Here is a 144,179-nt window from a genome sequence, read left to right on the forward strand (position 1 = left end):
ACAAACTTCGTATTAGGATTAGAGTTAGAATCATCTTACACGAAACTTCCTCATTTAAATAATTTATATAAAAACTTGTTTACTTCATGTTTTTGTAAACTGGCGGGTATGTATATATGTATACGTCAGGTTAAGCCCTATAGCTATATTCAGTTCACTTTGGATCTAACAGGATGAAATTGAATTCATAAGAGAAATAGATTTTTTTTTTTGTAACTATAATCGTAATCGGAAAAAACACTCTGAGGAGTACACTATATTCAATTTATATACTAGACTAGTATATAAATGAAGTCTCACAACGAATTTCTATTAAACTTTCTCATTACGCACGGATTATGTACGGTACGGATCCAAGCGTTTTGGGAAACCTGTATGCATTGTGTTCAATCGTATTATTCATAAAGATAAAATGTTAATACAGCTGTGCGCACATAGAACAAATAATGATTTGACAAATATTAATTATCTGTGTGTGATAAATTTATAATTTCCATAGAACTACACATCTTTTTAATAAAATATTTAATTGATTCCTTGAAAAAAGAAGACGTAATATGTGCAGGACAGCATATTGCTATCAATACATCAAGCGTATACGACTGGGGTTGTTAAGCACATGATAATAATTTAGTTGCTGTTGATTTCGCATATACACTAAATCACATTTTTTCCGGAAAATGTTACGAGTCTGAATAACAGTTATAACAAGTAACAACCTGAATTTTTCATAAAAACAACTAAGTCACTTTTTTATGTGTAAATCAAAATATTGCAAGGTCGTAGGTTGCCTTATATTTATGGGAGCATGGTTTTCCTTTCATAGCAGATGCCATTGGGAAGTCTGTCTTTTACATTTATGTATACTCAGAAGAGAGAAAAGACACTATTGGCACTTCTTGTAATGCCACGTCTACCGAGTCTGTGAAGTATACTACGACATATGTTGGACTAATGGGTGGGGTGTCAGACTATTGGGAAATCTTACTAATAGGGTGTCGGAATAGTGGGATGACCCCTTGAAATACAAATCATTAGGATAACAAATATTGGTAAAAGAAAAAGGAATTATCTTATTTCTTGTAATATAAAGGATTATATGGGCGTTTTTGTTTTCAATAAAAACGTGATTTCTTGTCCCAGCCACTTTAAAAAAATGTGTTTGATCTTAACAAGTAATTTTTTGTGCAGTCAGTACATTGAATTAGATTTGACATTTTTAAGCAAAGAAACATACTATTTTTGGAGGGATTAATAAGATATCGATTCCTGAATGGTTCAAAATAACCAAAAAATGGCATGTCCCTAGACCTCCTGTCCAACATTCATACTCTAAAATATTGTAAAAAAAAAAAAGGGTAGAAATAAATGTCATTTTTACTTAACATAAGTGCTTTATTTATTCAAAAGTATGTTTAGAGCCAACATATTATCATAAACAGCTTTTGACAAAGGATTTTTAATTTTAGAAGGTGTGTCCCTGACATTCCTGACAAAATGTCCACTACGAAACGAAGTCATTAAATTTTGCTAATAAACAGTTTTATAAAATCAATGTTTGCAGGAGATATAAACATTAGGGTCTTACAAAAGTAGTGAATAAAAATTGAGCACATCAAATGGACCAGAGTGATACCGTATTTTTGTTTGTTGGGGGGGGGGGGGGGGGGGGGGAGAGATAAAACATGTGAATATGTCCACTACGAAACGGTCACCTACGAAACAAGTATGGGAGAAAAACGTTTCGTATTGTCCACCACTACAATGCAGTCGTTTTTTACTCTTTTTCAACTGTATTCGTGCAAAACAAATAACATGAATTAGTTTCGTGGAATATTCAGTATGTTTTTATCTACATAGAATAGGGTTGATGTCAACTACGAAACTCATCAAAAGGTCCACTACGCAACACGAGTTTTACCTTCATATGTAAAGTACTGTCTAATCTTTATAGATAAAAAATGGTTCTCCAATTCAGAAAAAAAATGAGATCTTCCTAGTATATAAAATAAAACAAACTGGAATGTCTACAGGAAACATTAAAATGCAATAAGATGTGCGTTTAGAAGCAGTTTCGTAGTGGACAAATGTCCCCTACGAAACAGTACACACATTATGAAAATAAGATCATTTTAAAGAGTATTTAAGATTGCACTTTTTATTTATAAACAGGTCTATAATAGAGGTATTCCAAAAACAAAAACTCTTGAAATAAAATTTTAGACAAGATGATTTTCCATTTTTTTTAGGTCTGAAATTCACACTTTTATTGAAAAACGCCCATATAGGCTCTAGAATATACTAGTATTTGTTAATAAAGCAACGAAGGAAGACATATTATTAGCTGTGCGTTTAATTTATGTCCGATTACTAGTATACGAGAAAGCTTATAAAATAGAGACTATTAAATAACAACCTGAAGTGAATGCTGAAATACAACTAGATACATATTACTGACTTTTTTGTTTCATTGCATCATAAGTTATAGATAAATTATATTTCATAAGAAACAAGAAATTAATCTGCAAGAAGTGGAACACAATTTACCCCATTGTAAAATGTATCTTTCAATCAGTTTAATTCTGGAGCTGGCATGTCAGAAATTGCTAGTAGTCCTTTGTTAGTCTTGATTTTTGATTTTAGTTCATTAATATGTTAAAGAATTTAGTATGACGTCCATTATCACTGAAGAAGTACACATTTATGTTTAGGGGCCAGCTGGCGCACGCCTCCGTGTGCGGGATTTTATCGCTGTGTTGAATACACGTTGGTGGCCTTCGGCTGTTTTCTGCTCCTTGGTCAGATTGTTATCACTTTGACGCATTCCCCATTTCAAATCTCAATTGTATCTTTGTTCATTTATGTATCATTGTCATTTTGCTTAGTTTCTTTTGTTATCTATTCTGACATTGGACTCGGACTTCTTTTAAACTGAGTTTTACTGTGCGTAATGCTGTGCTTTTCTTTACTAGTATTCTAAATTGGCTAGAGGTATAGGGGGAGGGTTGAAATCAAACAAAACATGTTTATCCCCGCCACATTTTTGCGCCTGTCATAAGTCTGGCTTTGATAGTCTTCTTTTTTTACATAAATAAGGCCGTTAGTTTTCTCGTTTGAATTGTTTTACATTGTCTTATCGGGGCCTTTTATAGCTGACTATGCGGTATGGGCTTTGCTCATTGTTGAAGGCCGTACGGTGACCTATAGTTGTTAATGTCTGTGTCATTTTGGTCTTTTGTGGATAGTTGTCTCATTGGCAATAATACCACATCTTCTTTTTTATATTGTATGTGGTTTTTTTTTATTTTAGTTCATTTATATGTTTTGGAGTTTAGTATGACGTCCATTTTCACTGAACTAGTACACTTTTTTATTTAGGGTCCGGCTGAGGACCACCTCCGGGTACGGGACTGTCTTGTGCGTTGAAGACCCATTGGTGGCCTTCGGCAGTTGTCTGCTCTTTGGGTTGGTTGTCTACTTGACATATTTTCCATTTCCATTCTCAATTTTCTTTTGAAGCCTTAATTGTGTCTTTTTACGAATCATCTTATAGAATCAAAATGTACTATACTCATAATGTTTACAAGTGTCTCATAATCTATTTGTATTTGTTTATATATCCCAGTATATAAAACTCAAACCTGACGTATACAAGTGTGTTTATATATCCCAGTATATAAAACTCAAACCTGACGTATACAAGTGTGTTTATATATCCCAGTATATAAAACTCAAACCTGACGTATACAAGTGTGTTTATATATCCCAGTATATAAAACTCAAACCTGACGTATACAAGTGGTTATTATCTTCTTTTATTCTCAAATCAATGTCACATCTATTCAAGTTACTCAGTTTATTGATTACCAAAAACTATATAAACTTCCTCTTTCAAAGTTGAACGCCTTCTTCTCATCCAATCAAAGATCCAACTGCAAAAAGGGTTATTCGTTTTCATATGTTATACATGTTATACTAACCATATACAAATTAACATTTTTAATAATATATATCGCTGTTGAGCATTGGGGTAGAGCAGAAGGCCAAGATTTATTTCTCCAATTTGAATGATATTTTTTTTTCTCACAAAAATACTGTTATTTTATACATGTTCCTTTTTATACATATTTTTTTCACATTATTTATATTATATTATATTATATTATATATACCCTTAGGTGTAACAGTCTGTTACATTCATGACGATTAAATTTTAATTTTTGACGTGGTTTGTGTTACTCAATGTTTTGTTTTCTGAGTGGTGTATGGAATTTTTTCTTCTTCTTTTCATCGTATTTTTTTGGACATGATGTTGTCTGGTTTGTAACGATGTATGGTATTTGATTGTCCACTTGATGTTTTTCCTTATTTTTCATAAAATGATGGACTTTAGATCATTTGTGTCGTTGGGTTGCCGTCTATTTTTCTGTCACCCATATGTCCTTTTATCTGTATGAGATACATAATTAAATCCGAAACAAATACAAGAGTTTATTATGGTGTACGTCAGTCGATAACCTTTTTAAGAATTGGAATAGGCATAAGAATAGGTGTTACTAAAAACTAGTGAGAGGAGTGAAGCATGCACAGATCATTACACATACCCACCAAGAGCACCTTATATAATTTTAAGTTCCTATTGGGGTTTATATGGCCAATCTTTTGTTATCAGTCTTTTTTTAAAGAACCCATATCTTGTTATATTGTATAAGTAATTTGTTGGCTTTTCTTTCTTATTTTAGTACATGAATACATCCTACATCAACTTTTTAAACAAATGTGACTTGAATGGAGACTCATTGGCTTTTGTACCACATCGTCTTATTTATATAGAATTGATTTAGTTTCTAACCTGTTTCACAAAGTACACCAGAAATTCCTACGGGGCACTCGCATGTATACACCCGGCCGTCAGGATAACAAGTACCTCCGTGTTGGCATGGGTTTGTAGCACAGGGATCTTTGATCTCTACAAAACACAGACACTATCTTGTAAAAATATATTCTGAAGGCATTTTTTATTATTTTGTTATATTTCAAATGTGTTAGCAAGCTGATTTAGAAGTCCGCTTCTGGGTGAGGTATTTTTCTCGCTGTGTTGAAGAACCGTTGGTGGCCTTTGTTTTACTCTTTAGTCGGGTTGTTGTCTCTTTGACACATTCCTCATTCCCATTCTCTATTTTTAAGAAATGTCACAATATTATTACAGACATGAATCTCTATGAGAAGGATCTGTTCAAGCATATTGGCTTTGAATGTTAGCTGTCTGTCTTCAATGTTTAGGCTTAAGATTGTTATCTTTAGCGCAAGGTTGTGATCTTTCAGCGCTCCGTTAGTTTTCTCTTTATAGAAATATATAATATCTCACACAAACTAAGTATGCAGGGTATTCAAGTAATAGATATATCACGGTTCACTATGCAATTATGCGTTTTGTTCATTATTTCAAGCCGTACGATGAGCTTTGGTTATTTATATCTTTTTTCCTTTGTTTTTACTCTTTGGTGGATAGTAAAGAATCATTAGCAATCCTGCCAAATTTCCCTTTTCCATATATATTGCATTCAACACGCTTAATTGCCTTCACGAGAACGAGTTTATATATAATGCGATAGTTATATAGGTCCTGCAAGATGGATGAACCCGGGTAAAAGGTGAACTGATACAAGAGATAATATTGGAGAGGATGGGTCTTTGCCATGCAACAGACCACCTGTAAATGTGTATCTATCCCTCAAAGAATTGTTTCTATAGGTCATTTTCCGAATACGTCATCCGATTCTACATTCCTCTATCCGCCCATTTGTGGTTGTGAATTTGTACATGTACATCAAACATACCCTAATGGACGCTTCTAGCACGGGCTGTATTGAATGTACTAGCAAACATTCAACCCTTGGAGCAAATCATTATAGAAATTGTAATATTATACATGAATACATTATTATAATCACTTTCAGATTCCACACGAACAGTTTTGTCAAGTAATAAAATTGAGAATGGAAATGGGGAATGTACCAAAGAGACAACAAACCGACCATAGAGCAGACAACAGCAGAAGGTCACCAACAGGTCTTCAATGCAACGAGAAATTCTCGCACCCGAAGGCGTCCTTCAGCTGGCCCCTAAACAAATATATACTGGTTCAGTGATAATGAACACCATACTAAACTCCAAATTGTACACGAGAAACTAAAAGTTAAAATGATACAAGACTAACAAAGGCCAGAGGCTCCTGACTTGGAACAGGCGCAAAAATGCGGCGGGGTTAAACATGTTCCCCCTATACCTCTAGCCAATGCAGAAAAGTAAACGCATAACAATACGCACATTAAAATTCAGTTCAAGAGAAGTCCGAGTCTGATGTCAGAAGATGTAACCAAAGAAAATAAAAAAATGACAATACTACATAAATAACATCAGACTACTAGCAGTTAACTGACATGCCAGCTCCGGACCTCAATTAAACTGATTGAAAAATTATGTCTTCATCATATGAATATCAGGCACAATCCTCCCCGTGAGGGGTTTCGTATCATACCATCATAACATATATGAGAAGAACATAACCCGTGTCATGCCAACAACTGGTTTATTAAGAATAAATGTGTTTAGTTCCGATGCAAAGACCCTATAATTGAATCAATATTAACGCCAAAATATGCAATCTTTAATGACCTGACAACAGTATCGTAACTATATCCCTTCTTAATAAGCCTATTTGTTTATCCATTTAAATGACCATTCGACAAAACAAATGTTGCATTTTTTAAAAACACATCAAATGATTAGTACCTTCCCTAAATAAAGGCAACAGTAGTAAAGAATCAGTATACCTTTGTTCGATGGTCATAATTCGAATAAGAAAACAAATCCGGGTTACAAAGTAAAACAGAGGAAACCAAATCAACTATACGAAGAACAACAGAAACACTGAACTGCAGTTAGATCTCAACTGTTATATTCTTATAACTTTGTACAGGGCATTTTAAGAAAAATTGTGGATTGAACCTGGTTTTATGGCTAGCCAAACCTCCCGTTTATATGGCAAAAAAATATTGCTTAAATGGCAACATAACTTGACAGGAGTAATGCACAAATCAACGCAAGAACACACAAGACAGAGACAAACATAAATAAAAAAAATAACCATTTATACTTAACTTATATAAGGTCACATGTCCATCGACCATCCTCGGAGGTCATATTGATGGTCATAAGGTGGTGTCTAGGCCAAAATACGCATGAAACGTCAAAAATTTAAGACAAATTTCAACATCAAAATCATTTGAATAATAGCCATCTTATATTACATCTCAATAAGGTTTTTGTAATTTATCCTTAACATAAATAATTAAACATTTACATATAAACAAACAAGCTGCATCAAAAATGGCTGTAATTAAAGCAACTTACCAAACCGGAAACCAATAGCAGCACCGACAACGCCACGTAGATCTTGGTGCAGTGAAATTTCGTAACCACCACAACCTCCCATATGCATCTCAAATAAGAAATAGAAAGAAGGGTCCATGTATCTGTTTTTCTGAAGAGATTGTGAATGTGTTGTCCATGCTGTAATTAGTGCAGAAGGACAACACTTTTGAAAATAACCTACAGGATCGGAATTGTTACGGTTAAAAAACAAGGTTAAATAACTGTTAGGATTGCTATCACAGTTGGTGAAAGTGTAGTCGGCGCCACCAGCACGATATCCTTGAATGTTTCTGTGACTTGCGGTGGATGTTGGAAGAAATCCCAGATAGATATATGGTCCCAGTTTACCATGATTCTGGGGTTCGGCATAACCGTCATGTTTATTGTACTGGAATGACAAGGGCGTTGTATGATATCGATTCAATTGTGCAACTTCAATCTCCTTTTGAACACCGGAAGTAGTTATATGGCGTACGATAGCACGTGTTTTGTCGGTATACAAATCATCTATATTGATGTCTACATGTGATTGGTTGGAAACAAAGGCATACCCATAGTTTGAATGAAACTCACACCATACATCGTAGACTTGTTGTTGTTTATTATAAATTCGATATAAACCTGTCTTACTTTGAGGATTTGAATAGTACACATCTTGACAAGAATCTAAAAATTACTAAATGGATTACTATCAAGTACTAAGAATGACAAAATATGTGAATATTAGTGGTAGTGTAAGTATTTCAATAATATGTGAATATAAAATGCAATATAACAAATATTCAAACAACGATGATAAGGAAACGTATCAATAAATCTTATTTCAATCGATACTACCTCTGAGTTGTTATTAGGAAATAGACATATTTTACTAGTTCACACTCTTAATTATCAATATCAAAAATGTATTAAAATGAAGGTTGTATTCCAATGTCAATGTACCTTTGATAACTATTTACACCACTGGATCGATGCCACTGCTGGTGGACGTTTCGTGCCCGAGGGTATAACCAGCCCAATAGCCAGTACTTCGGTGTTGACATGATACCAATTATGTTGCATTTTATCAATGTCCTGTTTACGAAAGGATGAATTTTTCGAAATACTCAGGATTTTCTTATCCCAGGCATATATTACCTTAATCGTATTTGGCACAACTTTTTGGAATTTTGGGTCCTCAATGCTCTTCAGTTTTGTACTTGTTTGGCTTAAGTACTATTTTCATCTGAGCGTCACTGATGAATCTTATGAAGACGAAACGCGCGTCTGGCGTATTAAATTATAATCCTGGTACCTTTGATAACTATCAACATATTGTTAAAAATATGTATCAAACGCTACGTTAATATGTTTAAAGCAGTGTTACACAAGTGTGCACTTGTAATTATACTTTCTAGATATAAGAAGATGTGCCAATGAGACAATTTATTACCCAAGTCACATTTTGTAGAAGAAAATCATTCAAGATCAAAGAAAGGCCTTTAAAACGGAGCCTTGGCTCATATCGAACAGCAAGCTATAAAGGGCTCCAAAATTCAGTCGACATAATCTCATTAAGATATATAGTTTTCTACAGATATTTCAATGAAAAATATGACATGCTTACGCAACACTGCATCAACAGTCGGTACGATGAAAATCAACACTGCAAGCACCTTCATTTTGAATTATATCTGTGTAAAAAAGAAAGATCTTTTATTGGATATTCAAATATTTTGAGTTAATGGACAGTAAAACTTAATATGAATGTCACTCAAGACGAGACTATTTCTGAGATTGAAGTTGTTTTTAATTATTAACATAAATACATGTAATAACAAAAGTACCAAATCCAAGGTAAATTAAGAAAAAGCGAGTTCATAAAAATGACAAACACTTCTTTTAAAACGAAGTGTGACAGTTTTTCACATTCTGAAAAATGATAGAACTTCAAATACCTCCGTCTCTCTTTAAAATCTTCACTAGTAATCTGATTAAATGTATACATTTCGATCATACTTTTAGTAAACTACTCCTTAACATGTCTTTCTCATAGTTATTGAGCACCAAAATGATTTGCAACATGAAAATTTGTGATTGGGAATTTTATTTTGTTGCCATGAATATTTTATTCATAGAAATGTTGAGTGATTTACTAACAAGCAGCAAATATCACTTTAAGTATATACAGTATGAACCATCCGGCCAAGTCCTTAGATCACAGGCAAGATCGCAAATATTTCGTAATAGATGAATGTCTATATTCCGGAGCACCTGAGATCACCCCCAGTTTTTGTTGGGGTTTGTGTTGCTTAGTTTTTAGTTTTCTGTGTTGTGTCTTGTGTACCATTATTTGTCTGTTTGTCTTTTTATTTTTAGCCATGGCATTGTCAGTTTATTTTCGATCTATGAGTTTGACTGTCCTTCTTTTATCTTTCGCCCCTCTTATATATTGATCATTACACAATTTGGGAATATAATAAATGTTTACAAACCTGTTCACATCAGCAGATAAGATCCTATGACAAAAGTAAAATGAAATATTGATACACGACCGCCTTCATATTTGACGAAGTTGAGATCATTAGAAGATAAGACACACAGCATTAATCAATTGACAGAATGACCTACAGGTTGTACATACTCGATACCCACTAGCCTATCCTAAACGTCAAATATAACATCTGTGCATACTCGATACATACTAGCCTATCCTAAACGCCAAATATAACATCTGTACATACTCGATACATACTAGCCTATCCTAAACGCCAAATATAACATCAATTTCAATATCAAATACTGTTATTCATCTTATCAATAATTTAGAAAAAAAATAATATACCAGCTTCAGAAAACCAAACAAAGCACAAAAAACAGGAAATAAGAGCCACTTACTAAGCTAGATACCGAAAGATGAACCACTGACGACACAATGATCCTGCTAACGTAACGTTCATACATCAATACATATCACAAATATTTATGATATTTTTATCTTGAGCATCACTGAAGAATGTTTATGTTCGAAAAGCGCATCTGGTGCAGTAACAGAGGTACATTAGATTTTGCTTATTCTCTTGAACACCGGAAGTGGCTATATGACGTAATATAATAAATAAATCATTATGCATAGCCATAGCCTTGATAGAACTCACAAAACGTCGTAAATTTGTTGTTGTTTATTATAAATTGGATATGAGCCTGTCTTACCTATTTTCCGTTTAATAATTAAATTAATTATACTCTTGTACGAATTGAAACTCATTTGTATAAAAATGCGGAATATACCGAGGAGGGGGAAGGGGGGGGGGGATAAACGTCAAAATGCGATGGGGAAAATAAAGTAAACGCGTCGAAAATACGATACGTCCACAAACACTGTATTTAATCTGAGACTACTATAACAGTTATATTAAAGTAGTCTCAGATTTAATCAAAACTAAATACTTGCAAATAATTCATGATGCCACTGAATTAGGTTATCCAATAGAGAAAGTCTTTCGTTAAGATGTGAAAACTTTTGTAAGATTAAGAACATCTTTTCTTGTTTTGGAAATTTTGGTGTAAATACTCTTCAACTTCGTAATAAATTTGGGCTTCAAACTGTTTCAAATGTCGCAGAAACACGCACCTGGCTATAAATTTATAAGCCTGCATGGTAACTTTAATGATTTTTTTTTCAAAACGTATTTGTATAAATTTGAAACAAATATTTCAATTTAAAAGAATTTAAGTCGTTTACAAAGAATTTGACATAGATTTCTGATCATGACAAGGTAAGTGATCTTTAATTTTATGTAGGAAGAAAAGAACCGCCTAAATGACTTTAGTAGGTTATCATTGTTTCTCCTAAGTTCTAATGACCAGATATAGTAATAGCCTATTTGTTTGAAGTATAAACTAGACTTAAACTAAACACACCGGTCAAATTTCTGATAGTTACACTATCAATGGAAATCATACCATATCGCATTTTTAGCTCACCTGGCCTAAAAGGTCAAGTGAGCATTTCTCATCACTTGGCGTCCGTCGTCGTTAACTTTTACAAAAATCTTCTCCTCTGAAACTACTGGGCCACAATCATCATTGGAGTATCTAGTTTAAAAGATGTGTCCGGTGACCCGGCCAACCGTCAAAGATGGCCAACCGCCATGGCTAAAAATAGAACAATGTGGTAAAATGTAGATCGTGGCTTATTACTCTGACATGAAGTTTAAATTGTTCATCAAGTCAAGATCTATCTGCCCTGAAATTTTCAGACGAATCAGACAACCGTTTGTTTGGTTGCTGCCCCTGAATTGGCAATTTTAAGGAAATTTTGCCGTCTTGAATATTATTATAGATATAGATAAACTGTAAACAGCAATAATGTTCAGCAAAGTAGAATCTACAAATAAGTCAACATGACCAAATTGGTCAATTGACCCCTTAAGGAGTTATTGCCCTTACCAGTCAATTTTTAACAATTTTCATTAATTTTGTAAATTTTCGTAAATTTTAACAAGATATTTTCTTCTGTAACTATTGGGCCAAGTTCATTATATATAGAGATAATTGTAAGTAGCAAGAATGTTCAGTAAGATCTACAAACACATCACCATCACCAAAACACAATTTTGTCATTAATCCATATGTGTCTTTTGTTTAATATGCACATAGACCAAGGTGAGCGACACAGGCTCTTAAGAGCCTCTATTTTTTTATACGGTTGCGTTGTTCATGTAGTTCTATTCATATGTAAGGGTTTAAACACTAGCGTTGAAGTTGCGTTTTAATTGATAATCTAGGTCTCATACACATGATAGAATTGGTTACTTCGTATTAATCTCTTCGTTATGGTTAAAGTACGTTTGTACTGAAATTGCAACGTGATTTCACGTTCACTTGAAATTTCTTCTTATAGTTTTCCTTTTTGAAAATGATTTATTTGTTATTTTTTGTATGATAAGCAACTGGTAAATCTCAGAAGCCATACAGATATAGAAACATTATTCCATGGTCATCGTGAAACAAAATGGGAAAATCAAAAGAAAAGACAAACAGACGAACAATAGTACACAAGACATAACAAAGAAAACTACAGACTAAGCAACACAGAAACTAACGACTAAGCAACACGAACCACACCAAAAATTGTGGATGATCGCAAGTACTCCGGAAGAGTACGCAGATCCTGCTCCACATATGGCACTGTGGTAATAAGTAATGAATATGAACCCTGCTTTGTCGACATGCTGAGTCTGCCTTCAATGTGCTAGTAAATATGTTAAAAGTCCTTCCCATACATATCATTCCGACTCATAACAGACCAGTCATTGCTCTTACTCCCAAATGCAGCATGTGTATCATGAATATCATTTTCCATAACCCTAAACAATTTGATTATCAAGTCAACAATCTCTATCAAACTTGATTCATGTTAAAACTACTAATTACTGGATATAACGGTGTTATACCAGTTGATATGTTTTGTTTTGAAACTGATTACAGAAAGACAATGAAAACATGGACGAAAATAATAAAAACCAACATTTTATTAAATGCTTTTTACGTAACAATCATGGCACATAGGTTGATATTGTTTGGCATTCACTAATTATTGCACTCGGATTAATTATCAGACTTATATAATGCTATCAAAACTTAATATAAAACTAAACCAAACAGCAAGTAAATATATTTTGATTTTCTGAACAAATCACAACCTATTAAAGCTTTATATTAGTAGACACATATACTTCTTAAAATGGGATAGGTTATCTGTATACAAAGATATAATTGTATTCCCAGGCCACTAACCAATTGAGTTGCTACATATCGATAGTCTAAATACACTGTTTATTGTTACACAAAAACTATGCAAAATATATAAAAACAACTGTTTATTGAAGGCCAAAACAGAACGAATATATACTTTTGACCAAGGTGGGACTTTCATTGGATGTATTGAAACATTCCTGTAGGATTTAAAATGATTTTGAATAAAATGATGATTATAGTTGTTTATATATGTACAGGTTTATGATGCATATATTTCAAATATTCAATTGCAACAAAACAACTGCCTTCTTGGAATATAAAATATTGATAGGCAAATATGAAAATGACATAAATGTACAGTTTCTATTTTAAAAAAAATCTAAATTTTGCTTCAATACCATTAATTACAAATCCAATTTAGATATAATAAATAATGTTTCGTCTTTTGCATAGTCACGAATTGAATAGATATATAACTTTGGTATAGGAATAAAAGAAGTCAAATTTCATACAGTCATATATATAATTGAAAAGAAAGGTAACAATTTAACATTCCAAAAATTTGCAAAAACAATAGTCATAGAAAATATTACCAAAGCATATAATTCTCTTCAAAAGTGTGAAACGATGAAACAGATTTATACTAGTTAACTGATGTTAATCAGTATATTTCAATATTTTTATCACCAACTGCTTACATACCAATCAAAATGCAATATTTCATATATAAAAACAATGAATAAGTTAAAGAATTGCACTTTTATAAATGGCAAGATTTGGCTTATGCTGTGTATACAAATCAAGTACAGTGTTGTTATTTTTTTAGAATAAAACATTCACAATTTGAAATTGAAAATCTCTTTTCACTCTTCATATTTTATTTGCAAGCTCCTCTGATAATTTTGTATGAACATACATATAAAGTTTATACATATTTCTTATCAACATTCTGATCTTATTCAGCTCTGCCTGCAGAGTAAAGATAGTTGTTATATAAGACAAAACCGGGCAAATGTATACCTAATAAGCTGTGGATCAAAAATATAAGATTTTTGTTTTAAAAAAAATGAAGGTATTTCAATGAAAAGATACAAATCTAATTAGACGATAGTCAAGTGATATATTACAATATATTATGTTATCAAAATTAATATAACAAAAAATGGACTTGAAAAACTCTTAACAGGTAATGATAAAAGTTTGTTATATATCTGGAACATAAACTAAGGACCTTTATGATAATCATAAAAACTATAACTTGACTCAAACTATCTCACATAGACGATATTCCTGATTTCTACTTTAACTTTCCTATGCAATTAGCTGAATCAGATGTCATTAATAGTTATAACAATTTTTTTTGTTTCCTGGTAAAAGTTGATTTGGGTCTCCTGTATCTTGGATTTGTAGCAGAAAGAGATAGTTCAAATCAATCTTACAAATTGTAGACAGAAATATAAGTAATTTGTTAGACTTTTAATGTAACTGATGAAAACTATTTGTTTTATCCTAAAATTAGGACTATTTTTACAAAAACAAAATATTTTTGACTTTGTATAAAAAAAAGTAATTCATTTAAAGGAACATATCTCAAATAATTCAATTCTTTGCTGGGATGTGGTAAAAATAAATACCTTTTGTTTTGTAACAAGAAAACAAGTACAGTGACCCTAATTGTCTTTCTTCTAAACGTCCATTATAAGAACTTTCTTCTCATATTTTTATTTTGACATTCTATCTGCTAGTTAAGTTATATTTACATACAACAGGATATATATATAATATCTTTACAGAATCATACAATTTTTCACAACCTGTAGCTTATAAAAATGTCCTGTGTCCCATACTTTATTATATTGTTGAAAATAACATGAAATAGATTCAATATCACAGATATGAAATATTCTATCGTGCACCCTTTAGATCTACCTTAAACTATAAAAATAAGGATATTATCAAAATGTTATTGTTCATATCTGTGGCTGGTTATCTTCTTTCGCTGATGTTGTAGAAGAGCTCTTAATGTTTTACCAGCATTACCAAAGTCTTCTTCAGATGCTAAAATAAAACAAACAGAAGTTCGTAATATCTTCTATTTTTTCATATTTTTTTTTTTTAATAACTTCGGGTTCTTACACAGTTACTTAATTGAAGTATTTTACCTTTATCAAAAACAAGTCCTAGCAGCAGTCAATACACACAATGAAAATTTGGATGTATTTAAGGTGAATTTTTATGATATAAGTGTGACTTCAGAGATTTCTGAAAGAATTTGCTTTACTTAAAATAATTTGACCCATACATCTGTAAGAACATACATCATCGTCTTTTAAATGCGTAATGGTTGATATTTGTCTATTTTTTATATAGAGTAAGAAATTGCAAAAGAATCTAGAACCATCATATTGTAAAATGATGTTTTTTTTAAATTATAAATAATTGTTTATGTTTAACACAACCTTATGTAACTGTGTGCCCTAGTATGCGTTACATAACATGTGGACTTCTCACAAATACTATGATGTGTCCATATATCTCTTATGATATTATTAAACTTGCAGAAAAATTCTTACGAACAACAAGGTTAAATTATATCGATACTTTAAATTTAAAACAAAAAGATTAAATATTTAATTGATATATTGTGTTTATATATATGAGTGTACTATTTTTTTCCGTTTTCTTTAAAAAATGACACAACAATGATTAAACAAATGAATAATAACAAAATCTGATTTTTGTTTATTTATTACTGTCATATTAGCATTCACGACACAAGAAAACAGTATCATGACTCCCTAGTATCAGAATTTGAATAAAGGCAATTGTAATATTATGCCGATTGTCAAATCTCCAAAATTGATTTAGAATACAAGTCAAAGTCACAAGCAAGTAACTTGGGAAATGGAATTTGATGCGACTGTCATACAAGCGAGAGATTAGCGCTATAAAACCAGGTTCAATCCACCATTTTCTACATTTGAAAATGCCTGTACCAAGTCAGGAATATGACAGTTGTCCATTCGTTTGATGTGTTTTGTCATTTAATTTTTCTATTTGATAAGGGACTTTCTGTTATGAATTTTCCTCGGAGTTAAGTATTTTTGTGATTTTAATTTTTGTTTCTAAAGCTTGAGACCGGTGCGTCAACAAGGTAATCATCTCGGGCCATGTATGCATCACCCGCTACACGAATCCACACTCAAGTCAAAATGTCTCAATCGGGTCATAGTATATGGTAAGATGCCTTTTCACAACAGTTTACGGTTCTCATCAAAATGAATAGTATCATATTAAGTATATGTAAAATCATAGAATAACTGCATTTAAACAGAGATTGCAATATTAAGTATCATAATGATAAATAATAACACATCTGCAAAATAACCAAAGTACCAAATTCAGTCATCACACAGTTAGTAATACATGCAGAATATATTAGTATGTTACTACTAGCGCAAGATTAGATAGATACAAAATAGCAAGCTGCAAGGCACAAATAGAATCACTTCACTTATTTTTAGGATCGGCAACAAAACCAACATATGCTTAAATATGACTTTTTGAATTAAGTGGCACTTACATAATGTTTCCCTCAGTTTTAGTTTGTTACCCGATTTTGTTTTTTGTCCATGGATTTATGAGTTTTGAACAGCGGTATACTACTGTTGCCTTTATTTATGTTTCCTTTAAAATGTTAAGTTTCCTTTAGTTCCGATACATGGAATTAACAACGTGTTGTTTTCATTTTTATTAAAGTATTTATACTTTTTTCATATGAGGCAAGAAACATGACATAACATTATAACTATAATGAGTTTATTCTGTACCAGTTGCACAAAGGACAAAACAACCAAGTTGTTAAATTAAATTTACTTGTGTATTGTATGCAATAAACTGTTGTCCAGATATAAAACATGCTAGAATGATGAGTCTTATGTAGACGAAACGCGCGTCTGGCGTATAAAATTCTAATCCTGGTACTTTTGATAACTAGATAACTAATTTTTAAGGTCTATAAACATTGCATTCATTATTTCAGGTGTTGTATGTGAAAAAACATATAAATAAATATTCAATGTGAAGAGATTAATGTACCAATAAAAAATATGAAAAAAATGAAAAAAATAAATGATTATCCTGTATATGTAAAAAATTTCGAAATGGATGCTCGATAATCATACACATTTTGTCTTCACTTGTTGTTCGGTACCTGAACTGTATGCTACTTGTACACAATAATAGTAAAAATTTGGACAAAAAGATCTAAGTGTAAGTTGATGCTTTTTTTACACTGAAATTTATAATATTTATTTTAAAAACATTGTTGTCAGATCTTTTAAAAAAAACTCCCCAATCAAACAATCATATTGTTTCATTATAAGCAATATCGAATCAACTTTTAAATGATATTGCTTTAATAACATGATGTCTATCTACACATAAGACTAATGTATACTATTATTTATAAATTGTACACATATCGAAATATTAGTACAATATTTTATTCATAAAATGGAAATTAAAAATAAGATTTTACACTCTCCTCGTCTCTTATAATAATTTGATACATTATAGTGTAACAATATTTGTTAGATTAAGCAAATGATATAGAAAGAATATAATTTAAAGCAGAACACGTGTATATTGGTGAACAGAAATTTACCATTTAATAATTGCTAAGCATATTGTCTAAATCATCTGTAATTCCTTGGACTGTAAATAAAATATAATAATACACAGTATCCATTTCACATAGTTTATAAATTAAAAGAGCTATATTTAATCACTGTCATTTATCTCCGTCATTGATTTTCTACCCCAAAAAAGTAATTTAAACAAATGTGTATGTCCATTACATTACATATTTCTACTTTAAAGTAAAAATCATTTTCATAGTACGTATATAAATATTGGAAGAATGAACAGTTCTCTAATACACAAAACCTTGAGTTCAGAACAACTGTCTTCTTTAAAATTCAGTATAATATAAATTAAACGATATATTTCTATGCACAATTTAAATATACTAAATTGTATGGCTGACGATTTCATCAGCAACGTATAATGGTCATACTATGAATGTGCTTTACAAGTGATGCAGAAAATATCAATTGTGAATACTAGCTGAAATTAGCAATCTATGCTGTAAATATTTTCCAGGATAAACAAAAATATTACCTTTATATTTTATAATCTCGCATTTTTGAAAAGCTGAAGCAAGTTTAATATAAATCATCTAAAGCTAAGAAAGCCAAGCACCTTACCTTCGGAATTATCATCAGAATAATCAGGTGACTCTGGGGCAAAACTAGGCGGTCGACCAACATCATCATCGTGTGTGTCTGCCTTCTGTTTCCTTTGCTGTAATATTGCTTGGAGTTCTTTTGGACCCTGTGTTTTATACTGTGTATAATTTACATAAAAATGATTAGTTATAGCTATATAAAAGTTGTTTTTTTCAAAATCAAGTAAGATGATTACTACTTAAAAATGAATTGACATATTTGCATTCCATAAAACTAATGTCAAACGAGTTTTGGTGTTTCACTTTTTGTGTGTGAGTCCGAATTGCTTGCTTTAAACTTCATTAGGAAAGCTAAAAACCAAATATGTGAGAGTTACATCACCGTAAGGGCATAAACAAAATTGCCAAGTTCTTTTAAAGTTTCTTAATAATTTATAAATTTATCAACAGAGAGCATGTTCTAAATGATATAAAAAAACAAAGGCCTTAATACTGACCAATAACTTACACTAAGAACTCTTCCTGTTCAATTTTTAATGAGTATATAAATATTTATGCAAATTTTTAACGTAAAATGCTATTATATTGTTTTTCGTCTATAGATATAAACACATACTCCTGACATATTTTTCTGAAGTGTAAGATGACCATCTAATCTTTGTGCTTCATCATGATTTATCAACCTTTCCAGATCCTTCATCTTCATTCTTAGTAAATCATGGCCATTATATCCTCTTAACACATCAATGCACCTGAAAATTAAATAATCAAAGCACTGTAAGCACTAAAGGGAGTTAATCGAAAATATAAATCGTGGCCGTTATATCATCTTAAAAATTACAAAATATGCCAGGTGAAACAATACAAAGTCTAAGAAATGAAAGTAAATACAGAATCTGTTTTCTAAAAGATTGAATGGTCCCCTGGAAGAGACCATGGACAGGTAAGACAATGATTACCTGTGATTCATTTCTCTATGTTGGGACAAGATAGTGTCATGTAATGACCATACAACTTCTTTTCTTTGAAAGTAATGATACAGTTAAATTACTATGACGTGTAATCACAGTAACGAAAGTCAAAAATTTCAGCACTTAACAAATAAGATATATAAATAAAGGCAACAGTAGAAGTACACCGCTGTTCACTAGTCATAAATCGATTTAATTGAAACAAAAACATACTTTTGAGAAAAGGATTTCGAATATAACCATTCAACGACTTCTTTGGCTGATGACTTTGTAGACAGATACACGTTCGGATTTTGAGGTTTACTCTTCACGGCTGGCTTTCCTGATAATCTTTGGGACAATTCATTGTGTAACTGGTCTTGTTGTCGTTTGTTTGCTGTAAAATAAACATAGCTGTGTAATGTGGAAACTCGACTACACATTAAATCTAAGAGTCGATAGTTGACATTTTGTATGATTTTTATTTTAAATATAATAAAATGTTACCTTCTAGTTTAATGTGGGTTTTCTCAGAAAGATATCAGGAGATTTTGTGGTTGCTAAATATAAAACAAAATGGTGCTATAATCAGTCAGTAGACAATTATATAATGTATGAAAGGTGTATGCCACGTTGCTATTCAGTTTTCTAATTTTGTCGTTTTTCTTATAATCAAAGTTGTGACTGATTTTTGTTTATTTTTCTCTCTTATTTATGTCATACGAATCACAGCTTTTCAACACTGATACAGATGCTACAAAACTGACAAAGACAAAAGCATATTATACACCTGCAAAAAAACGAGAATGATTATTCAATTAATATTAAGGAAAATTATAGGAAATATCTCATATAAAATTCAATAGTTTTTGTTCTACAATACTAGTTGATTTAAATGCATGTTATGACGAAGACCAACGCACACCATTATATCTCATAGTGTACCGGTGATCGTAAAGTACATACGAATGAACACATGTCGTTGCCTAACCATTTACTTCTATAATTACAATAGGACATGACATTTGTTTCAAGCGGTATCAATTTTGTGAATAAATACGATTATTTTCTAGACATGGAAAGATATAAAAATGTTTTAAAAATTTCGATATGTTAGATACTTAATTTCATACCCAAATATCTTCTATTTTAATTCATAGAAACTATGTTGGGTGCTTAGCTGAGATATAAAACACAATATGAATGCTACGAGAATTTTGTTTTAAAAAGTTAACGACGACCAGAGATGGGTCCGATTACTTTCAATGTAATTGATTAAATTACAATTACTTTGTCATTTGTACGATTAAATTTAATTAATGATTACATCATTTCTGAAAGTGTCTGATTAAATTAATGATTACATTTGCAAAGTAATCATGATTACATCTGATTACAATGAATCTAAAAAAAAAATTGTATGTATATATATAGCATTGTTTAGAAAGTATTTTGTTTGCTATATTACAAAATGATAACTTCAAACTTCATCTATTTAATAAACCACAAAAGTTCACTTCATACATCCATGAACATTGTGTCACTGGTTATGACCCATTGCACTTTATCATCATTGATCTCTGAATTATTTTGACTTTAATTGAATATAGCTTTATAAAAAGAGTTTGCTGTGTGTCTTCTGACCTATTCTAGACTTTAATTTATATTTGTTTCAAAGTGCAGTTTATGGAAGTTAAAATATGGATAAAATAAAGATACCAGTTTAATCAAATTGTAAACAAAATACAAGTACTAAAAATCATTGCATTTTACATGTCAAGTCCAAATACATACAAATAAAAATTTGCTAATTTTAAACAAGATATTTGTCCAACTTTTAATTAATTTTGTGCTAATTAGATAAATGATCACATTTCTGATTTATCTTTTACCATATATATTGTCCTACAGCTATACTCAATTGGTAATTGCAACAAAAACAAACCTTAATTGGTTACCTACCTGTCAATTCAAAGTTGACAAAAAAACACAACATTAACAAAAGATTATAATTAAGAGTTAAAGAAAAGTATTACTTGAATATAACAGTTATTATCAAATATATATATGTAAATTTTTTTATTGTGAATATATGTACAATATCTTTTACTTAGGCCATTGATGACTTTTCAATACTGTAACAGTTTATTTTTTACTGAAGTATACAAACCAATTATCATGCTTTATAAAAAAAAGTAAACCAAACTATCTTAACATGTTAAATATTATTAGTAATTAAATAAGAATAACAAAAAGGTTCATTTATTGACCATAAACACAGTTTAAGATTTTTTTCCATTGTAATCAGAATGTAATCATAAAATAATCAGGATTACAGGGTATTTTGAAAAGTAATTGATTAAATTAAATTACATGTAATCAGATTTTTGGCTGATTAATGATTACAATGATTACTTGAAAAATTGTAATCAATTACAGCTGATTAACGATTACAATTACAATTACCCCAAGTCTGACGACGACGAACGCCAAGTGAAAACATGAGCTCAAATGATTGGCTAATTGGACAAGGTGAATTGAAAACGTCAATGTAGTGTAACCATCAATATTTAGACCCAGATATAAATAGTTATTTTTCAAAGAAGAGTTAAAAGGAAGGGTCTTCCAGAATGAGCAATATGTCAAACTTACTTTTAAAGGTTTCGAGGATTGTAAAGAAGTATAACATGTAATATGTATAGTCGCCTTTACAAGCGGTCCATATATATATAGTGAAACTTAAAAGTTTACCTTGGCCAGGTTGGTTATACTTTTTGCTAGCCGATGGTGGTCTATTTTCTGGCGGCGGCGGCGGGACGAATGATGGTGGTGGAGGCGGAGTTCGAGTTCTGTGGCGATTTGGTTCTTCTTCAAAACTACGATTTTGATATCCTCTGGATTCGCCAGCACGTTTTAATTCACCACTATTTCTATTTTTTAATGCCGGTTTAATACTTGTTTGACGCTCGTTCCTTTTATTATTAGATCGACGCCTTTCAACTCTGTCCTCAATGCTTCCATCATAACTACCTGAAAAATTATCCGCATCACTACTATCAGGCGTGTCATCACGGCTTCCATAGGGATCACTAGAACTTGATCTTTTGTCCTGTCGTCTCCCTTTACGATAAAGGTCACTTCCATCACTTCGTCCATCGCTGTCATTTCTTATATGGCGGGTTGGTTTTATTTCACGTACAAACTCCTGTTCATCTGAAAGATGAATCAGGTTTAGGCATAATTTTTATACATATGCATATGAAGATATATGAGGTATAAATTGTGCGTTTTTTATTTTTGTGTGTGTGTTTTTTTTAATTATATAACAGGAGAGGGAAGATTTTCCACGTTTGAAAACATGTGCTATTTAGATGTTAAGTTCTAAGGTCTTGTTCCTAAACATATTGCATATCAACCCATCAAGCAAACACTAAGATAATAAAATCCATTGTTTAATTTGTGCTTTGAATTATTAGAAACGCTGTAGCTCTTATCTGTAAATTCAATTCATCCAAAACACAGCAACACTAACTTTTGTCTGCCAATTGTTTTCATTACCCTTTTTAATACCATGTTGGCATTTAAATACCGGCGAAATATTTCAAAAGAAAAAAACCACGGTTAATTTGTAAAACTAACTATACAGTTCATTACAAATTAAATAACATGTTTTCAATAATTCCTTTCGTTTTTGGTTAGTAATGCTAATACTTTAAAGCTTTAAACGTTTTAACGTTTTTATAACCTAAATGGATACTTCGAATCGAAACGCGCGTCTGGCGTTAATACAAAATTTAATCCTAGTATCTATAATGAGTTTATTTACATAAATTTTCAAGTATATTCAACAATAAACTATCTTTCTCATTCTGTTTTTAAAAGATGTCTTTCGTTATCCAGATTCTTAAAATTAAATACTTTATTCAAATATATCCAATAATAAACACCACTTGCTTTAAAATTTCCTCAAACACTTCAAATAACAGGATACAAACCTCATAGAAGTAAATATAAAAAAAATATCTGATGATTAATAAAACCAGCTGGTTATCAAAAACGTAAGACAATTTTTCATGATTTTTTCAAATTAGGTTAAAATGTGATTACATGTTTTAAGAATAATGCTCGAAGAAATCTTCGACCAAGCAGTAAATCAGCATGTGCTTCTTTTGCATTAGCATAAAAGGCTAAACTGTATAATGTAGTACACGAGCCTTTTTGCTAAAGATCATTCTCAAGTTATGATCAAAATAGAAAGAACACATCTTATCTAATGTAATTTGAATAAGGAAATTCTACGGCCACGAACAACGAAATTTCTATTCTAATGCTGTATATAAGCCTTTTTGAAATTTGTAACTCGTTGCACATTTCAATTCGAAGTTATATATCATGTGTATATTAACAAACGCGCTTGTTGCTTATTTCTGAATCCTTTTTGTGAATGTGAATATATATTGTAATTTGTAGATTTCATTATAAAATATTGTTTACACCAAAGTGAGTACCACACAGATAATGAAAAACCACAATATTGTAAGCTTTCGAAAACAATATCAAGAAAAACAAATCTTAACGGAAATGTTTTTATCATTACACGTAGTTAACAAATGAATACATGAATTGGTTTTTAAATTGGCATACAAATACGGCAGTTTGTCACTTGTTATTTCGTACTGTAGACATCTTACTAAAATATATTTTCTTATGAGAAACACATCAAAACTAAAATTAATAAGGGTTACATTGAGGTCATGTTTGTTCCCTTTGAAGAGACATTTATTGTCGAAATGCGCATCTCGTGCCAGAAAAATGTTACCGTTAGTGTTATTAATCCTCTACAACAAGACAATCATAACTTCTTTATGTTTTTGCTTAACTGACAATTATGTTAGGCCCCGGAGAATTAACATAAGTTGTAGTATATTAAATTAAACTAAATGAAATTGAGAAAAAAAACATAACTTACGAGTTCTGCCAATTCAGACATGCGTAAATAGAATCACTTAATAGCACATGGGCTAGTAATATGATCCCTTTGTTCATATTACTCCATAGAGAAAAAAAGCAGGAACGAGCGACCGATTTGTAAAAAGAAATACACACCTACGAATGTCCAATAACTGTGTAAAGTTTAATTTATACAGTGAAAGGATGAACAAGATTAAAACTATAAGGCACATGAATAACAAACTGAATCTTAAATAAGACAATATCATTACACGTGAAACCTTTATGAAATAAGACCTGCTATTAGAGACCTCACAGAAGGATATTTCGCACTTATTATTGAGGCCCCTCATGGGGGGGGGGTCCTAGTAATCACATAATCACCATTTTTTTGCCAATATAATCACATAATCATTAAATATTTGCTTATCTTTAGTAATCAAATAATCATAAACTAAAAATACAGTCCTAGGTAATCAAATAATCATGAAATATTTGGCTTAATAATCAAATAATCATTAAAAAAACGGCCAAGTCATAACATAATCAAAAACCCCATGAGGGCCCTCATTATTCTGTATCTGTAGTTCCAAATATCTAGACTTAATAAATGCTCGTTAAAACTGTTTTCATCTTTTTTGTCTTAAAACAAAGTTCATCGGAAAATACCAATACCTTGTTGATAAACAATTCGCATCAACTTCACAAATAATTTATGATGGTCTTGAAGTATACGTTCTATGTACTGATAGGTACCAGGATTATAATTTAATACGCCAGACGTGCATTTCGTCTACAAAGGACTCATCAGTGACGCTCAAATCAAAATATTTATAAAGCCAAACAAGTACAAAGTTGAAGAGCATTGAGGACCCAAAATTCCAAAATGTTGTGCCAAATACGGCTAAGGTAATCTAGTCCTGGGATAAGACATGGTTATCATCTTAATTATATGTTATAGTGTTCTTTTTTATTTGTCTTTGTATATTTTTAACCTTTACTGTTTAGTTCATTTTTATAATATACTTCTGGCGTGACTCGGTATTTATACATTCCGCCATTGTGTTATGTGCTTGGGCCATTCTTTGTATTCTAGTTTTTTTTATTTTTGTTTATGTGCTTTGTCTTTAGTGTGTCCATAGGTCATTTTGTTTTTTCTTTGTTGTAATAGTAATTTGTCTTGTTATTGTACCCATTTTTTTTTCTATATGTAATTGTTTATTTGAATTAATATTGCAGTTATAATCTTTTACGGGGAGGTAAGAATAAAGAAACGATGGACCAAACCCCATTTACTATGTTTATATTGATTATCTTGTTGAGCAGCGTTTTCTGTTTAGAAATAACAAGAAGTAATTTGAGCAATTTAAAACTGACTTTTCCATGTGCGAAATTTTACACAAAAGGAAAGTTACACATTGAGTGTTCACATAAAATCTGACAAACATCCCTGATTTACCATCAGAAGCTGTTTACATTGATTTAGAAGGTAACTTAATCAAGGAGATACCAAATGCAACATTTGAACATTTGAAAAATTTGACTTTTTTGGATATATCATTCAACAGATTAACATCTATCAACAGACAAACATTTGTTGGAATTCAAAATTTGCAGCACCTTAAACTCAATAATAACTTTATTAAATCAATACAAAACAACACCTTAGATGGAATGACCAGTCTTTCAGTTTTGGATCTATCACACAACATACTATCAAGGATAAGCAAGCAATCATTTAAAGGACTTATTAACCTGAGGCATCTTAAACTTAATAAAAGTCCAGTTATGACCAGCAAATCCCGAGAAATAGCCAATAATACTTTTGAATATTTGATTAATCTTTCCGTACTGGATTTATCATTCAACAACTTGGAATCAATAAATAAACAAACATTTACAGGACTAGAAAACCTGCAGTATCTCAACCTCAACAAAAACAAACTGAGTTATAATACTCGGCAAGTTCCTGCTGGATGTTTTAAACCTCTAAAATCACTCATACGGCTGTCTATTCAAAACAACAATGTGTATTCCTATCCCCGTATTTGCATTTTTCCAGATTTGACAATTGCTCATTTAGTTAATCTCGAAAAAATAGAACTTGATGTTGATGTTGGAAGGCGCGTTTTCAAAAATGTACAATGCCTGGGACCAGGGTATGCTTCACTCCAAAACTTACACTCATTAAAGTTTGATACGTGTGGCCGCCTATCTCTTTTCAACGATTCCTTTAAACACACACCTCATTTAACTCATATAGATATACAAAAATGTGCCGTAACTTACGTTAAATCTGGTGCATTATCTCGACTGTCAAAGTTGAAAGTATTAAAACTAGACCTTAGTGGTTATTCTGACTATAAACTTGACCAGTTTATGATGGTTAATATGGTTTCGAGTTTGGCAATGACACAAATCGAGGTTTTAGACATGAAAGATGTTTGGGAAACAGCTCAAACTGAGAATACTTTTCCGTGGGAAGAAGTTAATGCAATGTTGTTAAATACGTCTATACGTGAACTACGTTTTACAAACAATTTCAATGTAGTATTTCCAACTAGAAAATCAGTTCCATCACCGCAAAGTCTTCAAATACTCAATCTTAGTATGAATGCCTTAAATGAAATATTGCTGAATCTAACACATGTTAAATTCCTCTATCTACAAGGTAATGCACTCGGCAAATACCTAGGAAATAATAGCTACATGATAGAAGGTGAAACTAAACTTGAATATGTATGTCTAGCTAACAATTCAATTTCAAATCTTAATTCAGCTTTATTCAAAGACCAACCGTATCTACAAATGGTCCAAATACTCATATGGTCCGGTCCGTTAATAACCAAACCAGTATATATACCCATATGGTCCGACCATACGCGTACGGTCGGACCATACGCGTATGGTCGGACCATATGAGTATACGCATATGGTCATGACCATACGCGTATGGTCCAAATACTCATATGGTCCGGAACATAGACACGAAAGAGGAGGATTCGAAAAGAAAATTCAGAAGAAATAATAGAAAATTTGACATCATAATTAAATTTAAATTCTTTGCCGAGAACAGATTTTTCACTAGTAAGGAGAAATATTTTTCTCGCACCAATAAAGAAATGTGCAAATTGCACAAAAAATAGATTAAAATCACATACATAGTTTTATTTCAAGACTGTTTGTGTTTAAGTAATTATCAGTATTTACATGAAAGAGGATTGGCATTCCTACCTTATCTTTAATTGTAAAAAGTTATCAAAGGTACCAGGATTATAATTTAATATACAAGACGCGCGTTTCGTCTACGTAAGACTTATCCGTGACGCTCAGATCAAAATAATTAATAAGCCAAACAAGTACAAAGTTGAAGACCTTCATTGATGACCCAGAATTCCAAAAAGGTTGTGCAAAATACGGCTGTAGCTATATGTGCCTTTGATAAGAGAATCCTTAGTATTTCAAATAATTCATACCTTTGCAAACAGTAAATTTATAAAAATTACCATAAAATTAATATTCATGTCAACACCGTAGTGTTGCCACGGTGTTGACTACTGGGATGATGAGTTAATTATATATTTTGAACAGTAATGCATGAATTATTTGTAATTGATTGTTATCATTATATTGGAATTTATAGCGATATTATTAACAGCAAATATATGTTTAGCATATCTGACCATTAAAACTACTGAAAATCAAATTTCTGAAAGATACTGATTACATACCATGCACATCCAACACTGAGCTTAATTTGTAAGAAAGATAGGAAAAGGAGATGGTAACATTTATGAGAGTATTTTTTTGTTCCCTATTGGTATATTGCTATCTCTCACTTTGTCTAAGTTAAAGTTGATCATTTAATCCATTAAAAGGAGTGATAGTATATATATATTTTTTTTTAAATGTGTAATAAAGGGGCATAGAGGGTGCCCCTTTGTCCGCCAAAAAATAAGTATCTCATGTTTTTCTTGATTTATCTGAATTTTAACTAAATAGTCCAAAAAGTGGAACATTAACTGTTTGAAGGAATTATAACCCCCTTTCAAGAAATCTGGATAGACATTTTCTACTCATTGAAACTATTTTTTCTTGAAAAACGGAAAGGTCAGAGTACAAAATTTCTAAAAATCTAAAAATGGTCGTACAGGGTATACTGTGTGTTTGATATCATAGGGGAGAGATAAATGGTTGACCTAGAATTAATTGAAACCAAATACATACCATTCCCTTATTCTACAAAGTATCATCTATCGAACTGCAAATTAGGTTAATATAATAGTAAAACCTTCTTTCAAGGTCAACTCTTTTAAGGGAAATCCTGTTTTTTTCAGGTTACCCTCTTCTTGTCACACAGTAAAGGTATGCAAAGGTCACCTCTCTTCAATGCCACTTTTCGTAGGTCCCAATGGTGACCCGTTATTTGCCGGTTTGAATATAATATGTATGTATGAGATCACTGACGTTATTTCTTAAAATCAGCAGCACAAAAACCCATGAAAATATTCATTTTAGTTTCTTACCATTAATACATTGTATTTCGAAAGTGTGCATGTTGGAACTTCAAACCTGCTTCACCGAGTATGCATTTATGCCTTTTATTATGAAATTATTTTCTCTGGGAGACAAGTAGACTTTAAAATAATTCCATACACAAAACATAGTTGCCTACATTAAATAAAGGCATACATCTACCTCATGCAAAGCTTGACGAATTTGGTTACACTTTTTTTCTCAATTTTTGGTTTATAAGCTCTTTATTATATATGTTCAATAAGCCTTGGATTTTCAAATATTTTGGTCATGACCATCACCAGAGAGACATTTCTTGTCGAAATGCGCATCTGGCTCAGACAAATGGGTACCTTTAATAATTACTACAATTCTACAACACTTGTCACATGTGAGCCAAAACAAACATTCAGCTGACAAAATATTTTAGACATAAAAAAGAAATGAACTGTCAATATGGTAGCAAACCTGGTTTACTGTATTTTGAAGGTAATAATATTTGATGAACTTAAAGAAGACAGCTTGTACGAATGAAATTGGCGTGTTATAATGTATGGCTCTTTCAAAGGCTTTTTGGTCTGCCACATTCTGTCTCCATTTTTTACTTTTTCTGAGAATCATATGTCTTGAACGGTCAAAGTTTAAATGGTCACCTGATTTGCATATTGTAATCAGTCAAAGCATAATAAATTCTGAAAAGCATTTGCTGAACAGTTCATAAGTCATTGTATAGAAACAACTAAAAACTGCAAAAACTGCAAAAGCGAAAATCGTCTCTATCAAACATAACATCCATTTTTTTTTTATCAGTTACAGCATATTAGATTCTGAAAAGTATTGGATTGATTTTTCAGACATTATGGCACTGAAACTTCAGAAAAAGACGTTTTCCTATTTATTAAGAACAACAACTCCTAAACAAGTAAAGTGAATCAGACTTTAATCACACATTGCAATATTAAAGCAAGTAAATTCAATTATCTCCACTTTGACAATGAGGAATGGAGCTAAATACTCAGGTAGTGTTCTACAACTATTTTAAATTCCGTCAATATCCATCTGGATGTTTACAAGGAGCTGACTTTACAAGAGACTGTTACTATATAATAGATATTGCAACATTGAAGTAATCAAATTTGATAATCTTCCAATTGAGTTGAAGACTGGGATAATAATCATTTAGCCATTAGGACATCTTAGGTTATGTCTTACAATTGTGATCCATTTCATCAGTACCCTGCCTTTAAGTTACTGCAATTACAATTCAATTAGACAAATTGAAGGACAGATTGACAAACAAATTCCTATATACTCTCCTATAATTTGTTTCAAGGGGAATATGCGCAACAACTTACAATGTGAGCTACTGGTCAATATCATACCTATATGCTATATGAAAATATTCAGTAAAAAGGTTGTTGACAAGCAATGGATATGAAAACACATCCAACAGTAGAACATGCTCAAATAAAGCCCTATACCTACTTTCCAGAAGCTCTGATTTATAATTTTTGAGAATATGTGACAAAATTACAATTGCCATTATGTATATTAATACACAAGTGATCAGTTAACAGGAATGACATATATGAAAATGCATCATACAGTACAGGATGATCATAAGGCACTTTCTACTATGTTTCTGGAAGCTGTAATTGAACTACCTGACACAATTTTATGAAGGAGAGAGGACAACCAGTATAATCCCCACCTGCAGAACAAGAGAATTCTAATTCATCTAACCATATCAGCTCTTACTATACCACAGCAAATAAGAGTAAAGACATGCACTATGTCTTTGTCACATCAACAAACTTTTTTGTCAAAGTAACTTTATTTAGAGAATGCTTAGAAACAGATGGCTTAAAATCAACATCTCTTCCAATGGCTAATGAACAAGAACTATAAAACATGTTTATTCCATACATATAATATTTTAATTCATGGTAAAATAATGTATTACAAATATATGAATAAGTGTGAAATAAATATACAATAACATTTCACAACCATTTACAGCAATAATTCACAGGAAAGTGAAGAGGAATGCTGGGTAATATATCCCATAAGTCTTTGTAACTGGCAGGAAGTGGCATAACCAGAAAAGGGACAGCAAGCATGCAAAATTTTTAAACTGAAAGAGCTGAGAAATTAAAGTGTCATGCTGAATCTTTTGAAATGCTGGTATAAGTCTGTTAATCGGTTCTTTAATTAATATACACCTTTAAATATTGTTTTCCTAGTTTTGCTTGTAACATGAAGTGAAAATTGAAGCTAACATCTAAATCTGCTATGAATAGAAGTCAAGACTAAAATATTTCATTTTGTTAATCTTTTACCATATATATGTATATACATGATATATGTGTGTGCAAATATGATCACTAAAACTGTGCATTCCCATTGCCAATGTTAATAAAGATTTAGGAAGTGCATGAAATAATTCAGAGAGGTTAATAAACAGTAAAGAATAAAGTATATGTATTATTTTAATGCTATAGAAGATCAATTCTGTAATGTCCAACTTGTCTTATATACATTTTAGATCATTACAGAAATGACATGAAATATTGCAAGCAATTGTGACTTTGTCTAAAGTATATATTGTGTGACATGCAAATATGAGGCTGTTGCATAGAAAAACTTTTCAATATACGTTTAACAAACATATATATTATCGGTTATTTATAACTTAATATTAGTTAGCCAATAATTTGATTTTTTTTCCAGCATTTTAGGGATTATCTAAATAATGCAATAAAAAAGCGTAAAATAAATTGCAACAGCCTCTATGTTTTGAGGTATTATCCTTGCCATCTATGAATGTGACAATTAATTTTTTTTGTAATCAATACATCATTAAAATAATGATGTTTCTGACCTCATTTTCTGTCATGATTCCAAACTAAAATGTTTCAATATTATCTCAATGTCTTTTGATGAAAAATTATGTTGTCACAGTCATAGTTAAACCATGTCCAACAGTTTAAGTTCTTATTCCAACAGAATAATTCCTTAAGAACTATAAGACATGATATCACATATAAATTTGCTGTAATTGGTTGTTAAATATGTTTAATATTAGTAAAGGACAAAAAGTGCTATAATTTGAAACTGTATGTAGAAAGACAAAATTTTGTATCACTTTTTTAATATGGTCCAATTCATCAGACCATATTAACATAAAGTTTTGTCCTTTCAATATATTTCCAAAGTATATTTACTTCACAAATTCATGCTTGTAAGACAATATATTAACCAATATAAACCAAAATATATAAATTTCTGAAACTTTGTTATTCTGTTCGTTAGTACGGGAATTTAAAGGTACGGTTAGTATGACATATACAAACCCCAGTGTTTAACTGGCCAAATACCCAGTGGTGTGTATATTAATATATATGTACAATTATTAGTTCCTTTTTTAAAGGAAAACTAAACTATGTACAATTGGAGAATACAGAGGAAAAACTATAAAGGTGCAAGAACTTTTACAGTGTACAACAGTTAGTATATCTGAATAACTTTAAGATAGAAATCTCTAATAAGCTCCTATTGAAATATTTTTTCTCTTTAGCTTTTGGTAAGTTAGTTAGAACAGTTGACTTACTGAATTAAACTTATCAATCTTAATGACCTTGGGGCATCACAAATCAACTGTCAGTGACATCTATATAAGGACTTTCATCATAAATTCTCAATGACTTATGGGGCATCTCAAACATATCCTCTTCACCAACCTTCACAAATTAATAAACTCTTTTTTTGCTCAATCTGGTTGTGCAGATTTAACAATAATATTATATTTTGTTATGTAATATGAATATGCATATATTAATATTTATAGAGACAAATACATATATACAACCATTTCATATATATCTATAAAACGTTTCATCTTTGGAAAGATTCAGTTTACTTGACAGGAATTTGGTTTATTCTTTGGGTGTTAAAAAAGTTTTAATGAGCTGCAATCATATCTTCTCCCAAAGCCTGTTTTGATATCTATTAAATCTTTATTTCTTATTTTTCATTTAAAAGTATTTAACTCAAAGCCAAATATATATAAGAATCTAGCATTCATCAAACCTTGAAATATCAAAATCAAATATTTCTTCCTATGAAAAATGTACAAATGATTTCTGAATAACAGACAACTATATAAAAATTATCTAAATCTCAAACAGAACTACTAACAAAAATATCACAGTGTGTGAGAATCCCTGTAACCCTCGTTGGAGTAATTATTACAACAATTAATATATCCAATAACTTGTACTAATTCAATATCTTATAAAAACATGATAATTTGTTATCTGCTATTATTACTATATCATTAGCACTATCAAATCCCTCATTTAGGATGTTATATAATTCTGTTTATTTACAGTATAGCCTTTTTTCATGCTATCATGAATATTTAATTTATCTTATTTTTATGCAATTTGCTCTATTTTTTAATAGCATTTTGCTGATTTGTCCAATAGGTAGTATAGATTAAATTTGTGTCTATAATGATGTTTACCCTACTCAATGTAGGTAGAAGAATACATTTTGGTTTGTACTCCTGAAAAAAACACTGTAACAATTACCGGCATAAACAAAACTTTACATACTCCACAGATAGATAAATTTCTACATTTAGGCAAAAGTAATATTGAAGTAAGGATTATGTTTAGACATAAAGCATGTGTAATTTTATTTATTCAATTTTTCAACTCAATCACTAAATAAATGCTTTTATAAATTTTTAATACTTAAAGTTTTACAGATTTCTCATATTTCAAAATAATTCTATTCAAATGTTATTTCACAAAAAAATTATTATCCTTTTGAATAAATTATATCGTACACCAATTTCCCCTCCATCAGGGAGAACAATCTAAATCCTATTCTATTGAAAGTGAATGTTTAGTATATGTACACTTGGTTAGTGAATCATAATTAATGAATCATGATTACATCTGAACACACACTTTTAACAATGATATGTTTATATTATTAATCTTAATCAATACGTCACAGCAGTATCTGTTTATAAATATCTATATAAATGATATGTAATATTTATAGATTGTATATGGACTTCTTTATGATCATAAACATGATTTGATTTAAATTTTAATCATAAACATGATTCAGTATTTGTTAAATCATTGGAATTTATCAGATTGATAGTATTTCTCTAATGGTAGTTAGTGTTTGCGTACTTAAATGCTACGGTTATAAAAAAAAAATGTTAGGAACCGTTTATAAGAATATTATTATGCCTTTTATAGAAAAGTAAAGCTTACAACTCATATACAAAATGAATAAAGAATTTTGATTTTGATATAAAATATAACAAAAATATAAAAACATATAAACGTTATTTGAAAAAAAAATATTTAGTTTACCATCTATGCAATCTAAAAGATTTTACTCCTAATTGATAAATAAGGATAAATATGGGAGCAATGAAAACTTTCAAAAATACCAACTCCAAACATTTAAATAATTAGCTGGATACCTTTAAGGTATAATTAGTATAATTGTAGATTTTAATGACAAGAATTGATTGTTTATTTCACTTAATTTCTTTCCCTAAGCAGCTATTATATATTATATAAAAATCAATTATTTGAAAAAAAAAATCTTTCACAACCATGAAAACTTTATATTAAACATTAGGTGGTAAATAACACTACAGGGAGATAAGTCTGTAATAATTTAGTTTTTTTTTTCTTCAGAAAATTGATACTGAAATCGTCAAGAAGGAACAGATACCCTTCATGATAACTATATATGCAACTAATATCCAGGTAACCTGAAAAGTATGTCCATTAATTGCATTTATAAAACATGGAATGTTTTCAAAAGTAATCACCTTTGCGTGGCGGTGGAGGTGCAACAGGGATGTGATTTGATTGGTTAATGTTTCCACTATATCCACCAATAGATCCTCTTCGTCCACCATTCTGAAATTGCAAAAAAAAAGATTAAATTTTTGTATTGAATATAAAAATAAATTAAAAGGTAGCGGAACAAATATTGTTATTGATAAAAAGGAAAGGTCATCAAATGCAGCCATCTAAAGTCTATCAAACCCGGCTATATTTGCTCGTTAACTAGTTTCTTTTTCTTTTATATATACTCACATTCAAGTTTTTCATGGTAAAGGATAAATTGACAATCTCCTTTTTTTCAGGAAAATAAAAAAAATCTTTACTATTCAATGCGCTGAGTTTCTTATTTTAAGTTTGAATTCCAAATAAATATTCTCAATTACTAAATAACCATTAAAGTTACAGTAAATATTGTTTATATTACAACAATAAAATTAGCAAAGTATTGATATTAAATCAAAAATCCAATATGCAGCTTTATAACTATGACAATATTAAAGCAATGCATGACCTCCATAACACTGATAAATATTGTCTGATATCTACATGCTGAATTACATATTCTTTTTAATTCTGTCATATTATTAAAACTTTATAATGTCATTCCCCTGAGCATAGTAAGCCTCTTTTCTACGATCAATATTTTTAATATATCTTGAAAAAATAGATATTTATTTTTATTACTTTTAGCATATATGGATATTGGATATCTGCTTCTCTAAACATGTACACCTAAACAAATATATGATCATTTAATAATAAGGAAATGTGGTATGATTGCCAATGAGACAATTATCCACCAAAGTTCAAATGAAGTGGATGTAAGCAATAAATGACAATTGGACAGCCTTCAACAATGAGAAAATCTATACTGAATGGTTGGCAATAAAGGTTATTTATTCCTCAACATTCAGTTACTGGATATCAAGATTGTAACATGAGGATGAAATGTGAATGACTAAACCAAGGCCAGATTACCCCTGTCACACAGCCAATATATGATCCAATTGTTATTACTCGAACATTTAACAGAACATTTCAAGAAAATTGCTGAACCTGAAGAATGAGGCCAAAATCAGTTGACTACTGTGAACCAGATAATGTAGAAACTTATATGATACAAGTAGTGATTAAGGAACTGACGATATAAAGACATTTAGATTCCCCTTGCGAGATTAGGTATGATTGGTACAAGAGAAACTGATCAAGGTTCTATTCAAATTGGAACATTAGATACACATTCATACTCAAACTTGATACAAAATAGCTAAGATAAGGTGGCCACTGCCACAGGCAGAGAAAAACTAATCTCAATAAAATTGGTTCAATATCTTGGATTCATGCAACCTTGAAAATGAGGTAAATGTTTTAAATCGACACTTCCCTTATCAGAACAACTACATATTAAATGATCTAATTGTCATTTTCCTCCACTAGATATATTTACCTTATCATAAAAAGCACATCGGCTCACATAGTCGGCGAGATGAGAACATGAAAAATAACAAATGCCAGACAGACACTCTTGAAAAGAAAAGATTGTTTTCATCTTCTACCTTCACAAGTGATCACTTTTTGAGATTATCAAAATGTCTGAAAATAAGTTCATAGAGGTCTTGACAAGGTACCAATTTGGAAACTTGTTCATTATCAGGTAAATGACACCATAAAGACACTTAATGGCAAAGCATTAAATTCTGATTGATCTAATTCATAACTAAAATTTGGTACATGTAACCAAAATATAGTTTGACCTTGCATGACACCTTATAACCTTGTCATGCAACATACATCTTAAAACATTACATTTTATCAATTATTTTCTTTACTAGCACATTTCATTTCATGATTGAGACATTTTCTTATAATTCATTATTTTGTTTATTGGAAATTCCTAAATGTATTGTCTAAATCTCAAGAATTTCTGTAAAATGATAAATCTAAAAAATATATTGCATATGAAATTCTTTGCATGTGCAAATTTTTGTAAAATTTTAAATATATAATTAATAAGCATCTCTAAAATCTATAACTAAATGTCCAATCAAAAAACAAGTGCAGCTTATACAGTTCTGACTATTAGTAAATATTTAGTATGTGCAGTGTTTTACATGCTTATATAAGTAACCCAAACCACAAAATATATAATATTAGTTAAGACAGCAACTCAAAATACCTTTATTAGCTTCATAGAAACTGAATTACAAAGAAAATAAAGTGAAATAAAAAATGTTATAGAGGTAGGATTATAGTCAGGAAAAAATGAGTCTGTATATAAAAATCAGTTGGGTTTTCCATTTTATATGACTTGTACATTCCTCAAGTATAGACATGATAACCTTTCCACATGATTAGTTAATATTCGGAATATATTATTATAAATAGAGAGAGATCTGCCCAATGAGATCAAGAAGTACACCGCATAAATATTTTTTATAGTACATATTCATGCTTTTCTAAATTTTAAAAGTCCCATCAGAATGACCACAAATTAAACTTTTCAACAGCATAAAGGAGAAGCCAAAAAAATATTTCCAAATGTATTTATTCTCAAAAATCCTATCAAAAATGATTATAACTGTTTAGTGACAAAATTATGAAATGTATATCTGTGTACATGTGCAAATGAATAAAGCCCATATATATATATTCTATTTCAACATTGAACAATGTTGTTTACTTCAATTCCCTGACAAGTTTCAACCTAACTTTGGGCATGGTGTGTTTGAAAGTTTTCTTTGTTAAGATTTGAAGTTTTTACTGGCTTCTTTGCTTACAAAACATTTATATGTATATTGTGTTATTTATAAATATTTTACATTAAATAAATAAATAATTATATATATATGATATATCCCAAAATGTTTCAATTATTTTCTCTCCTTTTCAAGGAATTCTTATCTTTTATCTTTAAGGTAACAGTATTTTCTTGGCATTCATCTTATAAAAAATTTTAAACTATAATTGTGTTAGCCTCATCTTACTATTGATAAAAATATTTCTTTAAACCGGGTGATGGAACTTATAAGATTCTAAAATGATTAAGTATAAAAACACCATACAATATATATATAAATCCCCATGTAAAAATGTAATTTACTCGCAATCATTTTCTATATCAGTGAGGGGCTACTTGAAGGGTTCTTGGTAAGATATACTGGAAAAAAAATTATAAAAAATAAGTTTATAACTCTGACTCTAGTGATAAAACATGGAAAATGTATCAAATTTCAACTTTCATACAAGCACAAAAATATATTCTTCTGAAGATAACAACGGCTCTTTAAAACCCTCACATCATTTATTCAGACATTTTCCTGTACCACTATTAATTCTCCTATAAAAGTTATTTAAATACAGATGAAGTCTAATTAGAGAAAACAAACTTAGAGTCAAATAATGTAGAATTTTTAATTTGCAGTTTGTGGTATTATTTTTTAATAAGTAAAATAGAACTATTAAAAGTGTTTCTGCTAAAAGTGTTATCACACGTTCATAAAAAAATCACGAAATCTAAAAGGTTTAAAAGACAGAACTACATTAAGCATAGACACTGGAAGTTTCACAAAAAATTACATAAATGTAACTAGGACTTTTTTATAATTTTAAACAACAACTGTTACAAACACAACCAAAGCCTCAACTTCCAATATCTTTAGTTTTGATTACAATGAACTCTGACAAAGAATCCAGCATGATTTACCAAATAGGTCATATCCATTAAAGTATCTCTCACATTCTGGTAATATAAAACCAACCATAATCAAAATTCAGAACAAATTTCAATGTGGAACAGAGTTATTGCATACCAGGAAATTTGATTGACTACTATCTAAAATCAGCAAAAATTATGTATTATGGGAACATGATATATTTTGACGTACTGACTGGATCAGATGCCATTTACAAGAACATAACCATTTCTGATATTCTGATTGGTCAAGCAGCCATTCTGTACATGGACAGAAGCTGGATTTCCTAATTGTTTAATTAATAGGAAAACAATTTGTTTCTTAATAATGTTAAAAGTCATTTTGTGGAAAAATAAGAGGACATATGAAAATTCCCTGATACACATACCGGTAGTAAAAATAAAAAGGAATTTAAAAAGAGCCATACAAAATAGTATATATATATATATATATAATAATGACCATAACAAAAACAAAAATCCACAAAGCAACTTACAGAGAAGAACTAAAATTTCAATCTACATTCTGTGGTAATAAAATACAAGCTTTTGTTAATTCTGTGTTTTTCCCAATATGGCATAATTTTATCTACTTATTTTCATGTGTACCATTCATAAATGAATATTTCAAGAATTAAAATAGGAAGAGGTATGATAACAGCCATTATTGGCCTCTGAAATTACAAAAAATATAAAGTTCTTCAAGCCTTTCAAAACACTTGAACATCTAAACAATTTATTTGAAGGGAGGTAACTGCTTTAAAACTTTTTTGAATTTCAGGGCATAAAAAGTAACTGAATCAAACCTTCTCCTTTAATTACCAGATGAAAGATCATTATTTTTTTGTCTGTGAATTAAATTAAGAAAATTCAAACTAAGCCTTTAATTCGATTTTATTTAACTTAATTCTAAATATTACTTCATAATACTTTTGGTGACACATGAAAATGATTTTTTCTTGACAATAAGTGAAACATTCCAAATAATATTAAAGCTTGTGTTTAGCAGTTAAAATAGGAAGCTGTTGTATACAATGGTACGAATAAGCAGAATCAGCTATGTGAATATTAATTGAACATGGCCTGCTGATACTTTGGATCTTACTCGTCAATTTAATAAAGGGAGCTAACTGCTACTGACACTATTGTTGTCGGGTGCCTCTGAAAGCCTGTTTGGAATCAACACAACATGAATAGAAAATATTAAATAAGCTAAACTGACATAAAGCAATTTGCTTTTCTGTTGATGCTTTGGATTAAAGCAGTTTTGCTTTTTCTCTAAAAGATAAAGATAAAGGCATTATCAAAAGCATTATGCTTTTTGAGAAAAAGTCATTAGGAAAATATGTCTCTGTAACCAGTCTTTTGACATAAAGCAATACTTCTTTTAAATAAAAAGATTTTTCTTGGATAACTGTAGTCCAAAATGTATAGGAGGCAAAATGATATGTCTAAATGCAAAATTTACCTCTAGGAACAATTATCATCATTTAAACATATTTATTTTAATGGAAAGCAAATCATTTTGCCACCTGTAGCATCTGTCCAACAGTTAACAAAAACAATGAATTCTTTGACATCTTAAACAAACAAAAAGTATAGATGTTTATAGAAAAATAAGTTATGCCTCTGCTGCTAAAAAAAACTTTAAAATAAAAAAAAAAAAATCTCCATCTCAAAAAGTTAATATAAAAATAAATATGGAAGAATATCTTGTAAAAAGCCTAATAGTATAATACATTGTTATATATTTTAGACAAATCATGTGCAGTATTGAATTTTATTTTGTGATTGAAAAATGTACACAAGAAGGCTAACTTTATGTCAAAATTAAATCTAAAATATGAAACAGAAGTTTGATGGTACTTGTAATTCTATTCAAATATATCTTTAAAACAATAAAAACTTACAATTCCTTTAATTATGTTGTTGTATTGTCAACAATATGACATAAAATAAGCCAATTATATTGCTATTTTTAAATTATAGTATTGCGTTCTAATTTTTTTACACATAAGATAACTCAATTTTTTAACAAATGACATTTTTCATTTCCATTATCAAATTCTGCATGGATTTCAATTGAAATTTAAAATATATATTTGTAATATCTCTGAAACTGGAAAGTGAAGAAAATTCTTTTTATTATGTTGTGTTAATAAATACCACCAGTTTTTGTTATTGAAATATTAAAACTCATGTATTTAAAGTAAAATAGAACACAATATTTTAATAGCAATAAAATTAATATTCCTGAATAATCAGTCAGAAAAAAAGACCAAAATAAATTTAATTTGTTTCAATTTCAAAATGGTTTTCCCATAATTCCACTTGCACCATGTGAGCAACACAACTTCCCAAAACCTGTTGCATCTCAAAAACAGACTAGATATTCAGGAATATCTGAAAACAGTACTTCTGCCAATGTAAAATCATAATTAACAGTAAATATCAAATCCTTACCCGATCAATATCGTTACGATCATCTCCCGCATCTCGTAGAATTGTATAAGGGGCGTATCCAGAATCACCTTTGTAGTTTCGTAACCTCCACCAATTTCTACTGTCGTCTAATACCTAAAATAAAACATTTTTCAAGAAATTGTTCATCAGAAAAAACAGAAATATACATGTGTACAAAGTAAAGCTTTGAAATGTGATTTCCATAGAAGAGAGGTGTTACTTCACATTTTGTTTCTGAAATCATTTTTTTATGCCTATCTGTACTTTATTGGAATAATGAAAAACATATTTTTGCTGTGTGTGATTAATATATGTTTGTGTTGCACTGAAACAATGCACATGGTTATTTTAAGGCTTTGTCTATAAGAGTAAGAAGAGTATTTACAAGAATTCAGATTTCTATTGGATGCTCATTGGGTTTAAACACTTAATTTACAAATATTTGTAAGTAGTTTAGACTAACATAATGGCCTTTAGTCTCTTCTTATCTAAATGCCTTCACAAAATATACACAGACCTCACTCTAAATTTGTGATGAAGAACAGCAAGAAAAGTGGTTTCTTTTCTATTTTTTATTATATAATGAATTACCTCTAATATATCTCCTTTTTCTACTGTTATTTCCTTTTGATTTCTACCTGTTCTTTCATGAACAGCTTCATATATTCTACAATATCATTTTCATAATCAATAATGACATTAGATGTATGTTTCATTATTAAACGTTATTTTGATTGGCCAACAGCCATCTTGCATCATTCTTTACTTCAAAATGAACTTTTACATACATGATGACACGTTTCCAAAATAAAGTGCACAGGTAAATAAAAGATGGTGTTTTCATGATCATAGCGAAAAAATAAAATTATAAGTATTGAATGCTTCTTATAGTTATTCCCTAGGGTAGTAGAAGCGTTGATCAAAGCACATTTTGTATAAAGCGCGGAAGCATCCAATTCTTTATAATATATTCAGTGCTATGTTTAAAAAATACACCTGATTTGACACAAACAAACATTTATATTACTCTTAATATACTTCAATATAATCTGTAATAGGACGAAACATTTTTAAAAGTGACAAGGTAGTAAAATATTCCTCCCCCCCCCAAAAAAAAAACAACTAGGAAAACAATGAGATGACAGATATGTTGACTTCCAAATAAAAAACGCTTTATATCAAAATGGAAAAACCCTTAGGATTCCATTCAACATACTATAGTTAGCCAAATTCAATTATCAGCCTAGCTGTAACAAGATTATGTTAGTGAATAAATATTATTTTGAATGACTTACTTTGCATTTTTCCTTCTTAATTCTTCCTTATATTCCTGATTTTCTTGTCCTCTAGACTTATTACCAGAATATCTATGTGCATCTTGATTTCTGTGGGACAAATATATTGGATAGTAAGCATGAAATTAAACTATAAATCATACTTGTTTAATTCCCTTTTCATACATGGAATTAGCATGATCATACAATTAAATTTCAAAAATGAGTGTCAAAGTTCTGTTTTCAATAATATGTGAACCACAAAGTTACCTGCTGCGTTTTGAGAAAATATCAGATATAATCATGATATTTATACTTAACATTTAATGAGCTCATATATGTTGAAATACTAAAATACTGTATCTTGATAATGTTATAAACCGCTTTTTGAAACCCATTAAATTTTATTATTTCAATCTTAAACATGAGAAAAATAGCATCTTGACAGCAGCAATGAAGGAAAACATTTCAATCATTTTTAATGGTATTACTGTATTAAAGGAGAACTCTTAATCTTGGAAAAATTACTTTGGTCTAAGATATTTCACATCAAATGGTTTTAAATAATCGTCATGCCAAATTAAATATTTGTATAAATATATATAGGTCTTAGAATAATTTGTATAAATATGTTCATGCAATGGGAGGATTGATTCTTAAAAATTTATATTTTTATTAAGAGAAATTCACATTGGTTTTGTACATAAATTAGGTCGTTAGTTTTTTGGTTTGAATTCTTTTACATTTGTCATTTTGGGGCCTTTATAGACGACTATGCAGTCTCATTGGCAATCATATGAAATCTTTTCTATATTTGACATGAAAACTGGTAATACCAGTTAATTAGGATCCAAGTTAAGTGCACTTTGCTGCAACATGGTTCAAACTCACTTCCTTACTGTTGACAGGCTAGATTAGTAGTTATCACTGTACATTTAGATGATCTACTTATAAAACCACTTTTATGGAGCATATAGAGGGGTACTGTAAGACTGGGACTACAGAACTAGTATGACCATATATCACTTTTATGGAGCATATAGAGGGGTACTATAAGACTGGGACTACAGAACTAGTATGACCATATATCACTTTTATGGAGCATATAGAGGGGTACTATAAGACTGGGACTACAGAACTAGTATGACCATATATCACTTTTATGGACCATATAGAGGGGTACTGTAAGACTGGGACTACAGAACTAGTATGACCATTTATCAAAGACACAAGAGTGCACACGCTGAAATGTCTCGCCTTCTATACTAATCATTGATATTATGTTGATAGTCCTAAGTATAAAGCTAACCTTTATTACAACTGTCACATAAACTTAACATTAACCAAGATAACTAAACAAAGACCAATGAACCTTGAAAATGAGGTCAAGGTCAGATGAACCATGCCAGGCAGACATGTACAGCTAACAATGCTTCTATACAACATATATAGTTGACACATTACTTATAGGTTAAGAAAAATAGACCAAAAAACAAAAACTTAACACTGTGCAATGAACCGTGAAAATGAGGTCACGGTCAAATAAAACCTGCACGACTGACATAAAGATCATAAAATATTTCCATACACCAAATAAAGTTGACCTATGGCATATAGTATTAGATAAAAAGACCAAACTCAAAAACTTAACTTTGACCACTGAACCATGAAAATGAGGTCAAGGTCACATGACATCTGCCCGCTTGACATGTACACTTTACAATCATTCCATACAACAAATATAGTAGACTTATTGCATATAGTATGAGAAAAACAGACCAAAACACAAAAATTTAACTATAACCATTGAACCATGAAAATGAGGTCAAGGTCAGATGACACCTGCAAGTTGGACATGTACACCTTACAGTCCTTCCATACACCGAATATACTAGCCCTATTGCTTATAGTATCTGAGATATGGACTTGACCACCAAAACTTAACCTTGTTCACTGATCCATGAAATGAGGTCGAGGTCAAGTGAAAACTGTCTGACAGACACGAAGACCTTGCAAGGTACGCACATATCAAATATAGTTATCCTATTACTTATAATAAGAGAGAATTCAACATTCCAAAAAATTTGAACTTTTTTTTCAAGTGGTCACTGAACCATGAAAATGAGGTCAAGGACATTGGACATGTGACTGACGGAAACTTCGTAACATGAAGCATCTATATACAAAGTATGAAGCATCCAGGTCTTCCACCTTCTAAAATATAAAGCTTTTAAGAAGTGAGCTAACACCGCCGCCGTAGCCGCCGCCGCCGCCGGATCACTATCCCTATGTCGAGCTTTCTGCAACAAAAGTTGCAGGCTCGACAAAAAACCTTCAACTAGTCATTAACTTGAATCTTAACTGATGAAGAAAGAAGGACATGAAGGCCCTAATGTAGACTTCCGCAGTAGTCTTTAAATTTATTGACAACCACTTTGCATATTATGTTGACCAATAATATACAGACGGTATCAAGAAATGAACAGGTGATAAGTGGGTAATGGTGTTATCTTAATACAACTAAGTCATTTTAACTGGTCTGGTGTTAGTTTTGTACAACTTATCTACTACCCAAAAGTTATATATAAAATACAAAGTAAAGCATTGCAAGCCATTATAACTAGTACTGTGAAATACTGTATGTGTATTCATTGTGAAAATGATATACATTACTAATAAAATACTGAGGTGGACATGTACAAAGGAATATATTTCTGTGAAACTATTTCAAATCAGTTAGCATAATGCCCAAAATTTACAAATTTTGATACAGTTACATGTAAATTCTAAATTGAGTTTCTACTCCATTTAATAAGTTATGTGAGCTTGAAATAATCCCTCAGAATAGTGAAATTATGTATCACACAAACATCCAATAATGTATGGAAAATGTTGAACTTAATATATATGTCAAAATTTTATTTACTTCCTTTTTTCTTTATAAGCTATTTGTTAACTTATAAAATCTCTTGATCATTTCTTAACCACAAAACATCTGTTCAACATTTTCCAGCCCAGAAAATACTTTCAAGAAATCATTTAGAACTTTTAGTATATAAAATAGTAAAAAGACAAAAAATTATTTCAATATTTGAAATTAAGAAAGTTTAAATAAAACAATGTAGGTCTGTTATTCCCACATTTCTGTCCTACTTTATTAAATGTTAAATTTAAAAAAAGATCTTTTCAAATAAAATCATATTAGGCATCACATTTTGAAACATTCTGACACAGCTTAAAGAAATCAAAATCTATTCCAAACTTGTTAAAATTTACATTGTTGAATTTTTTCTTAACTTTAATTCTTTAATTAAATTCATTAGAATTCATCTTATTCTTAGAAAGTATTTTGTATTGAAGTTTACAAGTTAGTATAACCACACCTATCTATGTGTTTTTCAACATATTCTTGGTACTTGGCTACATTAGGGTTAGTGACAGCACCAGGAGGTGGGGTAGAGGGATGTTTCCTATCGTACATTGGTTCTCGTCGATAATGGTCATCTTCTTCTGGTCTGAATGACTGACCAATCCTTGAAGAAGCTCCAATAGGTCCTGTGTGGTAGCTTGGTTCCTCTTCTCGTCGAGTTCGACTGTAAGAAGGTTCCTCGGGTTGTGTTCTGCCATAATTTGTAGATCCATAATTATCTCTTGTAGCTCTAAAATCATCTTTTGTAGCTCTATAATCATCTCTGTAAATAATCAGGCAAACATTCAACATCTAGTTTTGACACTCATAAAACTTTCGAAATATTCTGCATATATTGCAGGAATGTTGAAATAGAAATACTTTCAAAATAGATTATCTTTGCATATTTTACATAAACACTCTTACTTTGATTTTAACACATCACCTATATTATCAGTAGGATATTTCAAATGTTATTTTTAACCAAATATTAGCATGTATTTACTAAATACTAGATTGAATGAGATGACTCAAAATGTTGAGGTTTTACAGTATTCCTATCATCCAATCAAAATTCATGTTTATTCGTTTTTATGATGTTGAAAAACTGATGTGTAAGTAAAAATCTTCCATAGCAATATCTTTCTTCATACTAAAAAATACAAACAAATCAGGAATGTGGAGATCCAAAGGTGGTCCAAAACTTGAACAGAATAAAATCTTTTTCTTTTTAAAGCCTTAAACATGTGAATTGGCTTAATTTACATATATTACAAATATAATACATCATGACAAATAAAATGGAAAAAAAAACAAATGAAATAGAAAGTTATTATGTAAAAATAATTTACTGATGACTGACAACAAAACTTCAATATCATAATACCACTGAAAAATTTGAAGATTTATAAAAAGGAACAGCATTTAAACTGGAGTGTTATTTGCTTTACAGTGGTGGATCCAGGAGGGACATAAGGTTGGAACCCCCATTTATCCTGGTAGCGGCACCCACTCTCCTTTTGAAAATGATCCACCACTGTACAGGGTCAGTATTTTAATATCCCTATCATGTAAATACAAACCTGGGTTCTTCTCTTGGTGGAGGTAACTGTCTAATCATCTGCTGGGACTAAAAGTAGCAAAATAATTCATAAATATATATAGGACAAATTCAGATATGTTTTTCTTCCTATAAAACCTTTATGATTAATGAAAGTTATTTGCAGCTCAACAACACAGTTTGAATTGAACTGACCATGTTAAGCAAAAGTGATTTCAGCAATTTTGATGACAGCATGACTAGATTGGCAAGCTTTAATTACCACACTAAACTAGCCAACTCAGATAGCAGCACACTAAGAGATACATCCTAACGTTTACACAGCAAAATCACACATTCTATTAAAGCAATCTGAATAAATACAGATCAAGATTCCTAGCTTTGCTTACAAAGATCTGAAAACATTCTGTTCACCTTCTGTTCTAGTAGTTATTACCTCAGCCAATGAAATTCCTGCTTACAAATTTTCAAAGGTGTGTTTCATGAAGACAAACCAGAAGAATCTGAAAGGCCTTTAAACAAGTAGTAGAATGGAGCTTTGTCAGATCCTTGTAAGCAAAACAAAAATGATTTGTAGTTCATTCTGATTGGTCTATTAAATAGCAGAGTTTTATTGTGGTGTTTTGTAATGATAATTAGCAGTAATCTCAAAACAATGTTTAATCATGTGAAAGCTTTTATGTTAGACATGCAGTCTTCACATTTAATACCCAGCCATCAATTGACAAGCAATGACTAATGGAATCTGTGTAGTTATTGCAAAACTATTTTTATACATATATATTGTATCTTAAAACAAAATTATAATCATCAAATCAAATGTCATCCAATTATCTTGAACATTAATTGCAGGTTTGTTTCAAAGTTATAGAATGTATGGATAGTAACATCTCCAGACTTGACTAATCAGGTATAACATTTACATGTGTATATATATATATATATGACCAAAATAACATTTGACAATTTCTGGATTATAATTCTTGTTATTCTTATAACTGATTATTCATTTATTTTGCTTTCTTTTAACAGCTGAAGCTTGACAAAGCAATGTTTTATATTAATTTACTAACTATTGATTGCATCATAAGCATTACATAATAAAATCAATCTATAACAGCAAATTGTAAATTACAGATTTTACTGTGAATGTCTATAAGTGGTATCTACATAAAGCATTTATTGGTTCAAAAGTCTTTCCAAGATGTCATCATCAATAACTAAAAGTTCAATACTTCCATGAACAGTTGCCCGCAATGAAGATAATTCCAGGATAAAAATCACCCATTTCAGAACTAGATGTTTATATTGCCTTTATCTTTAGGGCGTTTTTTTCTATCATTTGTATAATGTCCAGTGACAAATATTACATAAATATCAAGATAAGAACCTGTTAGTTTGATATGGATACAACCCTGCTTTGTTCTAGACAGACACTCTGAGCTAGATTTTTAGCATGCTAGTTAAAAAGGTAACATTGCCCCCCCAAAAAAACATGTCTAACTGATCATACACATTATCCTGACTACAAAGGTGACCAGTATTTGCTCCTACTCCTAATTGCAATGTCCTTAGAGGAAAACAGCAAAAACCGTATTTTCAAAATTTGGTTTCGACCGACTTGATCCAACCACCTATGCATTGAAGTATGTAGAACATAAAATTGAGAATGGAAATTGGGAATGTGTCAAAGAGACAACTAGCTGACTTAAAAGCAAAATACAACCGAAGGCCAACAATCGGTCTTCCAACACAACAAGAAAATACCACACCGAGCATGTTTTGTTCCAAAAATGATTTTCATTGCAGAAAAATCAATAATGTAATATTTCCTTGAATTGATTCTAATGAATTACAATTCCTTCAATAGAACCTGAAAAGACTTTTTAGCTCTAACTACTAATATGTGTTTATATATGACAATATAGCAACAACAAAATATACACACATCTGGATATATATATATATAAAACAAACACCTGCAGCCAGTGGTAATAAGTATTTGTGTCATTCAATTTATTTTTATTTTTCGTCAAATTATTTTGATGCCATTCCAAGTCAGATTAAATAAGAAAACCAGTACCAGATATTTATTTTTTTCTTTCCATTTATCTAGAATTAAACTTAAATATGAACTAACTTAACATATTTATTGAACAAATCAAACAAGCTAAAATTGTAAAAAATAATGCGTGTTCAAATGGTCTAAAGGATGGAAGTCGGTTGCAGTGAGGCTACTTTCATTGTTTTTTTTTTCGTTCCAATTAGATAAGTTCTAACAAGAAATGGTTTCGAAATTAATTATTTAAAGAAAAAAATCATGACTGTATACATATATATATCTATTGAAAAGCCATAAATACTTATCACAACTGCCTGCATGACAGACAAGAACTTTTAAAAAAGTTCATCATGCTATTTATATCACCAACACATAAACTAGCCTACCAACATGAGATCTTCTTATCGAGTTTTTAAAGCATGAAATAATCAATACTCTATTTGATAACGATTTAGGAATTTCTCACGTTTGAAATCCCCTAATGACATACAATTAGTACAGTAACATAGGATAGAACTGAATCTGCTTGAGAAATTAACTAGCAAATCACAAAAGCTGAAGCGTTTGGTTGGCTACCTGAAATCTAGCTTCTTCAGCTCGTGTGTTTTCTTCTATCTGATGTTTATGATTGGCTAGGGACTGTTCCAACTGACTTTTGTCAATTGTAGGTTTGAATAGATTGCGTTGAGTGCTTTGCATCTCATCTCTGTAATAATAAAGATTACTATCAATTCTACATTGTTCTAAAAATACATACTGAAGGTGCTGGTGTCCAACCATTGTAAAATCTTGGACAGAAGGCTTCCACATGACCTGGATATTCATCTCTGGAAAGGTTGCAAAACTCAAATTAGTTATCATAGACTTGCAATGTTAACACATCAAGGTAAAATTATTGCACTTACATATAATAGATCTGTCCTTATTAATAAATTATAAATTTATCATATTTTTCACATCATGAGTATGATCATTGATGTTATCATAGCAATGTTGAAAATGAACTGTCCTATGACCTTAAAAATCAGCAAGATTAAAACTTAGAAGTTCTCTTGTAATCTTATTTATTACTACACATTACTTTGTTCAAGGATAAACAATTACCATTTCAAACATATTACATGTTATTTTTTTAAAAATCGGATGGATACATCATTTTTTTTTTGGGGGGGGGGGGGGGGGGGTTCTGCTTCATCTATTTGGTAAGTTCTAAATTAGCATATTTCAAATGTAATTGGATAATATTCTGTGACAATACTTGCAATATCAACACACTATGATGTAACAAAAAGAAAGTGTCTCAAATACGCGAATGCCCCATCCGCACTATCATATTTTATGTTCGATGGACCATGAAAATGGGATAAAATATCTAATTTGGCATTATTCTTATTTGCAGATAAAGTCGCATATAAAGTATACAAATCCTACTCTGATGTGGTCCAATTTCTGCCCAACAGCTGCCATAACTCTAACTCTTTAGAGGTCAAACAGTTCAATAACAGCTCTTTGGCTTCTCTTGTCAACAATGGTGCTACTGCTTTGGAGGCAAGGTCTATACCAACATGAACTGGATCCCTGCTAGCTTCATATATCAGACTAAGAGGTGTGAAGATAAAGTGTACCAGTTCAGGAGCATTGGGGTCATGAATATGTGCCTTTAATTTTGACTACAAATAAGAAAAGATTACGGTAAATTAATATTGGATTCAAACAGGACTATAACAAAAAAAAAAACTTTTTTAAATCAATTATTTTAAAGTCATTGTATTTTGACACTGCTATTTCTCCTTAAGGATGTACTTAGGTGAGGTTTTGGAATTTGTGTCAAATGTTCGGACTCCTTGGTGTTTTTCCATACAATACAATGTAAAATGTTTTGCCCCATAACACCCATTTAATTTTTCATATAATACTAAATAGCTCATGAAAGGTCAATTACCAAAATTTTAGAAGATTCTTAATTTTCTTTCTTTTGTTTTGAGACCCAATAATACCAATGCAAATATAAGGTAAAAGTCCGACTCAGTCTTTTCCCGCCATATTTCAATTCTCAAATATCTCGAAAAGGAGGTCCATGACCTATCAAAATTTTTAGCTTATGTTTATCCTTAATTGATGCTCTACCAGCTTATAGTATCAATTTCAACTTCTTAATTTATCAATTTTCACCTAACCTAACCTAAGTACATCCTTAATTCACATACTGTTTTCCTATATTTTCCTTTATCCTTTTCAGACAATATTTTGACTAGAAACAGTTTTAGTTTCATCGAATTTGGTGGCCAAATCAAAATGGTTGCCTGTCAACATTTAGTTTCAATGCTACAAAAATGTTTTAAATTCTAAATTAATGTATTATCACAACTATCATGTATAAGAAACAACAAGAGCTGTCAAAATGACAGTAAACCGGATTCTTTAACATTTATTTGTGTTCTGGCATTTATCAATATTACAAGGACCAAAACTCCTAATAGGAAATTTTAAAAGGTTTGGTTGAACAGTTCATGAGTAAATGCACGGACACAACACTTTTAAACTTTCAAGAACTGTAACTCCTGAACGGTAAAAGTCAAAATCGTCAAAATTGAACTTGACCTCCATTTTGTTGTCAGTAACAACATATTAAAATTTTAAAAGGTTTGGTTGACTGGTTCATGAGTAAATGCACGGACACGACATTTTTTAAACTTTCAAGAACCGTAACTCCTGAACGGTAAAAGTAAAAATCGTCATTATAGAACTTGACCTCCATTATGTTGTCAGTAACAACATATTAAAATTTTAAAAAGGTTTGGTTGAACGGTTCATGAGTAAATGCACGGACACAACATTTTTTAAACTTTCAAGAAACGTAACTCCTGAACGGTAAAAGTCAAAATCGTCATTATTGAACTTGACCTCCATTTTGTTGTCAGTAACAACATATTAAAATTTTAAAAGGTTTGGTTGAACGCTTCATGAGTAAATGCACGGACAACATTTGGTTGCCGCCCACCCGCCGTACATCCCCAAATCAATAACCGCCATTTTTGACACAAAAATCCAGTTAAAAATAAAATTGTAATACATGTCTATACTAACCAGTAAATTAAAAGCACATTTGATTTTTTGGAAGATATCTATGAAGTCATCACCAGGTGGAGGTCTGGCCCTCATGTTTAACATGCCATCTCTTGGTGGTGGGGCTATAGAAATAAGAAATCCTATTGATTTATAATATCTAACTACTAAATCGATTAAAATGTTATAGATAGGTAAATATTTCCAATAATCAATCAAACAAATCCAATTTTTCCTACATTTCAATTATTTTTTTTTTTAAATTGTATCCATCAATGATAAATTTTAAGATTAAAATGATCCTTTCTAGTAAAGAAATTATTACAACATATTAATAGTATGGTCTAAGAAATGTTTAACCTTACTGCATTTTTGTGTCTGTCCCCAGTCAGAGGCCTCTGGCCTTTGTCTGTCTTGTAAGTTTTTCTTAATTTTGGTTCATTTATATGCTTTGGAATTAAGTATGAAATCCATTTTCGCTGAGCTAATACACATTTGCTGATTGTTTCCCTGTGTTGAAGACCAATTGATGACCTTGTGTTGTTTATTTGCTCTTTGGTTGGGTTGCTGCCTCTTTGACACATTCCGTTTCCATTCTCAATTTTATTTTGTAATAATATTACAACCATTATGACCTTATTATCTCACCTCTGTCGTTTTTCTTTTTATGTGACTGTCTTTCACGTTTACGATTTTCTAATTCTTTATATGCCTCAGCAGCTTGTTGAAGTCGGGCAACAAATTTTTCAATGTCATCAAAACAAGAGTTCAAAATTTGCTGAAATATGAAACATTGAAAACTATATTATTTAGCTTAAACTTCCTAATGCAAGTAATTGTTTTCAGAGGATAACATAAATATATTATCATCTTATTGAGTTAAATCCTTCTCCTGTTTTAAAATACTCAAAATGTACTGATGTTTCCAACGCTTAAGAACTTCTTTTATTACAAATTCATCTAACAATCGGCCAAATGAAATTATAAATCAATAATTGCACCTGCTGGTAATTTCTAAAAAAATGCATACCAAATTTGACCAAAGGTAGGCTTTGCCTAAAAATTGAGACTATATAAGGCCAATTAAAATTAATTGCTAGATTTTCATCCCCGCCCGCCCCTCTGAAATCGTCCCGCCCCGATTTTTTTTATTTAACAAAAATACGATTTCCGGATTTTGATCATGTCTGTTACCGGGAACCATCAATAATTTTGTTTCATTCAACACTTCCTGTTTCAATTTCGTTTTTGTATTTCTTCAAGTAATCTAACGAAAATGATTAAGTCGACATATTCTGCTGCTCTATGATGACAACATCATCTAGCGAGAATAGAGATTGATAACGAGAAGGGCATGAAATATTCGAGTTACGAGTAAAACGCTTTGTCCTTGAACGCAAATTGCGGTAGTCACATAATAAATTTAAGTGAATCGAAAACCGTGTTTTTTACTTTATTTATACAATGAGTTGTGTCAGGAAATTTGGACTGTGAATGATATCCAAAGCGCAAGAATTGTAGAACAAATAGGTACAAAAAACATGACTGGATTGAAGAAATTGACACAAGCACGAACTTGTTTGATTTATGACCGTATATTGAGAAGAAAAGTCGACAAACACGCATTTTAATTATAACAAGCCCTTATATTTACCCATGGGTGCTGTTTATTAAACACCAACTACTTTTTGGTTAAGTTCACGTTTTACATCATAATTACTTTCAACACTGAGTTTAAATTTTATTCTGTACTCATAATACTTGTGCTGCATACAATTGCACCAATACATTTTATTGATTTTATGGGGACTACAAACCATTGCTTAGAAAGCAAAATAAATTTGGTGTAGGTATAGTCCAACTGAAGAGAGCATTTCTCTTCTTGTTGATGTATACTGTAAATAGGTTTCTAAAGCGGCAATTACATGTATAACAGTGGTTGCCAATCAGGGTTTTTTATTTAGGGAGCTACCATTTGATTTTTATGGGGGGGCTAGGATGAAAAATTTTGTCCTGCATTTTTTTTTAGTTGTAATCTCTGTCCTGCCTTTTTATTTTTCACTCTATTCGGTCCTGCCTTTTTTTTTTATTAGTTTATCCTGACTTTTTTTACCTAAATTGTCATCCTGCCTTTTTTTTTTTATCAAAGTGTCTCATCCTGCCTTTTTTTTTACTCAAAACTCCTGTCCTGCCTATTTTTTTCAAATTTCATCCTAGCCCCCCCCCATAAAAATCAAATGGTAGCTCCCTTAAAGAGTTTAAAAAATAGTGTAGGATTTCTTATACAGCATGTATATACATTATACAAGCTTGTTTTCCACTAGCATATACCCCGCGGTATGAAGAACTCGTGACGAGGGTTTCATATGAAATAAAATTTAAAAAATAAAATCCTCCCACCCGCCCCATTTTTTTCAAAAATTTGGATGAAAATCTACTAATTAATTTCAGTTGGCCTAAATAAAGATTAACAGTAGTGTGCATTCAAGAAAATACTTTAATAGCACTGACCCATGATGTCTGTGCAAAGGCAAACTTAAAAGGTTCAAAAACATCAGCAGTCTTAACAATGTTATAACATGATTTGGAAAACATCGTAAACATGGCACTATCAGTGTGCTTTTTCAATGGAAATTGGGAAGTCCTAATGTATTCTTAATAGTACGAAAACCCATGAGAAGAGGATAATACTGAATGAAGTTGATATCTTTTTTATAAAAATAAGCAGTTATCTCCCTTAGACCATTAAAACCTTACCACATCCCTTTCTAAACTTTCATTTTGTCCACCAGGAGGTTCAGTGTATGATGCCCTGTACTGTGATTGACCATAGTTACCTCTATTTCCACCTGTAAAACAGATAATAGTTTTTAAATATCAATTCTTTGCTTCTTGATTAATTGGTGATGGACTTGGTTCAAATAATGGTACAAGGATTTGATGAATTTGAAAGAAATATATTGCTTCCAACAGTTAAGAATGATTAAAGGTTTTACATTGTAATTTAAACTACTCATTTAACTCAACCTCTTTATGTGATCTGGTTAAAAAAAATCTCAAATTTAATATTAAAACGATAAATTAGGACTGAAATATCATAATATTAATGAAACTTTCTGAGAAAAAAATTTGAAAAAAAAATCATTAAAAAAAGTCACTTATAACTTAAATAAGCATCTGTGAAAGCCTGAAGCTCAGAGTTTTGGCAGGACACGAGAAATTGCATTTTTAACAAGCTCTTGTGGTAATGATCTACAAACTACAGTAACATCATTCTCCATGTATGATTCCTTTCCAGTATTGAATTTATTATATTCTTGTATTAAGTTAAAAGTATCAATTTTAACTGAAAAAAAAACATGCATGTTGGAGCTGAGGACTGTTCTACTGAAATGAATGTACAAGGAAAGCTTGGTCTATGAAATGAGAATATTTCTGAAAATTGATTACATTACAATGTTTTAACAGATTACGAGATACGTACAGAAATGTATAAGCCATCTACAACTTGTACATTTATTTTAATAGAAACAGCCCTATAAAGCACCAACGCTTTATCCCCAAGTCACTATACCTCATACTTTGTAGAAATAAATAATTAACATAACATGAACATTCCAACTTAATTATAAATGCAACTAAAAAATATATTCATCTAACAACATAAAATTTGCTACATTGAAAAATGCCTAAAACTAAAAAATGCAACATTATCATGTAAAAGGCAAGTTTCCCTTTTTATTCAAATCAAGCTTTTTAATCAAGACTACTTTCAGTAAAATATATCCAAGTTGCAATGTATTTTACATTTCTTTTCTATTAAATACAATTAAAATGCACATACTCTTTTTCACTTTTACAATTGCAACATTAATATTTGAAAAGGAGACCATAAAAACTGTATTCAAATCAAGTTTTCATATATTACTTAAAAAGTAAAAAGTAGAAAATTTGCCTTTTCTAAATAAAAAATAAATTCTGAAAAATGCAGAAACAAATAACTAATATATCTAGTATTCCTTGAATGAATTCTAGGAAATGCTAGAAAAGTAAGCAAAGGCAAGCAATAATAAATAGTCTTGCAGCATGCACCGTGACCCGTTCCACTCACTGTTGACAGAGTCCTTGTCACGCATAGGAAGAGAATACATGTCTCCTCTAGGACCCTCATTCTGTGATCTAAAAGGTTCAGTTCTAAAGCCTTCGCTGGGAGGTCTAAATCCTTCCGAACTAGGAATAACTCGGAATCCTTCATTTTGTAAACGTAAACCATTGCTACTAGCATTTGATTTCATACCTTCATCACGTAATGTTGTTGTTTTGAATTGGTATCGTGAACTTTGTTCTACAAATGAATTATCATGCGAATATAACTATATATGAAATCAAATTTAAATATGAGCAAAAATGTAGAGCAAAACATGCTGATATTATGTATTACTTTTCTTTTTATGCTCGTTTATTTGCCTCAAGTGCTTAATCAAGGAGAGGGTTAAAATTATATACATAAAATTGAGAAAGGAAGTGGGAAATATGTCAATGAGACAACAACCCGACCATAGAGCAGAAAACAGGTGAAGGGCCACCAATGGGTCCTGATTAAAGTATAAAAAATTCACACATGTCAATGCATGTGGTTAAAATTAATATTGGAACACAATCTTATTGGTGATAAGACAGAAACTGAAAAAAAATCATAATTCCAGAACAAAATAAAATTAATTTTCAATCTCTTTTTCAAATTCTGAACTTGACTTTGGTAGTACATATAAGGCTGTAAAATGTGAACTTACATTGTATAATTCAGGAATTAATTGTAAAAACATCCAATACAAATATTGATGGTCATATAAAGGGCTAAATCTGTATTAGACAATTGTTTATTAAATAAAAAATAATAATCATGGGAGTTAGAATGCAAAATATAACTCTACATCTCTGATTTAAACAAGAGTGCACACGCTGAAATGTCTCGCCTTCTATACTAATCATTGATATTATGTTGATAGTCCTAAGTATAAAGCTAAGCTTTATTACAACTGTCACATAAACTTAACATTAACCAAGATAACTAAACAAAGACCAATGAACCTTGAAAATGAGGTCAAGGTTAGATGAAGCATGCCAGGCAGACATGTACAGCTAACAATGCTTCTATACAACATATATAGTTGACCCATTACTTATAGTTTAAGAAAAATGAACCAAAACACACACTTAACACTGTGCAATGAACCGTGAAAATGAGGTCACGGTCAAATAAAACCTGCGCGACTGACATAAAGATCATAAAATATTTCCATACACCAAATATAGTTGACCTATGGCATATAGTATTAGATAAAAAGACCAAAACTCAAAAACTTAACTTTGACCACTGAACCATGAAAATGAGGTCAAGGTCACATGACATCTGCCCGCTAGACATGTACACCTTACAATCATTCCATACAACAAATATAGTAGACCTATTGCATATAGTATGAGAAAAACAGACCAAAACACAAAAATTTAACTATAACCACTGAACCATGAAAATGAGGTCAAGGTCAGATGACACCTGCTAGTTGGACATGTACACCTTACAGTCCTTCCATACACCGAATATTCTAACCCTATTGCTTATAGTATCCGAAATATGGACTTGACCACCAAAACTTAACCTTGTTCACTGATCCATGAAATGAGGTCGAGGTCAAGTGAAAACTGTCTGACACACATGAGGACCTTGTAAGGTACGCACATATCAAATATAGTTATCCTATTACTTATAATAAGAGAGAATTCAACATTACAAAAAATTTGAACTTTTTTTTCAAGTGGTCACTGAACCATGAAAATGAGGTCAAGGACATTGGACATGTGCACTGACGGAAACTTTGTAACATGAAGCATCTATATACAAAGTATGAAGCATACAGGTCTTCCACCTTCTAAAATATAAAGCTTTTAAGAAGTGAGCTAACGCCGCCGCCGCCGTAGCCGCTGCCGCCGGATCACTATCCCTATGTTGAGCTTTCTGCAACAAAAGTTGCAGGCTCGACAAAAACAATTACAGAACTCAATACCAATTTTGTTGCATATCTAGATGCCAAGTTGAAAGCTAAATTTTATAATACTCATCTACCTTAAAAAAAATCGTGTAGCATATTTTTCTAAATGTTACAAAAAGAAATATTTATTACTTTAGATATTAATAAATTCATTCATATAAAATGCGATGCATTACCATCCCTCAAAAATACTTTTCAACAAATTGTTATGTACAGGATTTCTATAATTTAAGATATTAATCCCTTTATAATTATAATGCATCATCATACCTCAAATCTAAATATGTTTGAAAATGTTATGTACAGAAATGTTTATAACTAGATATTAATTCATTCATAAATGCAATACATATACATTCTCCCTCAAAATTAAATTGTAAATACAAACAATGTTAGTCTGTAAAATCATGCATTAAAAATAGTCTTTATGAAGAATTGTTTCTATATCGCCTTTCTCAAAATTGTCATCATCTTAATTGCATGCCTTGAATATAGACAAGATATTAGCCAATACATCATTCAGTCGTTGACAACTTGACACCAATATGTGTATTTGTTCTCCACCATACAAACAAAATATACTGTCATTCCAATGACTATTGATACCAATATACAAATGACCATTGATACCAATAAATATATAAGTACATTCTCATCCCTTCCACTGACTTACTAGATTTGGCCCCTGTGTTTGGCATTGTACCGTAATGGACTGAAGGTTCCATTGAAGAATAACCACTAGAAGATCCCTGGTTTGAAGAAGAAAATTGTTGCCTTCTGTCTCCAAACTTCCATTTTCCTCTTCCATTTCCAGATGAAATACTGCTGTCTGGAAAATAATCTCCCTCCCTTCGTACGGCAGACAGAATATCATGTGCACTTCCACTTCTATATGGCATACTTCGTTCTACTTGCAATGGAATTTCATATGTATTGGCACTACTGGTTGAAAGTCTACTTCTTGGCATTGTAAATGCTGGTGGAATTTCTAACCCTCCTGTGGAGCTTCTTCTCTCTCTTGATGCAAAATTATGTTTATCTGAATTTCTAGGATCATAAGGGACGGCATATCCATCTGACATCACACTAGAGCTATGATTATTTGGCAATGTATACCTATCTACACTGCTGCTTCTGTTGCGATTACTAGAGCTTGAACCTCGTCTACTTGTGAGCGACAGATACTTTTCTGGAACATCAAACTCTTCTTCCTCAATAGCAGATGTAGAAAATCCACTAGTGCTACCATATGACTGGTCACCTAAACAGGAACGTCTCTCTGTCCCACTGGGGACATAACGCTTTTCTACAACATGCTCTTTGACATGAGGACTTGCCCTTCTTGAATGATTTTCCCCTAAAGGTATGTATCTTTCACGAGAAAAATGTTCTTGAACAGGGGGTATCTTTATCTTCTGTTTCATTTCTTCTAAAGGTACATAATGTTCACGGACCATAGATTCATTAACAGAAGGCACAGATAACAATGCATTTCTCTGCCTCCTTTCTTCAGGAACAAACAACTCACGTACAACTCGTCTATTTGTAGGAGGAGTGGGCATTTTTTCTCTGGTCTCTAGACCATGAGGAATATATTTTTCTTTAGTGTAATGCTCTTCAACAGGAGTTCTTATTATCTGAATTGGTTGATGCTTGCCACTAGGGACTATTCTTTCAGTAATAACATGTTTTTCTACGGGCAGTTTTATATGTTTCTCACGTTTTCCTACAATTGGTTGATCTGGTTCTTGTGCGTCAGTACTGTAACTGAAATGTGACTTCGGTTCTTTGTTTCCACCAAGCCATCGACCTCCTTTAAAATTATATTACAACAAAATACCTCTTTTATAATAAAAAAACAATTCTAGCTGTTTAGGTAAAAGGTATCACACTTTCTAGCAACACAAAAAGCTGTCAAAAAATTAGATCTTAAAAATTTCTAGCTCCAAACAAAACATATCTAGCTTATGTCTAATCATCTATATCATGCATTCAAACCAGGGAAGAAAATAAAACATCACTTTAATGATTAACCATTATATTCTCCTGTTTATTAAGAAAGGTACTTAGCATGTTCAGGGTAGTGGAAAAGGAACAGTAAGAACTTGTGCATTTTATCTACAATTGTCAGAACAGGTATCAAGATATAATGCCAATTTTGTTTTTATCTAATTTAATTTGACAGCAAAAAACATTACACTATGACCTCCCACAGATCATTGCCTACACCTAGGGGGATAAAAAAAAAAGTAATTTGCTCCCTTCTGTTTAACTCTTTGTGAATAGAAAAAAAGGCCTAATAAGTAATTCCAAACCAATTCCCAAATCTTTTGAATGTTTGAAATAATATATCTTCTTTACCTGGTGGGTCTGGTGCTGGTCCCATTGGAGGTGGAGGTATACTGCTGTAAGAAATTATATCAAAACTCAATATTCATTATTCAATTTATATTTCAAAGCATTTTATATCAATATTTTTCTGTAGTGCATTATTTATGACTGATTTCAATCCGGTCTCATTTGATACATAGTATTACAGTTTGATTAAACTTTTTTTAAATTTAATATACATATATTTTCTTATTGGATTATACCAAATATGAACTAGTTCTTAGTAATTATATGCTTATTATCTAAGAAAGGAGATGTCAAAATTTTTGTGACATATTTTGACAAAAAAAATATACTCAACAGCAGTATTTGTTGGGGTTTTTTTGGTGTTTTTACTTGTTTTAACATATAAATTTGGTACAACCTTTTAAAAAAGATGCTGTTACTGTTGCAGATTTGAGATGTCATACCATAGAAAAAAGTATATACTTTTTGAAACTTGCTCAATTTAAAATGCAATAAATTAATTTGAGTACTAGTCATGATGTGGGTAAAAATTTAATGCAAATGTTTTGCTTCAATTTTTGTGGAAAATTCATAATATGCTGATTGTAAACAAATCCGCAAAGAAGTATTTTCCGGATCTGTTAAAATATAATTGGCAGCAGACTTTTAATCAAACAGGCTTATGTTGGAAAACCTGATTCCCCTGCTGTTTTTGAGGGACAAAATAGTTTTCTCCATGAAAGAGAACAGATAAAAAAACATAATGACATAATTGTTTAGATTACAATAAAATTTCTCCTTTAAAAATAACCGTATCACCATTTTTTGTTATTTTATACATACCTTTGAAATAATTTGGGACGACCTTCTTTGGCTGCTAGGAGTTCATCTACAATATCTTGTGCCTGTAAAGAGAAAGCTTTCTTAATGTTTGTATTGGTTTTCTTTTTTATTTCTATAGTCTGGATAATTATGACAGTACTTGTGAGATTTCTTTTCCTGCTAAATTTGTTATTCATCATTGTTAAATGCAGCTGTTTTGATATCTAATGAGGAATTTTGTTCAAACTTGTGATAGGAACTGATTTCAACTTTCAGTTAGGAGCAATAATTTGGCAGAATGATAAATGATTTTTTTAAATCTCACTCAAATCCCTAGCACACTGGCATATGCATTTAGTTAAAAATATATCCTTTCATTCCTAAACACAGAATATTTTCTATTATAATTAAATATTTACCACTAGGTTTGAAAATTCTGGTGAAGATGCCAAGATATTTTTCTTGTTGATTTTTTACAAATTGTGTTGTTGTTAATTTTGAGTTTATTACTTCCCTTTGTCCACTAAATATTCAAAACAGGTCAATTAGACATGTCTTATATTATTGATATATGATATGAACTAGTTTCTTGTCCTTTTCTAAAAATATGGAATAATTTCTTCAGTTTTTTCAACATCACTGAAGAAGCATTTAAATTAAATACTTTTCCACCAACAAAAATGTTTTGTTTACAGCATTTTTTTAAGGAAAAGGACATGAATATGGTTGTGACGTAAATAAGAAAAAACAATGCAGTGGAAAAAAAAAGATGGGAGTTGTCATTAACATTTTGTCCAGTTATTTTTACTCACGTAGAAAAGTAATCCCTTCAAATGACATGCACAAATCAAATGTCAGTTAAAAATATTACTTCACAGTAACATCACAAACAAAGGTGTAACATTTACACACCCTTTTCATTCTCAAAATTCATTCAACCATGTCAGATGCATACATGTCCTTCCCATTACTTGCAGTTTTCAATATTTATTATCGATTTTATTTAATAACTAATAAAATCGTAAATACACCTAGCAATGGTACAATTTGTTTCCCTCCCTTAAAAAATTAAAACAAATGCTGTCCTTGTAATGATTACAAAAATATATAAATATTCACCAAAGAAGTTTCTTTTAAAAATGTTACCGGTACATGAAAATCACCCCATCCTATGGTATATCGCATTTGTGTAACATGATCATAATATAGCAGCATGTATTGAACAAATTGTGGTCAACTAAGTGCAGAATTATTAGATCACCTGGAACTTACGTAACCCTTTAATAATGTGTGAATGATCAAAGAACATTCCTTCAAAATTTCATGTCAAATATTATTTTTCTGAGATTTAATCCATTTTTTTCTTAAAAAGGAATTTGAATAAGCTGTTGTCAATCTATTTGCAAACAGTAACTGCTGGTTTATAGTAAATACCTACCGGAGCATTTATACTTTGGAATATGTGCATATCACATCTACTGCTATATTTCCCTGGATTTTCTAACATTGTAAACATTATTAAGTTTGTGTACACTTCTCTTTTATCTTCTTTGAATATTGCTGTTGGTTCATGTACAAGTTCTAATGGAAATCTTTCCAATTCCTCCTGGAAATATAAGATCACTGTACATGTATTTATAAGTCATGCTGCTAACACTTTCAAATTATACTTAATACATTGAGATATTTTTAATATGTATTTGTAATGTTGTATAATACAGGTAGAAAAATGTATTATGAAATTAAAAAACAGTAATTCTTTATTTTTTTGTTAATCATTAGGCATTACACAACACTAAATAGCAACACAAATGAATATCAAATTCTATAACCCATATATGTACAATAACCCATATTTGTAAAATATCAAGTCTTCAAACAGTTAATGAATGTTACAATGTGGTATAGTAATTTATAACAAAATATGTATATGTGTTTGTAAACATAAAGCTGCTAAAATGCCTTTTTGGTATCCATTCTGTAAATTATGGCATGCAAATAATGTTTGTGAACTGTGTTATGTCTGTCAATGTCTTTATATTATGTTTCATACTGGAACATGTTTTAAAATATATACTGTGAACATGATAAAAACAAAATTTTGCCAGGTTATTTTTTGTTTGTTGATTGAGAGTATTTAACTGAATTAAAAATTGAAATAAAGTCTATCTATATCACATTACACAACAGAATATAATATAATCCCATGAAACTACATGTATAACCATTGATATTCACCAATGAGAAATTACAAACCTTCAAAACAAAAAGTTTCAGATGTACATATTTTTATCACACTATATTCTTAAGGATGTACTTAGGTGAGGTTAGGTAAAAATTAAGAAATTTAGAAAATAGAATTGATACTATAAGATGGTAGAGCATCTATTAAGGATAAAGATAAGCTAAAAATATTGATAGGTCATGGACCTCCTTTTCGAGATATTTGAGATTTAAAATATGGCGGGAAAAGGCTGACTCGAACTTTTACCCTATATATGCATTGGTACTATTTGGGTCTCAAAACAAAAGAAAGAAAATTAAGAATCTTCTAAAATTTTGGTAAATGACCTTTCATGAGCTATTAAGTCTTATATGAAAAAATAAAGGGGTGTTATGGGGCAAAATATTTTACATTGTATTTTATGGAAAAACACCAAGCAGTCCGAACATTTAACACAAATTCCAAAACCTCACCTAAGTACATCCTTAATTCCAAATTTTTTCACAGTATAAAACTGCAAATTTATTGTATGTCCTACCCCATTTCCTTTGTCGATTACGATTAAATTTTTGCGTTCTATGATCATAACACATCTCATTGTCCAGATGCCAGTGGTACTTTCCATTCCACGTAACTTGCGTAATCCATCCTCAGGTTTCATCACACCTAGAATAAATCGTTGCATTGTTTTAGTGATAATTAGCAGAAAAATAAAATGGTATATTTAATAGTGTACGCACTTTATAAATTTAGCTTTTTTTCAGCAAGGATCATGCAAAAAAAAATGTTTCACCAGAATTCTCATTCGAGTTCTGAACAAAAGTAAATGAATCTCCATGATTTGTCGTTGATTTGAATCTAGCTATCTATGACAATTTTATTGTCTACAACTCCTATTAAACGAAGAACTCAATACATGGGAAGGAGAACTTACGTGGACAATTTTTTAACCTTGATTTTAAATTTAAAGTATAATTAATCTCTAACAGCATCCCTTAAAAGCTAACAAGACAATGAAAAAGTCATTTATCAGTATTAACTCATTTATAATTCTGTTTTTCATATTTGGTTTTGGCTACCAGACTTGCCCCTGACCCAAGTCAGGAGCCTCTGGCCTTTATGTTAGTCTTGTATCATTTTTAATTTATGTTCATTTATATGTTTTGGAGTTTTGTATGACGTCCATTTTCACCGAACTATCCACTTGTATTTTTGTCCATCTGATGAGTTAAGCCTTTTTCAACTGATTTTTATAGTTGTTCTGATGTTGTACTGTTATACCACTGTCCCAGGTTAGGGGGAGGGTTGGGATCCTGCTAACATGTTTAACCCCGCCACATTATTTATGTATGTGCCTGTCCCAAGTCAGGAGCCTGTAATTCTGTGGTTGTCGTTTGTTTCTGTGTTACATAAAATTGAGAAAGGAAATGGTGAATATGTCAAAGCGACAACCACCCGACCATAGAGCAAACAACAGCCGAAGGCAACCAATGGGTCTTCAATGTAGCGAGAATTCCCGCACCCGTAGGTGTCCTTCAGCTGGCCCCTAAAATATGCATAATAGTACAGTGATAATGGACGTCATACTAAACTCCGAATTATACACAAGAAACTAAAATTTAAAATCATACAAGACTAACAAAGGCCAGAGGCTCCTGACTTGGGACAGGCGCAAAATTGCGGAGGGTTAAACATGTTTATGAGATCTCAACCCTCCCCCTATACCTCTAGCCAATGTAGAAAAGTAAAACAATAACAATACGCACATTAAAATTCAGTTCAAGAGAAGTCCGAGTCTGATGTCAAAAGATGTAACAAAAGAAAATAAATAAAATGACAATAATACATAAATAACAACAGACTACTAGCAGTTAACTGACATGCCAGCTCCAGACCTCAATTAAACTGATTGAAAGATTATGTCTTCATCATATGAATATCAGGTACAATCCCTCCCGTTAGGGGTTTAGTATCATACTATCATAAAATATATGAGAAGAACATAACCCGTGTCATGCCAACAACTGTTTTTTTAGAAATAAATGTGTTTAGTTCCGATGCAAAGACCCTATCAGTGAATCAATGTTAAAGCCAAAATATGCAATCTTTAATGACCTGACAACAGTATCGTAACTATATCCCCTTTTAATAAGTCTATTTAAAGGTTTTGTTAGTTTCTGAGGAGAATACTGACATTTTTGTGCTTTATAAAGAATATTTCCATAAAATTTTGGATGTGAAATACCTGAACGTATAAGATGTCTGCATGTTGAGTTATATTTACGAATTATTTCCTTATACCGGTGATAAAATTTAGTAAATGTTTTGACCAGTTTGTGATATCGAAAACCCTGGTGTAATAATTTTTCAGTAATACATAAATTTCTCTCGCTAAAATCTAATACATTGTTACATACACGAGCGAATCGTACAAGTTGAGATATATAAACACCATAAGATGGTGACAAGGGAACGTCACCATCTAAAAATGGATAATTGACATATTTGTTTTTCGTTTCTTTTTTTTTTAAATAAATAAGGCCGTTAGTTTTCTCATTTGAATTGTTTTACATTGTCTTATCGGGGCCTTTTATAGCTGACTATGCGGTTTGGGCTTTGCTCATTGTTGAAGGCCGTACGGTGACCTATAGTTGTTAATGTCTGTGTCATTTTGGTCTTTTGTGGATAGTTGTCTCATTGGCAATCATACCACATCTTCTTTTTTATAGTACACAAATTTGTTTAGGGGCCAGCTGAAGATCACCCCAGGATAGTGTTTTCTCACTGTGACCCATTGGTGGCCTTCTGATGTTATCTGCTCTTTGGTCAGGTTGTTGTCTCTTTGACACATTCTTCATTTCCATTCTCAATTTTATTCTAACATTTAAGTAAAAAACTACTAGACTCAAATTGACATTGAATTTTGAAATAGGTTACAATCTTACAAAGTTAATTGATTACAAAATTGCTGATGCAAATAAAATGTCTATGTTGGGTAAGGCTAGCTGTCGCTCATATTCAATTTTATTCAAAAACTGTGTCAAAAATAGCAATGTTAGGTCAGATATGTCAATTTGGACATGTTCATGTTGTCACAGTGACCTCAACAATAACATTTCTGCACTAATGTGACTAGACCATATCATTGTATTCATTTATCAATCAAATTTACATAATTTTGAAATGACTGAAAAAGCTTACTACAATTATATAGCTGAGTTTTTCTTTGTCCTCTTATCCAGGTCTTATACAACATTTTTAACAATGTATGATTGAAATATTAGGTCAATAACTTTTATTTCTGCTATGAAACTTCTTACCTGATTTTGAAGAATATGTAGCTAAATGATCTAGCTCAAATGTGGGTTCCATGTCCCTTGTGTTGTCAAATCTATCCATACTGTGTTGATCTATAAATAGAAAAAGTATGTATACTACTGACACTCTCTAATAATATACAAGTAATAAGGGTTGTAGTACATAATATTAATTTGTATACATTGTACATTACATTTGTTAATGTTTCAAAAAGTATGTACGCCTGCTAAGTGGAATTTAATAGATTTTTTATGGTAATACATCAAGGAGACCAGAATACTGAATGAACAGTTTTAGTCTATATTTTGACAGTTTTTCTTATATATTTAAAATATTTTGACAATAAAAAATATGATTACAAAATATTTTGTTTTAAAAAAAGAGATTGAATATTTGAAACTCTAAGAGATTATGTACAAAACAAATACTAAGAAAAAAAAAATTCAAAGATGACTTTTATTCATTTCGTATAAGGTTCCATTTCTGAACTATCTCCCCTTGACCACTGATTCTTTCCTCATGCATTTGAATTATTATTTTATGTTTCTTTAATCACTCTGTAATGTTTATGTCATGATGTAATTAATGTTATGCTCTTTATGGGCCCTTTAATTTGGAAAATAAAAAAATAAAAAAATATTGTATATATATTGTATTGAACTAAAAGGTTTGACCAATGCACAACTGTTATGTGAATATTAATATATAAAATCAATTTTAGTGGTCTAATAATATAACACTCCTTGATATTTAATTGAATAAATGCAAATGTTTTGAAGAAATGACAGTTTTCTTGAATCATTGAAAATGATAAATATCAATTCTAAATGATAAATGTATATTACAAAATCGCAGGTATAAATATGCAATGCTTGACAACATATTTAATGCATGAATGCTCATACTATGGATTAACTATTGAGGAACATTCCATAACACCAATCAAATCAATTTTGCATTACAAATATATTGGTTTATAGTATTACCAAACGTTAATTAATCCTACAGTCTTGTTCATTCATCAACATGATCAGTAATTACAATAATAATGACCACAAGACTTTCTTATTTTTTAGTATTATGGTTCTAAAGGTGGGTCCAATTGGCAAAAATTTGGTTGATTATATAGGGAATCACTGAAGCATGACTGGAGCCGTCCCCCTACCCTACCTTATGAAAAGCTCTGAATCTGCCGCTGGGTTCAGCAGACAGTTTAGTCAGTGGCGGATCCAGAACTTTTCCTAAGGGAGGGGCCCGCTGACTGACCTAAGGGGGGGTCCACTCCAGTCATGCTATAATGATTTCCTATATAATCAACCAAATTTTTCCCACAAAAGGGTGGGGGCCTGGCCCCCAGGCCCCCTGGATCCGCCCATGTTAGTGCCATCAGCCTTGTGGGTAGTATTATGTTTTATTTGCTTAAAATCATAGTGGTCCAATACTTTTCTTACTCTTCTAGACATGCACTACATGTACTAAATGATGTAAAACTGTTTTATTAAAAGTTTTAAATAAAATTGATATCAAGATGTCAAATTTTAAAAAGTCACTCATCATTTTACAATATATTTAAGGTATGTACAGAGTTTTTGAAGACACGAACCCCTGGGCCTTTAAAAAAAAAATCTCTTTTTATATATCTTACATAAAAAGAAAACTATTCTAGCACATGAGTATTGAAAATTGTTCAAATCCTTCAGTTGTATACAAAGTAGTAAACCTGCAGTTGTAAAACTCTTCAAAACTTTATTGGCTCATTCATAACAATATAAGAGTTTAATTTCCTCTTGCGTGTTAAATCTAACTTTCAAAACAAACAAATGACCGATTAACATTTAACTTTCACAAATCTAAAATTTTATTTCCTTCAAAAATATTTTTATTGTTCTTTTTTTATGATCAAAAAGATATAATGCATTGTTATTACATAAAACCTTCACAGCGTAATCCTTTTATCATCGTGTATTACAAAAGTCAAGGGAAGATATATGTCTAGCTTGAGGCAATGTAACATATCAGTCTACATTTATGTAACGCCTTTACTCCTCAGTTCAATCAACTCAATACTACTTTACTTATCCACCACTTCAAGCTAATTATAGGTGATAGTGCCTGTATATGGTTAATAATCCTCTTTTGTTGGGTCAGTTACTGGTCAAGCATACCATTTTTAAATATTAAACACAATATTATGTCATATTATTTTATTTTTTTTTACAGTCAGCACATTCATGGGAGTTTTTTTGGTTATGCAAAAAGATGAGATAAGCCTTGTTGGATTCAATCTCAGATTAAATTTAAAGAATGGAAACCTGTATATGGACTGACTTAAATATTTTAATTACACTGTGAAATTATTATTTCAAATTTTTGGTTGATAAAGAAAGAGATGATTGAATGAGAATTTAAACGGAAAAGAATAACTTTCTCTGGACATTTCTCATACATGGTATAAAGACATTATATATAAAATCAATTAATAATCACATGTGGGATAATTGGGCTGAAGCAAAGGTGCTTTGCATGTCAAATTCACTGCAGCTTTATTGTTTACAATAATGCAGTCAACTGTCATTTGGAAAGACAAGAAATTAATAAGAGAAAACTTGTTTCTTTGGATTAATTTTGTTTTTGTCGACCTAAAATTATGTTATTAGCAGGAGAATGTTTTTAAAGCTTATATGCTGTATTACAGATCTTACAAGAAACCAAGGTCAAGGGTGATTATTAATTATTTATTCTATGTGAATCAACACCTTTTGAATAAAAGCAGCATCAAACTGAAGGTCGAATAACTTTATTTGAAAAGTTCAATAATCTTAACTATATACAGTGAAACCTGGCTAAAACGAATCCTGCATAACCCTAAAACCTGTATAAACCAAACATGTTCTTAAGCACCCGACATATCAAATTGTATGCATTGTGAACTGATAAAACCAAACATCAGCCAATACTGAACAAAATCTTAAAGTCCCGAAGAGGTCTGGTTTAAACAGGCTTCACTGTACAAGGTATTGGGGGAAAACAATTTCTTTAGGAGTGAAGGTTTTCTGTTCTTTTAACTCATCTAGTTAGGTAAATGTGTTTAATTGAGACAACCATCTATAAATGTATATACTTGTAAAACATATCTCACAGCTAAAAAATAATAAAATCTGTCCCCAGGTAAATAAAGGAGATTTAAAGGTAGATAGCTAAATCTGGGTCAACTATTTGATATCAGATTCAGTTTTATTCAATGGGTAACATTCAATTCTCAAATTTATGTCATACAATATCATGATATGACAATGTATGATATCAAGGTTTCATTAAACAATTTATTTAAAAGCATCAGGAAAGAAAATAAATAACACTGCAAAATGTAGAGAACACACTGAAAAGGGAAGTTCCCTAAACAATTCAATGATGCTACAAAATGGTATAAGCGTTGCTTCTTGTTTATGACATAAACATTGTTTATGGTCCATGTGAGAGTTCCAGTTATTTATTTGATAAATATTTTATGTTCGTTTAAGTGAAACGAATTAGAACATAATGTTTCAGTTTTAACAGATAAGATAAATTTACAAAAAGAAGATAATTATTAAAAAAAAAAAGACTTCCACCTTGAAATTACAATGCTAACATCAATAGTAGTTACAATGACAGGAAGTTGAAATTATTTATCATCATGACCATGATAATCATATCTAGATATATCTCTTTACTAATATGTGGGGTTCTAAGTACTTGATACAAGTTCAAGGTTTGAATTCCCTTAATTATAATATTTGAATGGGATACCCTAATGTAGATCTAGAGATTCCCTTATTTAATACAAGAGGAATGTTTGGATTCCCTTACTTTATGAAATCAAAATTTTAGGATTTCCTTACTTGATACAAGATGAATGTAGGGGCTCTTATCCTTGAACTAACTTGATACAGGTTACATGTAGGAATTCCCCTACATGATATAAGATGAACGTAGGGATTCCCTCACTTGATACAAGTTGAATGTTGGGGTTCCTTTACTTGATACAAGTTGAATACAGAATTTCTCTGCAGACTTGATGCAGGTTACATGTAGGGATTCCAGATGAATGTTGTGATTAGCCTTCTTGATACTAGATGAATAGAATGATAGCTGATGCAATTCTTAATTCTAGTCTAATGAAAAATTTATATCAATCAGCATTCTTATATTCTCAATTAACTGAAAGATCTATAAATTTCTATAAAAAGGAAAAAGCCTATAAGAAGATCTATAATATTTAATTCAATCATTGTTATTTCTTCAATAAAACTTGATTGCCATAAGAGAAATTCCAATATTTGATTGAAGAAATCTAATTGCTTTGTTTTATATGGAATATACCTCAAGTTTGTTAAACTGTACTGCATCTTGCATTATATCTAGTCCAGTGCATAATTAATATAGATAAGTGTATAAATTTTATAACCATGTCACCCTTTCTTTCCCCATAAGTAGTATGAACAGCTAGTTGAACCCTTTCTTAAAGCAAAGTTGATGTAGTGGTTCGTTCACTTAATACAAGATTGATATTTGATACACCAAGTTTAAAGAATACAGGGATGACTTGACTGTGTTTAATTGGTAGCCCTCAAACCATTCTTACATTCCCAGATTTAAAACCTTACTTGCTTCAAGAATTTTTTGCTTAAGTTATCAAGTAAAATCATAACATTCAGTTTTGGGATAAACAAAATATTTGTTACAGGAGCCCATAGCTTAATAAATGCATCATATTTCAAAAATGTGTACATTTATTCCATCATTAACTGAAATTCTTATGATTTTATCTAATTCTGTACTTGTACGTTTATGTCACTTGGTCTCTGGTGGAGAGTTGTCTCATTGGCAATCATACCACATCTTCTTATTTCTATATTGATTCAATTTAGTTGTGTGTCAGATATACATGTACACGTATCCCTCCAAGCATAGTACTTCACTGATTGTTTTATCACAAAGCCCTACCTACATGTATATGTCCACAAGTATGAATATGTCAATTACTAAACAACTAAACATTTAAAGATTTCATATTTTTGTAGCATGTCCTTTCCAAGTGTTGATACTGTACTATGTGGTCTATATAGATATATAATTTTGTGTTTAGAAGGTGGTTAAACTAATAAAAGATAGAAAATGTAAAATTGGTATCTCTATATCTTTAATGACATTGTGTTTTAACATCTGTTTAAAAGATATATTATTAAATTTTAAATCAACAGGATGTATTTTTTGAGAGAAACAAAATAGATAACTGACTGACTGACTCAAATATGAATTTTGTTTACAACAAATTACAGCTTTTTTTAACAAAATTAAGTTTTTTTCTCCCTTTTGACAAGAGTCAGTTTGGATTTGCATATACCTGGATAAGAATGTTTATTGAAATACTTGAAACATGCATGTGGTCGACTTTAATAACTTGCACAGTAAGGAAAAGTAATCGCCAACCATTGCAATATTTGGTACTTCATAGCATGAATGGGCTATAAATGTTGGCTTTACTCTAACAGATGAGTCTTTCCAATAAAGAGGTGCCAAGTTTGCATCAGAGTAAGTAAGAATGAAAGTTTACTTTCAGAACAAAACAACTCATTATACTAAATTACCAAATGTACCAACCCTTTGACTTCTAACATGGTTTACCCATAAAATGTACCAACCCTTTGACTTCTAACATGGTTTACCCATAAAATCATCATAGTTTTGACTAGTGTGACAACAAATATGCAGAGGTCACTTATTTAACTTGTAACTCCTTCTCATTAGTTATAATATTGTCAAGCTTAGGCCAACTAAATTTAATTAGTAGATTTTCATCCAAATTTTTGAAAAAAATGGGGCGGGTGGGAGGATTTTATTTTTTATTTTTTTATTTCATATCAAACCATCTTGTGACGTTTCCTTCATATATGCAAGAGTAATAATAAGCTAATAGCAAGTATATACATGTACAAGGAATCGTACATAATTTTTCAACTTCTTAAAATTAATATCTCTGATTGGCAAACACTGTTCTACATGTACATGATGATGTTGCCGCTTTAGAAACCTATTTTTTAGTAAAAGGCAAACACATGGAAAAATGCTCTCTTCAGTTGGACTAACTACACCAAGTTAATTTTGCTTTCTTAGAATGAAGCAAATATGCATTGGTATGCAACACAAGAATTATGAGTACAGAATAAAATGAAAACTCAAACAGTGTTGAAAATAAAAGGGTTGGTGCTTTTAAGATTCTTATGCATGATGCAAATATAATAACAATGTAAAACATGAACTTAACAATAAGAAGAAGGTGTTTAATGACTCTATTGAGGGTATTGAGGCAGATGTTGTTTGCTATTTCTCAACAAAAAACAATAGCCATGGGTAAATCTAAGTGAATGTTTGCTGACTTTTTGAACTCAATATATCTCAAAAATCTAACAAGTTTGAGCTTGTGTCAATTGTTTTAATCCAGTCATTTTTGTACCAACGTTTTCCACAATTCTTGAGCTTGGGATATCATTCACAGTCCAAAATTCCCGACACAAAGTCACTGACATTTTAAACAGTTAAGTATCAATAATAATTTCCACGGTTTTCTAATCATAGAAATTTGTGTCATGCCGCAGCGATTTGCATTCTTGGAACAGCGTATTAATCGTAACCCTAATATTTTATGCCCTTCCCGTAATCAATATCTATTCTCGGTAGGTGATGTTATCATCACAGATCTGTAGAGTCATTTTAAATTACTCGAAGAAATACAAAAAACGAAAATTGAAACAGGAAGTTTTGAATGAAACGAAATCATTGACGTTTACCGGTAACGGAAATGAACAAAATCCGGAAATAGTAAATTTTCAGAATAAAAAAAATCGGGGCGGGACGATTTCAGAGGGGCGGGCGGGGATGAAAATCTATCAATTAAATTTAATTGGCCTTAAGGTGAAAAAAAAGAAAAATGGAAAAAAAAGTTGTACCACTTTTCTTTCTCAGGTTTGAAACAGTGATTTAAACGATAGTGTACCAGTGTATCGTACTGACTGATAAAATCTACTCAAGGAAAGAAATGTATATATAGAAAGGCCTTGGTGGCCCATCTTTCACTTGGGAGCTCACATTTGCATAAACTTATCAATTCAGACTATCACCACCAGCGTAGCTGGGTTGTGTTCAATATCTTAGCGGCTACGAAGCTGCTATCAATATCTATGTAGCAGCTAGGCTAAATACACGTTCAATAGTCATAAATCTACATAGCACTTATGTAGCCGCTACAATATTGAACGCAACCCTGATAAACTTTACTGAGGCTTCTCAAATCATTTGTTTCTTTCTAAGTTACAGTAAAATGATAAACTTACCTATTTCTGGTCCTCCATATCCATTTCTACAATACAAAGTTCTGATTAATTAATCTAATATATAAGTGTGTAATTATACATGTGTACATCATGTACACCTATGAGCTAAGTTTTATTGAATTTAACATTGGCATGCATTACAACATCTGATAAAATGTAATCAACTGGACACCGTTTCAAAATACAGGGACTTTTGCAGGTTATTTCACAAATAATGGTTGAAATATTCAGTCTGCCTTAATAAGATGTAATGGTAATGGATAATATATCTACACATTTTGCAAACAAGTAAGCATATACAATTAAATGAAATTAAAGTTACATTAAAATATGAAATTTTATGATGAATTCATTCATTCAATTCCGAATCATATAAAATGTCATCCCCTACTGATCACAAATATTCAAACAGTTCAATATAATACATGTATTACCATATACTATGTACTTGCTTACCCTATAAACAAGATCTTGACTCATAAGAAAACTATTATTGTTATGCAATTAGTGCATGCACATTATTTAACTTTAAACGATTTTAACAAAACATGAATTTATAATGTTGATATCAAGTTTCATTTCCTTGTAAAATACATAACAATTCTTTATGCAAACAAGCAGCTACAATCAAATAAGGACTTATTCAACAACATTTCCATTAAAATGTTATTCGATTCTTCATCTGTTCAAAATTTGAAAAATTGTATTAAGATTTAATGATGACATATTGATTATTATTTGCTAAATGTCCAGTGGCAAATATTCCATTGGTCTCCAGACACGAATAAAAACAACTAACTAAGCACATAAAAAAAAACCAATACTGGTACTAAAATTTGTTAGTTTTGAAATGCTTACTTTTAAGAAACCCACACAAGATTAGAAGTAAGTTAGACAAAATCCATGCTCAGTTGCAGTTAGAAAACTTAAGCTTGAAGATAAAAAACAACAAATACCAAAGTGAAAGTACCACTCTAAGCATCAATAAAAAGTTTATTCAGAAAAGAGAAGTAAAAATGAGTATCTAATCTAAATGTACACTCCCTGCGAGATAGTACTCACCTTACAGATAAACCGAACTCAGATTCACGATAAGTGGATAAGGGTGGAGCGCTGTTGTATGTACTGAAGGTTCAAATAGTCAGATATAATATTTACTTTTTGTTTATCATCTGTGAAGTTTTGTGATATTAACTTAGCTTAACATGACATGATTTAAAACGTAAATAAATTATGATAATACTGGCCAGGGGTCAAGGTCTAAAAATATTTTAGAATAGAGCGCCATTCCTCAGTCAGTATGAAATGTAACATGCAGCAAAGAACTGCAGAAACCTTGGCCACCAGTGCTCTCCACATGCACTACTTAATATTTGTTTAAATACAATTTTGTTATATACTCAGTTGTAACCAAATTTAACCAAAGCCCACTGACTGTACGTTAATATTCAACTCTAATGTTGATAGCTCAGAATTCTAAGTTGATTTAAATCAGCAATATCATGACCACAAAAACTATCAATTTCTCTTGCTATATATATGTTAAAAGAATATATGTTGTATATATTTACAGAACTTAAATATGGAAAAGAGAATAAACATATAAGTAATGTTTAACACTGAAAATCAGTGAATGGATAAAATTTCTGTCTGTCAACCTAATTGTTTGAAGCTAGATGTCCAGTGGCAAATATTTCGTGCATGTTCAGGACAACTGAGTTCTATGACCTTACCTTGGTCCATAGCCATATCCTCTGTCATGTCCACTGAAATATAGGAAGATCCCATTAGAAAATGGTTGTTTTATTTTCTTACACGAGTTTAATAAACATGTATTTATGATACCACTAAAGACAACATTACAATAAAAGCACATGTTTTATGTGTGTTTATGGCCATGTCTAAAATCAAATGTAACTTTGATCTGTCCGTTACATCCTATTTTTCAATCAAAAATGGCCTGGTCCTCCTGTCCACACAGATTTTAAATGTGTACATCTACATGTATTTTAATACACACATCTGTTCATTCTCAAACAGATGCAACTTTAATTTACTGGGTACTATTGTATTACGATTATTATAGATCTTCTGTTGTTTTTTATACCAAATTAAGGTATGACTTCTACCAGTTACATTATTCTGGCTAGAGAACTGATCATATGACCAACATTTTCAAAATATTTCTTCAGAGAACTCCCTTTATTTTATGAGACTGAATCTATGAAAAGGACCAGCAGCAGCTCTATCCTTATATAGTGAAACAAGCCCTGGTAAAAAAAAATTTTACATAATAAATAAGTCACTTTTTTTAGAGTAAAGTAAGAATATGTACAACTAGTACAGTTGTGGAAAAAAATCTCCATCGAGGAAAGCGTAATGGAAGTTAAGGCATTTCAATGCACATACTGTGTTGAACTTGATGTATATATAAAATTATACCATTAAAGAAGCACAAAATTCATAGCCACAGGTAATTTTATGATACCCATGATTAAATCATTGATAAAATCCTCCACCCTATTGTGTATATCGAGAAAATATCTCTTATTAAAGAAGTTTGAACAGCATGTGGTCCAATATTGACCCAGACTTTTATCAGTGACATTTTGTTTGTAAACACACCCAAACTGTCACCTATACAGTATAACTGATTTATGGTTTACCTGTTCCCACAAGCTATCATCAAAGTAACATCTTGTTCACACTTCATAAAAATCAGGATCATAAAGAAAAGAAATTTTCACCTTGATTTTTTTTTTGCTGAAGATTACCCGGTACCGATCAGTATACAGAAGCTTAAAACATATGAAAGATAAAAGATGTGGTATAATTGCAAATGAGACAATTCTCCACAAGAGACCAAAAGACATAAGTTCGCTGCGTGGCCTTTAACAAGGAGAAAAACCCATATACTATTTAGCAAGCTATATAAAAAGGCCTCAAGATGACAATTAATGTGAAACAATTCAATCTAGAAAACTAACAGCCTGATTACTGTACAAAACAATTAAAACAAAACATAATATATACAGCAAACATCATGTACATGTTTAAGCCCAACCCTGTTTATTAAGTGCACTGGGTGCCAATCAACATGAAATATTTGAATATTCATCATCATGTACATGTACCTAATTAAATTACATGTATGGACTATACAAAATGAGAATTTTGCAGAATTTTTCTCTGCAGAAATTGCAGAATTTTTCTCTGATATCAGGAATTGGACATTGATACAAAACACTAGTCGTTAGCCATGATAGCTTTAATTTTATAGCTTATATATATAATTTATAGATATGATTGATTGATGTTTGCTATAGTCCAGTTACAAATATTTCGTGCATATTTAGGGGGAAAAATATATTCAACATTTGTTCAAGTTTTGTCTTAAACATAGTCTCAGAAAGGTTAATTAAATGCAGAGACAGTGGCAATCCTCCAATACAAATTATACATCAACCAATCTTAGTGAAGGTCATTGATTACTGATCCATCCAGCACAGTCAAACTGAACTTGCTCTTTATTAAAGGGATTTCTGAAAAGAAAAGTCCATGTGACCATATTTCTATACCCTAATTAACCCTTTGGATACACTGATATAGCAAAGCACATTTGATCAAACAAATTTAGTATGACTGGTTTGACAACACTGCTGTTAGATAGTCATCCTACTTAGGGTATTGTAAATCCATAAGAAGTGCTTATATACATAATTATATAAGAACTTGAAACACATTTTGTTACATGTAAAATATTTATATATTAATTGATAAGCTGATTAAAAAGTGTCAGTTTCCTCAGGCAAGATTGCTTTATCTGGTATATGGTACTTTTAAGGCCACTTTTGGTTTCTAGCTTCCAAAAAATAAACAATGTGATCAGTTCTGAGGGAGACAAAGCCTACTTGATTTTAGCTCAGTTTACATGATATAATTAGTTTGGTTTTATTCTGAACACAATATTCTATACAGTTATGCATAAATAAGTGATTTTTTTTTAACACAATTTGCAATTCATCTTGCAAAGTTGACATACAATTGTTATATAATAGAGATAGCTTTTTAGGGGGAGATCTCCTTCCTGTTTTATATTTTTGAGTTCCAAACATGTGCTCACAGCCTAGACTGGTACCGGTTATTCTGAAACAAATCTCTTGCGTAAAGAAGTCATATAATTGTACAAATTTTTTAATCTAAATAAATGCGAAAACTGTATGTTGCTTAATACTTACTTCATTCCTCCATAGTTGTGGTGATAATCCATCCCATGCGGGGTTACACCTGGCATCACCAGGCCAGCTAGCTAGTTAACTGCAATTATAAAACACATCAAAATCACAAATGTACTATCATTTTTATCTATTCCTATAAGAGATCATAAGAGACATTCTCTGTAGGGTAAGCATCAAAATCATGTGGAATTACATGTCACAGGATTCCATATTATCTAAATGTCAAGTTCTCAACAAACATTTAACAAATACAAATGATGCATGAAGACTGAGTTCTAGTTTTTGAACTTGTGCATTTTCATATGAAGAATATTTCATTACTATTAGAACTCAGATCTAATAGAGTACATAGTCATGTCTGTGAATTTTTTTGGGCGAGTCCCAAGTCAACATTTCAAACTATTGGTGAACTCAAAATTAAGTAGACCTTTTTCTGAAATTCCCAGACATATAATTAATGACAGGGACTTATCTGAGTGTGTAACCAAGAATCCTTCAGTCTCTTATATAGAATAGTGAAATTGAATGAATTTTTCTATATATTCTATGCTGTAATCAAACCAAATACATTTTATACTCTCAAAAGCATAATTTATAATTATATCTTTAGAATGTTTAGGTAAACAATTTAATAAATTTCTACATTTAAGTATGCATCTAGAATTTAGTGTCATTGAATGTCCATCTAATTGACATAAAAATATACCCTGTGTCTTTTTATTTATATGTAGACTACATTCTTATAAAGAGAAACTTAAACAGGCTTCCCTATCATCACAAAAGATCTAGACTATGAGATCTTGCCTTTTGAAGGTCATAAGACAATGTAAGACAATGTTAGGGATCTGTCAATATAATTGTGGGTTATGACACAGCTACAAAAGTTCAAATGTCACTTGATATTATCATTATGTAGAAAGTATATTAACAACTGTCCATCCTTTGAATGATTTTTATCTGGACATTTTTATAACATGAACAATTTCATTACATGTGTATGTCAAAGATCTGATCCTATCTGTAACTAACTGGAAGAATTAAAAGTATTGTAAGCAAAGGCTATAATATATATATATATAAATATGGTAAATGTCATGTCATGATTGAAGGTACAAAAAAAAACCTGAGTTAATGCACAACAGGAATATACCCCTAACCACAGTACTACTTTGTACATTTTTTACTGCATTCACAAACATGTATTGCAATTTTGAAGTAAAAAAGTTTGACTTTGTAATCTCCCCTCTCTGTTCTGTCTTTAGAATTGAATTATATTACTGTGATCGTCAGCATGTCAAGAAGTGTTCTACAACCATGACAACTGAAGAGAGTTTCATCAATATCCATCTCGTCAATATTAAGAAGAGTTATAAATTATGTGTAGACAGACAGATGAAAAGGGCAATTACTATACCCCCCCCCCCCCCTAAAAAAAAGGCTTTGAATTACAAGGGGAACCAGGTGCTCGCAGGGCGCAGCTTTATACGACCGCAGAGGTCGAACCCTGAACAGTTGGGGCAAGTATGGACAAAACATTCAAGCGTGATACAGCTCTGAATTTGGATTGTGATCAAATTTTTGACATTACATGGTTTTTTTTACACAAAACAAATGTCAAGATTTTACAAATCAATTAAAGATTTCTTCTTCAAACTTATTTAAATCTAAAATTAAATAGTTGACACAGCATAGGTTTCTGACACAGAATGAATGTGGTCTAATGAACTTAAAAATTTTTTTTTGCCTTTGAGCAATTCACTATGCTGTTGAATATTAATCCTCTAAAAAAAATGTTTGAAGAAATTTTCTTTTTATTTATGAAATCTGAAATGAGAAAAATTTAACCCCCCCCCTTTTTTTTTCACATCCCCGTTTCCCTTTTTCCAAAACTGATATCAATTCAAATTTCTAATGGAGTTTGCAACAATAACTACTCTTTTAAATACATCATAAAATATTAAAATGTAAAATAAAGTGCTTAATTGTTATCACTGAATGGTAAAGATTGGTTGGTAGTAAAAGTGAATATACATTGTTTATTGTATAAAACAATAAAAAAAACTTCATCAGCAACATTTAATATTGGAAAATTTCCAATGAAGTTATTTACATAAAGTTATTGGCAAATAAAAATAGAAAATGACATCATAGTCATGTCTGGCAAATGTCCAACATACATTATCTAAAAACATTTTAGATAAGATAAGGAAAAAAGCTTCATCAGCAACATTTTATATTGGCAAATTTCCAATGAAGTTATTTACATAAAGTTATTGGCAAATAAAAATAGAAAATGACATCATAGTCATGTCTGGCAAATTTCCAACATATATTATCAACTACTATTCTATACAAAGAAAGATAACTCCAATTGAAAATTAATTGCTATTGCACAATTTTGTGCAATTAGATATTTCTTGCTATTGTGCAATACTGTGCAATTGAAAATTTCTTGCTATTGCACAATACTTGATATGGAATCCTGATTTGGACCAACTTGAAAACTGGGCCCATAATCAAAAATCAAAATACATGTTTAGATAAAGCATATCAAATAAGCCCAAGAATTTAATTTTTGTTAAAATCAAACTTAGTTTAATTTTGGACCCTTTGGACCTTAATGTAGACCAATTTGAAAACTGGACCAAAAATTAAGAATCTACATACACAGTTAGATTTGGCATATCAAAGAACCCATTTATTCAATTTTTGATGAAATCAAACAAAGTTTAATTTTGGACCCCCATTTGGACCAACTTGAAAACTAGGCCAATAATTAAAAATCTAAGTACATTTTTAAATTCAGCATATCAAAGAACCCCAAAGATTCAATTTTTGTTAAAATCAAACTAAGTTTAATTTTGGACCCTTTGGACCTTAATGTAGACCAATTTGAAAACGGGACCAAAAATTAAGAATATACATACATAGTTAGATTCGGCATATCAAAGAACCCCAATTATTCAATTTTTGATGAAATCACACAAAGTTCAATTTTGGACCCTTTGGGCCCCTTATTCCTAAACTGTTGGGACCAAAACTCCCAAAATCAAACCCAACCTTCCTTTTATGGTCATAAACCTTGTGTTTAAATTTCATAGATTTCTATTTACTTATACTAAAGTTATGGTGCAAAAACCAAAAATAATGCTTATTTGGGCCCCTTTTTGGCCCCTAATTCATAAACTGTTGTGACCTTAACTCCAAAAATCAATACCAACCTTCCTTTTGTGGTCATAAACCTTGTGTTTAAATTTCATTGATTTCTATTTACTTATACTAAAGTTATTGTGCGAAAACCAAGAATAATACTTATTTGGGCCCTTTTTTGGCCCTTAATTCCTAAACTGTTGGAACCAAAACTCCCAAAATCAATCCCAACCGTCCTTTTGTGGTCATAAACCTTGTGTCAAAATTTCATAGATTTCTATTCACTTAAACTAAAGTTATAGTGCAAAAACCAAGAAAATGCTTATTTGGGCCCTTTTTGGCCCCTAATTCCTAAAATATTGGGACAAAAACTCCCAAAATCAATCCCAACCTTCCTTTTGTGGTCATAAACCTTGTGTTAAAATTTCATTGATTTCTATTCACTTTTACTAAAGTTAGAGTGCGAAAACTAAAAGTATTCGGACGACGACGACGACGACGACGCCAACGTGATAGCAATATACGACCAAAAAATTAAAATTTTTGCGGTCGTATAAAAAAACTAACATTTTGAACATTTAAAAAGCTTTTTAAATAAATACTATGCCACATGATGTCATACATGTCTACTCAAGGACCAATACCATGTTCTACTTGAAAACATCAGTGTCGAACAAACAATGCAGATCAAATTAAGCTTCCTTGATGTGCAACATGACACTTACTTTACAAATATGATCGAAGTAATAGAGTTACACAATACAACTATATATAAACTAGTTATTTACTTATGCTTAGTCAGGAAAACAAACATTAAATACAAAATAAGTTCATAAGACTTTAAACATATTGACACACCATAAATCGGTTTTGAAAACAAATGACCAACACCCAGATTAAGAAGGAGAAGCATGTCCATATAATCCATATTTAGTATATATTTTTATTACGTTTATCAAGTTTATAACCCAGTTATTGTCAAAAGTAAAAATCCTTTCAATTTCACAATGCGAGATGGTTTTTAATTTTTATTATGGTTCATCAACCAGAACAAATCCATTTTTTAACCATGATCGGATTACTTTGTGAACCTGTTTAGTGTTTTAACTGTGCACATATTTAAGATTTCTTAAACAAGATCGTGGCATTTAATCATGTGTTAATTTAAATTTAAATTGACATATAATCAAACTGCCATGAAATAAATTAAGAAAGAAAATGTCACTTCCTTTTCAACCCGGGACATTAAAAATACAACTATTAAATGAACAGTTTGGATAAGTTCATTCTCTTGAATTATAGCTTCCCAAAAATATTCCTCCCTTTAACTTATTTACATTTTAAAATAAATATTCGCTAATTTCTAAATATATATATACACAAGCTGCGATGGGTCATTGGATGTAACAAACTCTAGCCTACTTCACATAAAGAACTTCTCCTTTACTCAAAAATAACATCTTGCTCCTATTAGAAAAGCTCTCTCTTATTTCACTCTGATTTATTTCCAGGCCAGAAAAAATCAAATGTGGTTCATCTATCTGTTGCAAGGTTTCTTTAGTATAGAAGAATATGGAAGAATTTCATCATAAATCCTTGCAAGTCAATAATGAAAAATTTTATAAGGTACTTGAGAATATATCGAGTATGGTTAAACCTAGCGTAGATCTTGGCAAACTAGCAAATAAGATTCACATGGTTGAAAATGAAAATTCCGCATTAAAGGTTACAGTACAGGAACTCAAATATAAATCGGAACTAGAAAAAGCAAATTTACAATCGAAACTTGATTTACAAACATCCAAATCTGAATCTTGTAAACAAACATATGAAAAATCTATAAAAGTTTTAGAAACAGGAGCTGAATCTTTGAATGAGAAATTATGTGACAAAGAAGACAAACTGGAAATGTTGCAAAAGTTGAATAAAGAATTAAGTTCTGTAATACAGGCAAAAGATGAGGAACTATTACTTGCAAAACAACAAGAAGGTGCTGTGGTGAACAAGGAAGAGTTAAAAACAGTAACCCATCAAAGAGACCGAACACAAGCTAGCCAGAGTAAACCAAAAACACAGCAACATGAGGTGAAGGAAAGGCCTTCTGTAATATTAATTTGAACATTTAATATAAAAGGAATTGAACCGTCCAAATTATCCTCCAAATTTACCTTGAGGAAGCTTATAATTAATGCATATACGTTTGAACAAACAGTAAGCCTGCTCAGAGATGTAAACAAACAACCAGATGTAATAGCTTTCCATTCTCTTACTAATGAAATGGTGGAAAATTCAACAGAGTACTGTGTCAACAAAATGAAAGATATTATAACTTCAACGTTGGATAAATTCCATTTATGTAAAATTGTGCTATCCGCTCCAACACCAAGGGCGGATAGTTGTTCACTAAATAGTCAAGGTCAATTAATCAGTGCTTTATTAAAGAATGAGTATGTAAATAATGAAAGGGTGTTCTTTTGCGACAACAGTAATCTCTCCTTCAAAGGAAAGGCAGTTCAAAGATTCTTTAGTAAGGATCAATTCCATCTATCTTCACAAGGTGTAACTGTGTTAGCATCAAATATAAGAGATGCAATCGATGAGGCCCTAAATCTCCCAAAGCGTATACCAGCACAACAGAGAAATTCTGATTACAGTAATTACAATCACACAAACACAGATTACAGAGATTATTATGATTATGGTCAATCAAATACAGACTACAGGAATTACGATGAACCCTATAATAACAGTTCTAGAGGAGGTTACTACAGAGGCCAGGGACGTGGAAGAAAATGGTGACGATAATGCTCATGATGAAAATTCTGATAAATTACTTTATAATTAAACTTTTGGTTGTAAAAATTATAAGCTCTCAGTACTATTTTGGTTCAATATTGTTAATGTTAGCTTGTAAGTTGTTCTAACATTGGTAAACTCTCTTCTTTTTCTTTTTTTTGTATAATTAAAGTTTAGTTTTTGTCACACATCTGTATAGAAATTTTGAAATTCTATTATGACATCAAATCTTCTAGCAGTCTTCAGATTTTGGAACATGTATCATGTGACTTTGAAGGAATGATTATATTTTTGTTTGTTGTATTTTGTGTCAATCTGACAAGTCAGCTGATTTTTATGGTTCTTTCGATCAATGTTAGAATTTTATGCTGTATGACCACTATTCCAGGTTATGTGGAGGGTTAGAGAGCCTGAAAACATGTTTAACCCTGCCACATTCATCATGTGTCTATTGCAAGTGAGAAGCCTGTAATCTGTTGTTGTGTATCATACTTGTTTTTCTTTCATAATGTGGTTGTGTTGTGTTAACATGGTTAAATCCAACTGTTTGTTTTCTAGTTTGAACTGTTTAACATTTGGTCCTTTCGAGTCATTTTATTTATCTACATGTGGCTATGCATTACCAGTTTTGCTAATTGTTAAATGCCATACGTTGACATAAAGTATAGCTTAATTGTAATTTGGTATCTAGTGGAAAGTTGTCCCATTGGCAATCATACCACATCTTATTTTTATAAACATGCCTATGTTTCTCACAGAAAGATCAAATTTCTTTTGTATACTCTTAAAACAAGAGCACTCCAGTTTGCATAACAACTATATTACTCGCTCTCAATAGTAAAATTTCAATAATACAAAATATACCTTTCAAAAATCAATAGAAGACAATATATATATATACATTTTTGTTAAGCAATTGTTTAATTTGCATTTAAAGTTCAGGGTTTCAAATACTGTACAAGTCATATGACACGTAGATTTGTAACTAGGAAGTCTTGGAACTAAATCTTTATATATATATAATATATATATTGTATTAAAAACATTGATTAACACTTCAGTGATAACATTTAAGAACACCAGCATTACGTAATGCAAATGCTTTGTCTTATAATCACCTATTAAATTGTCTTACCTATACTTTAACCCTAATGTCATCATGGTGTAATTGATTTTAAAGAAAATTAGTTCAGCAAAGACATGCATGTTTATTGTGAAATATGGCACCAAACCATGCAAGATTGATGTATATTTTATAGAATAAAAGTGCACAAAAAATGAATTTGTTAATCAGACAATAGGTCTCATTATGTCGGTTACCAGTGTCTAATTAGTGTCGCAAAAAGATGTTTTGTTTCACCTACAAAGTACATTTGTACATGTAAATGTACTTCCTTAGTACTTAAATCTGAGACAGGAACCCAATTTGGTTTATACTAATGCATGTAATGGGATAAATTTCAGCAACAAGAAACTACATCTTCTGACATCAGACTCGGACTTCTCTTGAACTGAATTTTAATGTGCGTAATGTTATAAGTTTACTTTTCTGCATTGGCTAGAGGTATAGGGGGAGGGTTGAGATCTCATAAACATGTTTAACCCCGCCGCATTTTTGCACCTGTCCAAAGTCAGGAGCCTCTGGCCTTTATTAGTCTTGTATTATTTTTAGTTATGGTTTCTTGTGTACAATTTGGAGTATAGTATGGCGTTTATTATCACTGAACTAGTATATATATTTGTTTAGGGGCCAGCTGAAGGACACCTCCGGGTGCGGGAATTTCTCGCTGCATTGAAGACCTGTTGGTGACCTTCTGCTGTTGTCATCTCTATGGTCGGGTTGTTGTCTCTTTGACACATTCCCCATTTCCATTCTTAACTTTATTAAAAAATTTCAGTATACATTTTGTACATTGTACCACCAACCTGCACGCTATTTATTGTAAGACAAGTCGAAGATTACTATTTATGAACATGTATGTGCAAGCAAAGTAAGAAAAAGTCATCAGGATCAGCAATTAATCATTTTTAACAGAAGATATGGATTACGGATATTACTGTACCATGAAAGCACCTTATGGTTAAAAAATTCCCCTTCAACATTACTATTCTTAATTTCTTTAAGCCAATTATTCCCTTTTCTGTAAACCACATACAGTCCAAGCCCTCAAATGAGCAACAGAAGAAATGAACAAAAGGAGACTTGAAAACTTCAAAGTAATTTGCAAAAAAATCAGAAAAGCTTCCAAAGATAACCATTGAAGCTTAAACGAGTGTCCTCACTGCATATTCTTGTCTGAATGAATATAAGAGTAAACTGGTAAATTTCTGATATACATGTAAAGACTCTAGGGACTTCTAAATGAACTTTTATGGTGATTCTAGAAGACTTTAAAAAAAAAAAAAAAAAAACATGCAGTAATTATAGATTATCAGTGATCATCTCAACGAGATTGATTTTCTCGCTTGAGCCGGGACGGCGAAAGCGAGAAAGGCAATCGAGTTGAGATGAACAATGATAATCTTTTTATCGCTATTTTACCTATGACTACGTTGTCAATTTCATGTCAGTTTCGTTAGCAACGCCACGTGCATGCTTAGTTTCTATCGATAATTTTCCATCTCAAGCGAGAAGCATGATATGAAAATTATCACAAAAAAAGATCAAAGGAAAAATGCTTAAAATAGCGATAATGCACATTGATACAATATAAAGGGGGAGGGTTCTGTGCACTTTTAGAAGACTAAAAAACAACCATACATGTACAAAATGTAACTGCCTTTTAACCATGATATTAAACCAATATATTTGTACTTGCAATTCTATTATCCTTCAAGAGTTCTTCAGGGAAACATTGCCTATGATTTGTAAAATTACTATATACAACTACAAGATGGGAAATCCTTAATAAATACCTGAAACCCAGGCATGCATATTATAAATTAAAGATGCTAGTATTTAAATTAACCATCTTTTTATACTTTGTGTAATTGTATAGCCATTCAATTTTTTCAAAGTTTAAAGTTTGACAAAACTATATTAACACAATATAAATAATGATGTATAACAATGGAACTAGGTCACAACTAGGTCAGTTCATGCAGAAAAAGTTATAAACTTTGAAAAGTTTAAAGGGATAGTGAACTGTTACTAATCCTAAGGTTCATAACCATGTATAGATCATACTAAGATTTATCATACTTAAAGATTACAGCCAAAGTTCATTCATAATTCTGATGTACAAAATGGGCCAACACCCTTTTTACTATGATGAATTTAAACGTGGCAATTAGAAGTAATAACTAAAAAGTACATGTACAAATGAATGGTTGTTAAATGACATTTCAAATACATATTCATACTTATATTATATGTAATTAATGAAGCCATTTTGTGATTTCAAAATGTTTTCTTATTCTTTTACATGTTTTATTGGACATTATGTTAAGGTTGGCATGTTAATATATATTGAAAGCACACTAATTTCTCATACATGTACATATGCATTGTATGCTACATTTATAATAACAATGAAGGCATTTCATCCTTTGGAATGGGATTATAAAACCCTTAATCAAACACCCAGAATTTGAATTAAAAAATGCATGTACATGTATCAATACACATGATCATGATACAACTGATTAGGAAGCTAAATGTTATTACGGTTATAATCAATACTCCCAGTGCATATTTGATAAAATTAAACCTTACAAATATTGCAATGTTTTAAGGGGTCTGCATTTGCTCTGGTAAACTCACCATTCCTATTGATGGACCATTGATTTACTGTGCTTTTTACAATGTTTACAGGTGTTTACAGGGGTACATTTTATTCTCTGATTGCTTCTGAATTTCTTATTTTAATCTAAAATTCCACACCAAATGCAGTATGTTTAAGAGAATATGTAGCAGGCCAGAGCTGCAAATATTTATTTTTTTTTTTTTTTTTTTCTTCATTCATTTTGTAAATATATAATGATCGATTATGAAAGTCTTACTGAATGAAAATTTACATATAGATTCTACCAACTTGATCGAGTGTGATACGATATTTATCCACTCAAGACAGTTAAATTTTCAAATTTAACTGTCGAGAGTGATTACACGAGATTTGGTGGTGGAATCTGTTTCTCAAATGATTTTCAAATAATAAGCAGGCAAAAAAATTCCTTCTTTTTGAGTGATCTGCAAAAAGATGTGTTCTTTCTACATGACGTCATTAGGCATGGTCGCCTTTTTCCATGCCGTCACAATAGGAAATTCAGAGGAAAGCAATCAGAGGAAAGCAAGAAAATTTGACGTCATAATCAGATTTTAACCAAATTAAACCAATGAAGAACTGAGATCAAACAAACCACATGTTGATTAATTTTTTTATACAATGGGTGCAGAAAGGGACAAATTGACGAGGAATTAGAGAAATATATATATACACAATAGTACATGTAATGTATGAGAAACAGGAAAAAATCAATTAATTTATCTGAATATTTAAGATTAATTTTTCAAGTTAAATTAAGGGTTACTTCATGTACTTGGCCAAACTTTCATAAAGTTTATCCTATATCCAAATTTATGGAATTAAAATTTACACCTAGAAAGCAACTACATACATGACATGTATATATTTTTCCAAAAAAAAAAATCCTCACATGTATATGTCTACTTTGGGACTTTAATAAAAGTTAAAATAAAATATGTATATATATATTATATTGCATGTCATGCATGTGACTGACATGTCAGACTGTGTAGAATTAAAATCCCTGATTAAGGTATAAAATGAAAATATATTATGAAAATGGAATGTGGGTTTTATGATACAATTGACACAAAACATGTATCTTCAGGAGCACAGGAGTGGTGTATCTGTGTATCTCACAAAGACCTTTAAAAGTAATTAATTTGCTTCTCAATATATCCCACCCAAAAAGGTTCTACATTTCACTTTCTTCCCATTCTTTAATTAATTGAAAGTTGTGTATCAAACTTTTACTTCTGTAAATGTCAGTTCAGAATAAGTAAGTAAATTCAGGTAAACATTTACCTGTTTGAGGCACACAACAGGGGGGAAATACTAAAGTATTTCATCTTACTAACAATCAAATTTCTTAAAAGGGTCAAATAATTTCAAATCTGTATGATAACGACTCAAGGTAAATTAGTAAATTGCCTTGTCCATTTTGTTTTTCTTGTATTATTTTGAAATACTCTCCCCCTTGTAAATATGGCGACCAACCTTTTTTTCGACCACTGTGAAGTTGTAAAAAAGTGCAACAGTTTCTTCGTTCCTGGATAATATTTGAAGTACTTACTGAAAATAACTGTTTACGTATTCTCCTTCGATATGCTAAAAAATATTATCCTGACAATAATGCAGACGAAAACAAAACCAATACACAAGTTTCGTATGGTATTTTTGTCCTATGGGCGAGGTTCCCTGTGTACAGCTATTCTATTCAATAAACAGACCAATGGAATGTCGTATATATATAATACACACGTGTGGTTTCATCAACACCGATACCGGAAACTTATATGTATTACGTTATTAATTTTAAGAACATAACATTTTTTATGTTAATAGAAAATCCATTTTTTTTTTAAATCTGTACGTTATTTACCTTTGTAAGAAGAAAAGATAGAACAGCCGTCTTACCTTTCCCTTAGGTCACATGACGCATAAAGCATAAAGTGAGACGACTCCCGTCATTCAACTTTTAGTGTATTCATTTTCTCAGAATTAAATTTTACTTTGCTTTTATAAAATGGTTATAATAATTATTTTCTTTGGACAGATAATTTCACCCTCCTTGAAATAAAGTACTCAGTCAAAGAAAAACAATTAGAGCTAGGACTATTATACTAATTAGTATAAACCCAGATTAGTGGGACTTCATTTCATTTCAGAAATTCTGTTAGTTTCATTTTCGTCTTTTTTTATTTTTCAGTTTTATCTCTTTTATTTATTTTTTGGAAGGAGTCGACGACTGTATCTCGGAAAATCATATTATAATATGTTATCATCATGTTAATAAATATTTATTTCATTATTTATTTCTGGTGTTCAGTTTCTTTCAAAAGAAACTGTGTGACAATCATGACTATTCACACATCATCAAACATGAAAAAAAACAATATTTTTTTTTTTACTTTGCTTCCGAGTATATATAGTAAAATATTTCAAAACTTCTGTGATAAAGTAAATGCAGATGGGTTAATTGAAACCATATGAAATTCTAAACATAACCATCACCCTTGACAGTCAGTAGTGTTGGTCAGTCTCCAAAATAGAAATGGATGTTCCGATCCCCATTAATAAATTACGGAAGATCCAAATTTTCACACGAGTTAAATTGATGTGGGCCGTTCGTTCAATAGAGTAGAGAAGTGTTAAAATATTGATGAATTCATTAAAACAAAAGAATAACACACAGAAAAAATAACTTAAAAATATATAAAATAAATATATAAAAAAGAAAGATACCATACTCCAAGGAAAATTCAGAACGGCGAGTCCTTTATCAAATGTCAAAACCTAAAGCTCAAAAACCACCAAACGAATAGAAAACAATTGCCATATCCATGACTTTATTTTTTTTACATAAATAAGGCCGTTAGTTTTCTCGTTTGAATTGTTTTGCATTGTCTTATCGGGGCCTATTATATCTGACTATGCGGTATGGGCTTTGCTCATTGTTGAAGGCCGTACGGTGACCTATAGTTGTTAATGTCTGTGTCATTTTGGTCTTTTGTGGATAGTTGTCTCATTGGCAATCATACCACATCTTCTTTTTTATATTTACACCGTGAGACATTTCCCTATGTAGAAAATGTAAGATATTTATATCGAATAGATATCTCATTTTATGAATAAAGAAAAATGTTGGCCGATATGTATCAATTACCGAACCAATTAAAAAATAAAAAGTCTTTTCGAGTATTATATAATAATCTACCCCATGACTACTTATAAGGGTCATGATGATGAATAGCTCACTGTCCTGCTCAATAACATTACTGTCTTTACCTTATACATATCAGTTTCTCCCTTTCCACGAAAATTCTCTGTTTTTCAACATTCTGTATATATATTTTTAAATTGCATTTATTATTTAACTTTTCAGGATACCTTACTCATTCATTGCATATTTAAACAGGTGTTGTTTTGTTATAAATAGGACCGTTAGTTTCCTCGATTGAATTGTTTTATATTTTTTATGTTGGGGCCTTTTAAAGCCGACTATACTGTATAGGGTTTTCTCATTGTTGAAGGCCGAACGTACGGTTACCTATAATGCTTACAACCACTTTATTTGAACTGTCTGTCTGTCTGTCGGTCGGTCGGTCGGTCGGTTTCCCCATTTCCCATTTTATGTATAGATGTATCCCTTTTTGATTGCGTGGACAAAGGCTATCTAGACTTATTGATGTATCCATTGTTGATGGTGAGGACCAAAGGATATCTGCAAATGTAGACGTATCCTTTTATGATGGCGATGACCAAAGGCTATCTTGACATATAGATGTATCTTTTTTTTTTCGATGACCAAAGGCTGTCTGGACGTGTAAATTTGTCCTTTTTTTATTTCGATGACCAAATGCTATCTGGCCATTGAAGTGTAGGTGTATCCTTTTTTTTTATTTATTTCGATGACCAAATACTATCTGGACGTGTAGATGTATCCTTTTTTTTTTATTTCGATGACCAAATGCTATCTGGACGTGTATTCGATGACCAAATGCTATCTGGACGTGTAGATGTATCCTTTTTTTTTTCGATGACCAAATGCTATCTGGACCTGCAGATGTATTCCTTTTTGATTTTGATGACCAAAGGCTATCTAGACGTAAAGATGTACTATTTTCTTCATGGCAATGGCCAAATGATATATAGACCTTAAGATTTATCCTTTTTTCAGGGAATGACCAGAGGCTATCTAGACAGGAATCTGATATTCAGTAGTTGTCGTTTGTTGATATAGTTCATAAATGTTTCTCATTTCCCGGATTTTTTTTTAGAGATTAGACCGTTGGTTTTCTCGTTTGAATGGTTTTACTCTAGTCATTTTGGGGGGCCCTTTATAGCCAAGGGTCGGTGTTGAAGACTGTACTTTGACCTATAATGGTTTACTTTTATAAATTGTGACTTGTAATTGGATGTAGAGTGGTCTCATTGGCACTCATTATACCACATATTCTTATATCTATGAAGATGTATCCCTTTTTTCCTTTCCCTTTATGATGGCGATAACAAAAACATATCTAGAGATGTAAATGTACCTTTTTGTTTGCAACGACCAAAGGCTTTAAGGCGTGTACATGTAGATGTATTCCTTTTTAATAGTGATTATCAACTGCTTTTCAGACATATAGTTGTATGCATTTTGATGGCGATGACTAAAGGATATCTAGACATATACATGTAGATGTATTCATTTTTGATGGCTGTAGTTTGACCTATAGTGCTAAACGTTCCTCCGCAGAGTACTGTACATTTAAGTGTAAATTTTTCTATTCTCATTTTTTTATATAACTAAACCATTCGATTTCCTGTTTGAACCCCACCAAAAACTGAGGGTGTTCTCAGGTACTCCGGAAGAGCAGATTGATCCTGCTCCACATGTGGCACCCGTCGTGTTGCTTATGTCAGGGCCGTAACTACCTATGAGGCAGGGGAGGCAGTTTGCCTCCCCTGAATTTTCTACACCAATTTTTTTTTTTGAAGTAATAAAATGAAATATTGACAATATGTACACGAAGAACTTGAATTTATATTATAAACAATACAAGTTAACAGTTTTAACACTGTTATCATGATACGTGATATATCTGTCATTTTCCGGATTTTTTATCGAAAGTGAACCGTTTCAGTATATTTTATTTTCGTGTGGCCGTCCGTCTGTTATTCAGTATTCGTACGAGAACACATATGAAACTTTGCTTTCGACAATTTTGAATAAACTTAACTATTCACATTTATTTAGGGGCTCCATTAAGCAGAGGAAGTTCCCTTTGTATTGTGAATCTTTTATGATATCTGAAATTCGTTACCGGCTGAATCAGCTGTTGGGTCATTTTTTAACGTCTCCCGGCCGATCGTACGAGAACATTATGGTAAATGCCTTAGTAGTTAAACACTCCAATTCGTTGAAGCAGAGACTTTCTAAACTAAGTATATACTAGTTTAGAAAGTCCCTGGTTGTAGTTATATACATGTCTGTTCAGTTTTCAACAATATTGAAATTCAAGGTCCTCGACAAAAAAAAAATCTTGCTTTCTATGATCTTGCTTTATATGTTTTTTTAACTGACCAGTTTGATTTCTAACAAAAATATCTTAAAATACAGATACTAATTGTTTGCATAAAAGTTGCTTCCAGGATCCAGCAATACTGATGTTTCTTAAACATGTTAAAGTAAGTAAATCGAAGGAAAACGGGTCATTTTTAGCCATTTTACTGCGAGAAGAAAATCGGCGGGGGGCTGCGCCCCCCAACCCCCCTCTTTAAGGGGGCCTCATTCGGCGGCCCCCAAACCCCTGCCTCCCCTGAAGTCGAACCCTAGTTACGGCCCTGTATGTTATTACAAATACGGTAAATAGTCCAATTCGGTAGGTCACATTCGTGAAAAGGGAAGGGGATTGTAGTTATGACATAAGGAACATATCCGATATCATCTGTGAAACGGTTATTCCATAACGGTCAACCAATTCCTGATGGCGTCCGTAAAATTTACGAAGGGATGATTTCAACTTCAACATTTGGAACACTTGGTTTAATAGCTTCCTTGTGAGCAGCAACCCTCCATCTAGGAAATTATGATAGGAATTACAAGACCGGGAATTTCGTATCAATTGGGAGATATATACTTCGTATGCAGGCGCTGCTGGAAATTAAAGTTGCTACATATAAATGGAACGTTCACAATTGGGAAGTTGAAATCGTCTATTTGTCGTAAAGTTTTGATTTCAACCCCAGAGGCAGATTTAGAGGGGGGCAGGGGGCCCGCCTCCCTTTCGGGGAAAAAATTGGTTGCTTATATAGGGAATCACTGAAGCATGACCGGAGCGGGCCCCCTCTTAGGCAGTCAGTGGGCCCCCTATTATGGAAATTTCTGGATCCGCCACTGAACCCGACCCTCATTGTCAATTTCTAGATGTAAGTCAAGATATGAGACATACTTAACTGTGTCATTAGTGTCATTTATCTCAAGTTCGCTGGGATAGATTCGTTCAACATGTACATGGTCACCAAATTTTATAAATTATTTAGTGAGAAAATCATCTATATATCAGAAAATAAGATAGATACTGATAACTAAGAAGTTCATGTATGAAGTCAGCCTCATATTAATAAAGAAACCAGTCGGCAAGAAGAGGGACACAATTGGTTCCCATTGCAATTCCGACATTTTGTTTAAAACACGCCCTCCAAACGTAACACATATGTTATCAATAGAAATCAAGCATCTCGATAATGTCAGTTTCAGAGATTAGTCCCTCCCTAAGAATAGATACTAGTATCTACGTTCGCCATTCTTTTTTATGTTCAACAAAGCAATACCAACTCTTTCAATTTGTCTTTTAGCTTTCAATGGGGAATACTTGTGTAAAGCATAGAAAAGTCAAATGTTTTTATACTATTGGAAGATGAAAGAGTCTTAGTATGTATGTAATCTAACAGATCTTTGTATTTTTTTAAGTATCCACATAGCAGTTTCACAATACCTTTGAAGACCGGCTTTAATTGCTAATAATATAGATGTTAATAATTTAGAATGAGGTTTCGTTGAGCATTTGGAAGACCCAGCTATATACCGTTGTTTGTAAGGACACATATGTAGTTTAGGTATCCAATACGTACAGTGATGGAATTAAGATCCAGTTCTTCATCTTTGGTTGAAATTTCAAATTTTAAGGAAAATAAAACAGACCTATGATTATCCAGGATTTCCTCTTTGGTAAGTTTCGTGAGGGTATATGTTGAGTTTCTGAGTAAATACCTAATTCATTTATCAAGCAGTTTATGTAATGAGATATACACACAAAAACGATGTTGTTTGGGGCTTTATCTGCGGGGACAACAGCATATTTTTCATGGAGGTAGAACAAGTGTTTTGCAACATTTGGGTCTTTAAAGATTGACTTAGCATGGGTATTGATAGACCCATTCAGTTTCTAAATTCTGTTTTGTATCAACGATCTCACAGACTTCATCCATTCGGAAAGATTATCTACATCTTCTTTCTCGCGTTTAGCCCATTGCCTAGCATAATCCTTGACTGAATCTTTTAGTATTTCGATGTTGTATTTCCAATTGATGTATTTAGGCTCACCATATTTCGAAGCACAGGTGCAATCAGGAGGTGTTTTAGTCAGATTAGGCAAAATTTACGAACAACATCACAAGCGATGGCTGACCGTTGGGGAATATCTGTTTCACTGATGACGACAAATATATATATGAATTGTCATAACCGCAACATTGTCCTCTTTTCTTCGAACATGACTTCACCGAATTTGAGTTTACATGGCCACTGCAATATGACTTTTTATGTAGAGCAGGATATGATTACCCTTTCAGAGCACATGAGATTGGTCTTCATGTTGCTTGGACAGTCTCGTCTTTCTATATTGCGCGTTGTAGACGGTGTTGTTTGTCTTTGTTCGTTTTTTCGTGTTTTGTCAATTCGTCTTCTATAATTTGATTATCCTTTGGTATCTGATCTCAGTTTAATCTGATTAGAAGCTTTGTACCATCAAATCTAGATACATGTAGTTCGTTTATCGTGCTTACAAATGTTGCTTACTGTGATCTACTAATACCATGACCACCATTCAGTGCTTTTAAAATATATGTGTTTTATTTGGCTGATTTCCTTATGTTTGTATTGGCATGACTGGTATGTGTGTTAACAACTTCATTGAGCATAAAATTGAGAATGGAAATGGGAATGTGTCAAAGAGACAACAACCCGACCATAGAGCAAACAACAGCCGAAGGCCACCAATGGGTCTTCAATGTAGTTATAAACTCCCGCACCCGGAGGTGTCCTTCAGCTGGCCCCTAAACAAATATGTATACTAGTTCAGTGATAATGTACGTCATACTAAACTCCGAACTATATGTACAAGAAACTAAAATTAAAATCATACAAGACTAACAAAGGCTCCTGACTTGGCCGGACAGGCGCAAAAATGCGGCGGGGTTAAACATGTTTTTTTTTTAGATCTCAACCCTCCCCTTATGACCTCTTGCTAATATAGAAAAACAAACGCACAGTTAAACTCAGTTTAAGAGAAGTCCGAGTAGGAAACAAAAGAAATGATAAATAAAATGGCAATAATACATATAAATAACAGTTACTAACATGCCAGCTCCAGACCTCAATTAAACGGATAGAAAGATTATATCTTAATCATCATATGCATATCAGGCACAATCCCTCCTGTTAGGGGTTTAGCATTATACCATCGTAAAATATATGAGAAGAACATAAACCGTGTCATACAAACAACTGGTTTTAGAATAAATGTGTTTAATTCCGATACAAAGACCCTATAAGTGAATCAATACTAGAGCCAAAACATGCAATCTTTAATGACCTGACAACTAAATCCCTTCTGAATGAGTCTGTTAAACGGTTTTCTTAGCTTTTGAGGTGAATACTGACATTTTGGTGCTTTGTAAAGAATATTACTATAAAGGTTGGATGTAAAAACATTAACGTATAAGATGTCTGCATGTTGAGTCATACTTACGAATGCCATCACATACATGTATGATGTCTTTGTCAGTTCAATGTGTTAATCTTGCAGACTCCAAACTAGTAAAACGTGTATGTCTTAATCAATTATGTATATCTTATATATATTTACATAATGCTTATGTGAAGATGAATGTAAAGTCCTGTGAAGTCAGAGACATATTTATATATATATTATGTCGCTCAGCCCGCTTATCCTCTAATATCGGTGGCGGTACTTCATGAAAAGATTTCTTAATGAAACGCCATAGATATTTTAGGAATAAATTTTCATTTGTTCACACAATCGGTGTTTAGAATTTCGAAGCAGAAAACAAAATAAAGTAAAGTTTGTTTTCAATAAATATGTTTTGTTTGAGTTAACCGGAATAAGAACGGTTGTTCCAAGATTTGGGTTGACATTTAGAGATCGATTTAAAACATGAGATTGACCCTGATTGATAGTACACGTGTTTTGATGACGTTGTCACAAGAAAAAGTAAATAAGAAAAGTTGAAAATAGATTCTTTGTAAATATATTCGTTATTTTTATATTGGCAGAAGATTGAAGGATTAAAGATGAGGAGAGCACATATGGGTAAATTGTCTGAACAAAGATCATGCCAAAACTCCAAATATATTGACAATTTGTATGAAATGTCAAAATTATATACGAGTCGTTATTATGTTGTTATGCCATATGTCAAAAATTTAATTTTGAATGAAATATATAGTGAACCCTGTTGTCTTACCCGTATATTTGAAGACATCTACTTAAAGTTAAGTTCGTTTTAACCAAAACTTTTTTAGATACAAGACTTAAACGATTGACAAAAACCCTAATTTTACTATAAATCATACTATCCTCCCACAGGCACTTGTTTCTGTCAATGTGGGGTTTACTATCCATACCAGTACCACCATTTTTAGTGGAAGAAGACGTCAAGTCTTCTGAAGACTTAAGGGGCTGACCATTGGCATTGAGTCTCCGTATGCCGCATTCATTTCGTGTATTACAATTTCAAAACAACTTTTTTTAAGATTCCTGACACCGATTTTTACACATGATTAGGCATCTGAATCATTTAATTTGTAAATTATGATTGTAAAACAATCACTATCGTAAATATGACCCTTTTATTTATGTAAATTATTAGATTTCATCTCATCCACATGAACGTTATTTGTTTACTTGTAACAGGATGTTTTAACTGTCGATATTTGTATTATGCATGCGTGAATTTGGTATCGGGACAACTCGCCCTGTTTACAAGTTCGCCCTTGAAGTTACGAATTTGCAATCCTGCAGACAAGAAGATTTAGTTTTTATATAAATAAAAAGGATATATAAAGTCTTGTCTTTATTCATGATTTTCCTATGTCATGTGAATTTGATGCCCTTCGTAACATACATGTGAACCTCCCGTTTAGGAGAAAAAAACTCCCGTGTATGAAATTTTTCAGACGCCATATTTGATCATTTCTTACTACTGTACGGGTGTAATTCGCCGTTTCAGAATCTAATGCATCCTGGTTAATATTTTCAAAAGCGTACACCAAAGCGTTTTGATTGGTTTAAAACGTCCTAAACAATCGAAATTCAACCAATGACATAACGTTATTTTCACTTTGGGGTACGAACAATGAAATTACCCATGATGCTTTAGATTCTGAAACGGCCAATTGACACCTGTGTTAAATTTTACCTGAACATCAAAGAAAATGTATAATTATATGGCTTCACTTGACAGCTTGGGTGTCAAACATACTGGTAATCAACGATGTTTACCTCCGACTAACTGCCGTTGTGTTATCAAAACGATGTGTATTGGGAATATTGAAATACTTTTTTGTTACTTCCCTTTGTTTTATACTGTTTTCACTTATTTTGCTTTTAAAAATGTAAATTGTAAAAAGACTATAAATGATTAATATTTTAATCAAATAATCATAAAAGAATGTTGATTAAATGAATTTAAATGATTTTGGACAAATAAAAAAATTAAAACTTATAAATTATTTTAGCAATCTAAACCTCTTTTCAAGGATTAAATTAAAGTTTATATTACAAATTTGTTTATAAATAAGAAGTTAACATACAATATGTGCAACTAGACTAATAAAAGGTCTAGTAGTTAGATTAATTCCTAGTAAAATTTTAAAATTTAAATTTGTAAATGTTAGTATATATTAGATTTTATTGTGTAAGCTAAGAAATAGCAAGACATTTTACACTGTTTTTAAGTCTTTTTAAGCTTTCTACAAATATGACTTTCATAATGCTTAAAATCCATGCAGTACTAGTGTTAGTGTATGTTATTTTTTTAATTAATTTACGATGTTGCAAATATACATGTGGAGCTTATTTCTTTCTTATTTGTCTATACATTTACAAATGATAAGGAGATGGAGACATGAACAAAAATGTATACAGATAAGATATATAAATATAATGATTCATTTGCAAGCAGTGAACAATCATTTGTCAAAAACAAAACAAAACAAAACAAGAAACAGATTCTTCTTATTATTTTATTTTATTCAAATAGAGAGGCAATAAGGAAACTATAAACATTACAATTTGATGGAAATTTGAAGAAAAAACACAATTTCTACATCATTTGGTTACATTTACGACAAAATTTATGTCGATAAAAAAACATGATGTTTTGACCATTCAGTACTTATTAGATGCATAGTTCTTGGGGAAAAGTTTCATCAAATAATATGAATATAAATGACTTTTTTGTGCTCATTTTTTACAGTGAGTTGTGATGATCTTCCAGTTAGGTTACCCTCATTTGGAGTGTTGTTCCCAACCTGTTAAAGGTCCATCTTTGTGCATAATTCAAAATTGGAAATTTCAACAAGCATCTTATATTCTTAATCTGGAAAATAAACCCTGGTCTGCTAGCTTCATGTATATTTTTTCTACCGATTTAATATATAACTAGAATCATGCAAACAGACTTAAGGAAAAGGCATGTAAGTTCATCATACAAATATGACACTTTTTCTAGACAATCCAGATCTTGCAAAATATGTCGCTAAAAATTGTAACCTTTAAAATTGTTGTTGTGCAGTAAAAACCCATATGGGAACTTTCAAAAGTTGGCAGGTATGTAACAAGTCTTACTATTTTTATGCTCCATTTATGGGCAATATGTTTTCTAGTCTGTCCGTCCGTCCTGCTTCTGGTTAAAAAGTGTATGGTCGAGGTAGTTTTTGATGAAGTTGAAATCCAATCAACTTCAAACTAAGTACACATGTGTTCCTCTTGATATGATCTTCTTAATTACTGCCAAATTAAAGATTTTACCTAATTTTCATAGTCAACTGAACATAGAAAATGATTGTACGGATGGGAAATCCATGTACTTATGACCTTTTCTTGTTTGAAGAAAAAAAATACATTTTAACGATAATGGAACAAAGCAGCCTGGGTAAGTGGGGCTGCTTTTAAATGGTAATTCAAGTTACCTTTTATTCACCTTCTTCCACTTCAGAGCTATCAGCTCTTTGATTTGTACTGGTATGGATAGTAAACCCCACATTGACAAAAACAAGTGCCTGTGTATCCTCCACTCCCCAAAGTTCCTCCACCTAACGAATATCGCGGTGCATTTTCAGCTACGTTTCCCGTATATTCCCGATAATTTGCAGTCATAAAGATTCAATAAAATTCTAATCTTTGACATGAAAAAGAATCAACAAAAGACCGTAGTATAACGGAAATTCAAAAGTGAACACTTACTTGAAATCAATGCCTGTTCTACTTTCGCCTCTCAAGTTCGTCCACCGGATGCACAACCTTGTTATGTCACACAGATAAGGCCAAGCACATTGCACTAAGAAACAAAAAGGCAACTAACTCCACCTCATTTTTCTGCTATCTATAAATGAATAAATTGACCTACCTGGAATGCCCAACTATTTTTCTGGAAAACGTGCCATCCTTGTCATCAGATCGTAGACAGCGTTTATATTTATCAAATTGGTATTGTTCGTAACATTTTTAGTACATCTCTAGCATATAATAAAAAGATTTTAACTATTTTGAGTGTTTTCCCTTGACCTTTTCAGAACATTTCTGCAAGTACGTAAGAATTTTTGGGGGTCCGTATGGATAGTAAACCCGGCAAATTGTAACAAACCCCTGTGATATACCCAAGCATCTGTGAATTAAACAGGATAACTAGTATGCATTCAACACGCCTGCACTCACTATGAACTATACTCTCCTTATTTGAATAAAATATTTCTAACAATCACCTCTTCAAAATTCCTTCAGATACAAATGACATGAACATTTAGTTACAGCTGATGCAGCATGTGCATAGCAATCACAAATGGCCATACAGTTCCTAAAGAAATGATATTAACAGTGACTGTAACAAGAAATAACAGAAACAGAGGATACAATGGGGATATTCTATACTCTTCAATAGAAACTGACAATGTCAGGGGGGACAACAACACAAAGATGTCCAAACAACACTACATGTACATAAAATTTAAAATTATAAACAATGCAACACAAAACACAACACATTTATAAGAAAGTTTCAATCAAATATTGATGTTAATGTCACTTGACATTCAGGTACAGAGATAAAAAAAAAAACTAAATCTGTTTTATTAAATTGAAAATTATTTGAATTCCAAATCAATCAAGATTATTATATTTCTGTAAGTGACACAGGAACATGTTTGAGAATTTAGTTTATACATTGTATTGTAATTTGTTTAAGCTTAATTATGAAAAGTATAACATATATAATTATTTATATTTATCCATTATAAAAGGAAATGGTTTTCAAGGACAGGAAGGAGAATATGTGGAAGAAGACAATCAGAGAATGGAGGAAGATTTGAAATATAAAGTTCAAGCTTTAAAATCAGTATGTTATCTTGTCACTTGAAAGATTAATATTCACATAAATTGAATAAATATAAAATAAAAGTTACACACATTAAAAAACACCCCAAAAAACACATGTAACTGTACATAAGATTATAACATAAACCATCTAGTTTTTTTATACTGATTAGTTTCATAATAGCTTCTGCCAGTAGATAATCTACTGGCAGCAGCTATAATGAAACTAATCAGTATAAAAAGTCTGAAAACAGTGGACCTTTTTCTTAATTTATCATACTAGAGACATGTTGATCAAGGATGACTTTATAAAAAATTGTGTTGTAAAATAAAGGGTTGTAATCTGATTTGAATAAAAGCTAATTGGCAATACAGACAATGACAGAAATGGTGTTATAGTTTGGAAATTGCTTTGATTATTCTGATTGGTCTACATTGTAGATGTCGTTATGAAGACACTATTGACATAATTTAAACAAGGGCAGAAGTTGAACATCTGAAGTGGTTAATACATGTACATAAAATATAAAAAAATGAAAATGGAAATAGGGAATATGTCAAATAGAAAACAACCCGACCATGTATGTATGTGGAACAGTTTGTCATTTAACTTTACATAATGAAGTTTATTGCACTAAATACAGTAGATTTTATGATATTTTTAAACTATATACCATTTTGTTTACAGTTAACAATAGATATTGGAAATGAAGTTAGAGATCAGAACAAGTATTTAAATGAAATGGTAGGTTTATGCTTTCCTTTTTGGTATCAATTTTAAAATATTTCAGGTCAAGTTGCAATAAGTTAAATGTATAAAATAAGAGTATTTTGTACTTTTGACATTGAGACAATACTCCACAAGACACAGAAATTAACAACTATAGGTTACTGTAAGGCCTTTAACAATGAGCAAATACTATACCGCATAGCAGTTGTAAACGGTATTGATATGACAAATGTAAATCAATTGAAACCAGAAAATTAACAGCCTGATTTATGTACAAAACAAAAATGTTAAAAAATGTCATGATGATAGCTTCATTTCAATTTTACCATTGAACTTTATTATAACAGAGTTATAGAACTTTGTTCATGAAAAAACAGACATTCTACAACTTGTCACAAAACAAGTCATATGGTCAATGTCATATAATAAGTGGGAGTAAACTTTGCATGAAATAGCCATGGGCTTCTTGCTCATTAATGGAGAGCGCATGACAACAATTATAGTTTGAGCCTGAAAAATTTAGTTATCCATTTTGTCAGACATACATGGTACATTTATCTATTGGATAGTTACTGATACTTAATATTTAATTTGTCAATTAATATAATATATTTTTAGCTCACCTGGCCCGAAGGGCCAAGTGAGCTTTTCCCATCACTTGGCGTCCGGCGTCGTCCGGCGTCCGTCGTCCGGCGTCGTTAACTTTTACAAAAATCTTCTCCTCTGAAACTGCTGGGCCAAATTTAACCAAACATTGCCATAATCATTATTAGGGTATATAGTTTAAAAATTGTGTCCGGTGACCCGCCCAACCAACCAAGATGGCCGCCATGGCTAAAAATAGAACATAGGGGTAAAATGCAGTTTTTGGCTTGTAACTCAAAAACCAAAGCATTTAGAGCAAATCTGACATGGGGTAAAATTGTTTATCAGGTCAAGATCTATATGCCCTCAAATTTTCCCGTTGTTGGGTTGCTGCCCCTGAATTGGTAATTTTAAGGAAATTTTGCTGTTTTTGGTTATTATCTGGAATATTATTATAGGTAGAGATAAACTGTAAACAGCAATAATGTTCAGCAAAGTAAGATTTACAAATAAATCAACATGACCAAAATGGTCAGTTGACCCCTTTAGGAGTTATTGACCTTTATAGTTATTTTTTAACCATTTTTTCGTAAATCTTAGTAATCTTTTGCAAAAATCTTCTCCTCTGAAACTACTAGGCCAAATTAATCCAAAACTTGGCCACAATCATCTTTGGGATATCTAGTTTAAAAAATGTGTGGCGTGACCCGGCCAATCAACCAAGATGGCCGCCATGGCTAAAAATAGAACATAGGGGTAAAATGCATTTTTTGGCTTATAACTCAAAAACCAAAGCATTTAGTGCAAATCTGACATTCGGTAAAAGTGTTTATCAGGTCAAGATCTATCTGCCCTGAAATTTTCAGACAAATCAGACAACCTGTTGTTGGGTTGCTGCCCCCAAATTAGTAATTTTAAGGAAATTTTGCAGATTTTGGTTATTATCTTGAATATTATTATAGATAGAGATATACTGTAAACAGCAATAATGTTCAGCAAAGTAAGATTTACAAATAAGTCAACATGACAGAAATGGTCAATTGACCCCCTAAGGAGTTATTGTCCTTTATAGTCAATTTTCAACAATTTTTATAAAATTTGTAAATTTTTACTAACATTTTCCACTGAAACTACTGGGCCAAGTTCATTATAGATAGAGATAATTGTAAGCAGCAAGGATGTTCAGTAAAGTAAGATGTACAAACACATCCAGGCCTCTACATTAACATTTTTTCTAACTTGTCCCTTCGGACAAGTGGCAAGAAAATCAACTTGTCCGAACTCTTTACTCACTTGTCCGAATTCATAATTGAAAATCTAACATATTGATGATTTATGCAATAATAACACTTGGGCTTTGATTGTACCTAATAAAAAGAGCATTTTGTAATGTTATATGAATACCACATCAAAATACATTTCATTATTTCAGAATGAAAGTTTTTTTGCAAGACTGTGTTCTCTGACTCAATGTCACTATCATTTATCAATCATTAAATCATCATTTCTTACCAAACCACTACGTTCCCCTATAGACCTATTCATTCTTTAGTAGTGGTATGGGTTAAACCAAGGATGTATATACACCTGGGCTTGAACATGTATATGAGTAAACCTTTTTAATTTATTGATGATGTCAAAACAAGCTTTTACAATTTATTTTGATTTGTATATACATTGATATATTATCATGAAGTACATACACATTTCACTAAAAAATCTGCCTTTTTAGATTTTTTTTTTTTTTTTTTTTTCATCTTAAATTTTTATATCATAGATCTTATCAAATAAAACCTCTTTTAATGTATTGTTATGCATAAAAGCAAAATCAAATGAAACATACTTTAATTTAATATTTAAAAGTTTAGGTAAAACTACATATGGAGGTGCTCCTAATTCAAGGAAGCTTATACTAAGAAGATACATTAACATTGGTTTCTTTCCCCTTACTTATATCCCCCTGGTCAATGGCTGCCAGCATGTTCAAATACTCCCAATCAGAGACATATTATACAAGTTTTATATGTCTCTGGTTCAATCAATGAATAATTATTTCATTTAGTATGATCAATAAAACAATCATTCATATTTTTGGGAATGTATAAGTCTTGAATTTGATCTATTTATCTGACCTTGATTTTTCACTTGTCCCATCGGACAAGTAGTATGGTGAATCTACTTGCCCGACACCTGTGTCCACTTGTCCCGGACAATCGGACAAACGTTAATGTCGAGCCCTGACATCACCATCACCAAAATACAATTTTGTCATGAATCCATCTGCTTCCTTTGTTTAATATTCACATAGAGCAAGGTGAGCGACACAGGCTCTTTAGAGCCTCTAGTTAATATGTGATACAAGAAAAAATGAACATTTTATTTCAGCATGATGATTTTGATAAAGGAGGGAGTTTATTGGATAAGACAGTGAACCGTTTAAAGAGGATAACAGCATCTGGTGGACATAAACATATTTGTTACCTTTTAGGTTTTGCACTTTTTGTATTCATTTTGATATGGATGATTGTCAAATTTAGATGATGAAATTGAAAGATGATAATTGATAGCTGCAATATGATGAAAGCTTTAATACACAGATTCTAGATGATCTACAGAAGAGTGTAACTCTAAACATGCTAAAAGTATTATCATTGAAAAGAAAAAGTAAGAAGATTACTTTGAAAGGGCTATTCTTGTATAACAATCTTTAAAAGATTAAAGGTTCATTTCAACTATATATTATCAATATTTTATAACTTCTTGTAAAGTAGAAAATATATACTGTCAACTTGAAACACTTGGTTTTTTTGTTACAATTTCAATCTATAACCTTTTTTGTCTATGATTATAATTTGTGTATTAATCAATAAGTGCTCTATTCACACCAGTAATGTTGATATATACACAATCTAGTCAAGTGTTGGGCACTTCAGGATATATTGGGACCTTGAACATAATTGCAAAAGGTTGAAAATATAACCCTAGGACAAAACTTTCCATGTTTACAGTATTGACCCCCTAAAAGGAAATCCTTTTAAATTTATTATTGAAATTTTATTTTATCTTTGTAATGGACTTCTTTTGACATAGTTTGTCAGGAAGAATGCCTTCTGAAAGCAAATTATCTATTGGTGATACACAAACTTACTAAAAAAACAATCTTTATGTGCCAGTCTCAAATATGGAGCCTGTAATTCAGTGTTTGGCATTATTTCACATCTTTCATGTTTTGATTTTTTTTAAACTGTATTGTTATAGATAAGTGTAGTTTTCTTGTATGAATTATTTCACATTTTTTATAACCTGCCTTTTATGATCTTTCAAAGCAATCTATATAGTCTGGGTCATTGTCATATCTAGGCCATTCAGTTTTTGGTGGATAGTTGTCTCATTGACACTCATACCACATCTCTATATTTTTATATCAAATTACATGTAGTCAAGAGAAACAGCATTACAAATCACCATGGGAACAAGGATTGTTGTTTTTCTCTGTAATGAATATTATTTTATTTCTATTAGATTTGTTACATATATTCTATTTCCAGCAAAGCTGGACATGTGATTTTGTATTTTTAAATAATTTTGTTTTTCTGTGTTTACCCTTTCTTTCACTTCTCAATCTCAGAGTTAGCTGTTGGTCATATTTGTAATGTATCATTATAAGTTTAATATATTGTCATGCATCATAAAATGTTCTATACAATTAGAAAAAAAACAATGTTCTTGATGTTAAAAATATCACTGGTTAATTAGATCTATTAATGGAGAAATAATATTTCAATGAAAAAAATCTGTTTGATTACAAATTGCACCAATGAACTCTTTGATGATTTGAATTAATAAATGCATTCATTAGTATTTTTTTTCAGTCAATTATTTTTCAAAATACAAACTTTTTTTATTTGTTGTTATATTTTGTTATTAACTTAATGTATGAATATTTGCATGGTTTCATTGTCTTGTTAGCGTTTTGTTGTTGTTTTATTTATAAATGAAGAGTTGATGTGATAGTCAACATATATAAAGAATATACACATGCTGAGAGTTAGAAATTTAATATTTATAAATTTTAATAATTTCTCATGTCACATTCATGATTGTACATCTTGGTTTTTGAAAGCCTTAAAACTTAATACCTTGTTAATGATCATTATTATACAATACTTTTACATACAAGGTCTTAATAGCACTGTGGATTCACTATTATTTGTTACATACCAATTTTCATGGATAGAAAAAAAACCCAAGATTTCAAATGTTCAACAATTCACAAATTTTTCAGAGGCTTTAGATGCAGAGATTGTTAAAAAATGAAATCAAATATCCACGAAAAATAAAAGTTTTCCTCAATCCAAGAAACTTGATACCCAAGAAAATTGAAGAATTCACTGTATCCATGGTTTGATATATGAATAATTCAAATTTTATTGTACATTGATCTGTCTGGAGAAGCATTTTTTTTTGTCATTGATGACTCTTGGGTGCATATACTCAAGATAATATCTAGTGAGCATCTTTCACAATTAGAAAATATCATTATATTCATAAAAGGCATTTTAAAAATGTGTTCTCACTATATTTGCCATCATTACCAGCATAGTGCCTTACCTCAAATCTTGGATCTACAAAACAAATTATGACGCTCGATAAGCATACTTAGTAATAGCAGTACACTGTGAAGCCTTTCTGTCAACATTACATTTGATTGTTCAAATGATATGATTGCAAACATTATGAAACTGTTCAGTTATATGTGTGTCTAAATGCTAATGTAATGAATATATTGATTGTGTTCAGTTTTGAATGATTTTGACGGTGCCAAATGAAATGTTTAATGTATGATTATTGAAGATTTTGATTAAAGATATCAGAGTCTCATATTAAGGTTTATTTGAATTTTTATTTTTGGAACATGTTTAAAGAGATATTAGAAGATGTGGTGTGAATGCCAATGAGACAACTCTCCATCCAAATCACAATTTGTAAAAGAACATTCGTTCTAGGTCAATGTTAGGTCTTAAACACAGAGCCTTGGCTCACACCAAACAGCAAGCTATTAAGGGCCTAAAAAATGACTAGTGTAAAACCATTTAAACAGGAAAACCAACGGTCTAATCTATTTAAAAAAAACAGAAACACTTAATCATTGCCTTTGAACCACATTAACAAAGGACAACTACTGAACATCAGTACACTTTTTGTGTCGCAATATCTGATTTGAAGATCATATGCATTTCTTTTTTTATTATTGTCTTTGGAAGCTCTATTTGGTAAGATTTATGGTTATGTTTTGCTGGTCACAAATCTGCTTTTTGTAAATAATTCAATTATGAACGTAACACATCTTTTGATTGGCTGACAGTGTCTTGTCTATCAGCTCATAGAAATTTTTTTGTCATGTGACTGACAATTTTTATGCTTAACCTGGCTTAAAATAGAATTCACAATTAAATTATAAGGGATGACTAATATATTTTCTGTTTATTCGAAATAACATTAAAAGTGTGGTGCACACTTCACAGGTTATTCAGTGTGCACCATATTTTTGATGTGATTTCTGCATAGACAGAAAAAATATTACAGTCATTCCTTAAAGAAAATTATGAAAGAATTTTACACACCTCATCAAACATCCATTAACATGCATATAATATTTATTTATAAAAATAAATGCAGAAAATACACATTTGCTCATATGAAATCTCTTTGATAATAAATGAGATCAACATATTTGAGACTAATATCAACTTAGTCTATATATCTGACTTAAATATTTAGTTCTTTGAACCCAGCACTATATGTTTCCTAGGTCTAATTATCTAAAGTTCTTTAAAATCTCTATTTTAAGACGATATGGACTGTGCATGTTAATGATGTATAGAGAAAGGTCAATACAATCAATGAATTTGAATTGGCAAATTTCAAAACAAAAGTTATAAATTCTACAACAAGAAACTTTTGAGAACAGTTACGTGAAGTTTTTGAACGGTGGGTACAACACAGCATTGTATTGTCTAATTAAAGAACACTTTCGTAGACAGTCTTATTCCTCAAACAACCAGATTTAAAGGATAAAACATTTTTATTTCCATGACCACTGATCAGTCTTAAAACTAATAGCAAAATAACGAACTCCAAGGTAAATCCAATAATGAGAAGTCCATAAAATCTATTGTTATCATCAAACAGAACTAGTGGAAAACAACCATCACACTCCTGACTTGGTACAGGCATTTCCCATAGAAAATTTTAGACTATACATGGTTTTCTAGCTTAACCTCCCACTTGAACGACATTTAGTACCTTAGTATTACGAGTTTGGTGAGCAATGTTCACAGACATAACAGGTTAAAAAAACATGAATGCAACACATTATAAACTCTTTTCCGGATTTATCTTCATCAGGAACACTAAAATTTTTCTCAAAAACTATTTTGAAAGCCAAGGATGTTTATGAACCAAAACAGTAGAAGAGCTATATGACAAAAAAAAAAACATAAAATGCCAAATCCATCTGAGCTCAACTTTGCATGAGGGAGATGAAACCTTAGTTTCTTTATAATGTCTAAATCTACAAAAGAACAATTTTTGAAAGGTTTGTTATAAATTATGCTAGTAGCGAAGAACTGACTAATGAGCTGATGATACCCTTGGGGAAAGTTAGTCCGTATCAACCCAGTGCTGTCAAACAATTAAAATAACATTATAAGGTGCATGGATCCGAAGCAGTTTTCTGGATTTACCTTCAACAGGAACGCTTAAAGTGAACCATTTGGAAGCCAAGGAATAGTATGAGATCTAGCAGCTAAAACTGTAAAAATACACCACAGACGTACAACACAAATGGATAATAATTTAAACAAACAAACAAATAATGTATACAAAGTCGCCAAGAACTAAAAAACTCAATCAGTCTAACATACACTAAACCCCGATAAGACAGCAACAAACCACTGATCAGTCTTATGTAGGCCAAGCTTTGATAGACGGCACCCAACCACTGATTTGTCAAGTAGGCCAAACTTTGATAGACAACAATCAACCACTGATTTGTCAAGTAGGCCAAACTTTGATAGACAACAATCAACCACTGATTTGTCAAGTAGGCCAAACTTTGATAGACAACAATCAACCACTGATTTGTCAAGTAGGCCAAACTTTGATAGACAACAATCAACCACTGATTTGTCAAGTAGGCCAAACTTTGATAGACAACAATCAACCACTGATTTGTAATACTTTGATATCAAAATAGTTATAAAGCCAAACAAGTACAAAGTTGAAGAACAATAGTAACTCCATTTACAGTGGCGGATCCAGAACTTTGCCTAAGGGGGGGCCCGCTCCAGTCATGCTTCAGTGATTCCCTATATAATCAACCAAATTTTTCCCACGAAAGGGGCCCCCTGGATCCGCCTATGATTTAGTATATTTTTTTTTAATTTTGGGAGTTTATCTCACTCATGCGCAAAGCTCTGTATCCTTACCTGGATTTATCTGAACTGTTTTGTCGTTTTTGGATTTTAGATCTTCATTATTTTAATCAGCTTTGGATTTTCAAATATTTTGGCCTCGACCATCACTTAAGAGACATTCATTGTCGAAATGTATATCTGGTGCCGAAAGAATGGTATCGATCATTTTATTATTACCCCTTGGGCGATGCCTCTGCTGATGAATTGTAAGTACCCAAATAGCCAGTACTTCGGTACATGGATTAAAGGAAGGATTTTTGTTTCCATTAAAATTTGCTATACTGTTCTGCTCTTTTTGGATATAGCTCTTTATCATTTTAATAAGCTTCGTATTTGTAAATATTTTTGCTTCGAGCATTACTGAAGAGACATTTATTGTCGAAATGCGCGTCATTGGGAGAAAAATTGTTAATATTAATGTTATTTAAATTCACAACACTTTCTGAAATGATGTTGAACACATACTTTTGTGATCAAAAGTGTTTATAAACATAAATAGTGATCGACATGAAATAGAATTTCTTACATTTATTAAACTCATGATATATACCAGGATTAAATTTGGTATTTGCGCCAGAAACGCGTTTTGTCTACAAAAGACTCATCAGTTAACTTCGAATTAAAAAAGATTAAAAAGCCCAAACAAATAACAAAGATGACGAGCATTGAGGACCAAAATTTCCTAAAAGTTTTGCGAAATACAACTAAGGTAATCGATTCCTGAGGTAAAAAAAAAACACCTTATAATAGTATTTCAAAAATTCAAAGTTTTGTAAAAGTTCTGACTACTGGGCTGGTGATACCCTCGGGGAATTAAACTCAACCAGCAGTGATATCGACCCCAATGGTTGTAAATAAACTCATCAGAGATATCGGGATTAAATTTTATATTTGCGCGAGACGCGTGTTGCGTGTACAAAACACTGATCAGTGACGCTTCAATAAAAAGTTATGTAAACAGTTAATTTATAAGATACTCTTTTGGTACATTTGGCTGTCTAAATATTCAAACTATTGACTACATTTCTCTTTTCAACAACAAAACGTTAACAGTTTCGGACATTGAATGGAAAGGATTTTGAAGTGAAAGAAAGTCAAATGAAGTAATTAATATATATTCATGGACTTCTTTTTGGCAGAGCTTAATTTTATGACGGACATTCAGTTAGAGTGTTCATTTACCAACATTTATGACAACCATATACTGAATGGAGTTATATTGACTTTAATATCTGTTGATCTAACTACTCATTATTTATTGATCCAACTTATTCTTCTATATATGTCCCACGTTATTTGGCGTTAAAAATAGTAGGCTTCCGCATTCCCTGTGAAAAAACACCTCGGGGAAAATAAATCAGGACAATCGATATATCTGAACAACTAACACCATTTTACTATACCGTTATATTTATATTTAGATTTTAAGAATGCTATTATAAATAGAACACCACTACAATTCAATTAAAGTTTGTACACATCCTTGAATCTATGTTTACTAATTACGGAGTTGGAATCCTTATCTGCATGAAACATGTCGAACAATTAATTAAACTTGTAATGTTAATAACACATGTTCATAATGGCCTCGCCGGTCGTTAGTGATAGTACACTGTTTTAACCAACCAAAACACTGAGATACAATCAGAGGAACATCAAAGACCCGGATATTTGTTACCCAATCGCCCATTCACAAAACCAGGAACACACGCACATGACGTTTATATCTATACACACCGGAAAAATCCCCCACAACAACTTCTAATCATACAAATTACATAACAAACACAAATCTAATGCGAAAAATCGTAATAACAGGTTACTCTAATTATCATCAGAAGATAATTTCCAACCAAAAAACTGGATAAAGGTAGGATGCTGTTAAAATATTTTAAAACATAAGAAGAAGAAACAAAATCATTGTGATGTTGAGTAATATAATATTTTCAGTATTAACTGAAAATCGCCAAAAAATATATATTTTGGTTAAATTTAGTGTTCAGTCTAATATATAATTTGGAGGGAAACAAATACAATCAAGTTTCATGCCAGAAACATAACACTTTTCAATAAAAAATGCAAGTTTAAAAAATTACCTTTTAATGCCTGGGACTTGTATTGATTGCGAACGAGTAAGAGCTGGACATATTATTTAAACATCTGTCATTGTTGAAAACTATAATTAGGTTGCTCTCAAGATATATTTTGTTTCTTTTTATTGGTTGATTGCTGGCTCATTTATAGCCCGCATTATTTTTGTTTGTAATATCAGCACCATCTTTTTTTATTTGATAGTAACCGTGTTTTACATGCCGGTGTTAATCTACAATCAAACATCAAGATGAAGTTACCCGCCATTTCTGGTCTATCAATTATCAAAATTTATAATTTTGATGATTAGCATGTTAAGATATCATGCATAGTTTTAAAATCTGAAATTAGATATTCATACCTCAATATCTTAAACATTTTTAATGATTTGATTTTCTCTATCTTTTATTTATTGGAGATGGAAGATAACAAGTTTAATCAAAGGGATAGATCATTCATGACCTTTTTATTCAAGTATTTGTTGAAAGCCACGCATAATAATGATCTAAGGTCGAGACTCTGTCATACAAATAACGATAAACCGTCGCCAAAATTTTCTACCATAAGTAGCTAAACAATTTCCTTCTGTTCTACTTTCACTTTAACTTCGTATTCTATCTGATAAAAAGGTTTTTGAATATCATATTTGGCCGGTAACTCTAATTTAATACGGACAATAGAGAAGACTTAAAAGGTTGTTTCGAAAATATGTTAAGGTAGTACTTGATATGCATATTCTTTTTTTTTTAAAACAAGACCTCCTGGTCACAACAGATTTCGAAAATTGGAAAGAAATAATTATAAGAAATACAGTTTTTCTATAGGCCTTCTATAACCTACGGTAAGACCTTAAAAATATTTGATAAGCTTTTACAACCACTGGTGAGATACCACTGATTCTGGATGTATCTACCATAATACCACTTGCTACATTTGTAACTGAATTCGGCTTCCTTTAAACAAAACGCTAATAAGGAGTCTTATGTAACAAAAAGTAAAATCACAAAAATACTGAACTCCGAGGAACAATTAAAAACTGGCAAAATCACAAGATAAAACTCACCAAACGAATGGATAACAACTGTCATATTTCTGACTTGGTACAGGCAATTTCTTATGTAGAAAATTGTGGATTGAACCTGGTTTTAAAGCTAGCTAAACCTCTTACTTGTATGATAGTCGCATCAAATTTCATTATATTGACAACGATGCGTGAACCAAAACAAACAAACATATTAGTTAAAAATATCAAAATAGAGGTACAGCAGTCAATATTGCAGTTAACAAAACGAGACTTGGATATAAAATTATAACCCTGGTATATTTTTGTTTTTTTTTACTACCAGTGGGTCGATGCGAGCAAGGAGGTTATATTAGAAGGAGAGTGAACACTCTGCTTGACACAAAATTAACAAAACGCGTGATATAGACGACCGTTATATTAATGGTAAATTGACAATTGGCTGTTACTATTTTAATGATACTACAAGTGGGATTTAGCTTCTCCAAAGGTTGTTGTCGCGTGTCCATTATGATTGGTAGATTCGAATTTCATTAACTGTGAAAAGCAGCTTAATCATAATCAGAACGAACTCAAAATAAATTTATGAAGTTCTGCACAGTTGGTCGATCGGAAGGCTGACGAAAAGTCGTAAACAATGAAATCGCAATCAAACCATACACAAACGTGTATTTTTTTTCAGTAAATATTTTATTATATAATTCTTATTAACGATAGAAAGCAAAAATATTTCGAATTAAACCAAAAGAAAAGGTATCATAAACCTTTCTTTGGAAATTCTATCATTCTGGTTTTATATGAACAAAATCTATTTTTCCTTTTATTTTATCAGCAAGATGGACGAGTTTTCACCCGGAACATTGGAGTGTCATCGATGTTTCCGAATGGCTTGAATATGTTTGTAAACTTCATAGAATACCACGTGATCATATTAAAGATCTCCAAGAAGCATTTGAAAATGTAGACGGAAAAATTCTAGTCACTTTAAACCTGGAAGACTTTCAACTTAAGACGGGAAACTATGGTGAAATGTTACATAATGTCTTCAAAGATATGTGTTCTAATGGTAAGTTATTCTTTTTACCTCTGCGTCCATCAAAAGTTCAACATAAGCAACACTCTGTGTCAGTTAACCTGTTGTTAGAACAATACTATGGCCAATATAATCTATACATTGTACATGTATCTTTATTATGTAAGTTGCTATCCTATTCAGTAGAATAACGTCACTTATAATAAATTATATATGTATACTATATAACCCTAACCCTAACCTTTTTCACATTTTTGGTCTTTAGGAAAATGTTTTTTGTGTTGTTTACAAACCCCTCTATAGACATTAATCTTAGTTTTGATATTTAATTTCAGTTCTGGTTTCAAAATATCCAGCAATTGACGAAATTGATACTCCAAAGAATTTGAAGGAGGAATGCTCAAATCTTCCGTCTAAAGAAAGTAAGTTCGATTGCTTCATGTAATAATTTGATATTGCCCATTCTCAAATTATTTAGGTTACTATTATAGATGAGTTTCTATTGAGGATATTTAAACTTTGTTTAAGAAACATCGGCAGTGATAGCCTTTACTTATGTATATGAATTGATGCTTTTCCGTTCAGTTCAAAAAAAGGAAAATTTAACACGAAAAGTCCATAATCAAATGGCAAAATCAAAAACTTAAACACATCAAACGAATGGATAACAACTGTCATATTTCTGCATTGGTACACGCATTTTATTATGTAGAAAATGGTGGATTGAACATGGTTTTAAAGCTAGTCAAACCTCTAACCTGTATGACATTCGCATAAAATTCCATTATATTGACAGCGATGTGTGAACAAAAAAAAACCAGACATAATTGGTAAAAATGTCGAAAAAAAGGGATATACTAGTCAACGTTGTGTTATAATCTTAATCACTAAGTATGTAACTAATAAACCCCAAAAAGCATTCAGACAAATATCAATATTGTATATGGAATACCTATGATTTATTAAAATGATCGTAAACTTGGTGCGTTTTAAAATTTGCCACATTTGACTTAGAATTAGAGTATTGTGTGTAAATGTATAACATAAAATACCTCCACGTACATGGTAAAAGAACAGCAAAAAAACAGAAACTCTATTGGAACAAAGTGAAGTACGAATATTAATTATTTTGCTATTATCTAGACCTAAATGGGACGATCGAACTTTATTTTTCAATCATAATTTCTTGAACTATTGAAGTTTTGATGTATTTTATTTTCCTTAATGTTAGATCAACCTGCACTTCAGCTTGGAAAAGCAATATTAAATCCACAACATCACAGCAAGTGGAGCTCAAAAGAAGTTGGAGAGGTTCTGCAACATTTATGTGGGAAACACAAGATTCCAAACGATAGAACATTACAAATAGTTAAGCAGTTTGTCGGAGTTACGGGGATACAGCTGAAGAAAATGAGTAGACAAGAATTCCGGGAAAAGGCAATGACTGATGGAGATTTATTATTTCATGGATTGAGTCAACTATTTGATATTAGTACACAATAAAATCAAGTCCAATATATATCGTATTTGCTTTCTAGAGAAGCATTTTCAAACATTTCGGAACATTTGATTGAAATAACATGATTTACCGTTAAAATACAGAAATAAATTGAATTTCATCAAACCAAAATTAAATGAGATGGAACAAAGAAAAGAAGAAATTAACAATTCTTGCTATATAAATAAAAAAAAAAAACCAAATTGAAATAAAAATGATTGAAACAGATATTAGGAAGATAGAAAAAAAAGCTTGAAAAACATTTAGATAAAACACCAGAGTAACAGAAACAACAATTCATAAACCGATTTCTGTTGACTATATTTTTTACAACGGCTTGTAATAAGGAAAATGTGAAAATATCGTAACGAGTTTGATACTTTTACACTTTTTAATTGTCATTAAAAATCTGAATTCCACTAACAGAAAATCTGAAGTTTTCAATTCATAATTAAATCAAGTCAACTTCTTTTATTGAAACTAAGGTAAACACATTGTACGACCGTAAATATATTTTGTTGGCAAGACTATTATAAATTCAACGATTTCACAGATGAGGTTTTCCAGTAGTTGTTACTTCCCTTGGTCCATTGAACAGGGTTTATGTTTGCGTCTGCGTACAAAATTATAACGGTAAATTCTTTGACGAGAGTCTTTTTCACATAAAACTGCACATTTACATAAATACCTGTTTCATAAGGAAATGCCTGTACCAAGTTAGGAACCTGACAGTTGTTTTCCATTCGTTTGATGTGTTTAAGGTTTTAATTTTGCTATTTGATAGGGGACTATCCGTTTTGACTTTTCCGTGGATATCGGTATTTTTGCTATTTTATTTGTTTTCTAGAAATGATTTAGTATGCAAATCTTGTAGGCTCCTATAAAATTAATTTTGTAAATGTTTTAAAACAAACAAAAAACAACAAATACTTTATTAATTAAAGTCCAAAGCACTCTTCTTGATTTACCTTTTACAAGAACGTTCAAGTCAAAAACATTTAACAGTTTTCTTCCTATCTATAAAGACAACAGTAGCATACCGCTGTTCGAAAGTCATAAATTGATTTCGATAAAACAAACCCGGGTTACAAACTGAAACAGAGGGAAACACATTAACTATAAGAGGAAAACCACGAAACAACAGAAACACAGTGCAACAAAAAATAACAAAAGACAATGCTTCACACACAGAAACGAACTATAAGATAACAACTGTCATTTTCCTCACTTATTACAGGACATTTACAAAAAAATGGTGGGTTGAACATGGATTTATGGGTAGCCAAACATCGCGCTTTTATGGCAATGTTAAATATAACACTTAATTGACAACATAACATGACAGGACAACAGTTCGAATAAATGCAAAAATATTCAGGACAGAGACATACAAAGTTGTCAAGATAATAAAAAAAAACACGATACAATTGTTGAAAACAATAGAAAAAACAAAGGATACGGGCTATCCATTCATCACACAATATCAGTACATGTACCCCCCCCCCCCCCCCATTACACACACTAACAAAACAAAGTTATTTAGGGACAGTACTGCTACAAGGAATTACTTGATGGTTTTAATCATGTTGATATATTTGTGGATATTGTATTGCTTATCACTGAATAAAACAATTAACTTTCTTTAAATTGTATCCTTATGACTTATCCGACCGTGTTATTCCATCTGAATCTAAAATGGGTTTGTGTATAAGAAATTGAACAAAGGTATAATTGAAGTTATATTTCTGGATGGAAAAGTTTGCTTACCACGAAATAATTTAAAACACTAGCTATTTGTATGGAATATAAAACTTTTAGCTGACAAAGAATATCGTGTACTGGAAAACCATGATTTTGTTATTAGTACGATAAACCAAATGTTCATCGAAACGTTGTTCGATTGGACAGGTATTTTATAGGTAAACAAATCTGATCAAATATGCAAGGCTTATGATTTTGTATACAGCAATAACTGCTCAAGATAGGTAAAAGATTTTATGGAGTTCATTTTAAGAGATTTAAGAAACAGCAATCAGTTTTAATAGGAATAGGTAAACTATGGCATAGTGTACAACAGTTTACAAACTTAAAATGGCAAACGTTATTAATTGGAAAAAGTATGCTATGTCATGGTGGACAACTCACAAACCGAAAACGCAAACATCGTTAATTTCGTTTGAAAATTTATAAATTGACAAATGATATAGGCATCTATTTATTGAGATACGCCGTATACTGAACTCTATGTCTTTTATTTTTATTTTTTGTTCTTCTGTTTAGTTGAGTTGTTGTCTTTTTAAAGTATAACCCATATCTTTTTACATTCATATAAGAATTCGATTAGCTAAGAAAAGTATAGAATTCAACAACTCTGGAATTGTTTACATTCATTGTATATTATGTAAGAATAAAACATATCGTTAACATCGTCAATTATCTCTGTAATGTAATTATCCGAACCAATCAAATATGAAAACTGAAAGTGACAAAAGAATGAACACTTGACCTTTTGTTATAAATGTAAATGAATGCAGATCAAACATCATATACTTATCAACATTTACACAGGATTATCCATATCTTATATATTCAAATTACACCTATTAAATATGTCTACCCGATTAAAAGTGCATTTTAATCAATAAGCTATTTTGTAATATTAATATATGTTTACACATGGCTTTGCCGATTTTAGATTTTTAAATATTCTCTTTTATAGTTAATATACTTTGTTTTTATTGCATATTACGTTTAATCCCGTAAATGGAGCTGATAGTATTACCGTACTTCAAGTTTTTCTGATATAACCATTGAACGATATTGGTATTTACTGTTTTTGGTACACTGTAGTTTAAATTGGTAAACTGTGTTTTTTTTGCACAGAAGATTTAAGCTAATGTTATGATTTATATGTATTCCCTATCTACAACGTCGTCCATGCTGTTATAGACTGACCTTTGCAAATATGGGTGATTTTGAACTTGTAGCCTTAAAAATAGCACGGTGACCCATACTTCTTATTATATTTAATTTTAGTAAAGTATAAGAACATTCTATCTGGGGAAAACATATACCGATGAACCACCTTAAATAAAGGCAACAGTAGTATACCGCTGTTCGAAATTCACAAATCGATTGATAAAAACCCAAATTCGGGTTGCAAACTAAAACTGAGGGAAACACATCAAATATAAGAGGAGAACTACGACACAACAGAAACAACACTTAAATGTAACACACACATAAACGAACTAGAATATAACAATAGCCATTCTCCTGACTTGGTACAGGACATTTAATGAAAAAAATGGTGGGTTGAACCTTGTTTTGCGGCTAGCCAAACATCCTGCTTTATGGCACTGTTAAATTAACATTAAAATGACAACATTGAATGACAGACCTACGATACAAATAAATGGGAGAACATATAAGACAGAGAAAAACACAAATAATAGCTATCAAAAGGAACCAGGTTTATGATTTAATACGCTAGACGCGCGTTTCGTCTACACAAGACTAATCAGTGACGCTCAGTTTAAAAAAGGTCGAAAGTCAAACCAAGTACAAAGTTGAAGAGCATTTGGGACAAAAAGTTTCAAAAAGTTGTGCCTAATACGGCTTAGTTTATCATAAATCGGACACGGATAAAGGAACTACCTTTGAACTTAAGTATCGACTGCATTAAGCAATGTTTTATTGCTTTAATTAATATTACAATGAAATTAAAGAAAAACAAGAACAATGTCAAAGTGTACATTTGAAATGGTGGATGATTAATTCCTGAAGATGCATTCCTACAACCCGTACAGACTTTTAAAACATTACTTCGTCATCTTTCTATCGGACATATAATTTACTGTATCTATATACACAACCACTATTGGGTTGTTTTCTTTAAAACTCTCGTACAATTCTTGTTATAAGCAAGAACATAAATAGGATACAGACAAAAACCTAATTCATGCTCACTATGTAGTCTGATATGAGTTATTTACCTTACTACATCTAAAATGCTGTAGGTTTTAAAACAAACCATACTGAATTTATTGGTATATATATCTAAAAGACATCATCTCATGGCTCCTCGAAGTAGAATTAAGTCCATTTTAGCGTTAAAAGAATTGCTATTTTGGCATATCATAAGCTAAAATAAAAGCTGCATCACTAACTAGTTCGCTCATTTCAAAGTCCAACTATAATATGAGGTTTTATTTTTACCGTAATATATCTATTCAGTTTACAATGGCATGACGAAAAACGAAAAAAAAATCAAAACACAAACAACAATGTACAAAACTACATTTAGAAAACTACAGATTCAGCAATACGAACACCACAAAACAACCGTGATAATATCAGAGCTCCAATTTGTGACGAATAAAGCAGAAATCTCAGAGCTCCGAACGGATAGACATAATCTACTACTCATGCGACATGAACTATATACCGTATTTAATTAAACAGTTATTGTCTTTGGCAAATGCATTTGCCACATTATCCTTATATATATATATATATATATATATATATATATATATATATATATATATATATATATATATATATATATAAAGCAGCAGACACTTTATGAATACTGTTTCACTATTTGTCAATCAATATACTTCTGAAAATTGAAGAAGTAAATGATACCCAATTGCATGAAAGAAAGTCTGAAACCAGTCAGGTAAGAATCATTTCTAAGCGCTGGGAATGGTGTGTTTTGGCATCACATTCAAGTCACAATGAAAGCTTTTCTTTTCCATTGAACCACACTATTTACTGACTTATAAAAAAACTTCGCCATAAGATAGTCATATAATATTTTATTCTAACATTGCAATTATTGGTATAAAATACATTACTAAATTAAAACTTGTCAATTTTCATGTAACATTATATATAATAGAAATTGGCATATTTGTTTTTAAACTGGCGTTATCAGCAAGAACATCAAGTGTGTACTTCAAGGCGAGCTGATATTCGAGCTAATGAAATCAATCTCAAAACTAAAATGCTATTATTATTTTTATCGGCAATTTGTCTTAACTGTATAATGTTAGGTTTAAAATATGAAGTAACATGAAAAAATTAGTAAAGATTTAACATGTTTAAGTCGCGTGTATTTCATTGATAAATTTAAACAAACGACATTCTAATGAAAACCAACTGTGCTCTTCTTCTTCCCGACTTGTTCCTTTACTTATAAATGTATCAGGTTAATTGTAAGGATAACTTTACGAATCATAAATATCATTTAGAATGTTAATCATCAAATGATATAAACTAAGATTATTTCCCCGACTAGCCAAATGTTAAAAATTGATCGTTACAAAAGAATGAACTATTGACTTTTGTAAAAAGTGTAAATGATTGCAGGTGAATCCTCATATACTTATCAACATTTACACCAGGATTATCTCTTTCTTACGTATGCAAATACAGTTTTTAATTTTAAACCTAAACTGAATATGTTGACACAATTAAAAGTGCATTTTCATCGATAAATATTTTTGTAATATTAATATATGTTTACACATCACTTTGCCGATTTTAGATTTTTAAATATCCTTTTAATAGTTAATATACTTTGTAATAATTGCATATTGTGTTTGATCCCGGCAATGGCTAAATAATATTACCTTATTTAATGTATTTCAGTTAATACCACTTTACTTAAGGTTTATATAGTTGTTAATAGTTTGTATTGTTAACCTTATAATAATTTGATGCATGTTGAAAACAGCAAATGTCTACGTGGTTTACCATTTATATTCTTACATATTCAAAGGGAGGAGACGGTGTTCCACTTAACTGCCGCTACATTCTTTTGAAAAGGTACATGTGTATTTAATAACCTTTGAAATGTGTGTGACATTTTCCCTACAATGAGAGATCTCAACCTACTACTCATTCCTACAACCCGAACACGTCAAAGGACCCTTCTTCGTCATCTTTCTCTTGAAAGTGATACATTTTTATACAGATTCACCCTTAGGGTGTGTTGTCTCTCTGAACTATTTTAATAGGTATTTTTATTATCAATAACGACACATGTAATGTATATTTAAGTGTTCGATGTTATCTATTTTATAGTCATCTATAAAAGGGAGGATATAGATAACGTAAATTATACACAATATTTAGTCCGAGTTATTTACCTTCTTACGCTATCAAGACTGTAGCGCTTAATAATAATAAGTATTTTTAAAAATGTAGGTCTGTTTTCATTCGAAGATATATTTAAAAACACTCGGAAACATCAAGTAGATCCGACAGAGGATTAAACCGTTAGATTTCCACTTCAGATACTATATCATATATAAGTTGTTCCTGCACATTTAGTATACACCCTCAATTAGAGTTGTTGTATCCTTCAAATTGTTCCTAAATAGGTATTGGATTCATTACTTCTGTTGACGAAAAAAGTTTCATTTGGGCAAAATATCTCCCAAAAATATTCAACTATATGAACATTATTTTCAACAAGATATTGTCCATTTCGAACCGCTCGCTGACTAAATGTGAAGTATCTGCGACTTTACGCATAGAAAAAGAAATTCCTAAATGGATGTTTATTTTTATGTCCTCGTTTTATAAATTAAATGAAAGCCATGAGCAGCTTCATATTTGACCGAGTTATATTGGAAATATTCTAGGTTACTAGATATAAATGTATTCAAAGACTGATCGTTATGACATAAGGTTGTTTTGAAGCTACAGGGCGTTACAAATCATCGTATACCAATTGTTATTATTATACAGCGTAAAACTTTCTAATTGATTTAAAAAGGAAACAAAATGATATAATTTTAAATTAAATTAAAGTCTATACTTTTCCAATAAATCACAATATTATCATATCATTTTTCATATAAAGTTGGGCAAAACATTTGTCTAAATTGCATAACTTAATTAGAATCTGTTATTTTTTACGTAACATAATATGGAAACCAATCGTCAATTAATTATCCATAATAATGTCTTACTAACTGATTGATTATATTTAACTTCTTTATTCAAATAAAAATAAATCAGTATGATAAAACGTAGAAATAGAAAAATTAAGGTTATATTAATATATATATATATAAAATTATATCAACTATGACGAGCCTTTGAGAATAATTGTAAATGTAATCGAATTCCATGTTATATATATCATTGCAATTATAAATTTGAGAATCGAAAGTATATACTATCGATTCTCAAATTTAGTAAAATTTATTAAAACGTAAAACTTTCAAATAGAACTGTCGTGTGTTGGTTAAATAATCGTTCACTTCAACATTAGCGACAGGAACAAACTTGAAATCCAGCAATCGTGTCAAACAGCTTTAATTACAACTGGATGTCGAGAATATATTGAGAATGGCCATAAGTTTCATTAATTATAGACCTCATACATATCCCTGAAAACATCTATTTAGAGTTATTCACTTTGATGTAACTTAGTGTGTCATTCAAAACAATAAAGGCAAGTAGAAGTGCATATTTAAACAGCCTACATATCTAAGCGGACGTCGTGTGAGAAAAGGTTGTCAAAAATCCTTAGGGAAGTACCCAAGATATTCATAGTTTTTACTGCCTCTACCCTTGTCATTGTTTAACGTCTTCTGGTTAATTCTTAGATTTAATCAAAGACCTTAACCAGCACGATACGTTGTTGCATGATGTTATCCTATCGTATGACTCATATTTTTTGTTCTCAAAATTTTCATAATGTCAGATTTCGAAATACTTTCGAAATGCTTTGTTTCGAGCAACACGTTGATGAAACAAATGTTATCATTATTCATAGGCTGTATTGAATTATATTCTTAACAAGTTCATCATTAGTTAAGGTGGTACCCAACACTTTAACTAAAATTAATTTGGCTCGTTTAATTTTCTTAAAATTTTGACAAAATATTTACTTTTACACTTTGACAAAATATAAAAATTTGAACAAATTTGAACCAATCAGGTATCTCCCTGTAGTGTTAGGTACCACCTTAAGGAAGGTTCGTGTTGCTCAATCTATTATTTTCTGTGTAGTATTCTGTAAACTATTGTTTGTATGTTTTAGGCTTTTCTTTTTATGTCTTGTTGTCATTTTTCATTCGAATTGTGGTTTAGGATTTCTCCAAGTATTTGTTCCCAAGTGTGTATCAAATTAAACAAGAATGAGTTCATGCGCACTATCACTTTCTATGTTTAGTGGACCGTAAAAATGGGTGTAAAATATCTAATTTGGCATTAAAATAAGAAAGATCATATCACAGGGAACATGTGTACTAAGTTTCAAGTTAATTGGACTTTAAATTCATCAAAAACGACCTTGACCAAAAACTTTAACCAAAATTTTAACTTGAAGCGTGACAGTCGGACAAACAAACGAACGCAAAGGCACGAAAACATAATGCCCCTCTACTATCGTAGGTGGGGCATAAAAAATCATTTGGCCGATGTCATTGTTAGAAGTATGACTAGCACCCTATATGGTGCTCTATATTAGTCATTGATGAAAACATCCACTCAGTGTGAAATTGTGTCGTCACTTATCAATTAGTTTCCTCCTCAAAACCAAGATACTAGAATTACGTAGCGAATGAGAAGGGTGATGTAGGCGGTTATTCAAGTTCAAAGGAAGTTTACAAAAAATGTTTTTATTACACGTTCAGTTTACATATATCTATATATCCATTTCAACCAAAACGGAACACGTTTAATTAGTTCACCTTTAGAACTCTTTAAATTTATTGATTTGTCAAGTTTCAAAATATTACAATGAACACTTAATTTGATTTTTCAATTGAATTGTTTAGCAAAGGTATTCATATCTCTTCCTCAATACATCTTTTCCTGTGTTTAATTGTTTATTAATTTTTTTCCGATTTCGGGTTCTAAATATTAGATTATTATGATATACTTAACCTATTATACAATTTTTTCATACTATTCTATATGCTTTTAAGGAGACTCGAGGGTACCAAAAAATCAGCAAAAATAGAAACATTTGTTTTTTCATTACATATTTTATTTAGCTGTTTCTTTATGATACTGTACAAAAAAAAACAACCAAAAAATCATTTCGTTTTGGCCCCAGATGACTTTTGAAATGTTTATATCATTGAAAAAGCTCCAAATTATCTCCCTTTGATGCAAAAATGTCATTTTTTGCATAAAAATTGAAATAACTTTTTTTAACTCATCGGTGACCTATATTTTTTTTTATTATTTTTTTCAAATGAACTGTACTCAAACTAAACTATTGTAAAATTTAAGCGATTTCTGTAATTTAGTTTTTTTTTTTATAGCGAAATCCTATATTCAAAAAAAAATTATTTAGACCCGCGAGCCCAACTGGTTACTAAACTATAGCTGTAGTTGTTTTGTTTGTTTTCTTTTTTAGTAATCCTCTACTAAATCTTAGAATAGCTACTTGGTTTGAAATGTTTGTTTTGTGATTCGTTAGTAAATAGGACAAACTGTTCTGGTATGGCCACTGTGATATTTACACAGCATAATAAAAACGGTTTTCAAAGAACTATTGATTAAAGATGACCAGATATAGGTCTAGGTTGCTGTATGATGATGATGAATAGTAATTGTTTTCATAGTAATAATTGTCTACGTATATTTCTTTCATGAATTGTTCTCAAAGTATATTTTATATACAATTTTAACAATTATCAAGACTTCCTTGTGATATGTGGAGTTTAATAGCATACAAATAAAGGAACAACTGGGAAGCTAGATTCTTATAAGACACTCAAGTGCTAGAATACATGGCCTTGACCTCTATTACAATAGTTATCAAAGGTACCAGGATTATAATTTAGTACGCCAGACGCGCGTTTCGTCTGCATAAGACTCATCAGTGACGCTCATATTAAAATATTTATAAAGCCAAACAAGTACAAAGTTCAAGAACATAGAGGATACAAAATTCCAAAAAGTTTACAAGTTAGTTCTCTAACCGGGTGAGTTAAAGAAAGAATTACCTAGCTCGATCACCAATAGCAGGCTAAGTATTTACTATGCAATCCTGTTTCATAGGAATAACCAACAATATTACAATAGAACGCACCAACAACCTGCACCACCGAGATAATAGATTAGCATACAGACAAACACTTAACACATGTTTTTTTATTTATTAAATTAATAAAGCAAATATTTTCCACAAATTTGGTGTGTCCAAGGCACCTTTTATTTAACTTTATCAGGAATAGAAGTACTAGAATTATACAGCGACTGATAAGGACGATGAACTACGAAGCGAGTGAGAAGGGTTATGTAGGTTGATATTGAAGATCATAAGTTTATTTCGATTTAACTGTTTTCCTATTAGTTCAAGAAAATCTTTACACAAATGCATGCTTCTTTCAAAGGCAGATTGTGGGTTTAAATGAACGGTGAGCCCATATTTTTATTTAATTTTTCCAAAGTATATGATAAAGTTTATTTATAGAAAAAAATTACGAAATCCTATATTTAAAAAAAAAATGATTTAGACCCGCGATCCCAACTAGTTACTAAACTATAGCTATAGTTGTTTTGTGTTTTCTTGTTTAGTAATCTTCAACCAAATCTTAAAATAGCTACTTGGTTTCTAATGTTTGTTTTGTTATACATTAGTAAATAGGATAAACTCTTCTGGTATGGCCACTGTGATATTTACACAGCATAATAAAAACGGGTTTCAAAGAACTATTGATTAAAGATGACCAGATATATCTCTAGGTTGCTGTATGATGGTGATGAATAGGAATTGTTTTCATAGTAATAATTGTTTATGTATATTTCTTTCATGAATTGTTCTTAAAGTATATTTTATATGCAATTTTACCAATTATCAAGACTTCCTTGTGATATGTGGAGTTTAATAGCATACAAATAAGGGAAAAACCGGAAAGCAAAGAAAATCAGGTGCTGGAATACATGGCCGTGATCTCTATTACAAGTCAGTTCTCTAACCGGGTGAGTGAAAGAAAGAATTATCTAGCTCGATCACCAATAACAGGCTAAGTATTTACTATGCAATCCTGTTTCATAGGAATAACCAACAATATTACAATAGAACGCATTAACAACCTGCACAACCGAGAAAATAGATTAGCATACAGACAAACACTTAACAACACATGTTTTTTTAATTATTAAATTAATAAAGCAAATAATTTTCCACAGATTTGGTGTGTCAATTTAACTTTTTTATTTAACTTTATCAGGAATAGTAATACTAGAATTATGCAGCGACTGATAAGGACGATGAACGAGTGAGAAGGGTTATGTAGGTGGATATTCAAGATCATAGGAAGTAAAAAACACTTTTCTAAAATAAAATATTTATTACACGTTCAGTTTACATATATGTATATATCTATTTAAAACAACACGGAACACGGCAAATAAGTTCATCCCAAGCACTCATTACGTTTATTCATTTGTCAAGTTTGAAAAAATATTACAATGGAGACTTAATTCTGTATTTCAATTGTATTGTTCATCAAAGGAATACAAATCCCTTCCCCATTAAATAATTTCCTAACCTTTAATCTCCTAACTTTCTCGTGTCTATTTTGTTATCGATTGTTGTTTTTTAATTTAGAGTTTACACATAAATACCATACTTTTTACATACATATATATATAAGGTGTAACTGGAGATCATGATTATTTGTCTCCTCCAGGACTGAAACACGGGTCTTGACCTCTGAGTTACAAGTCAGCCATCTAACTAAGAAATACTTCCCTAGCCAGATCTTCAACGGCTTGATTATAATTTACTTTACAACTGAATCAATCCTGTCTCGAAGGAATTACCAACACTATTACAATAAAACGCAGCAACAAAATTTTTCACCAAGAAAATAGAACACTAAACACACAAATACAGAACATGCATGTACTTTTAATAATTAAATCAACAAAGCAAATAACTCTTCACAAATTTGGTGCTTCCGGAGTGCCATATTTATTTACCTTCATCAGGAACACCCCAGCTCCAAACAATTATTAGCCAAGGACGCATAAATACACGAATACGTGAATTCAAATCAACCTTTAAAATATGTACAAAGAATAACAGCATCTTACAACATGTTCTTTCATTAAATCAATAAAGAAATATTACAGTCTTTAAAATTAGTGAAATAAAAGGGACTATTTATTATAGTATGTCAAATTTACATTAATTACAAATTGTTGTAGTAAATCAAAATGACACCCACAATTTGATTACTAATAAATAAGTGCATTAATAATCACTATCAATACATTATGCAACGTCATGTTATGTCTGACGACATGACATAATGCAATTGTTGCGTCATGTTCTGTCTGACACTATGGTTGGATATATGAGTACCAAAATGTAAAAAGTCTTTAATGAGTTAAAGGTTTGACGAACTGTCAAAAAGGTTTAATGATGACACTAAAACAATGGTTTCTATTATTTAAGATTATAATCTGATTATTTCAAACATTGTTAAGCCTCTAGCATCACCGAACCGACAGTAATTGTATCAACGCGCATCAGTTGCACTACAATTGGTACCGTTATTTCATAATGACTTACATTTTGGACATTTTTATCTATTATGTCAGTTTGTTTTGTTTACATATTATTGTCAACATAAAGGAATATAAAGCGACTGTCACAAAAGTGAAAGGTTTAGCTAGCTTTTATACCAGATTAAATCCACCATTTTCTACATAAGAAAATGCTTGTACCAGGTCAGGAATTTGACAGTTGTAATCCATTCGTTTGATGTATTTGAGTTTTTGATTTTGCCATATGATGATTGACTTTCCATGTCGAATTTTTCTAAGAGTTTAGAATTTTTATGATTTTACTTTTTGAAACCATACTAATATCTGTTTTACAGAAAATCATTTACAATTTATTCCGGAGCATCTGAGATCACCCTCATTTTTTGTATAGTTTGTGTTTTCCTGTTTTAGTTTTCTATATTGTGTTTAGTGTACTTTGGTACGGACTTTTGCTTTTTAGCCATTCCGATGTCAGTTTATTTTCGAATCATGAGTTTGGATTTCCCTTTGGTATCTTTCTCTTTTTTCTTTGTTTTTATAAATTTCGTATATAATGAGAACAGTCCGTCCCTACTCTTTGTGATTCCGGCGTCTTGCAGGGGAAATAAAAATAACTCGCCTATTTTGACCAAACTAAATATGAATTATGTACTGAAGATCCTTTACAAAGGGTCGCTATTTGGTTTAGATCAGATAAAACATGGTCTACATAGACAATCTTTGATTGGCTAATTTATAAAATTCTCCTATTCTGAAACATCAATTAAAATGCATTGAAAGTAAGGGATTTGTGTAATCAAAGTCATCCGATATTAAATATGTCAGACGTTATCGTCTCTTGGGCAGTTAGGGGTATTTGCCAGATGAATAAATCAGGTTAAAAAAAGGACCCTAGTCATCTGTGGTTATAATTTGTGTTTTTGTTATTTGATCTTAATTCTTCAATTATTTTTAAGGTCTAATTATTTTAATTGCGTATCAATTATTTTTCTGCTCAATGCTTTTGATCTGCAGATTTGCATTCAAGGAAATGCTTTACTTGCATACCGTCTGTTACCAATGAAATAAACAATATGTTTACTTCCTTAAGAAATACGTCCATCAAAAAGTGTCTGATATGTTTTCCAAACTAAATTACTAATATGAAAAATAATATGAAGGTAAGTTTATAGATACCAGGATTGAAGTTGTGTATGCCAAACGCGCGTTTCGTGTAAAAAAGACTTATCAGTCGTGAATAACAAGGTGAAAAAGACCAAATTAAGTACGCAGTTGAAGAGCTTTGAAGACCAAAATTCCGAAAGATTTTACCAAATACAGCTAAGGTGATCTATTCCTGGGGTATAAAGTCATTAGTATTTCGAATAAAATGAAAGTTCTATTAGCACTTACTTTTTAATTATGACCATATAAATGATAATTCATGTCAACACAGAAGTGTCTTTGCGTTGATTACGAAATTTGTATTTTGTCTGTGCATATCAACGAGAAACAGCAGCGCCAGATAGTGCATTACATGGAGCGTTTTCATGAATGTTTGATAAAATCTTTGGTGTACTTTTGTTTTTGTCTTCTTGGTATTCACATAAATTCGTTTACAAACGTTACTGTGGAGTAATATATACAGTTACCGTCTATCAGTAAAAGTCGGTTGAACAAATTAATTTTGATAGAGTTCAGCTTGAAAATAAAACGGTAGTTGATATTTTATATTGGCAAAGTGAAGGATTCTTCGTACAACTTAGACTGATAAATTACTGATATGACGTGAATGTTCAAAAGAGAAGAATCGGTAATATGTGGCTTATTTCTTTCTTTTAATATCCCTTGTTCTTATGCTTCGTGTCGATCTGACTAATCAAGTCATTTCCAAATGATTTTAAAGTTTGTTCGTATGATCTGCTTTTAGATCACTGTATTAGGTTATGAGATGGTTGAGCACCCACAAACATCTTTCACCTAACTACATTTAATTGGCGCCAGTTCCAAGCCACGTGTCTTTATATCAGTGGTTACTGATGATTTCTGTCTATCATGCTGTTTTTTAGTTTTGGTATATATTGTTTTGTCATTTATAAGGAATACGGATTCTTTGTGTATATCTTGGACTTTCATAGATGAATATACGGTATGGATTTAAATCTTAGTTAAATCTAAATCATCTGTATTGCTTTATTTCATAAAAAGAATGGCCAACGTAGATACAAGTATTTTGTATTAGGGAGGGATAAATCCTACTTTGTAAAGGATTACTCTGAATCAAACAAAAAATTCTCTGAAACTGACATTATCAATATGCTTGATTTTTTGATTGACAACTTATGTGTTACGTTCGGAGGACGTGTTTTTCAACAGACTGTCGGCATTCCAATTAGAATCAATTATGCCCCTCTTCTTACCGACTTGTTTCTTTATTATTGTGAGGCTGACTTCATACAGGAACTTCTAAGAAGTTAGCAATATCCTTTAGCTCTACTTTCCGCTATAAAGATGACGTTCTTTCACTAAATAATTCAAAATTTGGTGACTATGTCGAACGCATCTATCCCATCGAACTAGAGATAAAGGATACAACAGATACAGTTAGGTCGGCCTCATATCCTGACTTACATCTAAAAATTGACAATGAGACTCGGTTGGAAACAAAACTTTACGACAAAAGAGATAATTTCAGCTTTCCAATTGTGAACTTTCCATTTCTAAGTAGCAACATTCCAGCAGCAACTGCATACGCGGTATATATCTCCCAATTGATACGATATTCCCGTGCTTCAATTTCCTACCATGATTTTCTTGATAGAGGGTTGCTGCCAACAATGAAACTATTAAACCAAGAGTTCTAAATGGTGAAGTTGAAATCATCCCTTCGTAAATTTTACGGACGTCATCACGAGTTGGTTGACCGTTATGAAATAACTGTTTCACAAATGATATCGGATATGTCCCTAACGTCGTAACTACAATCCCTTCATTTCATGAATGTGCCCTACCGAATAAGACTATTAACCAGATGTGTTATAACATAAGCAACATGACGAGTGCCACATGTGGAGCAGGATCTGCTTACCCTTTCGGAGCACCTGAGATCACCCCTAGTTTTTGGTGGGATTCGTGTTGCTTATTCGTTAGTTTTCTATGTTGTGTCATGTGTTCTATTGTTTGTCTTTTTCATTTTTAGCCAGGTGTTGGCAGTATATTTTCGATTTTTGACTGTCCCTCTGGTATCTTTTGTCCCTCCTGAAGGTCATACGATAACCGTTTCATTTTGACTCGTTTGAATTCAGATGCTCAATTGAACTGAACTAATACTTTTGGAAGATTTTCTGTATTTCGTATTTAATTTGTTTGATATTTTTTTACATTGTTATATGTTGTACCTTTACTGCTTCTGCCATTTGATTGCTTTAAAAGACATTTCTACACATGGCGGCTTTTCTTCCGACTGGTTTCCTATTGCAAAAACTAATGTTTTTAAACATGTCTCTCCTGAAAGGCGGACAACTGCACTTTTGATAAGTATAGCCTCATAAAATAGTATAAAATGAATACTTTAAAAGGTTACACAGTACATAGCAGTCTAGTTTATACTTGATTGGAGTCTTACTGAAAACTTTCTTTAATTAAATTGAACATTATTGTTTTCATTTGATGACTGGTATATTTGAATTCTTTTGTGACCATTGCATGTCGTTCGACAATTTCTTGACCATATACGATGTAGTCTTCGGCTAGAGAACGTAGCATACTCTTCAATCATTCTCGTATTACATCTTGTTGTAAAGTTCAACACTAAATGTAAACGTTATAGGCTTTTAGAAAGCGTCCTTGGTTGTAAACGTATGTTTACCATTATTGAGCGCAGTCTTTGGCTAGAGAACATAGCATACCGCTCAATCATTATCACATCACATCTTGTTGTAAAGTTCGACATTTAATGTTAATTGTATAGGCTTTAAGAAAGGGTTCTCAGTTGTAAACGTATGTAAACGCTTCACCATAAATGCGCATTTGAACAATTTCAAGAGTTAAAATGCTAAATTAAGTTTGCACCAGGCTAGACGGAAGATAAAACTGTTAGCAATAGAATAAATCTACATTTGTTATGTATCATAGAGTTTGCATGCATGTGACACTTCAAGTACATTGAGAACATTACTGAAACATAAATGGTTTAATAAATAATAATATTTAATATAGGTTTTAATTGGTTTATTACTCATAATATAGCCTTGGTTTATTTAGTTTAAAAAATGATCTAACTGTTCGCATATCTTATAAATTTCTTTGATCCAATCAAATTAAACATCTAACTTACAATGCTGCTTTTTTATAGTAGTTAATAATTACATTTCATTTTTTAAATAATTATATCTATAACAAACATTAATCACGTTCTATAGTGATAAATCAACAATATCATTGAATATTAATGATCATTCTGAAAACGTGTTACTACGACGTCTACTGCGATTGGCTAAGCTGTGTTGCAATCAAATGGGAGAATGAATTTGATTGGTTCATTAAGAAAGATATATAGACCAGTAATCATAAATAATAATTCAGCCGACGGCTAAAACCACAGTCATTAATATGATAAAACAAGAGGATGACATGCCGTCTAGTTTTAGTAGTAATTATAACCTTTTCATTGATTTAAATACTCTGGTATTAAAGTTGACATGTTTGTGTGTATATTGTTTTTTTTTTTGTTGTCTGAATGTCTTTACCTTTAAGTCTTCGACATAAAACGGTTGTGGTGGTCGTCATTTAGCGGGTTCGAAATATTGTCACCTAAACAAGGAACAATAGTTTCTATAATAGTTATCATGGATTCAAGGCTTATAATTTGACTCGTTTTTCTTCTACACATGGCGCATCAGTGACGCTCAGATCAAAATAGTTAACTTGTTAAAGGTATAATTCATCTTTGTAGCTTAAAGGCAAGCGTTCAGTGGCATAGGTATAATTTTCAATTTAAGGGTCCATGATGGAGAACATGACATTTAATATTTGAGCTCGCTTGTAGGCAGTGCATAGTTCATTTTATATAAATATTGATTTTAAGACTGTGACATTAAACGGTTATTGTGGTTGTCATTCAGAAGATTCGAAATAGTGCAAACGATTCTAGGAACAACAGCATTCTGACGAACAGTTGTCAGTAAAAAGGTACTCGAAATTTTGCTTAACTGATTGCTTGCTGCCAATTCAAAATCAAGTGGCAATGTAAAATGCAATTCTTGTTAGGATTTTTTTTTATAAAATGGCGGGTCCTCAGGGGGGTATTCCGGGGGTTAGAACATCCCTTTATGACAATTTTGTTTCTAAATGGTGACATTTGGTTGAAAACCGCCCCTTTTCTGGGTAGGAACGCTCTTTTTAAAAATGTCTGGATCTGCTCCGGTCGGTCGTCAATTTTAATGTTATGAAATTATTCCAAATTTTAGGATGATGTCAACCATTATCAGTTGCACAAGTCTTTGTGCTTCGTAATTTCACGTAAATCATAGAAATTGCAATCATAGGTTTTTTAAATAAACGATAAGAAATATTTTTGAAATCTGACTGTTGTTTCCATTTCTTGTTGCATTTGTTTTATATTGTCACTGATAAATGGAGATTCAAACGCTACATATTTCATCGGCTTAGTTTGGATAGTGTATCATGTTTTAGTGCATATTATTATTAGATTTATTTCACTTGACTGGGCGGAGTTTAGGAAGTTCGTTCGTTTAAGATCAGTCCATCTATAGACAGGAGTTTTGGGATAAGCTCATCAATGAAGTGTCCAGTTATTCGTTCCATATCATACAATCAGTTCTTTTGTATATGCGTTTTGTGACACTGATTAGTGATTATATTCAATAATTATTATAACGGTAATCATCCTTATCACACACATCTTCAACTTGACTGTCCTTATGCAAATAATGCAAATTAAAACATAAGCTTCGCCCGATCAATTGAAATAACATTGGTAATTTAAACAAACAATAATATCGGTAAACATTATGTTTTAAACCAGGGTACACAAAAACGTTTCTTCGAAATGTAGTTATGCAGTTGCAGACCTGAATTCTACTGACTGACTTGTTATCTGCCAAATAAATGTGTTCCTCGCAATTGCAGCATATTTGTGGATCTTAATAATTTCGTTGCCTATTATATGTGCAAATTTAGGTACAATGCTAAGCAGATATTCCTGTTCAAAGTGAATGTTATGAAAGTTTGTAGTTTTTGTTGTAGTTGTTGGTGTAATTTGTCGTAGGCTACGTAGTAGCCAAAATGTATTCATTTATTGTTTTTCAATATTATTATTAGCATAAAGACCCTTTTAACAAACAATTAGCATCACTAGTGGAGGAGTTCTCTCCGAATTTAAGGGGAGATTTGTGTTGCTAAATCACAGGAATGTGGATTCCTCGTGTATTTAAGTCGTTTTTTATTTGATCATGTTGCTGTCTGTTTTCTTGGACCCGCTAATAGTATATTCCTCCACTTTTTATACCGTTGTTTACGTACACGACATTGTCCTATTTCGTCCACTCGTCCACTTGTACTTGAAAGCGACTGATCTACAAAAAACAAATGTATTCATAAATATGAAACAGTTCAATTCCCTTCAGTCTGTACTTAAAAACAGACATATTTTTCAATATGTTTGGTGAATGTTGAATGGTATATCACTATGTGAATAGACATTCCTGATCAACCACTGATACAAAAAAAATCCATCGGGGGAAATGCTACTTTAAGCAACACGGATTTTCATTAAATTATAATTGGGATAGAAATTATAATAACACATTTAGGTGCTTATACCAAGTCACAAACCTAGTTGTCTCATGTCATATTAGATCTATATGAGTTTTTTTATTATTATTTAACGAATTTGGTACTAAAACGAAACTGTGAATACGAATAGCTGTATTCCAATATTACTGCAATTTAAAAGGTGGTGTTTGTTTCTACACAATCATCTCCTAAGCTGCTATGCATTGATTTTTTTTTAGGTCAAAACGGCATTCATTAATGGTTCAAGCGTATAATCGTATTTGTATGTAACATGAAATGAACCATAAGCAATATGTGGTAAACAACGCATTTATTTACCTCTAAGTTAAAATATTACATGACCTATTTTGAAAATAAATATATATATAAAACCTTTTTAATAACATTGTTGTGATTTGTTTTTATGTCGAAATACAACAATGTGAAATTACAGATGAACAAACTAGCTGAATATATGCTTAAAATTTAATAAGTAAGAGCCATATTTAATCACTGTAGACAATAGGTTCGAACATATAAACCCTCGTTATGCTAATTTTCTTCACATACCGTCTATAACAATGTTAGGAATCAAAGTTAACAGCACAAATTATTCAATTTTTTAAACAAGATAAGTAAAATAATTATAAGTATCACCAACTTTTTTGTCGGTGATTCTTAGTTGAATAAGATAAAAAAAAAAAAAAAAGATATTCAGCAACATTTTTAGAAATTATTTATGAAAAAGTAACAAGAAAATAGATTATTATTTTGTCATTTGGTCGTTGTCTCTTTGACGCTTACCCAACATATTCTTTTATTCATACAGAAAGCCTCGCATTTCTAAATCTTTAAAAGGAAACTAGTTGGTTTATGCAAAATTGTACATTGATCTTGTCTCGGTAGAAGATATTGAATATGTTAGTGCACTTATAAGATACAACAATTGATTAGACAAAGCATTTGAAAGAATTTAGCAAGTGTCTAAGATCATACTTACTATTCATCGGGTTATTGATTAAAAGTGAGAAGTTCATCCAAAACCAAATTCTATGGACAGTTATTCTGTATACTAGCATTTATATTTTAACGCACTCATATGTGGTGCCTGCGATATATTTTTGAAGCACGCATTTACAGAAAAATTGCAACATTGTTTTCCAAATCAATGTACAACGGTGATTTACATTAATGGAATGGAAACATGTGAAATGGTTAAAGACCGTTAAAGTATATTATAAATATTTTGCATCATTTTGACATTCCCTCTGGGTTATTATCTTTCCAGTTTTTATCTCCCATCACCTTAGTGCAAAACTCACCAAAGAAACCAGCCATATAACTTGGTACTACAGTAAATTGAGGCGACAGTAAATGACCGATGTTCAAATCTCGTAAATTGATTAGGAAGGGACAAATATGTGTAAATAATAAAAATAAGTGAAGGGTATTATATAAAAAGATGAGGTTTAATCCACCATTTACTACCTAAAAAAATGCATGTACCAAGTTAGGAATATGAAAGTTGTTATCCATCCGTTTGATGTGTTTGAGTTATTGATTTTGGATTGATTAGTGACTTTCCGTTTGGATTTTTTCGGAGTTCAGTATTTTTGTGATTTTACTTTTTACAACGGGATTCATAGCTAGCTTAACCTCTCACTTGTATGACAGTCGCAATAAAAATCCAATATATTGAGAACAATTTGTGTCCAAAACAAACAGACATAATAGGTTTCACTGTCATCTTCTTTAGGGGCACAACAGTCAACATTGTGTTATAATTCAAATTACTACAAAATTAACGCATAAGCATACGGAAGACGAGAATACAAATATATACCGTAGCACAATAACACAATGATTGGATGTACAAGCTCCCAACCATGTCAAATAGATATTACCAAAACGGTTTGTTCACCATTTAAGTTCAACTACTCACATGAGCTGTCCGTTCTTGTGTTTAAATTTCCCTTTGGCCAACTGATTGACTGATCGGAAAATTTACGTCATTTGCATTGAACAGTCAATAGTCAAACAGTCTGTAAAGTAATTACTCTTCGGCTGATTGTCTGCTTATCACATCACTGGCTGCCACCAAGATCGGTAATAGGTCTGCTATTGAGGTGAAACTTGAGGACACGTGTACGTTTTATTATTGCTCTTTAATTTCATTATGATTTAGCTTACAAATCTTTTAGATTTGGGTCCCACTGAGTATTCTTGCGCATTTGGCGTTACAAATTATAATCTTGGTAATTGATCAGTTCTGAGTATTCCTAGTAATAAAAATCAATTAAATTTTTACCTTTTCATGCAATATTATATTTTTGAATCGCAAAATGTTCATATACAATGTGTTACATGGAATAAAATCGAAAAAAATAAACATAGGATATTTAGATTAAACCAGTTATCTTGACCTGAGGGCAGTCTAAAACTAGTTCATTTTTCATTTTGTCTATTAATACAATCTCATCTTTGAGTAGGTTAGTTTCTAAAATAAATACATAACAATTAATTTCTGACGCGTATTGTCCCAAAAAAAAACGTACCAAGCCAATATCATTCATGTCAATTTTGTATGCTAAAATTCTTACTCATAATATCTTTTTTTTGTCCAAAAATAGGCAAACATTAAATAGAAAATAAATATCAATTCAGTGTTGATATGAAAGTATTGAATGTTTTTTCGTGCGTGTAATTTAGCATCGTAGTAATAGCAAGGATTTTATTCAAATCATCAAGATCATAAAATAATTATAAGTATTGCAAATAATCTATTATATAAATAGCGTATGTTACAACAGCAAATATTTCCAATTTTCACTCTTATTTGAATATGAGCGCTGATGATTTACCGACACCTGGTTTCATTCGCGATTTCTGATGGGTTGGTTTTGTTTGCTGTTGATTTGTCTAGTCGTTTTTTTATATATATATCTCTTGTCTTTTATCTTTTCAATTGAAACCACTGAGAACAGTACTCCAAACAAGGCAAACTCCAGTTGTTATCACATTTTGCTGCTTTTTAATCATAATCACAATGCACTTATCTACCCAGTAATCAACATAAAACTTCTTTTTATACAATTAAGATAGATATAAAGAGAGGATTTTGATGATTTTAAACTACTCGACAAAGTATTTTTAGTAATTAATTTAGGAATAAGAAGTTTACCAATGTTCATATCTCATAAATCGAAATATACAAATCAAGGTAACAAACAAAAACTGCGAGTAAAGGATTACCTCCAAAATCAGCGAGACCGGGTGCGTCAACATGGTAAACATCTCCTGCTATGTATGTATCACCAACCATGATAGTTAAAATACTACAATCTGGAAAGGGTACATTCGGTTTTAGATCTTGTATCTAAATAACTAAGACTGCAAAAACCTGTCGCTTGTACATTGCGCTTTGTTACTAGTATTAGCATTATTCAATAAAATGTTTTGTAAACTTTCATTTCATAAAATCATATAATTCTATTGAGCTAAGGTAAAGTTGAAAAAAGACTGTTTAATTTTTTACAAAAGTAAACTAAATAACGCATCATATAGTTAAACTCATCAAAGACTCGAAGACAACTCGTGATGTATATGAAGGTAGTTCAGACCATCAATGATTCAATTCTATAAGTCAAGACCGAGTTGCAAGGTGTACAATAATATTACTGATGTACAACTTTGACCTGCAGATGATGTTAGGGCATTTGTGTCGTCTGGATGCTGTCTTATTGGTATATGAATATAACAGGTATCATCTTATTTAGAGCTATATCAGTAAAACAAGCGTCGTTTTTTGAAGCCGTAGTAGTGACTCGACAAGTTTCATTTATGTTTACATATTTAGTTTTATTTACTACAAAAGACAAATATAGAAGGGATGTATCTTATGGGATTAATATAACCATATTCAAATGCCATACAAACGTTTATAAATAAGCAATTTCACCTTTTGTACACTTAATAAGATAAACAAAGTTTATTCAAATATTTCTGTTGCCGTTATATCTTGAAACAGAATATTATACTTATATTCGCTGTTTCATATCTCTCCTGATTAGATCATAAATATCTAAATTTTATAGTTTTAATAAGTTATAAGATACAGTAAGTTGTATTAGTGAGGTAGGTCTAGTCTGTTCAAAGTGCTCATAGTTTTTAATGTAGTGTTTTGTAGATTGTCTTGGTCTTTTGTTGTGTTTCGTTAATTCCCATGGTGTTGTCGGTTTTTATATGTTGTGTATCAAACATCCTTATTTTATGGAAACCGATAACTATTAAACACATTTTTTTCTGATTTTTGATGCTGTTTGTTCGCTAAATTGAGTGCAAACGTAGAATTGTGAAATAGAATGGATATGGGTAATGGATCGAAAACCGTAAAAATCGCCCAAATGTAACTCAGAAAAAAATGACATCCAAAACATGTATGATCATAGGTATACAATCATGTGCAACGTCAAATATACAATTCAGTTACGGTTTTATGAATAATATGCAAATTTTTCATTGGCAAAGTTCTACAAAAACCGTTCTTTTTCGCCTTCGCACCTGTCTATTTATCAACTTCAGTTTTTTCGTCTTTAAATATTTCATATGTGGGGCCATATCATTCACTTATCGCATCTGTCATTTTGTGATCGGTTGTCGCACTTTCTTCCGCTCTTTTGTTTTAATTTCAAGCAAGTTATATGTTTCCCTTTTCCAGTAAGAGGTCATTTTGATTCACATATCTAAACATGAACCTTTGAAAAATTTAGTGTATTAGTTGTATCTATATTCTATGTGGCTAACAAACAAAATAACAAACACTCGACTGAATGGTGTTCAAAACATTAACCAGATGCAAATTAAGCATTTGCTCCGAAGTGTCCAATAAAGGCAACAGTAGTATACCACGAAAATCTTGTTACGGCCAGAAATTACCTTTAAATTGTAGCCAACAAAAGACACAAATCAATTATAAAAATTAACAAGATTTATTATACAAAAGTTTACAAGAAGTATTACACAAATATTACTGTCAACTTAACTGTCAAAATATGAGTCCAATTTTTTATCTTTATTTGTATCCGGAAATCTTTCGGAATCCAATCTGAATATTACGTTCACTACTAAGGTCACAATCCAGTATGATGTTGTTTGTAGAATAAAAGTGTCAATCCAAATGCTATGAATACTAATGTCTATCGATGTCTAAGTCTAAGTCCAAGAGTGAGAGTTTAACTTTAGTGTCTGTATATATATATTTGTCATGGAAGATTCTAGAACAGTCTATAATGGAACATCCTAGAAAGATACAACAGAAGTTTCTAGTAAAATGTAGAAGTTTATATAACGCATCTTTTATTAGGATCATTCTGGAAAGTTCCAATCATTCTGTAATTGTTCCAGTGATTTCTAAACTGCACAGTTCTAAGATTATTCTGTAAACAACTATCAGGCCACACAACACAAATCAGGCCAACATAAATAAATACAATAATTACAATATCATAACACATCCCCCCTTAAAAGAAGTTTTAGTGTAACAAAAACTTATCATGAATAATATGAACAAAAATACATAGTATATACAAAGTGTTTTAATAAGCTCTAGATAAAGCATCTGCTATTACATTATCCTTACCCTTGATATGTTTTACAATTACATCATATTCCTGTAACAATAAACTCCACCTAGTCAACATCTGATTCTTGTTTCTCATTTTATGTATGAAGGTGAGAGGATTATGATCAGTACAAACAAGAATAGGATATACAGTGGGATTCAAATATACATCAAAATGTCGAAGTGCTGACAACATTGCAAAACACTCTTTTTTGATAGTTGAATAATTTTTCTGATGTTTATCTAATTTCTTGGAAAAATATGATATAGGTTTCTCAACATTATCATTTGTCTCTTGATATAAAACACCTCCAATTCCTACATCGCTTGCATCAACAGCAAGTTTAAATTGTTTTTCAAAGTCTGGAGTAATCAGAACTGGACTATTAATTAAAAGTGATTTGCTATTTTCAAAAGCGTTTTGACAATTTTCACTCCAGATAAATTTAGAATCTTTTCGTAAAAGATGAGTCAATGGTTGAACCACAGTAGCAAAATTTGAACAAAATTTTCTGTAAAATCCAATCATGCCTAAATATCTCATAAGTTGTTTTCTATTTGTAGGAGGAGGAAATTTGGAAATGGCTTCTACTTTAGCCATGATAGGTTTCACTTGACCTTGGCCAACTGTATGCCCTAAATAATCAACAGTGGCCTGACAAAATTCACTTTTACCAAGATTAACAGTCAAATTTGATTGTGACAATCTATCAAAAGTATCATACAAATGTGTTAAATGCTGTTCCCAGCTATCACTACATACAATTAGATCATCAATATAAGCATAACAACAGTTTAAATCTTTTATAACATTATTGATCATTCTTTGAAATGTAGCTGGTGCACTTTTCATGCCAAACGGCATTACAGTATATTGAAATAAGCCATCTGGTGTAACAAAAGCTGATATTTCACGAGCTCTCTGTGTCAATGGAACTTGCCAATAACCTTTCAACAAATCAAATTTGCTCACAAATTTTGCTTGACCAATGTTGTCAATACAATCGTCTATCCTTGCAATCGGATAGGAATCAGATTTTGAGACTGAATTTACTTTTCTGAAATCAGTCACGAAACGAAAGGTTTTATCTGGTTTTGGCACAAGGAGACAAGGAGAGCTCCATTCACTGTTACTCGGCTCAATAATACCATTGTCAAGCATATATTTAATTTCTTTTCTCATAGCTTCAAGTTTGAGTGGATTGAGCCGGTAAGGATGTTGCTCAATTGGAGAAGCATCTCCTACATCAACATCATGACAAACAACAGTGGTTTTGTTTGGCACATCTGGAAAAAGATTTTTAAAAGAAAATACCAAAGTTTTTATTTCTTCTCTACGATCAAAAGACAGATGTGCAAGTTTTGAGTCTAAATTTGACAAAATTTCTGAATTTTTCAATCTAACTGTTTCTTCCAGAGTTTTAGAACTAAAAGGTGGTTCAATTACATCTGGTTTGTCATGATTGTTCTCAAATTTAACCATGCCTAAAGTGGCAACTGGTTTACTCTCACATTCATTAGTACGCTCAAAATATGGTTTTAACATATTAATATGACACACTCTGTTTTGTTTGCGCCGACCTGGAGTTTTTACAATATAATTCAAATCATTGATTTTACTCTCTATTGTATAAGGACCACAATATTTAGCCTGTAAAGGATGTCCAGGGACTGGCAAAAATACAAGTACCCTATCACCAGGCTCAAAAACTCTGTCCCTGGCATCTTTATCATACCATGTTTTCATCTTATTCTGTACATTTTTTAAGTTTTTCTGAGCAATTTGACACGCAGTATACAATTTTTCTTTAAATCTAGATACATAGTCTAAAAGATTCAAGTCAGTATGTTCAGTAAGCCACTTTTCCTTAATCAATTTTAACGGTCCCCTTACAGTATGGCCAAATACCAACTCAAAGGGACTAAACCCAAGGGATTCTTGAACAGCCTCTCGGACTGCAAAAAGTAGAAAGTGAACTCCATCATCCCAGTCTCTGTCAAATTGAAGACAAAAAGTTCTAATCATGTTCTTTAATGTTTGATGAAAACGTTCTATGGCACCTTGAGATTCTGGATGGTACGCACTTGATCTATACTGAGCAATCCCTAACTGGTACACGACTTGCTGAAATAAACCTGACATGAAATTTGATCCCTGGTCGGACTGTATAGACTTAGGAAGTCCTACTAATGTGAAAAATTTGATAAGAGCTTTGACAATAGTAGGTGTCTTGATATTTCTTAGCGGAATAGCCTCAGGAAAGCGAGTAGATGTACACATGATCGTCAATAAATAAGCATTTCCAGTTTTGGTTTTTGATAAAGGTCCAACGCAGTCAATTAGAACTCTACTGAAAGGTTCGTCAAAGGCTGGAATAGGCAGAAGTGGTGCTGGTGGTATTTTCTGGTTAGGCTTACCAACAACCTGGCATATATGGCATGATTTGCAGTATTCTGCGACATCATTTCGAAGTCTGGGCCAGTAGAAATGCTGCAATATCTTAAGGCAAGTCTTTCTTATACCTAAGTGTCCAGCCAAGGGGGTGTCATGGGCAAGACCAATAATTTCTTGCCTATAAACTTTAGGCACCACCACTTGGTATACCACTCTCCATTCTTCCCCTGGGGTAGTATCAGGAGGCCTCCACTTCCTCATTAAAATGCCTTCCTGATGAAAATAGCATTCAGCCACTTTGTCTGCTTCCTCCTGTGGTTGAGCCCTCTTGCAGAGCTGAAGAACCTCAGGGTCTTTATTTTGTTTTATCAAAAGGTTCTTTCTGTTTAATGAATGGCTGTTTACATCTGGCCATGGCATAATTACACTCTTGCTGACATTAGGTGGTCTTATTATGGCCTTTTCTGAGCTACCAGGACCTTCAATGTCTGCTAGGAAAGTGTCAGAAAGGTCCATGTAATCAAACTGGTTTTCTTGCAAATTCTCATCTTGTTGTTTTCTAGCCATCGCCCTAGTGACAACACAAGCTGGATACAATTCAGCATCATCTTCAGGTAATTTAACATCCACCACTGGTTCACTGGTAACAATTGGTTCAGCAACCACTTTGTTCCTAGCTAGATCATTTCCTAGCAATAATGTAACACCCTCAACAGGGAGATTAG

At 31.3% G+C, this 144,179-nt stretch overlaps 3 protein-coding genes and 1 long non-coding RNA gene across 19 annotated transcripts; 2 read left to right on the top strand and 2 right to left on the bottom strand.

Annotated features, from left to right (window-relative positions):
• Positions 1–3,793: 3,793 nt before the first annotated feature.
• LOC143082889 (uncharacterized) lies at positions 3,794–10,002 on the bottom strand. Its single transcript, XR_012980496.1, has 5 exons — positions 9,912–10,002; positions 9,044–9,110; positions 7,417–8,103; positions 4,853–4,969; positions 3,794–3,932 (listed from the first exon to the last, which is right to left on the bottom strand). It is a non-coding gene; the product is annotated as an uncharacterized LOC143082889 (long non-coding RNA).
• A 2,933-nt stretch (positions 10,003–12,935) lies between these two features.
• Positions 12,936–89,739, bottom strand: LOC143082890 (epidermal growth factor receptor kinase substrate 8-like). Of its 16 annotated transcripts, XM_076258863.1 has the most exons (30): positions 89,383–89,550; positions 78,118–78,196; positions 75,613–75,645; positions 74,942–75,004; positions 73,880–73,905; positions 66,509–66,598; positions 63,727–63,854; positions 62,403–62,570; positions 60,986–61,047; positions 60,167–60,210; positions 58,479–59,618; positions 55,864–56,097; positions 54,510–54,601; positions 52,401–52,530; positions 51,774–51,877; positions 50,118–50,356; positions 49,263–49,392; positions 46,647–46,693; positions 45,539–45,847; positions 42,177–42,266; positions 41,473–41,548; positions 40,882–40,995; positions 38,431–38,466; positions 34,709–34,799; positions 22,129–22,590; positions 19,612–19,774; positions 19,044–19,179; positions 18,447–18,585; positions 17,846–17,895; positions 12,936–15,237 (listed from the first exon to the last, which is right to left on the bottom strand). In XM_076258863.1, the coding sequence occupies exons 2-29, from the start codon at positions 78,171–78,173 to the stop codon at positions 17,849–17,851; spliced, it is 4,449 nt and encodes a 1,482-aa protein (XP_076114978.1). In that variant the 5' UTR covers positions 78,174–78,196; positions 89,383–89,550; the 3' UTR covers positions 12,936–15,237; positions 17,846–17,848. The 16 variants fall into 16 exon arrangements, with proteins under 16 accessions (XP_076114978.1, XP_076114975.1, XP_076114976.1 ...); XM_076258860.1 differs by lacking the exons at positions 17,846–17,895; positions 89,383–89,550 and adding an exon at positions 89,692–89,739; XM_076258861.1 differs by lacking the exon at positions 17,846–17,895 and having other exon boundaries at positions 60,167–60,207; positions 89,383–89,553.
• Positions 89,740–97,273: 7,534 nt separating this feature from the next.
• On the top strand, positions 97,274–105,656 carry LOC143082892 (BET1 homolog). Its single transcript, XM_076258876.1, has 4 exons — positions 97,274–97,411; positions 101,620–101,714; positions 102,381–102,437; positions 105,393–105,656. The coding sequence occupies exons 1-4, from the start codon at positions 97,393–97,395 to the stop codon at positions 105,546–105,548; spliced, it is 327 nt and encodes a 108-aa protein (XP_076114991.1). The 5' UTR covers positions 97,274–97,392; the 3' UTR covers positions 105,549–105,656.
• Positions 105,657–112,233: 6,577 nt separating this feature from the next.
• Positions 112,234–116,149, top strand: LOC143082900 (uncharacterized). The gene is made up of 4 exons (XM_076258896.1): positions 112,234–112,355; positions 114,430–114,663; positions 114,966–115,052; positions 115,862–116,149. Exons 2-4 carry the CDS (start codon positions 114,627–114,629, stop codon positions 116,131–116,133), a joined length of 396 nt encoding a protein of 131 aa, XP_076115011.1. The 5' UTR covers positions 112,234–112,355; positions 114,430–114,626; the 3' UTR covers positions 116,134–116,149.
• Positions 116,150–144,179: the final 28,030 nt, after the last annotated feature.

Source organism: Mytilus galloprovincialis, chromosome 7, assembly GCF_965363235.1.
Source record: "Mytilus galloprovincialis chromosome 7, xbMytGall1.hap1.1, whole genome shotgun sequence".
Classification (NCBI taxonomy): domain Eukaryota; kingdom Metazoa; phylum Mollusca; class Bivalvia; order Mytilida; family Mytilidae; genus Mytilus; species Mytilus galloprovincialis.

Bases quoted from the DNA above. Each gene is read 5' to 3' on its own strand.
- LOC143082890 (XM_076258860.1), bottom strand. From the start codon at position 78,173: ATGCCAGGTGTAACCCCGCATGGGATGGATTATCACCACAACTATGGA. The intron at 62,571-63,726 runs GTAGGACATACA...TTATATTTCCAG, and splicing joins TAATCGACAAAGGAAATGGG to GAGGAATTGGAAAGATTTCC. The intron at 56,098-58,478 runs GTAAGTCAGTGG...ATTCATTTGTAG, and splicing joins AAACACAGGGGCCAAATCTA to AACAAAGTTCACGATACCAA.
- LOC143082892 (XM_076258876.1), top strand. The intron at 101,715-102,380 runs GTATGTTATCTT...TTTTGTTTACAG, and splicing joins AAGTTCAAGCTTTAAAATCA to TTAACAATAGATATTGGAAA. The intron at 102,438-105,392 runs GTAGGTTTATGC...ATTTTATTTCAG, and splicing joins ACAAGTATTTAAATGAAATG to CATGATGATTTTGATAAAGG.
- LOC143082900 (XM_076258896.1), top strand. From the start codon at position 114,627: ATGTTACATAATGTCTTCAAAGATATGTGTTCTAATG. The intron at 114,664-114,965 runs GTAAGTTATTCT...ATTTAATTTCAG, and splicing joins CAAAGATATGTGTTCTAATG to TTCTGGTTTCAAAATATCCA. The intron at 115,053-115,861 runs GTAAGTTCGATT...CCTTAATGTTAG, and splicing joins AAATCTTCCGTCTAAAGAAA to ATCAACCTGCACTTCAGCTT.